Raw genomic sequence first — 144179 nt, 5'->3', positions numbered from 1 at the left:
GAGATGCATTTTTACAGGTATGGTCACTTATGTCAGATTAAGATTCCAGTTTCGTCAGTGGCCTGAAAAACTTATTTCAGAGCTTCTAATTCGAAAGAAGTTGGAAATTATACAGCTACAATGTAATTTCATAAATCTATTCTCCCTCTCTTTTGTAAATGCATATTATAGATCATGTTGTGAACAATAATCCATGTAAGTACAATTTTTTTGGGCCTTGTAATGTTTAATCGAAATATCATAACTTGATCTTCTGGTGAAAATGAATTCTCTGCAGTGTCGCATGCCGAACGTCTCCAGTCTTAAATCCCGCCCCTTCAAAAGCGACTGCAATCTGATCAAATTTTGAGCGCAATGACTATATCTCGAAATGCAATTAACAATGGATGGATAGAAGTCCTCACCCTACATAATTTTTTTGTACAATAATCTATTCCACTCTGATTGGAACAGTATGGAAGAAAAGATGTCACTTCCGTTTGAGTGTGACTTTAATTATAAACTATTTATTTAGCATGTTGTTGCATCAGAGCCCAAGACAGATGCCATGTTGTCTAACACAACATCTACCAAAATGACAGAGTGCCCCTACAACATATTATACAATGCAAAAAAAGTATCTGGATTGTTTATTCAGAATTGTATCCTAGTTGATAAGCATTCTAATGTTTAGTAGCATGCTTAAAAATAATGTGAGTTTTAGCTAAACTTGGGTTTTCTCTCCCAAAACTACTGACATATCTGCCTCTGATGAGGAACTAGCTGCTATTTGAAATTCATGCAGCCTGACCTCCCACCATCAGAGAAGTCTGTCTTCCATAAATCAGGAAGCTTTGCTGAAACCTGAAAGATCTGTTGTTCATCATTTCGGTTTGGCACCTTTTCAGACAAAGCCGAGGTGGGAGAAATGAAGCCCCCTAACAGAATATAATCTTAAAAGAGCACAATAACAACTTCTATGGATTTATTTCCATTTTTCCTCTCCTCCCAACACAAATCAAAACCTGAATAGAGGGTGATACTGAAGCCAAAAATAGTGTTGGCACAACAATTATATTATTATACAAATGCATTCTGTATGTGGGCTTCTATGTGTGTGGTTTGCTTGCTGTCAACTTGACTGCCAGCAGAGGAAACCTTGTGTTTTGTTGTTGAGGATCAGTGAGAAAGGCTGAAATGTTGCCAGCTGTAGCATTCGCTTACATGCATGTCTGTCAGCAGTAGTTATGGCGTGTGTCACAACAGATGTTTATCTGCCCCCACAAGAACTGAGGCATTCTGTAATTCGAGAACATTTCATTTAGGAAGTGTCCAGAGATGTAGGAAGATGACTGCTTTTTGACAGGAAGTTTATGTATATTGCATACCTCCTGTTGCTTCACTTACTGTATAAAGGGAGAAGGAGAAATTATGGAGTCAACATGCAACAGCCCCACAGGAAAGACCCCAAATGTGCCTTGTCATCATTAAACATAATTGGCTGTGGATAGAGCAATCATTATGACAATTAGAGTAAGCTGAAGCCCCAGCCTTCCCCAAGAGTGCTATTCTGTCAAGTTTGTCCAAGTCATTCTGAGTAAGCCGTGTTTACTTGGAGCATCAACAGGACATGTGCCCTTTGTGCCCGTGGAAGGCCTCGAGACCCACTGGGACCTAACTTGGGCATGAAGGGGAATGATAGTGTTTTATCAGGACTTTGATTTTAATGTTCTGTATTTCCTTCAAGCCCAATCCCCTCACTGCCAATTAAGCCAAACTGCTTGAAAACAATGCTCTGTCTACTTGAGGGAGTCTTCCAGAGCACTGTGGGTGTTCTCTGATGAAACCATATCTCTTCTCACTCACTCACTCACACACACACACACAAACACTGTGTGACATTATCAAATATTCTGTGTGATTTGCGCTTTTTAACTGACTTTTTGCACATTTTAACTGACCTTTGTCCACCAAATCAAAGTAGTGGTTCAACCGAGCAGAAACATGCTGAGGAAAAGGTGTCAAGGCCTATAAATCTCCGAAAAAATTTGATAATTTGACCTTTTTATGACAAGGTAAGGTTAGGTCAGGATGTAAAATGTCATGACTCCCCAAAAACTTAAATGCCATTTATAAACTATTTAAGGATTGAGAATATGTTATGACTTTTTAGTTGACACTACATTACTTTTTTTAGAGAGTGAATTGCTGCATAAATTATACATTTTTTAAAGCCATATGAAACCATATTCTTTTATGCTACATTTTTATTTATTTATCATAGACACTCGTATCTATCACTGAAACAAATTCTGATCTTCCAATAAAAGAGTCAAAGATCAAATACCAAATGCCTTATTGGTTTTGGCCAGGTGGAGACATCTTTGCCATTTTGCTTCTGCTGCATACAGTAGATATCGCAAGTAGGGATGGGACGGTATGAAAATTTCATATCACGATTATAGTGTCCAAAATAATCGTGATTACCAATATTATCACGGTTTTTGTTAAAAATGTATGAAAGTGCTCAAAAAGAACTGATGCTCACAATGAAAACATTTCATTTCATTTTATAATTGAAAATCAACAAACAACAAATAAAACCAGTCTCTCTATGCAGTTTTTTTTTAAGCAAGATTCTATTCTATGGCATTTGCTTCTTTATAATGCCCGTCGTCAATAGCAACGCATTATTACACAGCGCACATCCATAACATTCACAACGGACGCGCGCTCTTGTTTCATTCAAATACAACTTGCCGTCTTGCGTCTCCGGTTTTTGATTGTATTGCAAAAATGAAATCAGAGTTGATTTATTTTTTACATAGTTTGATAATATTGGTGTGATATATCTGGACGATTGTTTTACAAAATGAATTCATAAACAGGTAAGATTTAAAACATTAGCTAACCTCATTATCAATATGTCCCCGTAATTATGTGGTAAAAATAAAATCGGTTTAATACGTGATGTATATATACTTTACTATCCCTTAAAATATCACTCTTAATAATAGTCTTGTTTGAAGTTGTTCGTTCATCTTTGGCTCAAATCCACTTGCTACGAACTTTTCTTCGCGGAAGCTTGACGTCTATTTCAAGTGAGTGACATAAAATGTTTCAACTCAAAACAACATTTCGTGCCCAATTGTTTCCCAGATGTAGTTTTGGTATTGAGGTCAAAGTTAACTTGCCTTGTGTTCGGGTGATGATAACACAAGACGACTCGGCAGATTTGAAGTGTTTCTATTGTAGTGACTTTTTGTTCGGCAGACAGGATGACCATCCTCGATCAAGTTTCCCTCAGGACTTTTGTAAAACCCAAAATATGACCACACCTCAGATTTGGTCCTCTTAAAAGGCTGAAAAATCTTCTGAGCACGGTCACTGCCTTCTGCCATTCCTTCTCAAATAGTAATTTAAAAAAAATATTGAGTGCTGCGCGCCTGCGTCAGACTGGCCGACAGGATTCAGTGAGTTATTAAAATCGCGATAATCAAACACGGTTTTAATGATAATTAAATTTTAAACGATAATACTAACCGTCAGTACAGTTGCTGTGGAAGTATGCCATAGGATTGTGGTCCAGTTTGATTTATTTCAAACTACTTTATTACACTCTCCCATCTGGGGCTAGCCTTTAAAGAGCAATCCCACACCAGCCTGACTACCTTGTACTAGTTTCAGTAAAGTAAGACTGCTATTATTGGATTCTTAAAAAGTTAACTACCCGTTAACTAATTTGGGATGTCTCGCACGAACACGTTACCGGGTTCCAGATGCTGAAAAATAGTCATACAGCACCAAGCAAAATCCTGAAGTGTAAGATTTCAGCGCCCTAAAGGTTTTATCTTCTTAACTATTTCCGTGAAAGAGTTCCATGTTGATGTGAAAGGTACACAAGTATGGCTTCTTTGTTGTTGTCCTTGCTAGATGTAGTGAAGAAGACATCTACATGCAATGTGAACGCAGTTCCATTGTGGTGTATCAACTAACTCAAGGGGTCCAGCTGCAAAAAAAATATTTCTTGCCGAAGCAAATAGATCACAGCATGTTGTGCACTCTGTCACTTGACACGGACAGCTGTTGAGCTTTTTCAGCTCGACAAGCAGGAGGGCTCTTGACTCTGTCAAAAAATAAGTATCCTAGCTTTGACAAATGGACCTTTTCCTCTCTCGTCCTTTGACTCCTTTAACAGTTCTCTTTGAGAAACAGCCGCTGCTTTTACTGTCATCTTGCATAGCTTCCTCTGAGTTCCTGGCCGAGGTTTAGACTTTGCGAGGACCCCCGAGACAGGATGAGCACCTGTGATAGAGCCATTCAGAAGATTTGTGGAGCTGCCTCTGCAATGAGTGAATATTATCCTACGATTCGATCTGCTCTTTTCACTGTTTGAAAATGAGCGATCTTCACCCAGAACTCCAGTGCTGCCACAGGATTAATGTGTGTTAACAGGTGGAGGAGGGGGATTTGACTTGGGTCTTGGGATTCATTGTGTTGAACTAAATGGAGCTCTGAATTAGTGTGAGCATTTCAGATTGCCTTTGAGGTAGGCACACATTGTTTTTCTCCAATCAGCTCGGGTGGAATGCCTCTTTATGTAGGATTGCCTGAGCCAATAAGGATCAAAAGGTGCTCAGAAACAATGTGCAAGCCAGGCCATGCATCAAGTCCTGAAAGGCAAGCAGCTGCCGATGGGTTGAGTGGGGGGCTTGGAGGGAGGCGATAGCGCTCTGTTCCTGTCTGCAAATTCATCTGACCCCTCACTAGCATTCTTGCTGAGAAGCTGTTACAACCTAATCTTCGGACTGTCAAAGCAACAGGCAGTGCACAGAATGCTTACAATAACATAGCATAGGACCTCTTTTGAAGCCACATTTTAGAGCTGAAGTGTGTTATCGACATCAGCATGCCGCAAGATTACCCTAATTAAGTGTCTAACAAAAGTTCTTGTGGCTGCTACAGTAGAACAATATGTACTAGCTTTGCATCTAAGCTGAGGCTTGTACTCACAGCCCTACATCAGCTATGATGGATGGAGGGAGGCTATCATGACGTTTGTCTTCTTTGAATTAAGTTTTTGGTAGCACCCAGAGGAATGGTCCTGGAAAAGTAAAGATTTTTTTTTGTGCCTACTTGTTGAAGGAACGATCATTAGCAAAAAGCTAATATTTCAGCTAATTTACAGTTGTTCTTTGGTGGTCCCTGGCCTGAGATCATACGACTCTCTGGAATTCTTAACTTGACCTGCTCCCTCTGTGTTTGTTTTGGGATTCAGGTCAGTGCATCAGGAGTCCAACATGTTGGGAGGGAGTTTCGGGGAAAGGAAGAATGTTTCATTTGAAAATGCAGAGAAAGGATAAATGATATCAACCTGCTGTTAACTCAGCCCAACCTCATTTTGTGTTTGACTAACGTAGAACAGACATTTAATGGGCACCACAAAGTTTTGCTTTGTGGTCAACTAAAGAGGCCTCCTGAGTGTTATTATTCGTGTGCCTACAGATCCAATTCGAACTCCTCTGAAGCATTCCAGAGATGAAGCGCTATAGCACTTGAAGCCTATCCGAATTGGATTACTTCAGCACAGCCCAACAGAGCTGCTCTGACCAATTTATGATCTGTATGTTTTGGCGTGTACCATGTGCTGAACCACACCGCTAACTTCAGCAATCCACAGAAGACCTCTTTTTGCTAAATTCCTGTATGAAATGAGAAAGGAATGCCGCAGAGGTGGCCCAGACAGCTAATTTCAACTAATGACAAACTCCGTTTGTTTACTTATTTGACAGCCAATGTATGTGTTGTAATTAAACTGCCGTTATGTCTTATACCAAAGCATTAAATCACAATATATTTTACAGGGATTCTCCTCAAACCCGTTGGTTCATTCATTGATTCATTCATTCATTCATGAGGCATACACTTAGCAATCCGTTCATTCATTTCATTTGTGTTACCAGAAAGAAAACAAAGTTGGGAAGATGAAAGGGAAGAAAGTCCAACATTATTACTTTCCCCTGGAACTAACTAACATAGCTGCTTATTACAACAGGCTATGATGAGTGGACCACCAGAGTAGTGACAACTCATGTAGTTGCCTGCGGGATGAGAGGTTTTACCTATTACACAAGCAAATTCAATGTTTTCCAACTTGTTGCCAAGACAGTGGGAGTTTTTTTTTTTCTCTTTTCTGTCCATTCTTTTTCTTGCCTCTCTCAAATTTTGCACGGGTTTAAAAATAAAAAAAAGAGGGGGGTGGGGGTGGGTTGGGATGCTAAAGGAATCCTGGACTTTTGTGCTCTCTATGAACTGCGAGTGAGCTAATGAATTGTTTCAGCCACTCAGCACTGCATTCACGGATATCCCCCTAAGATTACACACACAAATCACTTGCACAATGGAGGCCGCAAGGAGGTCCTGGGCATCCCAGAGGAGCCTGGCCCCAAATACAAGCGTCTATAACCAAGACAGGGTTGGTGAAAAGGTGGGGTTGGAGGGGGTTTGCGTGAAGTCAAATGTTTTATAATCATTTGTAATTCAGTAGTCAAGGAGAGGGGAGGTAAAAAAAAAAAAGCAAGAGGCCAAGAGGGCATGGGGTAACTGGCCCCCATATGGAGAAAGACTGAGATGGAGAAAGTCAGAGAAAAGAGAGAGAGAGAGAGAGAAAGAGAGAGAGGGGCACTGCTCAAGCATTTTGCAGCCCAGGCCAATCTAAAAAAAGGGACATAATTAACTTCTGGATTCTTTGTGTACCCCATCTGACTTGCAGGGAGGAGATGAAAGGGGCTTGCTAAGCCTTGCATTCCACCCCAATTATAAGAAAAATGGAAAGTTCTACGTCTCCTACACGACCAACCAGGAGCGTTGGGCTATCGGACCACACGACCACATTCTTCGTGTAGTCGAGTACACGGTATCCAGGTAATGGGAAACCAGTCACAGCTTGACCAAGCACAGGGACAACTAATCAGAGTTGTAGCCATCATAGGACTTATCTTCCTTCTTATTCATATATTGTCAAACTATCCTCTTGATTTACAAAACCAACAACAACATAGTACTATTGTCTTAAAAAAAAGGAAAAAATCCTTTGATGACAAAACCATGCTTTAACCACAAATTTGGTCCCCCAATGTCAATATGTGGTGAGGGCCTTGGATCAAACACTTTACACATGGACGTGCATGCATAGTGTTTGTTTTCCATGTGGTTTTGGATCCGTCTTGAGAAGCCAAGCTCCTCATGAAATGCTTTCACTGACAGTGATGCATGGTTTATAGAGAAATGTAATCACAACATATAATTATCATGATAGCTCACATCCATTCTGATTGTTTTTAGCTCCCCAGCTGAATTAATACAACATGCTGTATACAAGACTCAAAAGTATACATTTTGTTGTAATCACATTTTAAATTAGCCTTTTAAATGCCAAGCTTGCCAGTGTCATCTGGTTTGGAGTTATAATCGTGCTTACACAAGTTTGTTGACTTTTCTTTTTATGTGTTAATTTATTTAATTTATTTCAGTAATTCAACTTAAAAGGTGAAAGTAATATATTATAGAGAATCATTAAATATTTTAAAATATTAATATAAAATATTTTGAAAATATTATAAAAGTGAGATATTTCAAGCCTCGTGATAATTTGGAGGATTATGGCTCACAGTTTGTGAAAACCCCAAATTCAAAATTAGAATATTGTAAAAAAAAAAAAAAAAAACTTTTCATAGTTTTAAGCCATAATCAACAAAATTAACAAAAAAGCTTGAAATATCTTACTTTGCATGTAATGACATTTTAAGTTGCATTACTGAAATAAAAACTTTTGCACAATGTTTCAATTTTTTGAGTTTCACCTGTAGGGCAAGCGGTTTGGAAAATGGATGGATGTAGTTGTGTTTAAATGTATTTATTGTAATATTTGGTTTTAGGAAAAATCCAAACCAGGTGGACACGAGGACTACTCGAGTGTTAATGGAAGTAGCTGAGCTCCACCGAAAGCATCTGGGAGGTCAGCTCCTCTTTGGGCCTGATGGGCTTCTGCACATATTTTTAGGTGATGGCATGATCACTTTGGACGATATGGAGGAGATGGATGGTCTAAGGTACAGTATTGAATGCAGTAACTGTGATAAATCAGGCTCTATTAATGAGTCAAGCTATGAGGCTGAATAGTAATTTCAGGATTGTTTTAAATATGTTCAATGGTGTGTTTTTCTGCCATAGTGATTTCACAGGATCTGTCCTTCGAGTGGATGTGGACACAGATAGTTGTAGTCCGCCCTACTCTATACCCAGAAACAACCCCTATTTTAACAGCACAAATCAGCCCCCTGAAATCTTTTCCCATGGATTGCATGACCCAGGAAGGTAAGGTCAAATGCTTCACTGAATTTACTTTCTAAAAAAAAAAAACCCCAAAACAATTTATAGCCAAATGTAAGGAGACATTCAAACTTCACATTAATTGTTGGGCATTTTATTTAAAAAACACTGATAGTTTGGAAGTCTGTCCTTCTTCTTAATGGCTGCTCTATGAAGTCTTTCCATTTATATGTTGTAAAATGGATGCGAGAGTTTGCACCCATTCAGACTTGAACATCAGTGAGGTCAGAAACTGGTCTGGCTTCCAGTTCATTGGGGTTGAGATCTGGGCTTTGTGCTGGCTAGTCCTCTACTACAGACGCTGTAAATAATTTCTTTATGGACCTCGCTTTGGAAAAGGGCCCCCCCCCCAAACTGTTACCACAAAGTTGGAAGCTCACAGTTCTCTAGATTGTAATTGTGTGCCTTAAGAATTTTCTGGAATTAAAAGACCTTGCCAAAACTATGAAATAGAATTATATATTGTATAATTAAATGAATGGTAATATATATAAAAAAAATATGAGTGTTGTTTCCATTGCCGCTGTCTTGAAAGATTAATTTACAAATAACAATTTGTGTTCTAGGTGTGCAGTGGATAAGCTCCGCATGGACACCAATGGGAGTCTTCTGATTCTGTGCACAGATACTGTTGGCAAAAATACGACATCAGGCAGGATTCTACAGGTCATCAAAGGGAAAGACTATGGTATGCCTGTTAGACGTGGCTGATTTCTGAAAACATGATGAATTACTGTGATGAATTACAACAAGCAAAGTAGTTCCAACCAGACAACCACTCAAGAAGTTTCTGTATCGTGTTTCAGAATGCTAAGGAACAGAGTGTCTTCAATGGAATGAGGGAACACTCCAAAAAAAAAAAAAAAGATTTGTGACTTTTCGTAGAAACCGATCAACGCGTTATTCAAAAATACCATTGCAATACTATTGTTTATTCTTTAAATATGAAAATAATTTTCATTCCTGGGAGCATGCAAGCATATACAACAATATAATGTATTGCTGTCCAAAAAGTGTTTATATGGTCATTTAGTGTATTGTCGAAACATAGAATGACCAACATAGCAGTTCTTCACTCGTAGTCGTTTCTGACTAAGACCTTAAATCAATACCAGAAGTGAATATATATAGAAGAATTGGATTGGCTTTTTTTTTACTCCTTACACGTTGGCAGCAAACAAATATGGCTCTCTCCCAACAAATGCATTTAAACCCCAAAAATATTGTCCCACAAGTGTGCCAAATTACCCCAAAGACCAGGCTCTTTACGATGTTAAACCATTACCATGGTGAATGACTTACTTCATTAAATCACATTTTGTTGTTTTACTGGGCTCTGACTGTAATATTATAATAATCGCCATTCCCTAAGCTGCTGTAATCTTTGTAGCCATACAAACTTAAATAAATATACACAAACACTCAATAGTAATTGTTGGATTACCTCACCCATTCTCCGTTCCTCTCGCGTCCATTCCCTAATCTATTTGAGCTATAATGTGAACTTAACAGTGCTCAAACTAAATGTTAATAAGGACATTTAGTGAAATGAACACAGCCCTCCATATCAAGTTTACATAGTGTTTTTATAACCATCTGGGGAATAGCTAATTAAAACCACTCTGTGTGAAGTGCTAATGGTCTCTTGACAGATTGTGGTAAACATGGATATCCCTTACACAAACAAAGGAAACTGTTATTATGGTTATAAATCAACTTTGCAACATATGTAGGGTGGTGATTGAAGATATTTAGTTTGTTAAATGTGTAAAATTGAGTTATCTAAACAATACAGATTATTAGGGTTAATTTAATTTAACTCAAATAACCAATAAATCCCATGTCGACCTGTTGCTTGGTTTTGCTTTTTTTTCCTCAATATTGAGTTGTTGGTATGTCTGCCCACAGAAAATGAACCATCTATATATGACGTGGCGTCTAATGGAGGTGCCACCCCAGTTGGTGGATTCATTTACAGGGGATGTCAGTCAAGAAGACTTTATGGAAGTTATGTATTTGGAGACAAAAATGGGTATGTTCAATTATTATTGGATTTGATATTATTATTGTTAATTATGCTAAGCTACTTTCTATCTGTGCACTACTAGAACAACTTGGTGTGTATCTTTAATTTCTTTAAACGCAGTCAGAGACTGAAATAGTTATGTGTCTAAAAAAAGGAATAAAATATATTGAGCTCCCAATGAGGAAAAATAGTTTTTTTCAGAGTAAATTGAGAGCAGGGTTCCTGCCAGGTCAATTGGCCACCGGTATATTATTCACACATTGCTCTGATTTTCTAATTTATCCTCCTCCACTATCAGCCTGCCGTTTTTTTTGTCAACGAGTGAGAGATAAAGTGTAGAAAATAAATTGTTCCTAGAAAATCCAAAGCAGTAAATAATCCCTAATGTTTTTTTTTTTAAATGTTTTATAATAACCAAGATGTTCACTCAAGTCTAGGGCATGGTAAATGACAGCAAAGAGTATTGTATTTATGATTTAAACCCCTGACTGTATGACTGTCTCAGGAACTTCAGAATTCTCCAGAGGCTTTCGGAAGACAGATTGTGGCAAGAGAAGCCTCTTTGTCTTGGTACTAGCAGTTCCTGTGGTTCCTCGCTGGTAGGCCACATCCTGGGGTTTGGCGAAGATGAATTAGGTCAGTGAGCTCTCAATAAGTTTTATTCATTTCACCGCAAATTTTGTGTGCTTCTGTCGTAACCTTTTTTGGTGGTTTCTTTAAAAACTATTTTATAGTTTAAGTATTAAGTATTAAGTATTAGGGCAAAACCATATCATACAATATAAATCATTAAAGGGGGACGGAAATGCTTTCAACATATTTGTTGGACCTTGAGAATGAATGTTTGTTCACAATTAAACTCCACATAATACAGTAGTCAACTGGATCAAAAATGGTCATCAAAGACAAAAACGTGTATTGTTCAAAATTAATGTATAACTTTGATGAAAGTTTTTGATCTACTTAAAATGTTTACTTCTGTAATTGTTTTCCATTTTATTTTTATGGAATCTGTCCTTTATGATTTAATAGAAATTTATATAAACTTTAACAGTTTAATCAAGCTTTTACAATGTAATCAAATGAAAATATAAAAGTTAATTTACAACAAAATATTGCATTTTTATTTTTTGTCAAAAAGATGCTACGCACCAGGGGCCTCATTTATAACTGTTGCGTACTCACAAAACAGGCCCTGAAAGAGGCATGTGCCACTTCCGACGCATAAGTTGTGATTTTTAAATACAAACTTGATTGGAAAATTTATGGACCTGCACGCAAACTCTGATCCATGCGTACAAACGTTTTTGAGATGGAGCAGTTTGGCAACACCCGATGTTGAGCTGGAGTTAAATGTCTTTTTGGTCACTTTTAGACAGAAAATTATACATATACAGAAAGATAATACAAATATAATTTCACTCATCAAGCCTATCACTTTGAAGCAAATATCCATCCCTTCTTAAATATGCGTGCCAGCGAGCTTGTTGGGCCGTTTAGTGAACGGCAGATTAAGTGAAACCCTAAATCTTCATTATGAGTCCTGATCATAAATACAGTTCATGTTCACAATAAAAGTTTAAATAAATGAACACTTATCCTGTGGCATGCTGTGTTTTAATGTTTTAACTACAGAGATAATTGTTTATCACGATAATAGCAGATTGTCTGAGAAAATATTTCTGTGGAAACAATGCACAACGAAGGCCTATCTGTCTCCATTAAAAATATTAATCAATTAAAATACTGTTAATACTATTAATGTAATGTGACGGCACATTCGTATCTCATATTGTCCTAATGTCTTGTACCGTTATCACGTGGATGAATAATCATATGGAAAAAATATGCAGATGAGGATAGTAAAATTAGGCATTGTAAGCTCCATACATGATTATTTCGGGGAGGAGATATGCGCACAATCTTACGCTGAATTGGATTTTATAAAGTGAATTCTGCGCAGGTTTTATAAATCTGAATATTTTTATGCGTATGACATTTTTGGCTTTCATGCACATGTATACTTTTAGTAAGGATCTTACGCACAGTTTTATAAATGAGATCCCTGAACTATATAAAAAATGATTTCCATTACATCATTTTTATACAGCTTAATGAAAATATTTTTTTATACAGAACCATTTTTTTATACAGTAGTGATATATTTCAGTCATAATTTCAAACTTTTATTTTGACGCTTTGTCATGAAGATATTTTAGTTTTAGTGCACTTGAAGGTAGTTTTTGAACGGTGAAAAGCTTGTGAAGTGACTCTCAAAGCTGCTTATTTGTTTATGTCCTCATATATTGAGACGGCAGATGCTGAAAACACTGTGAGCGTCATGTGTGTGAGTTTGTGTTAGACAAAACCATGCCATTTATTCACACAGAGACACAAATAAATCCCTTATAAACAACTTGTACTGACTGGTTGTTGTCATATTTATTTCTACTGTGTGATTGGCTGTTAAATTAATCAATATAAAGTAAAAATGTCCCAAACTTATACAATATGTATCGCCCAGCCCTATAAAGGTTTTCAAAGTTTGGGGTTTGTAAGATTTTATTTTTTATTTTTATTTTTTTGCTTTTTCAACAAGGATACATACATTTTTTAAAGTATTTTACATAGTTAAAAAAAATATCTATTTCAGATAAATGCTCTTCTTTTAAACTTTCTATTCTTCAAAGAATCCTATAATAATAAGTATAAGTAAATAAAAAAATAAAAATAAAAAAAAATTATATATATATATTTTTTTATTTTATTTTTTTACTATAATAGTAAGACAAAATGAGTAATGACTACTAACTATGATGCTTTGCCATGACAGGAATACATTACATTTTAAAACATTAAAATAGACAGTTATTATAAATTCTACAATATCAGGGTTTTTACTGCATTTAAAAAAAAAATAAAACAGTAGTGTAAATACAGACATTTTTTTCAAAAGAACTAATGCAAAAAAAAAAAAAATGCTAACAGAGCATTTGTTTAGTTCAGACAAGGTCAAATAAAGTGATTGATTTATATTAAAATGCGTATACCGTAGTCACGGAAAGGTCATCTGAATGATACAGAACAGAAAGAAAACCAATCCCTTGTCCTACCTCCCTCTTTCAAATATCTTTCCTCCAAGGAACATTCTGGAATGACACAGTACTCCTTTAGTTTCCTGACAGATTACTTCCACTTTTTTGCTGCTGACAGACGGTATGATTGGAAATCACAGGTCAGCATAAAAGGTTTATATGCACAATCTGCTGCCTTTCCTTATGTGCACATTTAACATTGGTAACAACTGATTTTTGGCACTAGAATTGTAAAGGGGTTCATTTATGTGAACCTGACGCCAGCCCCTCTGACAGTCCATTGCGAAAGCAAAGTTATGCCCACTCGCTGCTGCTAGGCTCTACTCTCTGCCACCATGTAATATCCCCACAGCTCAGTGCATCACAGGGAACATAAACTCTCGAATCCAAACACCAGGTCAAGTGTGACAGAGAATAAATCTCATGCTTTGCCAAGAGTGGGCCTCTGTGAGGGAGAGATAGCATTTGTTGCTGATTTGTAAGAGGGATTCAGTGGAAGGACTGTACTGGAGACCCACATGGCAGTCTCCTGACACATGTTTACAATCTGTGCACAGTGCTGCAAGCTTGCTCCTCATTAAATTACTTGCATAAGGATTTAATGAGCCCCTCTTGAAACCCTCTCATACACCAGTGTCAAGTGCACCGAGTAGGAAGGAAGGAAGGTGAGAGAAGACAAATGAGTTCCCTCAAAGGCCTAAATGTTTTCTTTCCTCTGCAGGTGAGGTCTACATCCTTGCCTCCAGCAAAAGCACGGCGATACAGTCGAACAGCGGAAAACTCTACAAGTTGGTGGATCCCAAAAGGTGCGTTGAGCTTTGAATACACAAAGCAACATATTGTATACAATAGAGTTTATGCGTCAGCCTCTCTGTTTTTCCGTTTTCATCGCTCGCATGCAAAAAATGTGTGATGTTACTGCTGAGCAATGCTAATATTGAACCTCGCATAATTAATTCCATTTTCATTCCGCTTTACAAAACATCCCCTGGCATTCTTCTAACATGATATGCTTTGCACATCTGCGTGTTCATACCAAGAGAGCGAAGGTCATTTAAAGAATGTTAAAACTGGTTTTGAAAGTCATTGGGGTCCGAAACAACATTGAACTGTGTGAACATTGAACCTTTCATTGTGTGGACAAAAAGACATTTGAAAAAAATAGCTTTCTTTTGACTTCCACGGAAGAAAGAAATAGGGGTGAGTTAATAATGATAGAATGTTCATTTTTGGGTGAACTATCCCATTAAAGCATTACTTGTTTTCACTCACACGCACGCACAAGGAGTCTAGCTTCCCTTAAACAAATCATCACACAACTGCCAGTCTTGGCCAACACAAACCTCAGCCATAATTGGAGAGTAAGCACACCATTTCCAAATGTTAGTGTAACGTGTTTCTAACACCAACACAGTCAAGTTGGCTCGGACAGCGCTGGTTATCTAGTGAGCCTGTGTGGTCGGTTGGGTGTTTTCCTTGCTTTGGCAGGACTTACACACCTGTCTTTTTTTTTTCTTTGAAAACCTTGAGCATGTCCATATTTTGGTGAATCTGCAGACAAACAAAATGTACCCAATTTACGTACACATGCAGGGGTTCACGGCAAGAGATTCAACGCATGTGAATGGAGTCAGTTAAAGGATTTAATCATTTCTGTGTGCTCATGGGCTTTTTTAAGTGCCGTAATTTACCCCGTGTGTTTTACACCCCTAAAAGCCACTTTTATGATAGATCTTGAAAATATGTTCTCACCATGCCAAGTACATATGAAAGGCATATCATCTATTAGAAATGAGCGTATGAATTCCCACATAACGACTGCCAAAAGTGTTTGCATGTTTAATAGATTCGATATATCATTTCCAGAAAAAAGGGACATTACAATAGGCACAGGCAGATCAGTTGAGTCTCTAATTCAAACCAATTGTTCATGATTCTTGTTTTTGTGCTTTCTACGCCATTCAAAATCCTTTTGCTGGACCACACCATTAGAACTATATAAATTACGTACAATTATCAGGTAAAATAATTTAAAAACAGAATCTTTTTTTTAATTCTTGAATTGTTTTTTGTTGTTGTGGAAAATTAGCTTATTTAATCTGTCATTATATCAAAGCATTGAAATTGAAAACAGCTGAAAAATCTCACATTTTAATAATTTGCAGATCCACCTTGCATCTTCTGTTAATTTACACAGTTGTATGGTTATAATGAGGCCACAATTCTATCGCAGTTGGTCTAATGTAAACTCTAAAAAAAATGTATCTGAATAAAAACTCATTTATAATTGACATCCTTATTTAAGTGAGGACTGAAGGCTGTGATAAAGAAAACTGTCTTCCAGAGAAAAGTACAAAAGAGGTGGATTGTCACTTGTCAGTTCAATTATCTGGAAGTGGAAGCAACCCAGACACTGACTAGGTTGTTCCTCTAAACTCTAAACCATACAAACAAGCAGAGAGGCTATGATCACATTATGGAAAAAGCTACAAAGTTCAGTTTTTAAGAACCAGGCACAGGTGCATTAGTCAATTATATATGATAAAGAGTTCTTTGTAACACTGACGGGTATAGGGGACCATTGATACGACGCAACTGAAGTTTTGCTTAGAAGTGGCCATGTTGCAGTTTTGGTCCAGATAAGACCTAAATTCAAAGCAATGTGTGTGGCACAAATCTTACACTGGCCACATCTTGGTGTACACTACCTGCAGTGAAGTATGCTGGTGAACGCATCATGGGTGGCTATGTTTCATCAGCAGGAATGGGTATCTTGTTAAAAATAAAGAGAAATATGTATCAGTCTGGAAAAATTACAGTAACAAAAATGTCAGTGTCCAGCCCTCTCCATTCTCAAGCCAAACATGTTTCCAGTCCAAACTAAAACCTGAAGCAAATCTGCCTGGAAGAATGAGGCAATATCACATTTAAATAAATGGAAATTGCCATTTCTGCAAAAAAGTGACTTTTAAAAGATTCTGTTTATTGAATCATTATGCAAAGTATGAAATGCAGAAATTGCAGAGAACATTTGCTTGTAGGAATTGAAGGCAAGGATTGAGAGAAAATTGCTTGAAGACCTGAATATTTTTGCAAGGCACTGTATACCCAGGTGACGACAGTGCCACCCAAGTCTAATGCTATTAATTACCACAGATGTTTCCATGAATCTCCTAAACAAGGCCCCTCAAACTTACTTTATTTATGTTTTCTGGCATTGCTGCATTTTTCCGAAGAACAATTCTTTCCACCATTGATTGAAGTTGTTTAGTCTGTCAGACCTGTGGTGTTGGGTTCACTGTTTTATACATCTTGTCACTTTTTGTGATCTAATTACCAAATAAAAGAGGCGATATAACAATTCTGAGGGACTAGCACTGTCAAGTGGGGTGGTCCAGCATTTACATTTCAAGTATCTACATTTACATCTTTTCTGTACCCTTTAACCTTTGAGTTCTGGCTAGGGTTGAGAGCTTCAAAATAGCCACGTTGTTTTGATTTTGATCTGCTGCGTTGCATTTTGGGGTTGTAAAACTGTGAGGTAGAAGAGAGAGTGGTAAATATCATATCATATAAAAGTCTAGTCTTTGAGATGACTGCACGCATCTGAATTTGTTTAGCAGCCCTTTAATGTAGAATAATAAATAGTCCACCACACATTGAAATGTATGCATGTCGATGTCAAATGTGGACAAGAGAGAGACTGTAAGATTGTTTATTGGGCGGCGGCAATAACTGAGAATATGCCAGTAACTGAACTATGTATGGATTGTTTTGGTAATATTAAACATAAACTGACTCACATCCTCAGTCTTATACCATATATAAATATATATATATATTACTAGTCCAGATGTATTCAGTATTGAAATCAGTAGCGGCTCTTGGTTGTAAATTTAGTTATAGGGCAGTTTCTGGGTCTTAGAGCTAGTTTATGATAAACATTTTGTAAGCTTTATATTTTAATCAATGAACGCATGCAGAACACTTTTGGCAGATAAGGGCTATTCACATGAACACATTCTAACTAAAGCACTGATCATTAATTCATTTGATTTCATTTATTTGATTTTAATTCAATTCATTTCCTTCATTTAATTCACTACTCCAGATAGGAAAAAACAGACACGTTAGGGTGTTTTCATACATTTAGCCCTGGTCCGCTTAGTATTCACATTTGGCATTTTTAACAGCGAACCTAAAAAAACAAACTCAACGGCACAGGGATGCGTTCACAATCTGATTGGTCGGCTTTTATGCTTGTATATTTCAGGACGGAACTTACCAAAAATGCAAAACAATGCTGTGTGCTGGGCTAAATGCACTCGTTGTATGTGCGTAGCCTACATGATTGTATTTTGACCAGCTAAAAACTTGTGAAAAGCTTATAAAATGTGTGAATGAGTCAAAACAGCGACTATGATGAGGAAAAAAAGGTAACGTCGAGCATTCTGATCTTTTTAGGGTTGTCCTGTATGTCCTGTATTTGGCTCGTTTGTGCTTGTAGGGTGCGAATGGTAGCGTTCACACTTATTCAAAAGAACCGCACTAACAGAGCAATCACACCATGGTTCGTTTTATTTGATCCAAACATGCAAAGTGTGAACGTACCCTTTATGACCTAATGCAAACTAATATACACATAGCTGAAGTGGATTGATATTGTCTTGGTCCGGAGCTAATATTACGTAAAGTAATGTGAAAATTGAAATTTTTCCATTTTTCTGTAGGGCGCTGTAGAGCTGGGTAGGGTTGAGGCATAATATATATATATATATATATATATATACAGGGGCGGAGTGGGACCAAAAAAATCTACCGGGAAATTTCGTAGACCACCGGCCCTCGTTGCCGGCACGATTAGCCAATAGCATTTACAGTTTTACTGATTTAAAGGGAACTTTGTTGTAGTAGTATGCTGGAGTAAAGTTCATAAATGGTCGTTCTTTCCCATAGTACTTTCTAAAACTACTTGGGTGGACTCTGTGCCTCTAGGGGGGTTCGGGGACATGCTCCCCCGCAAGAAAATTTTGGACATTTTAAGGTTATAATGCATCAATCTCATGCTCTCTGAGAGATCGAAATTAAGACCCATGAACTGCTCGTTGAACAAAGAAAAAACATTAATTTGTACCAGGACAATAAAGAGGGCTCAAATATTTTTTTAGTTATGAGAGTCTCAGTCTGAATTATATTATCAATGGTGTTTTAGGATGCCAAACAATTATTATAATAATGTAATAATGATTTATAATTATTCCTATGACGTACTGTAAAATCCATTTATAGCCTATAAATGTGTAAATGAAAATGAGTATTTGAAAAGTATATTTTAACCTACATTACACTATAATATAGGAAAATTAAAATACTTTTGTCCTAATTTCTTCACTTGCAAGAAATAAACCCTTGAGCTTTTATTTAGGAGAAAACACCAGATGATCGCCAGAGCAAAGTAATCACGCAGAACAAACGGGATGCTATTCTAATGTCAGTTATTATAATGGCGCAACGCCATATGGTTTCAATTTTAGTTCGTTGGCAAAATATAACGCTAGAGACCTTAATGTTAGGTTTTACATTTTACATCTTTACATATCTCTGTTGGGAAAAGGGAGAAGAGAGAGTTCGCCAAGGCGGATTCGAACTCGCGTTCAGCGCATCAAAAAGCTGCATTCAAACACTGCACGCCCTACGACCTACGCCACTGAGGCTGTTCTATGACGAGTGTCGTTTTGCTGTAAAGACAGGCATTTAGTGCAAATATATGCTCCGTTATAAAAAATGTAAAAAAAAAAAAAATTGTTTCCTTCCCTTAGCTTGGGCCATGGCGAACTTCCAATAAATACATTTTATCAGACCGGGCCGGCCCTCGCGGCCTCGTAGCACTACCGGCCCACCGGGAAAACTCCCGCCTCTCCCGATTGCTACTCCGCTACTGTATATATACGTATATACCTTGCTCACGTTACAATTTAAATAGAAAAAAATATTTGTTGCAGAGGGCTTTGCAATTTATACACATTTACAAATTATTATTGATTTAGTTCATATTTAGTTTAATAATATTTTGGCGGGACTCTGCCCCATCTGCCCATGCAGACGAGCCGCGGCTGATTGAAATTTTATTACAGTTGTACTCTTATAAGCACTTTAGCTTAGCAAGCAAAGTTCATCACATGTAAGATACTAGAAGTGAGAACTTAGTAGTGATTCTTTTGGAATATACACCCTGTTCTGACACCTCTATAAGATCATCCACAAGAAATGTTTGAGGAATGCATCACAGGAACACATTTCTCATTGCTTCTTCACTAGAACAGTAAGCGTGGCAGAGTTTTGGTTGAGAGTTACTTGAGTGACTTCTGAAATCAGCATCAGAACGGCATCAGTTATGTCAAAAAGCAAATATAACAATGAATCTTCCTCGACTTTGGATTTTGTTGGCTAAATGTATTGAATAGGTTCCGTAGAAGTGTTTTTCTGTAGCGATATGGTGAAGTAAAAGAAAAAAAAAATTAGGCCTAAGTATGTGTGAAGATATACAAACACTTTTAAATAGTGCTCTCCTGGTCCCCATCTCTGACAAGTCTTCTTTATTTCATGGTCCGTCCTAAATCTCTCTCGCTCAAAACCGTGTTCCTCCCCTTAACAAAGACTCTTAGGGGTGGTACTGAATGGCCTACAGCTACAATACACAGTAAATTTTTTGATACAATGTATCAACAAAGAAGTGCTAACAAAAGAGAGAGATGACAAAACGGACAGAGGAGTCACACAGAGTGCCTTGATGAAGCCTTTTTTTTCATGCTCGAACACTCCTGAGCTCCTCACCCCTCTACCCCGTGCACTTGCTTTCATCAAATAACTCAACTGCTTCTTACTATCAAAGCCAACAAGTTAAGCCAAGAGATATTAAACTGTCTTCTCTGAGAAAAGCTCAAGAGATACCGGACTCATTACCCACGAGACACAGAATTCAAATTCCTCAGAAAGGTCTATAGATTTCCACATAATTGTATTCATTCACCAAGTTCTACATGACTCTCATCTCTTGCGTTTTCAGTTGTGAAATATTGTGGCTAATCAATTAGGCTTTTAGTGTCTATTACTCTTTAGTTCAACACATCTAAATCGATTCCAAATAATTCAACACTACTACTTCTAAAATCAACATACTGTAAGAGGAACCAAAAAATCCATAACTTCCACGACTTTGACTTCCTCAGCTTCGTGTTTGATTTCTGCCTTGGTGGAAAATGCAGAACAGGGATGAAAACTGGTATAATTGATAGCTTTGCCAAACAATCCTTGGATTCACAAAAAAAGTGGTTGGGCTGCTGATGTGTTCAACCTCCCATTCAAACTACAGGACAGCCTTAAACTAATAAGCTGGGGCATTCTTTTAATTTATCAGTCTGTGTTTTATGCAAGTGGCCTCACAGAGTTGATACATTCCCACAGTGCCTGTTGACCCAGCTGTCTTTGTCAAGTGCCACGGCAGCAGGTGTTGTTTTCATGGCCACCCTGCCAGTAATACAAACTGTTTAGTAGTGCCGCTGACCCCAACGTCATTAACAGTGTTAGCCCAATCCTCTAGGGAGCGCCTCTTTCTCTCCTTACCCTCCCTCTCTTTCTTTTTCACTATCCATTTCTATTTCTTTCTTCCTCATCTTTTCTGTCTCCCTGTTTTTTTTTAACAACGTAACAGCCTGTCACAACAACACACACACACACAAAAAAACAACAACAACAACAAAGTGTCGATGAGAGACAAGGGAGACCTGATTTGGTTGCGGAAAGCGTTAGAGGGGAGCATGGGAACTGCTCCCCCACTAGACCCCCCAGTGTATCCTGCCAGAATTCCCTTGTTACCACCCAATTCCTGCAATCAGTCACTAAAGCTGTCAGGGAAACTCAGAGATCCAACATCCCATTATCTAATAGACACTCATAAGGCTGTTTCACACTGTCCTGATGAACACCAACATCCAACGGTTGTTGGGTTTGGTTAAACCGTTTTTTAAACCTCTTGGCGTTTGTCTTCAACTATTTAACATGTTCAGTCAATGTTTGGAATATCACACTTCACTTTGAACTGTTGTCATGACAAGGTAAGCATCCCTGCCAGGCAGCTTTATGGAAACAAATGTGCACAGCAGCGGCAACTGCCGTGGTCGAGCAGAAGAAATAGGACTATCAATCACAAATTATCATAATGGTTTAGGTCAATGTGTTAAAACAATAAAAACAGAAGTCATTGCTGGACTATGGAACCATGTTAAAAAAGATTTTTTTAAAATGTCTATATGAAGAGTTCAGATGCAAAAGCCTCTAAATGCCATTTGAAATTTTCTTCTTTAATGATGATTTTTGTCAAACTTGTATATTTAAGTTCAGTAATTTCACTTAAATAACAATTAATAGGTAATTATCATTGCCATTTAAGTGAAATCACTGAACTTAAATATACAAGCTTGATAAAAAATTATCATTCTAGAAGAAAATTTCAAATGGCACTTGGAGGCATTTGCATCTGAACTCTTCATATATACACACTCTAAGTCATCATTTGCATGCCAATCCAAAATATGTAAGACTCATTTATCTTCAAACAAATGACAAAAAAAAAAAATGGCCATCCCTTAAAAGTCCATTCAAAGGTACAAAAAGACACCGTAAAAGTAATCCATGTGACTTGAACAGTTTATTAGTCCTCTGAAGAGATACAATCACTTTATATGATGAACAGAAATGATTTTGGCCTTTAATCATACATGAAAATTGCACATATGGTAAACATGGAACCATACTTGCTTAACGCATGAGAATGAATGAGGTTTATTGGACACTTCCATTGGTACTGTAGCTTTGTATGAAGTACTTATAATCCTGGGCTCTCAGTCTAAACCATTAAAGGTACCTTCTGTACCACTAGTAGCATGAAAAACATAAATGTAAAAACAATACACTGACCATGAATAACCACCTCAATTACATCAATTTAGAAGAGAAACGTATCCATATATATTAGTTTTGTAGGTTACGGTATAGATTTTGAGTCTCTGCACTCTGTTAAACTGCGTTTGGTATCTTTACATAGAAAAAAAATGACACACTTCACCTTTAAAAACTGTGATTCTACTTTCATTCTTTCCACAACCCTCAGTGTTATGCAGAGAATCTTTGGCCACCTAACTTTCCAATACACCACCTCTAGTGAGATACACAGGATGTGAACTCACCAAGAGCTCTCCAGCCTGTTTCCCATAGAGTTACTGCTTCACTGGAGTCCAATTACAGTGTGTTTGTGTGTGTGCTGGCCTGTTGGGTATGTCAACAGCCCTGCTGCTCACTAATAGACAGCCATCAAGAGATTTGCCTGGCTCATTAAGCAGTGTTTTTAGCTGAGTGATGCATTAGAATGTTTGGTCACCATGATTTTGCCAAGTAAGACATGGTCCTGGATCAACATATTTTGTTGATCTTGGATCAACATTCCTGTTTCAAAATGTAGTCCTTACCCAATCCCTACCCCTAAACCCAACCCTACCCATAACTTTTCCCTAAAATCTGAGGGTAATGAAAGGTGAATAACACTTCACTTACGTTGAAGTGAATAACTTCAACTTAACTGATTTATTTACAAATTATAGCTTCCAGTAACATACAGGAACACCCCACAACCCACAAACACTGAGGGAAAACACAGGGCTTAAATGTACTGGGGCTAACGGGATAATAAACAAGACACAGGTGATGAAAATATCTAATTAAACCGACAGAGAAAAACTAACAGGAATAAGGCGATGTTTACACTGAAACCATCTGAATAGAAAACGCAAAAGTGGCATTACGTTAGCACTTTATATTCTGTTTAGACGATCGTGATGGGCATAGACAGTAAAAGAAATGGACAGAGCGATCTCATTGGAACTCCATTGAGACGATTGAAGCCCGTTTTTTGGCGATTTTTTAGCACTTCCGTCCCTGACGCGCAGACTCAAACAGAGCTTGACTACGTAGTTGTGACGAGAGCATATGGATTCGATGGATTACCCCCTTGGTTAGGGGTGGGGAATCCATGTGCATATGGTAATGCAAAAGTGTGTGAAATTCGATCTAGTATGCACTCCAGGCAGCTAGGTGGCAATGTGAAGCACTGAACACCAAGTCTGCGCGCCTGCGTACAACCTTTACTGTCTAGCAGACTTTTGCGTTTTTACCCTTTAGATGGGAACGCAACGGTGGAGCGTATTTTAAGATTTCCACTCTGGAGGGTGGTTTCACTTTTTTTGCGTTCAAAAAAACGCTGTCACCTTGCAAACAAAAGGCATATCCGATAAAAAATATTTGTACGTTTTCACCCGCGAGCATTCTCGTGTAAACAGGGCCTAAACCATAATCACAAAGACAGGGGGGAAACAAGCTCACAGAACTAAATATAAAAACGTTACAGTTCTTAGCCTAAAGTTGAGATTAACTGTAAACTTGTCCCTCAAATCTGATTGGTTGATTGGAAAGTTGATCCAGGAACATGTGGTACTTGGTGAAATCACATTCACCATATTTCCACACACATTTATTTTAGGTTATACGGCATAGGTGAGAATAATTAATCCTTAAAGATCAAACTAATCAACTCAATAATTCTGTCTTTCTGTCTGACTGTTCATCCGAAGTAGCACCTTTTCTTTTAGCATCTTTGCTGTACACTTACTGTACAGCACTTATGTTATAGACAGACAGACAGATGCAAGATGAAACCTAAATGAACATTTTGTGAACATTACATTAACTTTTTCAATTACTCTATAAAAATACCTATGATGATGAATATTTACTTGTATTGTAGTAATTGTCAATGGCTTATTTTGTTGAAAGTTTCTGTGAAACAACAGCATATAAAAAGATCAGCATACAATTGCATCTCACAAGTGACTGTAAATAAATATTGATTATAAAAGATTGATTATTTTTCACAGCGATAAAAATCAGAGGCAACAATTGAGAGATAGACAAACATTCAAGTGAATGGATGTCGTTGCATATGGATGCACCAATAATAAAATTATGGACAATACCATTAAGCCGATACAAATTTTTATACATTTTTATTAAAAATAATACACTAAAAATTTTAAATCAGTCATCACATAATTATGTAAATGCCAAAATGGGGTCTGTCTGGTAAGGGGTTAATGTACTTTTTATTTTTGATAAAGTCTTTTAAATAACTCCATTTATCAAAATTAGCATGATGGCCTACCATCATAGGCTCAATTGTCTTTAAAGAAGTTTTTCACATGTTTGCTTATTTATGAAATACTATGCTTTATGAAGGCATTATGAAATACTATGTGTTTTGGCAATTTGTGAGCTGGATTTTGTGAGACCCCTTGTGTTGACCATCAATGCTCTGTGACTCCTGCAGGCCACAGGTCCCTAAGGAGTGCAGACGGCCTGTGGAGGATCCAGAGATGCTAAGCACCACTTGCTCCCGTGAATGCAAGAACGGCCACTGTACACCCACTGGCAAATGCTGCTGCAGTGCTGGCTGGGAGGGCCCCTTCTGCTTACGAGGTGCAGAGCCACTTTCCCTCTGTCTTTGATTTCAAAGTTGCATAAACCTCCAACCTCTTTCAATATTTTTTCAACCATATTTCTGCTTTTGCTTGTCATTCGCAGCCAAATGCGAACCCACCTGTCGTAACGGTGGGGTCTGCGTGGAGCCCAACAAGTGTCTCTGCAAGGAAGGATTCTCCGGCGGTCAGTGCGAGAAAGGAGAGCGAGGAACACGAGGGGACGGTGAGAAAGACAGCATCCTGGAGCACATCATTGACATGACGTCTTACCTGCTGGACCTCACCAGTTATATTGTATAAAAAGTAGGGCAGGATGATAATGCGCTCTTCACCGGTTGGCAGACTGAACGTTACGGAGGCCTTTCAGAGTTTGCCTTCAGGACACCATCCCCAATCTCCAACTGCCCCTCACCTGATCCTCCTCTCCCACCACTGTTCGTTTTCATGAGCCACAGCCTTTGATCTTCATGCTTCCCCACACCATCTGCACTCTCTCACCTCTATGCACAAATACACAGGTAAAACAATAGCAGGGTGGCCAATGGAACCTCAATGCGCATAGCTGAAGGGGTCGCATGTTGGAGGTACCACGCAGGGTTCTCCGGTTTTCACTGCTGGTATGGTGTGTAATGTCTGGTCCACTTTAAAGTCAAGTGTCCCTGCAAGAGGAGCACTGGAAGCTTCACGAGACCAACTCGGATGTTCGTTCCAACCCCAACATGGGCACCAATAAGTCTGTGTACTACAGGACAAATTGGGATTTTAGGGAGTCAACAGTGCTCATTTAGGAAAGTCAAATGGACAGTCCAGCAAACTGAACTGTACCCTAAAGAAAATCACTGCCATGGATTCATAGGTTGTTTAAAGAAGAGAGGGGAAGTAGCTGTCAGTACAGCCACAAAACCATACAACAGACTTAGTCTTATTCAGCAGGTCTGTGTATAACTGGAGAATCGTTTTGATGGGACTTGATGCCAGTTTACGTGCAGTTTAGAAAACGCATCTGCTAAAATGTCATCCATCTTCTTGATATAATTGCTGAAACGATCAATGAAGATTCTTCAAAGTCAAAACTGAATATTGGTTGTATCTCATTGATGTTTCATTTAGATGAAATGTAAATCTTTAAGAATGTTCAGAACAGTCACTTTTATTACATTAATTTAATAATTAAGATGACTGGTTTGCGGAGAAACTAACCTAAAGAGGTAACTGCTCTGGTTAAAGGTGCAGTATCAGCTATACTATTTTCCTGTAGTTGTTCATGACCATGCACGCTGCTTTCATTGCAAATTGTATATCTTATCATATTTTAAAATGTTCATATATCTTGTTTCTGTGAGATATCAAGCACAGATTTTTTTGTTTGTTTGTTTGTTTTTGTTTTTCAGATGGAAAACCCTCGTAAGGTGTTTTTAGCAAATACTACAGTTTTTGTCTCACCAGTTATTTGACACAATGGGTATCTTCATTTAATGTTCTCCTTTTTTTCGAAACAACAAACCATATTCAGTTTTGTCATAAGGGGAACAAGACTGGTGACTGGTGTACATTTCATATAGTACTTTACTGAGAAGTACTTTTTAGATTTGCCATTGTTTTAATAAAGGAGGGTTTATTTTTTTTAAGGAATAATATATGGGAGAGGAGCAGTTTTGCATTAAGCCTGCAAAATCATTTTACATATTTTACTTACAAATACTTACACCGTTCCGTTGAAGATACAACTTCCATAAAAATCTAATTTAAATCTATAAAATTGTTCTCTTGCTATCAAGACTGATTTGACAAAAAATAAATAAATAAATAAAGATAGATCTTTCCTTCTGATATGTTTCTCTAAAACGAGACTCAAGCTATAAATTTAGAGCCACATTTTTTTTTTGTCATCTGTTCATGACTGAATAGAAGAGAATGTTAAATATGCTACATGATGTCATCAAGATCCCATAGTATCCCTCTAAACCTGATTTTTTTTTTTAGAAAGTAGTAGAAGTTGTTGGTTGAGCTCTGTCCAGTATGAACTAGCAAATTCACTACAACTCATTTTTCTTCATCAGATCAGCTGTTTTATTTACCGAATAACTAATATAACTGAAACTAGACTAATATGAGACAACTAGTACATTCTGTTCAGTTTTAGACTCATTTGTAACCAGTGAGGTCATGAATATTAACCATGTTTCATTGAGCCCTTTTTTGATGTGGTTCTTCTCATTGAAGGTTTGCACAATGCAGCCCCCTCTAAAATAGTCAGGTGTATTCAATGTTTATAGTATAATCACTTATTTCTCCCAAAGACAAGTATAATTAACAACAATCCCTGCCTGTTTATTACTTTCTATTCGGTGCATTTTAGCATTCTTTGTTGCAGTACATGTAAGGAGTTCAAGCTGTAAATCTACTCTATAATTTTAGCACTTAATGTGAAACCTGCATTGGAGCTGCTGGGAAGGTGTCATGTGAATAGAGTAACCTTGTTTCTTTTATTATTTAAGTAGTTACGCCTTAAAGTTATTTAAGTTGTCTACAATGTTTTTACTGTTGTATGTGAAGAAATATGGTCATTTATTGTAAATAACTAGGTTTATCTTGGGTTCTTCTCAGAAATATCAATATGTTTATTAAAATGTATAGCATGTTTGAGAACTTAATGAACGACTCCTTTACTTTTTGTCTCTCTAAAATTCAATACAATTTGATCTGAATATCTGATATGGGTGGTTTTTCATAAATATTTAATACATGAATCTATATTATATCAGCTGATAGTATCTATAGGGTGTCTGCAGTTTTACACACACACATGCATATTCTTTGTTTTCTTCTGCTAAACTAAATAAAAAAAGACACTATTTCCCAGTTAATACAAGTTATCAGAGTGTACATGTGCATCTGGTATCAGTTGTAGTGCTGGGAAGTGTCTCGTTTCTTGTGTCACTATCCAAATGTCTATTTTCTTTTGTCATCAAGGTACAGTGAACAAAAAGGTGCACTGAGAGATTCAAAGAGGTCAAAATGTCCCAGTGTTCATCCAGTGTAGAATGTCAATCACTTATATGTCTCCTTCAATACTTATGATGCACAGATGAAAGTAACTTACAGTATTTAAATGTGAGTGTTATATAGTATGCCCACGAAACAAAACAATTTCTTTAAAAATGCCTGTTCAGTGGCGTCTTCTTCAAAGCTTTATGGGAAACTTCACAAACAGCAGTACATGTTGAGTGTAGGTTGATAGCATTATTAAATTCCATCTCCAAACATCAATCAGGTTGAGTGGTCGTTATAATAATGAATGAGGACCACCCACGTCACCATAGTCACCCCCAATGTATTTAGAGTAACGCAATACTAAGTTGTCTGTGCCTTGTTTTGAGCCAATCAAAATTGTGTTGGGGGAGCAGGGCCGATAGGGGTGTATTTGAGTTTATATACTATCTGTGGCATGAATCATTACTTTTCATTTGGAATGGTTTTCTTTCTCTTCCCCAAAGGGCCTTTGCCTGGCTATATTTCATAAACAGTGTAACCCGGCACTCAGCATAAACATGACGAGTCTGTATACTAAATATTTGCAAAACTCTGATGGTTGGAAAACTCGCTTATATTATCATACACAGAATAAATACTTATCAGGCAGATAATGGGTTTAGATAAGAGAATGACAAGAGATAGGGACATAATACTTTATCTATATTGTATATGTTGAGATATGTGTGTGTATATATACATATATATTGATGAACTTCCAGGAACACCATACTTAATCTATTAAACGGAACACAAAAATCGACTTTTATCGCACCCGTGTTTTAGCAGAGTATTCTATTACCTCCTATATTTATGTGACTGAGTCAGTGAGGACTACTGCTGAAGTGTGTGTGGTCATGACTGAGGAAGTCTGAGTCCCTCAGAGCCTCACTGATGAAGCTATGGATCAAAACGCACCCTCAAAATTAGAGCAAACATGCATCAGTGGTCTCCCTTGAGCCACCTCCTTAAAAGGAGAGTTCACCCAAAAATGAAAATGCTGTCATCAATTACTTACAATGAATTGCTTTCTTCTGTGGAACACAAAAGCAGAAATCTGAAGAACTGCTTTTGTCCGTACAGAGGAAGTCAATAGGGTCCAAAAATTTCACGCACCAAAGAGCACATCAATTTAGCATAAAAGTAATCCATACAACTCCAGTAGTGTAATCTAAGTTTTTCACTTGATACAATCACTTTGTATGATGAACAGAGGGAAATGTAAGTGGTTATTAACTGCCAAATCAAAACAACCCAAATTAAAAATGCCAATAGACCTTATTCAGGGATGTAATATTTCTTTTTTGACAGGAATGAAAATTAGGCTGTGAGGCATAGAAGTACAGTGTGTTCAATGGAGGGTTTTGTTTAACAACATAATAATTATTACGCTGAAATTACGTGATCTTTCACTCACAGCCTTGTTTTCATCCATGATAAATTCAATATGGCACCTAACATGACTTAGGTCTATTTGGCAAACTATACAAATCAAACCTCTATAGTTCTTGAGGGATGACATCATAATGTTAAGCCTGGAACACACCAAGCCGACGGGCAGCTGTCGGGCAGTTTTTGTACGTCGACCGACTAAGTTTCCTCAGTGTGTTCCACATCGTCGGCTGAAATTGGTTCTCGCCGGCTTTTTTTCCGGCCGATTCGACTACTGAATCAGTGTCGGGCTGATGAAAGAGGGAACTCAGATTGGCTGTTCAGCTTAGTGAACGAGTCAGTGCATAAGAATAATAGCAGAACAGCAAGCAAAAAAGTCAAGACTATAGATGGAAGGCTGTTCTACACTGAAAAAAAAAGTCTGTTGGATTTACATGATTTGATAGTGTACATCGGTCCCACATGAACCAATTAAGTTACACAAACATAATTTATTCATGTATCTTCAATGTCATGGATTTAAGTCATTTTAAGTTATCCAATTAAGTAGTCTCAAAGTGATTTTAAAAGGCTCCCTGATTGGCTGTTTCAGGTATTCAAGTTCATATATTCATTTATCCAATTAAGATTAAATGTATTTGTCACACATCTCAATATGTAGTCTATAGCCTGCAGTTAGCTACAATAGTACTTGGTGGCATACTGAATGCTAAGGTTTACTTACACCAACAGCAAAAAGCAGTTGCTATAAACATAGTTGAATCGGTCCACAGCCTAACCAAATCATCCACTCTTCTCCACAATGGTAACCAATTGTAATTTAAATGGTTCTAATAATTCCGATGTAATTGAACATTAAACACAATTACACACTAACCTTTTCTTATTTTCTCAAAAACATATAAAATAACACTTCATTTCAACATTTATTCTCTCGTAATTTAGACATATGCAAAGCATGCTGGGAATTAACATGCACCGCCCAATTTCAGTTAATGCAACACAAATCATTCATGTTATCCAACACAAACGGATTAAGTAAACTTAAATTGTACATATATTTAAGCAGATTGGACACAATCAAATTAAGTTTGGACAAAATGTAAAGCAATTATGTTGCTTAAGCTAATTTTAATTAAGCGATTTGAACAAGCAGCAAAAATCATTTTTTTCAGTGTAATGTTACTTTACGAGTTCACACTTACATACAATTAAAGGGAGTAAAGTTTAATGCGTATTCGGCGTGCTGTCCGGTGAAGGGCTCCACGCTCGGAATTCAGCCCAAACCCTGAGTACTCCCCCCAAAAGGCTTGAGAGCAGAGGACAGCTGCCGAACTAAAGACTCACCAAATGAGTGCCGAGTTTGGCGGGCTGGCATCTTGAGAAAGGGTGTTGGTGCTTGGCTAGGAGGGCCTGTGGTGGTGGCTCACTGCCCTGTACTGACGGCCCTTCTGACCCGAGAACGGGGAGCAGTTGTAATTTGAAATGACAAATTTGGTATAGTTTGTGCCTTCTTGATGGGAGCTGTTCACGCAAATCACAGACGACAGACCGAGAGCCCCATGTAGCTTCCACAGGGTGGCTTGCAGTCGTCTGGGCCTGTCTGCCGAACGTGGAGTGGCCATTCTGATCTAGGCTTACAGGAAACTTTGGCTGTGTGTGCTGTGAGACCAAATGATTGCTGGAAAAAAAGAGAAAACAGGAAAGAGGAAAATGAGTACTCAACAGGGATATTTTCTTATACTGCATCATCTGTGAGACTAAATACTCGCTGGACGAAAGAGAAAACGTTAAGTACTCTACCTGGAAAGTTCTCACTGTGTCCACTGTGGGATCAAAAGCTTCCTGGACAGAAAGAGGAAATGGGAAAAGTGGAAAATGAGTACTCAACCAGAAGATTTTCTCACACTGTGTCACTAAACGAAAGAGAAAACATAAGCGCTCTACCGGGAAAGGTCTCACTGTGTCCACAGTGGGACCTGATCCTGCTGGACAGAAAGACGAAATGGGAAAAGAGGAAAATTAGTACTCAACCGGGAGATTTTCTCACACTGCGTCGCTGGATTCATTTCATTTTCATTTTATTGTTTATTTTTACAGGGACAATGCACAATTAAAAGTAATTGCACCAGAATTAGCTAATAGCTACACTCTAAAAAATGCTGGGTTATTTTTTCAACCCAACCGCTGGGTTGAGACTGTTGGGTCATTTTATTGGGTTATTTTCTCATTGTTGGGTAGTTTTTTTGTGTAACCCAACGCTGGGTTGCCGGTTGTGACCGTTGAAACAGTGAACCCACCCCTCACCCATCGACGCCACAGACGAGGCAACAACTCTGCATTTGCGGGCATTTTGGATCACCTCAGATGATCGTTTTTCAGCAAGGACAGCTGTTATTCGGCGAAAAAGGTATGTTTTAGAGTATTTAATGCAGAAAACCATTACTGTACCCCAAAAAATGTTTAAGTATGCAAAATAGGGCGATTCACAGGACACAATAAGTCTTGAAGCCCTAGCTTCGTTATTTTTATACTTTGTTATAACGTTATAGCTTTTCCCTGATTTTTGAATAAGTCAGATAACGTTAAATTACCTCTGTTGGCCAACATTTCCCCAGAAATATGTGACTTATGAGTAATTTAACTTCGCTAACGTTTATATTTATATATATATAAGGTCGACGATTGTCGGTATGCGATCGTCGTTTGCTTTTTTTATTAAAAACTCGCGTCAGGCTGTCGCCTTTTTTATTTCAAATTATCAAAATTAGAGAGTACGTCATGAGTTCATCTTCCAAGCCGTGTTTTTGTACAGTCATGAAACCCTAGTTTGAGTAAGTTAAGTGTTTATAGTCGGACTTGTTGGACCTATCTCTACTGCAGAGTAAGTTAAGTTAGCTACCTAAGCTAAGCTAACGTATAAAATATTCATATCTATAAACAGAGAGAAGTAACTTAGCGCAGGCTACAATGTTCTTCAGACCTAATAATATGCAGTTTTACTTGTTAACCACAATACTAACAAGCTTTAAACAAGCTACAACACACACATTTAATATCCTAAGATGTTGAGAAATGGCTTTACACAAAGCATATGAGTGAGTTTAGTGTGACAAATCTGTAGCAGCTAGAAGAAGATGCACTTGCGTGGAAATTTAAAACCATGGTCAGATGGTCATATTTACACAGATATAAGTGATAATACAGTCCCAATGTGAATACTATCCACACTATCTGCCCTAAATAGTATTGACAAAATTACTAATGTCACATACTATTTAGGATGGATAGTACCAGCTATGCACATTGGACACTGTTATATTTTATTAATGAACTACGAGAAGGCACTGAACATGTCTGGTGCATAATCCAACGTTTTTCTCTGTGTACAATAATTTAATATTTGCCCAGACAAAATTAAATCTTTACAAAATACATTTTATATATTATAATAATAGTAATAATAAAACAATAACAACAACAATAATGTTTGCCTCTTGAATAATAAATTGACCCTGGAATAATGGATTCAGTGAAAAGATTTGATTATGCTGCAATAAACTAGCCAGTTTATCTCAAATGGTTAGTTCATAAATTAAAATGATGTTAAGGGTCAGAAAGCCCTCGGATTTTAACAAAAATAATTTAATTTGTGTTGTGAAGATGCACAGAGGTCTTAGGGGTTTGGAATGACATGAGGGTGAGTAATTAATGACAGAATTTACATTTTGGATGAACTATCCCTTTAATGCATGTGTTTTTGACTTTTGGTTATTTAAAACTTGATTAAACAGTTATGTTTTAATGACAAAAGTTCAAATAAGTGAGCAAATGGAAAATATCTGTATCAGGCAAAAAAAAAATTCATACATATATATTGGTGTCTAGTGCAAAGTTGTCTTTTTATAAGTCATTGATTAATATAAGTATGTGCTCAAAAGTTAAGTGTATTTGAATTTTTCATATTCTCATCTGTTTGATATACAGACCATTTTGTCTCATTTTAAATGTTTTAAGAAACGTGATGACTCACAGCCTCTGCCAATTTCCCCATTTTCCCACTGACAGGTTGCAGAATAACAGCTTATGGATCATTTTGTACAGGAGAAGCTGAAAGAATGGAACTTCGATGTCTTGATACCAATCTTTAAAGGTAAACTTTATTTAAGTCAAATTAAAATGCACTTCTTTATATGTTCATTAAAATCCATTGAGCTTTGAATAGCAGGACTCTATGCTAACCTTTTTTCCAAGTACATGTGCTCCTAAATGAAAAAAAAAAAAAATGAAAACAACATGATGAGTAATAAATGACAGAATTTTCTATTTTAGGTGAACTACCTGTTTAACAATTATCCTAATATTATTTTTAGCCTGCTTCAAAATAGATAAAAATAATGAACACCTCAATAAAGTATAAAGTGCTAAAAACAAAACAAAAAAAGCCCGCTTGCTTTTTTCTTTTGCAGTACTAGTAGGCTAATGGCTCATTTCCACTGAGCGGTACGGTACAGTACGAATCGGGTCGGTTCCACCACCAACAGTACCCTTACTTAATAGGCATAGTGTTTGCCGGAAAGAAGCAATCGACGTCATTTTCGCATGAAGAAAGCAACATAGTAAACAACAATGGAGTTTTTTATTGCTTCTCGGCATGTTTGTCACAAGAAACAAGTGTTGGCATTTGGCGTTTCTCAATACCAAGTATCCTATGCAGAGTCCGGTTCAGGAGAATGACTTCCTAGAACGTGAGTCCAGTAATTCTGCTAATGGAACAGCTTGTTCTTAAATGCGCCACTCACCACGCTCTGCTACTTCGGTTATCTCTGTTAAGTACATTTTAGGCAACAATGAAACGAAATATGTTATAAAACACCACTCTGCTTCTTTTCGATTTCATTGAAAACATTTTAAACATTATAAGCACACAAATGTGTGGGGCTGTGTTGAAAAAAATCGATTCACCAATTCTGAATCGATTTTCATTTTCATTTCTAAAGATCGATCCGTAACTCAGAGGATCAATTTAATGTAGGCCTACATTTTCCCTGTCAACTTTAACTTGCCGCGACTGGGACATCCCTATGTGCGCATTGAAAGCTTTTACTCAGCGTGCACATTGTTATGACAACAGACTTTGCAATATTACTAAGCACACTATTTCAGTGATTGGCTCATTGGTTGCGAATCGTCACTCTCATTTGAATAAAATTACGTCATCATGTTATGTTCACAGTGTGACCCCCTCCACTTGTATGCTTTTTATGTGAAACCAATGGTATGCTTCGCTTCATCGCGCTCTTGTTCAGTGTATTGAGACCAGCCCTTCACTCGTGCACTCGTAAATTATTTTATAAGTTCACACACAACTATTTTCAGGCACATATGCGAGTGAAATACTCGCATTGTAGAGCCCTGAATAGATCAGTTTTCTTACATTCTTCTCTTGTCTCTTTTTCTCTTAACAGATGAACAAATTGATGAGGAAACTAGAAAAGAAAATATCAAGTCTTTCATTGAATTCAATAATGTAAGTAATGTAGCATTGCACACATCACTATACAGACCATACTAAGAGCAACTTAAAATGGCTAAACATATCAACAGGTGTAAAAGTGTGTAAATACCTCTGGTGCTCTTCAGTAAAGAGATCCACATATATCTTAAAGGACAACTCCGGCGCAAAATTAACCTTTGGTCTAATAAAAAATCGGTACCTAGTCAACCGTTCTCTGAGATTTGTTTTCATGCTAATCGAATGTAAAGAGTTTTATCTCTAAAAACTGTTTTGATTATAATGCTAGTATTTGGGGGCATATAATAAGTAAAAAGAAATTGCTAGTTTATACCACTAACAAGGCTCAAAATAGCCCCACACTAACACAGTAATATAATGAGGGTCCATACATGCAAAACGAAGCATTGAGAACTGTGTAAGTGTACAGAGAGTTTAATAAGAAGACACTTTATAAAGACAGAGCACTTCACGTACAAGTCTCAACTTCTCAACAAGTCGAACCACGAAAGATGTGCTGAGTGAGTTGAACTGTATGAAGTTCAGCGGACTTCTGAACTGTATGAACAGCGTTCGTTGTTCGACTTGTCGAGACTGTTTTCCAAAGATGGCTCCTGTCTGTATACACAAAGTGAACTGCTTTGTTTTGCATGTATGGAGCCTCATTATATTACTGTGTTAGTGTGGGGCTATTTTAAGCCTTGTTAGTGGTATTAACTAGCGATTTCTTTTTATTTATTATATGCCCTCATTTACTAGCATTATAAGCTAAACAGTTTTTAGAGATAAAACTCTTTACATTCGATTATCATAAAAACAAATCTCAGAGAACGGTTGACTAGACCAGCTTTTATTGATTACTGGTCTTAACAAGGAAGTGAGCTGTTTGTCAAACACTTCAAGCCCTGACGAAGGCCTTGCTGGCTGAAACGCATAGGCGTTTTAATTTTATTTGACTAGCCATGGATTAATAAAGGTTTTTTAACCTTCATCCTCAGGTCCTTTTCTTAAGTCATTTCAAAGTATCGGTTCTCATATTGCACGGAGGAGGACAACAGTACACTCTAAAAAATGCTGGGTTGTTTTAACCCAATGTTGGGTCAAATATGGACAAACCCGAAATGTTGGGTTAAAAATGTAATGTAAAAATTTAACCCAACGGCTGGGTTAGTCCATATTTGACCCAAAGTTGGGTTAAAACAACCCAGCATTTTTTAGAGTGTATATCGATATTTTGTTTGTAATTTTGTATATAATGCTGCATTGTGTTGTGAGTTTTTAACATTCTTCTGTTTTTAACAGGTTGGGACCAACACAGTTGAATTCCTGCTGGTGGTGAGGCTCACTAAACCCTTCCCCTTCGTTCTTGGGGATGACGGTCAGTGCCATCAGGCCTTTGTTGTTGGCAAACAGGCACTACAGCAAAAACTCTACTTGGTGCTGTGGACACATACTTTAAACTTTTTTTTTTTATGTTTTGGACATCCATTTCCCGAAGCAGTGCGCACCAGTGTGGAATTTTTGCAGACGGTTGTCTACAAACTCCCAGGAACAGAATCCCCTTCAGTTAGACTGCTCCGTGGATATTTGTCATGTTAAGCAGTACTGGAACCAAAACAAGGAACCCTCTCTAAAATGTTATGAGTTTAAATTAAGAGGGCAATTGTCAGACTAATGCATATATCTAAAGTATTTTACTTGTGCCACTATGTTCTTGTGCCATTTGTTAACCTTACTCTCTAAAAAGCTATAGGGGTGTCAAACTAATTTATAAAGCACTTGTGCCACTTTGATAACCTTATGTAAATGTTAAAAGTGAAGCTAATGTAATTTATTATTGTTTAAAGTGAAGCTAGTGTAATTTATTGTTAAAAGTGAAGCTAATGTAATTTATTGATGTTTTTTTATTTTTTAAATATTACTTATTATTTATTTTAAATATTTTAAAAATATTTATAAACAAATTGTAATGAAATGTTTTGTTTTGTTGTTCACTGAGCATGAAAAATTGCATTTTTTTTCTTATGAATATCTTCTCTAATGCATTTGGATGATCTTTCTTATTAATAATAAATCTTCTCCTTATGATTATTACTGTTTCCTCTGGTAATTCTCTGCACTCACTATTTTGAAACCTATTTCAGGTTTGTTTTTAACCAGCAATGTAGTAATTTTTAATCAATAGTTGAGTTCAGTTTAAACAACCCAGCATGTTGGGTCAAAGATTTAACCCAACCAACTGGGTTAAAATAACCCACCGCTGGGTTAGTCCATATTTGACCCAGCGTTGGGTTGCCAAAATAACCCAAATTGGGTTGTTTTAACCCAGCAATTTTTTAGAGTGTAGTTTACATCTGCTGTCCCTGGGCAGGTAAACAGATAAAATAACATACATTACATATACACCACATAAAACATCACAGTACATACATATGTAGAATATAAAATTTAAAACGAAAATATAAAACAAATAAAGTACAATTCAGTCATTAGTGGTTGCAAATCTGTTTTTAAAAATAGCCAGTGCTTGAGCTTATTTTTAAAGATTGAGTAGCTATTCAGGCTGCGAATGTTTGTAGGGAATTCCACAACCCCACTACTCTAACTGAGAAAGCTTTTTGCCCAAAGGCTGTTTTTCTGTACTGTGGTACCAAATCTCCCCTGGCAGAAGCTCTAGTCCTACCTGCATTTCCATTATGGGTCACACATCCCTGAAGAGGGGGTGGAGCAAGATTATGCATAATTTTTTACATCAAGCACACATCAGTATAAACCACAAAATTATTCATATTTAAAAATTGTAACCTTTGCAGAATAGTACAATGATGGAAGTCCTTTGGTTTTTTATCTAACACTTTCATGATTTGTTTATGCAAGGAGTGCACAGGTTTAAGTGTAGTTGCATCTGCTTGCGACCAACATGTTATACAATATGACAAATGAGGTAAAATCAGAGTGTGTACTAACAGAAGTGCAGCCGATTCCGAGAGCTGGTGCCTGATGCTTTTAAAATTATTCAAATTGAATTTAACATTATTTATAACCCTTTTTACTTGCTTTTTAAATGACAGGTGTTGATCTATTATTATTCCTAAATATTTAACATGCGTCACAAATTTAATTGCTTCACCATTTAATATGATATCTGGATTCACAGAGTTTTGTTTTCGCGCAGTGAAATACGTGCATACAGTTTTACTTATGTTAAGAGACAAACAAGACTCATTTAACCATTTTGAGACTTCCACCATTGCAGATGACAGTTTTTTTTGCGACTAGTTCTTTAGTTCCTGCATGAGTAAAAAGCACAGTATCATCTGCATACATTATAACATCTATACCTGGACATGTTTGAGGCAGATCATTATTTTAAATACTAAATAAAATCGGTCCTAAAATTGACCCCTGAGGAACCCCTGTAGGACAACTAGCAAATAAAGAGCATTTATCACCCACTCTTGTGCATTGACTTCTATTACTGAGGTATGATTTCATCCACATCAATGTGGAGAAAGAGAATGTGGATGAAAGAGAAAATGGAAGTGCTCTAACAGGAAAGTGCTCACTGCGTCCACTGTGGGACCAAAAGCTCGCTGGACAGAAAGAGGAAATGGGAAAAGAGGAAAATGAATACTCAACCGGGAGATTTTCTCACATTGCGTAGCTGGAAGAAAGAGAAATCGTAAGTGCCCTACTGGGATATTTCTCACTGCGTCCGCTGTGGGACCAGAGCCTGCTGGACAGAAAGAGGAAAATAGTAAAATGAGGACTCAACAGGGAGATTTTCTAACACCACGTCACTGGACAAAAGAGATTACGGAAGTGCTCTACCGGGAAAGTTCTCACTGCATCCACTGTGGGACCAAAAGCTTGCTGGTCAGAAAGAGGAAATGGGAAAAGGGGAAAAATGAGTACTCAACTGGGAGATTTTCTGGACAGAAAGAGGAAGCATGTAAAAAGGAAAAGGAGTATTCAACCGGGAGATTTTCTCACACTGTGTCACTGGATGAAAGAGAAAACGAAAGTGCTCTACCGGGAAAGTTCTCACTGCATCCGCTGTGGGAAAAAAAAGCTTTTTGGACAAAAAGAGAAACAGGAAAAAGGAACATGATTAGTCGACCGGGAGGTTCTCTTTCAAGAGAACTTCGAGCTGCGTCGAACACTGTGGGAACGCCCCTGCGTTGTGTGTCATTAAGCACGTATGGAATCAGCCCAATGAAAAAAATAAAAAATCTTAAAAACGGTCACGTAGTATTGGAGGGTCCTGTAAGAAAATGCTTGGTGCCGAGCAATACGTAAAGGAGCGGTTTTAATGGGTGTGTTATGGGAAAATCAATTCCAAATAGCAAGGTAATGGAGTTGGGAATTGATCGGCCTCTGGAGCCAGCATCCAGAATTTCTGAAACAGAAAACGAGACGGAGAGTCAGCGATTTGATTTTCTGACCCAGGGGTGTGTTTAGCAATTATAATGATTTAGTCGCAAGCTGAAATCCAGGAAAAAATCCATCGGACCAGGTAAATGGGAGTGGCCTATGTTAATGCAACACACTGTTGCGTTGTTGTTACAATGCACTAAAAATGTTCTGTCGAATATTTTAGGGTTGCTTGCATAGAAAGTTAAGCACACTCCAAAATAGTATTCCACGAGCCAGCGAACTCTGAATAAGTGCCATGAATCTGGATGGATAGGCATTACTTTGAAAGAGGATGTAATGTCAATTTTGGCAAGCCAAGCTCACCCGACATGCGATTTTGAGGAAAATTTTCTTTGGAAATCATGGTTTGCACTGGCGGTTGCTGCACAAGGCACAACTAGATTTTATAAGAATTCTAATATATACCTGGTGGATGTAGCAGTGCTTGTTCCCAGGCAGGGAAGAGAGGAATGAGTAACCTGCGGGCACAATATAGTTGAGTGCGCCACTAACTTTTGAACTGAGCAAGAAATGTTTTTGCAGCACAAAAACATCCTGCTTTGGAGATCTAGATCGTATGAGCCCCCAGACTGTGTGACTTGCAAGGCACTTTGGGCTGGAAAAAAATTATGGTACGTATATAAGTGCCCTCCACCACAGGACAGTGTGAGCCCAGCTATATGATGCTGGTTCGCGCCGCTTGTGGAGAAAAGCTAAACAGATGATTTCGGCAAAACGATCAAAAGCAATTGAAAACTGTGAAAATGCAAGAATGCAGATTTTTTATACTGTATACTGTATATATATATATAAGGGTAATTTAAGAGAAATTCCCATGTCTGTGATGGCGACGGCGGGCATCAGTGTTGCTGTAAAGAGAGAATGTTGTGGTTTAGGTTGCCTGAGAGAGCTGAGAAGGGTGCGATTGTCAGCGAAGCCCTGACCTTTGGATTACCCTGTGTGGCTTGGTAAGAAAATTAGTTGGAAGATAGGAAGGAAGGAGGAATGATAGAATGAAGTGTGGGCTTGAACTGCAAGCGGAAGCGGGCTTACACTTGTTTGAGCTACTGGAGCTGCAGGCTGCTGGAAGTGGGCGGGGCCTGTGAAATGGTTGGGCCTGTGCTGCTAGCAGCGATAGCCTCGCGCTAGTGTCTGCAACTGGAGCTGGAGGCCATTAAAAGGAAAAATGCGTTATGAACAGCCGGAGTATAGGACTGAGAGGCTTGCTGTATACGGCCTGCGGCAGCAGAAGCCATGGTGAAAAGCTGGGCCTCGTCGAGAGCTGGGAGGAGACCTGCAACAGCGGAATCACGTGTGTGCGTGCAAAAATGAAGCCTGTGGCTCAGGTGTAATGTCCGACATAGGAGGAATGGTTCTGGGGCCGGCGAAATGCGAAGGTGGATCCTTGGGGATGTTTGAGCTTTGACATTGCTATATGGTAGTGAAACTGCGAACCAGATGCTGCTAAACTCTCAATGGATTGAGGTGAGACTGCTGAATCTATATACACCTCTTATCATTGATTGCTGAGTGCTCTCCACTAGTGTTAATTATCTGAACATGCTCCTCCTGAACTTTGTTAATAAAAGATCATGGGCCCTATCTTGCACCCGGCACAAATTACTTTGTAAACTGACGCATGTATCATTCCTATTTTGCACCCGCTTAAAGCGGGCTTTTCCCTCCACCGACGCAAGTCGGTAAACTTTTTATTTTTGCAAATCATACATTATAACAAGGAAAAATATTAACACTTGAGGGAAATCATTATGGTGTCAATGAAGATTGACATCGAAAATGTAGTTCTAAATCTAGCTTACACATTTACTCAAATTGTTCAGGGAATTGTAGTAATGACGGATCAGACCTGTTTGCCCAATAGTGGCAAGACACATATGAATATAAGGAAGGACATCTGACAAATTAGTTTGTGCGTCAAGAACCAGGAAAAAAAAAAAAAATCCCATCCCCATACAACCTCACTTCTCTGTCTTTCACTGCCCTGACAAGAACGTAGGTCTCCTCGGCTGTGAACCGAGTGCACGCCTGGTAAATCTGCCATAATAATAACAATATTACCGGATAATATAATAAATGATATGTTATATAATAATAAAATAACATGTCATCTTACCGGAGTGAATATTTCAATATTAACATGAGCGGAGTGGAATAAAGAAAGTGTTTAGCAGGATTGATATTCAAAACGGTATAAGCACACATTGCTTTGTTTACTGTATGTGTATCTGCAGCCTGCAGTGTCCGTTTCCCTTTTAGAATGACGAAATAGACAGTTGTCTCACTTATACACAGGCGCAGAACATGCATTCTAGCTGACAGTCGGCAGTAGTTATCTCGGTGTGTTCAGCTATTACCCCGGCGCAACAAGACTTTCATCAGCGCTAGTTTATCGGTGTCGGCTTGGTGTTTTCCAGGCTTTAAATCACATGATCAAGTGACCATATCGCTTCAGAAAACGTGGAATTTAAACCGCTAGAGTTGTTTGGATAACTTTTAGGAAACCTTTATGTCCTTTTTGGATCTTGAAGTTTTGCAATGACACACAATGACTTTTAATTTATGTAGAAAACCGCTGAAACATTCTTCAAATTCTTTATTTTGTGTTTAGCAGAAGAAATACAATCATTTGATTTTGGAATGACATGACCGAATATAAATAATGGCAGAATATTTTTGATGAGCTATCCCCTTTAAACTTCTCAAAAATAAATCAGCACACAAGGTAGTGATATAACCTACATGCCAACAGGTCCATGCTAGGTTTTACCTCTGCTAGTAGAACTAACCTCTCTTTGTCAAAAGCTCTAGCACATTGCATATGGCAGATTAGCTTAAAAGAGAAACTCTCTCCAAGGCCTTGGATCTCCACTCCTGACTCGCATCCATGAAATGATGCAATTATTGTTCCTACTGGGGCCCAATCTGTCATGTAAACACACACACAGCCCCATCCAAGGACAAGGACTGTAGAGTGGCAGGAGGAGACAGGTAGATGTCAGGATGAGAGAATGATATAAAGACTTCGGTTTGCATGCCAATTTGCTGTTTGCGTGGGTATTCTAGATGTAGGATAAAATAAATACAAGCATAAAGAAACATGGGTGAGTGTGTGTGGCACTCATTAAATGAGACACTTTGTCTTTTTTGTCCATCTTCCTGTACCGCGATCCTTAGCGGGGCTTAGTAAACAATTGGTATCAACAGAATGGGACCACCCAGGTAAAAGTTTCCATGTTAAGGCATTTTTTTTTTTCAAACTGTGGCCGCAAATTTTCCCAAACACATTAAAACAAGCTAGGCAAATGTTTTATGATGGTACTTGCGTAGCGTATTGTTATATTAACCTGTGCAAACGGTCATTCATCTTGGCAAACGTGCTGTTTCTGTGCTTCAGATCTGTGAGGCTTCTTGAGCTTACCTAACTAAAAAGTCAACAGGCTACATCAAAAGCCACAGTCCAGCCTTCTGCTGTATGATCAAAGGAGATGGATAGACTTTAGATGTGCACTAAAGAACTTGCAAGGTCATCTGTAAAAGTGGATAAGGAAATTCTCCTAACCTTTACATATTCTGGCATCAGTGAAGTGATAAAAATGTCATGGAGGACCAGCAAAGAATTGCATTGTGTATATTTCCAATACTTCTGTCCAATATATTAACCGCAGAACTCTGGTCAGCAGTAGGAGTCATCACATAGAATTTAGCTGTTTATTGCACAAGAGTGACCATACACATAATAGTGTAAAGCCTACTTGAGGTAGTTTCTGAAACAAATAAATAAATACTCAATCCAAATAGGTTATATTCAACCATTTTACAGATTACAAACTCAAATAAACATCTCTGTAAAATGCACTGATACATGAAATATAAATCAAGAAATATATTCCTTTACTGAAAATCAGCAACAGCCGACTTCAGATAACCATAACTTTTGATACCGACAAACGATGAAAGAAATAAAAAACGATTTTAAGGGCTTGGAACCAGCTTTAAAGGTGCTGTATATAATTTTTTTAAAGGCCTTCTATCTTCAGATTGCAACCAATTTTTACAAGAGCGCTTGTGGTGTTACGCGTGTTCGAATACAAGAGCGGGCACTCATGGTACACTGAGACTTCCAATGCACCGGTGAAAACTGATGTAAACTCCCACTGCATGCATGTCATATCCGATGGCTTTGGCATAACAAATCTGACCTGAAGACTTCACATAGAAATAGAAATATTGGCCTTCAGAGATAATATCAAAAACCGACAAGTGGGTCATTGTAATGTGTGATTACAACCCCTTCACACACAGGCAATAAAAAAAATAAAAATAAAAACATAATTTTTTTGAAGAAAAGTTACATATATTATTATCATTATATCATTTCATTGATAATAACAGAGATGTGTGAGATGAACTGATGTCAGCTTTTTAGGAATTATTATGGGAGCGCACTTTGCGAGCTGTCATACCATACCATGCATTACTGTAAGTTAATGTGTCCGGCCGGGCTGGGCTCGGACACAATGTGCTTGTGTAGGGTCGGGCTTGCATACCAGAGATCTACCTCGGGTGTGCTAACACTTAAAGGCACAAATCATAAGTCGTTTGAACTTGTGGAGCCTCTCCCCCATTTTTGATGTATTCGTATATTCCACACAAACACAATAATTAACCATTTTTGCTAGCTAGGTCTCCAACATAACTGCTAGCCTACTTGCCGTTTAGACTAACGGTAACTCTAGGCTTGGAGCCTATACCAGACATAGACAGTAAAAGCTTGGAGTCCCTTTTATGACGATTCAAATGTTCACATTTCACGATTCACATTTGAACCATTCAAATGTTTCATGCATAATCATTACTTTCGCCGGTTCTTTGCATAGTCAGTAAAAGAAAGATTCTTTGTGGCAAGCTTTATTTCAGGTGTTACGTGATATCTCTGCTCCTCCTGTGTTGACGCTTCACACTCCTGTTCAGTTGGTGGCGGTAAATGCACCTTTTATCTGGTTAGATAACCGCCATAAAAATCGAAAAGAAGAAGAATAAATGACTTCATTTTATACTGAAATGACTTCCTTTTACACTGAAAAGTTTACGCATATCAGAGAATGTCTAATTGAAGAGAATTGGCACTGGCTGGTTAATTCCGAGTTCTGGACTGGATGCAGTAACACGTCTGTGTCCATGCGGGGGCGTTGGCGGTCGAGTGCAGAATGAATGGGAGTCAATGGGGTTTCATCCCCAGAAATCCACTTTTCTCAGGATGTAATTTTTTGTCAAGTAATTTGAAAGTTGCATTCAAAAGGGAGGGCTAAGATAATACACTCAGCTGAAAATTGCATTTTTAAGTTCACTTATCTGTTCTAAAAATCCGTTCAAAACTGTGATGACGTCACACAGCAGAATGCTAGCGTGTTCCGGTCAACAACGGCCTAACCTGTAAGAAATCAAAAGGACATAAGTACTTGTTCATTCGACTTTTGGCCTATAATCTATATTGAACTTGCGGAATCAACAATAAAATATATGTTAATTTAACGACAAGCAGGTGAAAGAGACGCATTTAGCCGTTTAGCCCCATAGACTCCCATTCATTCTGCTCTCGCCCGCGATCACCTCCAGTGGAATTCTAATGGAACTGCAACCAAGGTGATACACAACGGGCCTAATAGGAAGTGCCAAGGCTCTCTGTTAGACGGGCTCTGCGCACATCCACAAATCACTCGCATAGACACACAACTAAAGCATGCATCCACGTTTTATTTTGTATGTATGCGCGAGTGTTTTATGGATGTGTATGCGCGCATTGGGATTATGTATGTGCTAGTGTTTATGGGTGTGTCTGCATGGAAGTTTCAATGTACAGTATATGCGAGTGTGTATAGGTGTGTCTGTATGCAGCGAGTGTGTGTGTATGTGCATGGAAGTTTATATATATACAGTATGTGAGTATTTATAGGTGTATGTGTGCGTCAAGTTTAGATGTTATGCAAGTTATTCACAAGTTTATATGCATTCACATTACTAACATAATATGTATTGGTATGGATTTCATATTAGTGTGTATTTCATAATTGTATTGAAATATACATGTATATGTAAATAACATGAATATCATGTATTTTGAACATCCAATAGTATTCATGTATATGCGAGTAATTTATAGGCGTATATGCACGTGTGTTATGTATGTATTGATAAGCGAAGTTTGATTTAAATCCTACGTGGCACCTCATACATGCCTCCTCCTTCCCATAACAACATACTTTACTACAGAACTATTATTACAACTTAAATAACAGTTTTTTTTTTTATTTTTTTTTTAAAAAGTATTAAAATGTAATTTATTCCTGTGATGGCAAAGCTGAAACTGTGATAGATTTTTTTCCAGGATTCTTTCATAAATATAATTTTGAAAAAAATAAAATGTATTTGTATGTATTTATATTTTTTAGCCTTTTCGATGTTTTTACGAGTGAATGTAAAAAAGTAATCAATATAAAAAAAAAGTTTTTTGCCTCTATTTAATGCATTCCTGCTGAAAACAGTATTAATTTCTCACCTATACGATTCAAGATCAGATCAGATTAAGATCAGGGTCAACAAATCTGTGACTTGTCCCCTTTATGTATTACTGATCAATTTAGACATAGATAATAGTCATATAAATGTGTTTGTGTTATGTTCCTCGCAATAGAGCTTAATCAGCACAGTGTGTGCTTATGACTCAAGCAAGTTTTGTTTACAATGGCTCGCTTGTTTATGGGTGGGTTAATGAGGCCAGGCATAGCTGGACCATGATGTGCGTGATGATTTCTTGTGTTGCTGTAGTCTGTGTTAGTTGCCTTACTGTCTGTCAATTCCCTGAGAATCTGGAGTTTACAAGCTGCATTGTGAATCTGAAGGGATAACAGTCAAAACTGACAGCCCACACACGCTCCTGATAAACATGTACTTGTGCATGTGGAGAAATACACAAACACACACACATCCTCAATGGCAAACATCCTGATCTGACGGGGTCTTGTCCGCCCTGAACCAAATGTGCAGGATGAAATTAAATTAATAATCAAAAAGTAACCTGCATGTTTTAATATCAGATTAATATAATACGAATCAAGTGTGTCTTGTTGTCCATTGATAGTATCGTCCTATATTCTGTTTCTGTGGTGTGTTGTGGGTAGCAATGTCAATGGATTTTTTTCCTTAGCCCACTGTTAATTTCCAACAATTTAGACAATCAATGCACTCAAAAAATATTAAATTTCGTATAAAATATTGGTTTTACTTTATTTTAAAATATTAGTTTTACTTTATTTTGGGTGCTATCAATACACGAGTCTTTGGGTGCTATCAATCAAAAAGCTATCAATCTGTCAATCCTTTCCGTGTCCGGGCCGGGTGAGCTTTCCCGTGTTGAGTCAAATTAAGCCGCAGGCTCCACTCCTGGTGGTGCCATTCCGTCAATTCATTTAAGTTTCGGCTTTGCAACCATACTCCCCCCGGAACCCAAAGACTCGTGGTTTCCACGAGTCATAATGTTTCATCGCCATGTAATGGTCGGGCAGCAGAATACAATGTTTTTACTCATTTTCGCGGATCCGTGTGAATGGGGATTGTTTTATGCAGAAAACTTAAAGGAAAAACTATGGTGTTCTTTGTCACAGTCTTTACCTGAGATATAGTTTGATGTCTTGGTTTCTAATTAGTCCACAACTGTTCCCTGTTCTGTTGATTATTATTAATTGTGTATTTAAGCCCTCGGTTTCATTAAAGTTGGTATGTATTCATGCTCTTTGTATGGATTAAACTCGTTAAACGCGTTATACATTTCTCTAATTTTTAGAGTATACTACACTTAACCTAGCCTGGATGCCAGCCCGAACCCCGCCCACAACATTTTTTAGTCGGGAAGTTCGTTCTGGACTCGATCCATTGAGGAGAAATTATGATCAGTCAAAAAATGATCGGGCCAATCAAATTGCCAGGGCGGGCTTTAAACGATGATGGACAGTTGATCTGCAAGGACGTAATCATCACGTTATCAAAGAGCGCTTAAAGGGTTAGTTCACCCAAAAATGAAAATGAAGTCATTAATTACTCACCCCCATGCTGTACCAATCCCGTAAGACCTTCGTTCGTCTTCGGAACACAAATGAAGATATTTTTGATTAAATTTGAGAGCTGTATAACTACCACATTGGCTCCTAAGGGACTGCCTCTTGACGGCCCAGAAAGTCAATGAAGAAAATGTTTAAATATCCCAAGTGACTACCGTGGCTCAACTATATGTTTATCAAGCGACGTGAATACTTTTTGTGCGAAAAAACAAACAAAAATAACAAGTTTATTGGACTATTTCTTTTCTTCCTTGTAGGCCAGAAACGAGATTTCCTTAGATTTCCACGACGCATGCGCGAGAACTGCGATCTGCTTACACTACTTCAGATCGCAATTCTCACGCATGCGTCGTGGAAATCTAAGGAAATCTCGTTTCTGGCCTACAAGGAAGAAAAGAAATAGTCGAATAAACTCGTTATTTTTATTTGTTTTTTCGCACAAAAAGTATTCGCGTTGCTTGATAAACATATAGTTGAGCCACGGTAGTCACTTGGGATATTTAAACATTTTCTTCATTGACTTTCTGGGCCGTCAAGAGGCAGTCCCAATGTGGTAGTTATACAGCTCTCAAATTTAATCAAAAATATCTTCATTTGTGTTCCGAAGACGAACAAAGGTCTTACGGGGTTGGTACAGCATGGGGGTGAGTAATTAATGACTTAATTTTCATTTTTGGGTGAACTAACCCTTTAACTGGTTTCCCTAAAAGATGTCTGCAGCTGGAGAATTGAGATGTATAGATTCTGCTGTCACGTCTGTTGTAAAATAAATTTACAGCGCATTCATTTTAACAGAAAACGAACAGAAAACTGCAATCAAGGCATTTGTCGACCGGAAAGATATTTTTGCCGTGCTTCCTTCATGATTCGGCAAAGGTGTAACTTGTCAGCTGGCTCCGATGGTCGCTAAGAAGATGGGACGTAATGAAAAGCCTTTGGTCGTTGTGGTTTCTCCTTTGGTCGCACTCATGGAGGACCAGAAGCAACACTCGTTATTTTACTTCTAAAGTAATTAAGTTATATAGTTGAAAACTGCACTATGCAAAGTAGTTGACTTACTGCGTTGCTCTGATTGGTTGTAGGTCTATTCCATTTTGGAATCATCACAAGATGATTAAGATTTCTTCTTAATGATCAAAAGGACAAAATGCTGAAATGGCAACAGCTCTAAAGATAGATAAGAAATTAAAGAACATAATAAATCACAACTGCTAAGGGTGTGACCTATATAGAATTTCACGTACAATTAATCAATTGGCAGACAACAAAGGGCCTTTCTGACTTTGAGTTGTTATATATATGACCCACCCAAGAGTTCATCGTTTTGGTCCCCCACCCTTGTTGTGTCAACGTGTCACAAAAATATGCCTCACTGGTATCCTATCAACCCTTATGCAGGTGTCGTCACACCCTCTGAACCCTGTGGCTTGACCTATGACCTCAAACACCTGGAAGAAGCCCAATTCATTATAACCTTTAACCCTGCTGTTTTCATCACTGCTGGCACCTGTTGAACACGTCGAGAGCTCTTCTTTTGACATAAGAAACTTTCAACGTGAGGTCAACAGGTTGTGAGGGAAAGAATATTTGCTTGTTATTTTTTAAATGTCACAACTTTCAAGTAATATGTCATTTTCAGCATCTCCAAATGACAGATCAAAGCTTGGGCCTGCAAAAGGATTATCAACACACACAGGACAAATATTTTTTTTTTTATTTCAAGTCAGACCGAAGTTGGTAGTCCTTCCACATAGCTCCTCATGAACAGTGAACCCAAATTTGGATAGTTAAGGCAAACTTACATGTCTTTCTACATATCTGGCTTTCAAACTTAGTGGCATGCTACAAATGTGTAAACTGTATCTAAATTAATTAAAGGGATAGTTCATTCATAAATGAAACTTCATACAAGCGGAGTAAACTATCCCTTAAATATTTACAGCATTTAGGTTTTTTTGGTCCTTAAATCTGATTGATTGAGCAGAATTCCAAGAATGCTGATATAACTGTCTAAAATCACTGGAATCTCTGGGCAAATTCCAGTTGGAAGTGAGCGTCTCTATGCTCGAAGGACATAACCTTTGAAGTGGGGACATTGGTGAGGCAGGGCATTTGTGTATCATACTAAAACGATTTGGAACACACTTGAAGGACTTGCCACCCTGTGTCACATGACCAAAAATGTTAAACTTCCTACCTTCAAGTGACAGTGTCCATCGTATACACCCTTCACTAATGGACTTGTGGAACGCCACTTCATGAAAAGGAATCAGTTGTTCACTTTCATTTGAAATGACATCCCTTTACTGAAAGGCCCTTCAAAGCTACAAACCATTCGCCCTGTATCACTGTGCTTGTCGTTGTCTCTCATTGAGGCAGCTGCTTCCTTCCACCCTTTTGAAACCTAAAATGACAAATGGGACACCCAATGCCAACTACCATGCGCCATTGGCATTTAGAGATATGCAACAGTTCAGCTGAATGGTCCGCATGTTTGTTAAGTCCACAAAACTGTTGAGTGTCCTGTTTGTCATTTTAAGTTTAAGAAGGGTACTCACGAGAAACCTCTTTGTTGCCTATGTGCACCTTGGATGTGCACTTTTGCCCAGCAAAAGTCACAACAGACTTCTACCCGACAGTCAAACCAATATTATGTCACAAAAGTGTGGACCCGCAGGAAGAACTCACTGGCTTAGGGTTCCATTTGGGACAGGGTATATATCGCTGGTGATGCAAAAACAGATCTGTCAAATAACTGTCAAATTGTTCCTACAATGTAAGTTACTCAATTTTACCTTGTTATTTATTCCTTGTCACCTCTTATACTCTTATAAAGTATACTCTTTAAAGCAATGTCACTGTCGCACTAAGTGTCCGAACATGATAAAGAAATTCACGAAGCTAAAAAATAAAACTAGGTTTATTAAATAACTCAGAGGTAGGTAAATCCAAGAACGAGTAAGCTACACAAAACAGTGCACCGCACAAACAATACCTGACAAATGTGAAGTGTGGACAAAGCAACTTAAATATAGGGCAAACAATGGTGATTAATGACAAACACCTGTGATGATTAAATTAATCCTCATAGCAACTCATAAATGGTGGGAAACCGAACAAAGGAAAACAGGAACTAAGGAATAGAAACTAAAATTCCATGAAGATGAAACTAAATGAAGCACACGGCTGACAATTTGTGACAATTGCAATGATGTTCTTTGCGGCTGTGAACCCCCTCGTAGCGAGAGGCCAGTGAAACAACACATTTTTGCTTGTGTGGTATTGCTTAAACATATCCGTTAAATTCTTGGGAACAGCTTGTTAAATCTGATTCCAAAAATTGCTCAGAAAAAAGTTCTGATATCTAATGATGTTAATTTAAGTATGACTTAACTGTCCAAATACTTATTGGTGTCACTATAAACTAGTTGATGTGATATAGTTAAATCATCTGGTGGGGTGAAGGGGGTGGGGGTGGGTTGCATCACATCAATCTTAAACCACACACTGTGACAATCCAGGAGCTTAACATCGCCTCTGCATGATAACACACTCGCTGAACTACCAGAATTATGTTTAATTGTGTTATCAAGATGAACAGGCTTTGAGGTTTGGCAGGGAGTCAAAGGCAGATAATGCTTACTGGTCTTTTTACCCACCCAGTGATGCGCAGCGGTGCACTTGACAAATCCAAGAAGCTTTAACAGTGAAATGCATCCTGAAACTGCTGTTGCTCCTCTGCACTGATTGTGTCATTGTGAATAAAAAAAGGTGTTGTGGTTGAAATGCCACACATGCTTTTATACAGTGACATATAAGACGGATTTGAGTTCTGCCTTTGGGTGAGTCAGTAATCTCATAATTAGCATGGTGCTTCACCACTATAAACATGTAATCTGTGAAAAAAATAAAAAATAAAAGTAATTTTTCTTTAGGTACATATGGTGTGTTGGAGCTACATTAGTCCTAGTAGGCTTAATAACAGTAATATGTACAGAAGGATTTTTGTCATTTGCTTTGCCAGATGTCTTCTGTTTTGGACAACATTGTTCTCTCTTTGAATATGGAATGCTTTATTTGTCCTTAAAACTAAGTAGAATTCCTTCTTAACTTTAAAAGTGCATTCAACATTGTTTGTTTACATTTAGCTGGGTCTCATTTGTACCAGCAGTACCATATAGTAGTTTTGAACTTTGTACTGACACCTACTGGTGTGGATGTATGAAGTTTATTAACTGCTGCCACTTCACACCAAACCTGTTTGTTCATCAGGGTTGTGCACCATTCAGAATTAAAATAGAGATTTGAGAATGCAGAATTAAAATTAAATTTATCATCAATTTTTAATTAACTTGAAAAGCTGTAGATCCATGGTTCAGGAGACTTAGGCCCTGTTGACACGAGAACGTTCGCGGGTGAAAACATAAAAATATGTTATCGGATGTGCCTTTCATTTACAGGGCGACGGCGTTTTGGGGGCTTAAAAGTGAAACAACCCTCCAGAGTGGAAATCTTAAAAATGCTCCACCTCCGCGTTCCCGGGTAAAGGGTAAAAACCGGTAAAAACGCAAAACGTGAGCTTAGAATTATAAGGTTCTATCTCCACTTTTGGTCAAAATTGAGTTTTTGACATAATCTGATCCAGTAGGTGTTTATTAATGCCTGTGTGGTGTTATTTTTGTAAAAAAAAAAAAAAAAAAAAAGATTAATAGATAAAGCTATAATAGAACATTATACTACATAACAGTTTTGCCAGCTGGGATGTAAAAACTTTGATGCTCAATATCTCAGAATTACCCTAAACGGAGATAGAACCTTATAATTCTAAGAAAAGTCTGCTTGACAGGTTGTACGCAGGCGCGCGGACTTGGTGGTGTTGTGTTCTGTGCTCCACATTGCCACCTACATAGTGGGAGTGCATACTACATTGAATATCACACACTTTTGCGTCAAGGATTTCCCACTCAAAACGCTCGTCTAAACGCAGAATAAAAAGTGATAACGCAACGCCACTTGTGCGTTTTCTCTTCTGAATCGTTTCCGTGTAAACATAGCCTGAAGTACAGCGGCAATCATTCCCATCACCAATCAGGTCACTCAGCTCCACCTGTGAGTCATTAGAGTAAACGAGAAAGAGAAGGAAACACACGGGAAAACTGGACCACGATTACATACACCTCTTCCCAAACAACGCAAAGTAAATACACTCCCACGTACCAGAATGCATGTATATTTCGCTTTGTTTCCTAGAATTACAGTTCAGTAAATTGCTTTTCCTGTCATTCCAATTCCAATTCACCTTGGCCTATGATTTACACCCATGAACTAAAGAATTTTGCATGGCCCTGTTGTTTATCTTTTTGTTTTGTTCCTTTTCGCTGTCTCACAGTACAAACATAGGCTACATGAGCTCTCTTCCAGCAGTGAATGTGTGTTGGACAGAGCCAATTTGCTGTGTATCATGTTTTGATTCACTATTGTTTGGACGTTCTATTTTTCTACTCATACTGTTTGCACCACTGAATTGCACACAAGGTAATCCTTGCCATCACTCTGGGCTATGCTGCAGGCTGTAGTATATTATTTTTGGTTTATTGTTTATATTGTTTATGCATTGTAAAGTGCCTTGTATATAAAGAACACATTTTATTATTAGTAACTGGTGAATTGCACGAAATGGCAAATCATGTGGTATCAACATGGCAGCACACATGAGGGGGTGATTCACACCATGTAGAATAAAACCACCTTCTCTAGAAGAACAATACAGAGCAAGTGTCTTTCTCAAGCCTGTCACCATCTAAGGGGTCCATAGTAATCCAATAGGTCTGCAAATTATTGTTTGATCTCAAAAGAATTTTTGTTGTGTGAAACAAAAATACAATGTTGTTGTTTTTTTGTTTTTTTTAGTAAAATCTAAAAAAGTCATACTGTATGGTGTTTTTGACCGTCTTCAGTTCCGGACACAGTTGCTTCCCACCACACAGAGTCTCCTTTCATCTGCACGCAGGTGACATGACCTGTCTACACTTGCATACAAGCACACAATTGCCAGGGATTTATCAGGGACTGTCCTTTGTCACGTCTGACACAAAGGAATCTTCTTCTAGATGGTTAAACAGCTGTAAGGGAAGTGCTTTTCGATGTCTACTGAAATAAAATATTATGTCTAACTTGACTTGAATATGATGCCATTTAAAAGCTGTTTAAAGGGTCGTATCCATCAACACTTCTTCATAATTGGACTTCTCTTTGTAGTTCCTGACGTAGCCATTCCCAACAGGTGAGTAGAAATAAAAATAAATATTTCAACGTCTTGTCTATGACTATGCAATCCTACATGACTATAGTATGCAAACAAAATAATGAAGGTTTTTTTTTTATCCTTAATCTACAAAAAGGCAACCTTTCGGTGTTAAGAACAACCTGTTTTTCATAAGCTGTTTATTGAAGATTTCATTATTATCGTTAGCTGTTATGTAAATATTCTACATTGAATACAAGTTTCTAACATGTTGATTATGAAGACATCTGAATGTCATCTCAATCCACACTGATCTCAAAACATAAAAAGATGAAAACTTGAGATGAGAACAACTTTTTTATTTTTATATGCCAAAACAAAAATCTAGAGTTAAAAATGTTTAAAAATAGTTGGAAAAATATATGTAAAATATATGAATGTTGGTAAAACTAGATGGCATTTTCAAGTGCTCAACCAAAACGGATATGACTTGGTTTGTGATTAGTGATTGGCTTAATGTTATGGTAGTATTTTCCTGCTGTCTGACATTTTTTGGAAAACATTTCTTACCAAGGTTTGGATTTTGTGTGCCCTGAATGGAACATTAATGTCCTTTGTCAGTCATAAGATCATAAGGTCAGTCAATACTGCTAAGTGATGAACTGCACTATTTGTAAATGTTTCCAGAGATGGTGACACTAGAGCTATGTGCAAAAAAGGTTAACGTACAACCCTGTACTAGATGACTTTCAATTAGAAACTGACAACATTCAATCTTCTGACAGACTCCAGATAAAGACAAACCTGCCAGCAGAACAAAGAAAGCCAGGGCTCTCTGTGTCCTCCTGCAATGGATGGAGGAACATTAATGGTGTTTGCCAACGTGAGCAATATAATTAATCTGATTAGTATTAACCTATACCTGTATTTTTGACTAAGAAGCTAAATCATACTCATAAGATACTTACAAGCCTTAGAATAATCCAATGATATAGATTATGTAGACTAATTCTAATCTCTAACAATTCAATAGTGCTGTCTGATGGAAAATATGTTTAAAAAAAGTTTTATCAGTGACTTAATTAAAACTTTTATGTAATTTTAGCAACATGTAAAAAGCCCTGTGAAAATGGATTCTGTGTTGGGCCTAACCGGTGCTCATGCATGAAGGGTTACAAGGGCAAATACTGCAACGAAGGTAAGGTAGCTAGTGTGCTATTATACTAAAGTACTATTTCTGTTATTTCCATTATTGCATCACATCTCAAAAGCTTGTCTTGAGACCCTTGCGCTCTGTGCTGTGATTTTTTAAAAACATTCCTGAGTGTTTTTTTTTTAGACACAGATGTGTTCTGTGTGAAAGACCCCTACAGTGTAAAGGAAAATGTAATCAAAAACAAATTATTGTTTTAGGTGCCAATATATATGCAATATGACCCATTTGAAGTATTGAAAGTATATTATGATCAGTTAGTTTGTATATACAGATAATATATAAATTTACTTTTTATTTTTGCATATTCTTTTTACTATAGATATCAATGAATGTGGGCTACCTATAAGGCCCTGTTCCCACAGATGCATGAACACAATGGGGAGTTACCGTTGTTTCTGCAATCATGGATACATGCTGGACACTGATGGCAAATCCTGCATCAGTAAGGCAAATTATCTTTGGTGAACCAAATGGTTGCGAGATTCATGATAAAAGTGAAAAATGACCTCAATACACTCTATATTTACATGTGTCCTAATTATAGGCACCAATGTACTTTATCAGAGTGTCTATGTGTGTTACATATTCCAGGCTTCCCCCCTTTTTTTAATTTTTAAAAAAATTTTATTTACTCTCCAGAAGAACTGGACTGCACCTCTCTTCGCTGCCAGTTTGGTTGCCAGATTGAGAGAGAAGGTGAAATGGGCTGTTTGTGTCCTCCAGGGCTCCACTTGGCTTCAGATAACAGAACATGCAAAGGTGATCCCTCATTCCTAGTGTTGCCTTATCCCAACTTTCAATGTGTTAAGCATAGTTTGAACCTCCATCATAGACATTTTTTTTGTACTTTTTATTATGTACTATGTTGTAGGTAGAGTTATTATTTATGAAATTGGACAAATTGAATGTAATGATTAAAAAAGGTCAGTGTGTCCTACTTGGACAATGATTGGATATATAAAAGCATAAATGGCACTGTTACAGAAATGTGCCATTTTTACCTAGAGGGGGAGAAATCAAAATGGACATTGTCGCTATGTAAGGAATGGTGTAGGAAACGGGCTCCTTTGAACTGTCAGAATTGTTGGAGTGAGGTGAAGCACCATATGCCAAAAAAATATCTTTTTGGCATCTGCTGAGAACAGGTGGGGAGACAGATTCCCATGCAGCATACAGGACATTTCAGCAACCCCCACATAGCAAGCTAATGGCTCCTACCTACACAGCCAGAAAGTCTGTCATTAGCAAACCCTCAGCCTAATGTTCATGATACTCTTCTCCAGCCCAGAACATTTATCAGTTGTTCAGAAGGTCGTACAATTGTACAGTGACCCTGTAGATAACAATAGTAAGTCCTCATCCAAATGAAATTTAGAATATGATAAGGTAGACCATTGTTCATTCAGTATATGGAGTTGGGCTTGTTAGAGACTTTAACACATTTTATGTCACTGCAGAGCCACTTTAAACATCTACTTTGTTCTTTTCATTATGGAAATTACTAGCCACTGTGTTTATGACTCTATAGATGACAGCCCCACAGGAGTCAAACTCAGTTCCTGGAGGGCCAGCCCAACAGAGTTTAGTTCCAACCCTACTTCAACCTGCAGTTTTCAAATCAGCCTGAAGTTTAATTATGCTTGAAGCTAAACTCTGCAGGGCTGTGGCCCTCCAGGAACTGAGTTTGACACCCCTAGAAATGTAAAAGTCCCAACTAAACATAGAGCAAATCACATTGCAGCAAATTCTATGTTGTTGCAAACTTTCGGGGAGCCTTTAATGTATTCACTTTTTCATTTGCACCAATAGCAAATAGGTTTTTATGACTTTACAAATAAAGTTAACTAGTGTTAACTAGTTTTCTGTAATTTAATGCCAAGGTAAAATAATACAAAATATAGTGTTATAACATACATTAAATTTGCAGTGAAAGGGATACATTGTTGCATGAACATTCTAATTGTTCTTATGACTATTTTTGGCATATAATTGAAATGATAATTTTATCTTCTGATTTTCGTATACCATCTACTAATCAGTTATGTCTTTTGTAGACATAAATGAGTGTGACGGTCTGTCCCACACTTGCACGGAACGCCAGTCCTGCAGGAACACTTTTGGGAGTTTCATTTGTGTCTGTAAGGATGGATATATCTTGGGAACACTTCAGGATACAGTCACATGTCGAGGTATCTTCCTCATCCAAAAAGGCCTTAAGTTATTCATGAATAAACAAGTCTGCACTGAACACTGTAAAATATGATTGATGGTTCCCTTTCATGGGAACTCAAGCTGCGTTTGAGACGCGGTGGGAACGCTCTGAGTGATTGCGTCGTGAAGCACATCAGTCCAATGGAAGAACGAGACGTCATGGGCAGTGACGTCATGACCAGGAAGACTATTGCACCCCAGAAAACAGACCGCATCAGCTTCTGTGCCTTCAGCAAGCGCTCTCTGTATAGACCATTTCACAAGATGTAAACAACACTGGTCCAGAAGCACTTCCTGTTTTAGTTTTTTAACACTACATAAAATCTGGGATAAAATACAACCAACAGAACATATAAAACTGAATCAAAAGTTAAACAAACATCTTTAAGATGTTTTCTTTACATGTGAAATAAAGAAAACAGTTACAAACTGAAACAGGAAGTGTTTCTGGACCAGTGTTGTTTACATCTTGTGAAATGGTCTATACTGTCCCTGTCTGATTTACTGTTCACAATATATCATATATAATGGCAAAACAAGAATACAAGCGTTGTGTTGTTCCCTGCCCTCGTTTCATCATGGGTGGGGACACACATCAGCTTTGTGTTGCTTGTTTGGGAGTGGAGCATGCCCAGTCAGCTCTCGAGGGAGCTGACTGTGAGCATTGAGGGAAGATGTCTGTGAAGACGCTGCGCTCTCGCCAGGCGTTCTTTGAGGAGGACGGTTCGGTGCGTGCTCCCCGAGGCGCGGGTCCCGCTGCTGCCGAGGCACAGCGTCGACGCTCGTCTTGGGGAGCGCAAATGGATCTAACAGCTGGGTTTGAGACGGGCTCTGCCCTTTCTCTACCCTTACCTGTTGGATCTAGTGCCTTATCTCAGGGAGAAGCACGCGCTGCGGTTTCTTCTCCCCGGGATGAGGCACCAATTCTGTGGCTATCCAGCTCTGAGGAACTGGATGTCGTCAGTATTGATGCAAGTGAACATGAACACACGCCATATCATAAAACACTTGTAGATGAGGAGGTTATGGAGGTTTTAACTTGTGCTGTTTCTAGATTAAATATTGAGTGGCCAGAAACAGAAGAACAGGATGTTAGCAGAAATAAAATAGTTTATTAGAAAAGAGAAGATTTTCATCCAGAGTTCAGCCTCCACGCCGGGGACTCCCGTTTTCCCCATCTCCACACTGAGGTGTCGAGGTCGTGGAATAACGTGTCTTTCCGTGCCTTTAATCCCCAGACACATAATTATAGTAATGTTATGGGGATGAAGGACGCGGGTTATATGACGATGCCCTTAGTAGATTTTTTGGCAGCGTGGAAACTTCTGCCAAATGTATCTCATTGGGTCCTGCAGATTATACAATCAGGTTACAGAATTCAGTTAGGTTCTCGTCCGCCCAGGTTTATTGGGGTTCTTCCCTCCATGGTGAACTCCGTGCAGGCTCTGGTCTTGGAGCAGGAAGTACTGACACTTCTGCAAAAAGGAGCTATATAGAGGATTCCTCCTCCCAGCAGAGAGTCAGGGTTTTACAGCCGCTACTTTATTGTTCCAAAAAAGAATGAGGGTTGCGTCCTATTCTAGACCTGCAACTTTTAAACTGCACTGTTCAGAAACTCAAGTTCAAGATGCTTAGACTCAAATAGATAGTGTCACAGATTCAGTCCGAGGACTGGTTTGTGACGACAGACTTGAAGGACGCTTATTTTCATATTTCCATCCATCCTCATCACAGGAAGTTCCTGAGGTTCGCTTTCGCTATTTCTGCCTACCACTCTCCTTTGGGTGGTTTATCTTTGGAGAGAGATCCTCTCATTGTTCGGTTTCTCCGTGGCACTTTGTGGCTTAGGCCTGCTCAGCGCACGAGAGCACCGGCCTGGGTTTTGGCAGTGGTTCTGGAAGGCTTGGCTTTGGCTCCCTTTGAGGCCATTGAGGAGATTTCGGAAAAGTTCCTTACATTAAAGACTTCGTTTCTCATTGCTATTTCTTCTATTAAGAGAATAGGTGATTTACAAGCCCTTTTCGGTTGCTCCTTCTTGCTTGGAATTTGCTCCTGGAATGGTTAAAGCTTTTCTTCATCCTGGGCTTGGTTATATTCCTAAAGTACCCACTAGTGTGCCGGGTCCTATAGTTCTGCAGGCCTTTTGTCCTCCATCTTTTCTCTCTCCTGATCAGGAAAAGCTTAATCTGCTGTGCCCTGTTTGGGCTTTGGATGCTTATGTCCACAGAGCTTCACTGTAGCATAAATCAGATCAATTGTTTGTCTGTTTCGGGTCAACTAGGAGAGGTTACCCTGCCTCCAAGCAGGTTTTGAGCAAGTGGGTAGTTGAGGCTATTACACTTGCTTATGAAGTGGCCGGACAGCCTTCACCTTTGGCTGTCCGCACCCACTTGACTAGGAGTATGGCAGCCTCGAAAGCCTTAATATTTGGGGTTTCGTTGCACGATATTTGTAGTGCGGCAGGTTGGTCCTCACCGCATACATTTGTTCGTTTTAATGACTTGGACCTAGGCTCCACTCCAGGGTGCTTGTGTCTTAACCCTTTCACGCGTACGATCACACCGGTGTGATTAGAACGTTTAGTGCATCACGTCAGCAACTGCTAAATTCAAACTTGCTCTCGTGCGTTGGCTGGCGCTCGGCCAGAGACAGACGCACTCAGTGCTGTCATATATCACCACTATTGAGTGTTTTCAACCACATAATGTTTATTTTAGGTTTCAGACATTTAAATACACATATGGGTAACACTTTAGAATACGGTTCCTTCGTTAATGATTAACTACACAAGAACTAATGAGTAACACAATATTAACAATCTAGTAACTATTATTAACTAACAAGAAACTCTGATTAATGAACTAGTAAGTAATAGCGCATAGACGAAAGTGGTAGTTCACTATTAAGTAATCAATAACTACTATTTTTTTAATACTTCCCAGAGAACTACTGAAAAAGTTTATTAACAATCTAGTAACTACTATTAACTAAAATAAACTCTTATTAATGAATTAGTAAGTAATAGCTCACAGATGAAAGTGTTACTAGATACTTCTGTGGGAGTTACTAATTATTTGGATTCGTATTATAAAGTGAAGATCATTGGAACTAACTAGTAATTACTCAAGTGTTACTAAAGACATTTTCTAAAAGTATACTAAAGTTCACCAAAAATCTCAAACGGTTGCACAAATCATGACTAGATCATGTAGTAACACTTGATTAATTACTAGTTAGTTCCAATGATCTTCACTTTATAATACGGATCCAAATAATTAGTAATTCCCACAGAAGTATCTAGTAACACTTTCATCTGTGAGCTATTAATTACTAATTATTTGGATCCGTATTATAAAGTGAAGATCATTGGAACTAACTAGTAATTAATCAAGTGTTACTACATGATCTAGTCATGATTTGTGCAAACATTTGAGATTTTTGATGAACTTTAGTATACTTTTAGAAAATGTCTTTAGTAACACTTGAGTAATTATTAGTTAGTTCCAATGATCTTCACTTTATAATACGGATCCAAATAATTAGTAACTCCCACAGAAGTATCTAGTAACACTTTCATGTGTGAGCTATTACTTACTAATTCGTTAATAAGAATTTATTTTAGTTAATAGTAGTTACTAGATTGTTAATAAACTTTTTCAGTAGTTCTCTGGGAAGTATTAAAAAAATAGTAGTTATTTATTAGTTAATAGTGAACTACCACTTTCGTCTGTGCGCTATTACTTACTAGTTCGTTAATCAGAGTTTCTTGTTAGTTAATAATAGTTACTAGATTGTTAATATTGTGTTACTCATTAGTTCTTGTGTAGTTATTCATTAACGAAGGAACCGTATTCTAAAGTGTTACCCACATATGTACTAGCAAAACAAAGATTTTGAGTTTGTAAAATACAGATGTCTATGGAAGCGGCAATAATAATCCTTTCAATTATAATAAGACACGTTTTATTCATATCAGATACACATTGTGTAAGTAGCTTAATATTTGACCCTTTTCTTCTCCCAGTTCACCAGCCACTTACTATCATGTATTTCGTGAGAAGTGGAGGAATTGACGTTATAAATCCAACAGATCTGATTGTGCATACAGCTCAACTAACGCGATCGTTATAAAGATGTCTAAACAACAAAACCCATCCACTTGCACATATTTGACAATCGGAATATCAGCGTTTCATGATATAGCTAATACATTTTTGAATATTCTTAATAAAAAAGGAAAAATGACATAAAAGCAGATCATCATTCATTCCGCGCTTTGTTCTGGTTGTGCTGTGTCACCTGACAAGCAATGATGCATCACCATGGAAACATTAAAGTGACAAGTTTTAAATAATGCTCTCCTTGAAAAACTCACGCTGGGGGGTCAGTTAGAATATTTTAAACTTACGCGTGAAAGGGTTAATGTGTTATTTTATTTCATACAGTAGAGGCATTTGTCATATGGCGTCGTGGGTATGGAGTTCCCACCGCGTCTCAAATGCAGCTTGAGTTCCCTTGAAAGGGAACGTCTCAGGTTACGTATGTAACCCTGATTCCCTGAGAGGGAACGAGAGCTGCGTTCGCCTGCCATATTTCCTGCATGCCTGTGATCGACTTGCTTCAGGCCTTTTCAGAAGCTGATGCGGTCTGTTTTCTGGGGTGCTTTATAGTCTTCCTGGTCATGACGTCACCGCCCATGACGTCTCGTTCCTTCATTGGACTGATTATGCAAGTGCTTCACGACGCGATCACGCAGAGTGTTTCCACCACGTCTCAAACGCAACTCTCGTTCCCTCTCGGAGAACCAGGGTTACATACGTAACCTGAGACGTTTAACTTAAATCAAGTAACTTGGTTGCCTTAAAATTGAGTTCATTGAGATTAAAATTTATAACAAAGAATGAAATTGGTAATTGACAGAAACTTGAATTATTATGTTATCTGAACATTAGTGAATCTAATTTGAAGTTGATTTGACAAAAATTGTGAGAAATCGTGAATTTTTTTTTTTTTTTTTACATTTTTGTGATTGTCTCTTAACATGTTTAAAGGGATAGTTCACTTTGAAATTAATGATTTGATTGTTTTAGCTTACCTCAAGTGCATCCAAGATGTAGGTGTCTTTGTTTCCGCAGTAGTTTCAATTTTGATATTTTTAGGTCAAACCGTTCTTGTCTGTCAGTCATATAATGCAGGTCTGTGGTCACCACCTCAAAGAACATGCACAGAGAAGTCGAATTGAAACTACTGCGGAAACCAAGACACCTACATCTTGGATGCCCTTGAGGTAAGCTAAAACATACCAAAAATTAATTTCAAAGTGAACTATCCCTTTAAGGCCTGTTCCATAAAAAAAAGAAAATAAAAAAATACATATGGCGATTGATAGCCTTTAGTAGGGATGTCCATTTTTCAAAAATATTGCATTTGAATATTCAGGCTCATAAAATTTGAATATTCGAACATTAATTTATTCAAATGACGTTTATTTTAAAAGACATCATTTTTTAAGTTTAAGGGTTTTGTTTACGTTTATGCCATCATTTCTGAACAAGCTTATGTTTAGGCAATATACACAACAAGCTTAAAATATATCTTAAGGCTTTATTTTAGTTGAACACAATATGAGTAAACAATAAATATAAAGGAAGCATTTAAGCTCAAGCAGGCTAACAAAGAAAAAACGATAATAAAGCGGACTACGCCAGTTATTGTATAGGCTGAGTCAGAATATGGTTATCGTGTTTATTTTGTTTCACGTTCAAGTTGAGAAAACAATAATATCCACATGCTCGAGTGAGAAAACATAAAGTACTGACAAACTTTGCGACAAGAGACAAAGATAACGGTGTTCTAAACAAAGTTTCTAACAGCACTATGTGTTTTCTGTTCTTAACCCTTTGATGCACAACATGGGTCTAAATAGACCCGACTCAGTTTTCATTTTCTATATCTTTGCAAGAAATTAATTTCATCATTCAGTATTCCAGGTATTCCTCAATTAACTTGTTTTTGATCATCACAAATCCTTATTTTTATTTTTCCTTTCTTACTTTTTGAATAAAAATAGTTTTTGTATAGCAACCCCTCTAATGCGCAACATGGGTCTAAAAAGACCCGTATTCATTTCCTATGGTATTTCAGTGATGGCTGAGTGTTTTCTTTGCTGAATCTTTAAAATATATGTATTTTATCATTTGTTATTCCAGGTATTCATTAAATATCTTGTTTTTGATTTACACAACTCATTATGTTTATGTTTCCTTTCTTACTTTATAAACAAACACAGTTTTTGTATTTCTACATCAATTTTACATACATGGGTCTAAAAAGACCCGTATTCATTTCCTATGGTATTTCAGTGATGGCTGAGTGTTTCTTTGCTGAATCTTTAAAATATATGTTTTTTTTATCATTTCTTATTCCAGGTATTCATTAAATATCTTATTTTTTGATTTACACAACTCATTATGTTTATGTTTCCTTTCTTACTTTATAAACAAACACAGTTTTTGTATTTCTACATCAATTTTACATACATGGGTGATGGGTCTAAAATTACCCATATTCATTTGCTATGTTATTTCAGTGATGTCTGAGTGTTTCTTTGCTGAATCTTTAATTTAAAATATGTTTTTTAATCATTTCTTATTCCAGGTATTCATTAAATATCTTGTTTTTAATTTCCACAAATCATTATGTTAGGTTTTTTATTTATTTATTTCTACATCAATTTTACATACATGGGTCAAAAATTATTATTAATCTTATTTTATTTTAACCACAGACATTTTTTTATATATTGTAAAAGATTACAACATAATATCTCAATATTAGGCTATGGTTACCTTGGCCTTGTAAACCTAGTGAGAAATTACTTGTGAGGAGAAACATGTCCAATACTATTAGCTAGCTAGCTGTTGACATATTCTAGCTAGCTAATGTTAACTATACACTAAAAAAAAAAAGATTGTTTTTTAAAGCTTATTTACATTTAGTAGGCCTAACAGTTCATAATCATTCATATGCTGAAATGATTCTTATACTGAAATCATTCTATGATTGAAATGATGCCCAGCTCTGCTAAAGACAATTCAGCAGCTGGTGTTCCCAGAGCACCAGGCCTGTGTGCAAGGAGCACAAACATGTAGTTGTCATTTGTGAGGCATGTAAGCACTAAGATGGCAATTTGAGATGCCGCTGTACCAGTGTGATTTTATTTTTTCTGTTTTCTTTTCTTTGATCACATTCACCACAATTCAATAGAGTTACACTACACCACAGTTCAATTTCAGTGTTATCAGTTATCAGTTATCTGTGACATGTGAATGCTATGCGAGACAAAGTGGCAAATAAACATTTCAAGTGTTAAATGTGTTGTCTAAATTACTTCTAAGATGATTAATTTAACAAAAAGTTGTCTTTATTCTTTTGTTTTATTATGCTTGATAAGTACATTTGATATAGTAACACAAAACCTAGAAAAAAAAAAGAAAAAAAATATTTTTGGTAATTGAAAAAAAATATTTTTTAAATATTTATAAATCATGAAATTTATAGATAATGGAATATTAAATGCTTAAATAAATTGATCTCAAAAGATAAAAAGAAAAGAAAAGTCCAGCCATGCATTAAATAACATAGGAAATGAATACGGGTCTTTTTAGACCCATGTATGTAAAATTGATGTAGAAATACAAAAACTGTGTTTGTTTATAAAGTAAGAAAGGAAACATAAACCCAATGATTTGTGGAAATCAAAAACAAGATATTTAATGAAAACCTGGAATAACAAATGATAAAATACATATATTTTAAAGATTAGCAAAGAAAAAACTCAGCCATCACTGAAATACCATAGGAAATGAATACGGGTCTTTTTAGACCCATGTTGCGCATTAGAAGGGGTATCCATAGCTTGCGCATCAAAGGGTTAAACTGGTATCTCTATAAGATAAGTTATCATCTCGGATCATACAGCTGCACTTTACGTTTTACATTTATATTTATTAATTTAGTAGACGCTTTTATCTAAAGCGACTTACAATTACATTATGTCAGAGGTTGCACACCTCTGGAGCAACTAGGGGTTAAGTGTCTTACTCAGGGACACATTGGTGTCTCACAGTGGATTTGAACCCGGGGCTCTCACACCAAAGGCATGTGTCCTATCCACTGCACCATCACCACCCCAGAGAAGCAGTTAAATTAACAGTAGGACAACAATAAGTAAGTACTATAACCCCCCTCAGTTTAATTTTAGTGCTAACGAAAAAGACGTCTTCTTGAAAGTGGCTACTGACTCAGAAGCTCTGGTTGAGTTAGACAGATCCTTCCACCAGCAGGGAACAGTCATGGTAAAGGTCCGAGAAAGAGATTTTGTGCCTCTTTGAGATGGTACCACAAGACGACATTCGCTAGGAGAGCACACTGTTTTAGGTAAGAGGGAGCAGTACCAGTGGTTGTTCTATAGGCAAACGTCAGTGCCTTGAATTTAATGCGAGCGGCAACTGGCAACCAATGCAATTTTGTGAGGAGAGGAGTGACGTGTGCTCTCTTTGGCTCATTAAAGACTACTCTGGCTGCAGCGTTCTGGATCAATTGTAGAGGTTTGAAAGAGCAAACTGGAAGACTAGTCAGGAGAGCATTACAATAGTCCATTTTGGATAAAACAAGTGCTTGTACAAGGAGTTGTGTAGCATGCTCTCTAAGGAAGGGCCTGATCCTCCTAATGTTGTCGAAGGCAAATTTTCAGGACTGGGCAGTTCAAGCAATGTGGTCTGTGAATTTCACCTGATCATCAAGTACAACCCCAAGGTTCCTAGCTGACCTTTATGGAGTTATGGATAATGAGCCTAGCTGAATGGAGAAGTTGCGATGAACTGTTGGGTTGGCCGGGATCACAAGTAGCTCTGTCTTTGCAAGGTTTAGTTGAAGGTGGTGGTCTTTCATCCAGCCAGAAATGTCTGTCAGACAGGCTGAGATACGAGCAGCTACCGTCGGATCGTCATGCTGGAATGAGAGGTAGAGTTGCATGTCATCAGCGTAGCCATGATAGGAAAAGCCATGTTTCTGAATCACAGATCCTAGTGATGTCATGTAGATGGAGAAGAGTAGTGGTCCATGTACTGAGCCCTGAAGCACCCCAGTTGCTAGATGTTGGGTCTTAGATGCCACACCTCTCCACAACACCCTAAAGGACCTACCTGAGAGTTAAGACTCAAACCATTGGAATGCAGTTCCCGAGATGCCCTTCATCTTTGGGATCGACAGGAGGATCTGGTGGTTAACTGTGTCAAAAGCAGCAGACAGATCCAGCAGGATGAGGACTGAGGATTTGTAAGCTGCTCTTGCCATTCTCAGAGCTTCAATTACTGAGAGCAGGACAGTCTCAGTTGAGTGTCCGCTTTTAAAACCAGACTTGTTGTTGTCCAAGAGGTTGTTCTGTGTAAGAAAGGAGGAGATCTGGTTGAAAACAACTTGTTCAAGTGTTTTTGTGACAAATGGAAAAAGAGATACCGGTCTGTAACTTGTTAGATGTGCTGGATTTAGATTGGGTTTCTTAAGCAGTGGGGTTACTCAAGCCTGCTTAAAAGCTGTGAAGAGAGGTGTTTGCGGTGTGCATGGGTGTACAACTGAGGAAGAAATGGCTTGAAGTAGATTAGTGGGGATAGGATCAAGCGGACAGGTAGTAGGGCAATTGGAAAGGAGGAGTTTAGAGACTTCCGCCTCTGAAAGTAGAGAGAATGTGTGCGTTTGTTGGTAAAATGTGTGTGTCAGTTTGTGAAATGGTAAATTGGCCTCAGATAGTGGTTGTTTTTTTCTTTGAAGAATATGGCAAAATCATTGGCTGTTAGGGTTGATGGAGGAGAAGGAGGGTTAAGAAGAGAGAAGAAGATTTTGAAAAGCATGCAAGAGTCAGAAGAATTGAAATTTTTGTTGTGATAGTAAGCCATTTTAGCAGTAGAGATATTAGCAGAGAAGGAAGAGAGGAGGGATTGATAAAGACCCAGGTCTGTCGATGTGCGCCACTTCCTCCCTGCACCCCTGAGTTTAGTATTATGTTCACGGAGAATATCAGGTAACTGCGGGCAGAGGATGTGGCACGGGCTAGCCTGGAGGAAAGGGGACAGAAGTTGTCCAAGTAGGATGTTAAAGTGGAGAAAAGAGTATCAGTTGCACTGTTAGTATCTAGTGTTGAGAGCTGATCAGGTGGAGGAAGTGTGGATGAGACCAAAGAGGATAGGTCAGAGGGTGAAATTGATTGTAGGTTCCATCGAAAGGTGACCTGTGGAGGAGTGTGTGTTGTGTTCTGAGGCAGGTTGAGGTTGAGAGTGAGGAGGAAGTGATCTGAGGTTTGCAGTGGAGTGACCAGTGTATTATCCATAGAGCAGTAGCGCGTGTAGATAAGGTCCAATTGGTTACCTAATTTGTGAGTAGCCACAGTAGATACTCGTTTGAGGTTGAATGATGCAAGCAGGGTGTGGCAGCCTGAGGTTTTTCTAGGTGGAAGTCTCCAAGAATTACAAGAGTCATGACCTGCAGTCGTGATGCGGTGATAGAGAGTTGTCTTTACTCAGTCGACTGGTGTTTGGATGTCATGTGATTTCTCATGGTGGTGATATTTATATAACTCAGATTCATTAATTTGATCAAAAGTAATTCCATTTTGTAAGATAATTTTCATCTGAGTAGCCTAATAATTCCAAACTTCCCAAGGCAGATGACAACATTATGTGTCAAATACAACTTGTTTAACACGCTCCACAGTGCCACCCAGTGTATTAAATTATAATTGTGAGTTAGTGCTAGCGATTTATCATGAATACACTGCATTTACGGCCAGCAAAGCAACTTAGTAAAATTCTAATAGTATTTTATTTTTCGAAACATAAGACTGAATACTCATACACACCCCTAGCCTATAGTTCAGGGGTTCTCAACTCCAGTCCTCGCGACCCACTGCTCTGCATATTGTGTATGTCTCCCTTATTTAACACACCTGATTCAGATCCTCAGCTCATGAGCTTAGAAATTATTTGTCATTACTCAGTTCATTTTTGGGCCAAATTTAGCTCAAATTTAATTTTCTCACTGCGTCTTTTGTACTGGGACAAAACAAGCTACAAAATGAATCAAGGAATGATTTTTAATTCGTTAATTTAATTTGTTCATCAAAAACACGATATAAAACACGATGTTGACAAAATAACTATATTTTGCATGTATAAGTATTTTGGGTGTTGCTAGCTTCTAACACTTTAAAATGTGGGAAATTATGCAAAAAAATAAAATAAATAAATAAATAAAAAAGATCGGTAACGCTTTACAATATGGGTGCACTAATATGCATTAATTCATACTTAACTAATGCACAGATAATCATGAGTTAATGTATAACTCATGAAGAACTAAACCATTAATTAATGATTACTGCATCCGCAACTAATAAAGAGTCTACAGTATATGATTAATAGATTAAGTAATACATGATTTGCTATAATTTCAATGTGTTATTGTGTATTAATTCCTTAATAACATATTTTATTAACTAATAGTGTATTAATAAATAGCTTAGATAATCATTAGTTACACATTAATTCAGTATTATCTGTACATTAGTTAAGCATGAATTAATGCTTATTAGTGCACCCGTATTGTAAAGTGTTACCAAAAGATTTTATAGTTTGAAAGAACTGACAATATTGTGGTTGTGTCAGAAAAAAAGTGAAAATAGCAAGTGAAAATACGTATTAACTTTTTATTATTAATTATTATTATTAATTATTTTTATCTTGTATTAGGCTAACTGTATTAACTTTGAAATTGCTATTATGAAAGTAAGACATTTAAAAATAGCTTATGGTGTACTATATTGTAAATACCATTTGGTATGAAAATATAATAATTATGTTCTATTTCATCAAAATAGCATTATCATTATAATACTGTCATAATTAAGATATAAAGGGGAGAATTTACGTGTGAATGTTGATATTTTAATTAATAACAGTAATTTTAGGTAATGACAAATATAAAGACAGATAAAGTTGTATCTATATTTTATCAATATACAGGGTTAAGGTGATTTAGAAAAAGTGACCACATTGAGTACATTTCACACATTTCCGGAAAATGAGCCTGATTTTAAAAAAAATCAGTAAACATATTTTTGGTCTAAAATACATTAACAAAACCGTCCTTATTGTTACAGACAGGCAAGCTCACCAAAAGCTCTCAACTGAGTTTTACTCTCTTATGCGTTTCAGATAAAGATGAGTGTCTGACAGGCAACCATCGCTGCAGCCACCTTGCCAGCTGTTTGAATATGGAAGGCTCATACACTTGCCAGTGTGAGAAGGGCTACGCTGGAGATGGCTTCAGATGTTGGAAGAAGAGCAATGGACTGTCATGGGCTTCTATGTACTTCAAGTATAAACACTCCAAACTGATGAGGCCAGTAAAGAAACTTTAACAAAACACTATATCAATTGAGGATGGGTCTTTAGCTTAGTGTTTATTGGTTTAACTAAAATCATAAAATGAAGCCAAAACACCTAAGGGGGTTTGTTATAATGGTTATTCGGATGTACTGGCGCCTCACTCAAAAAACTTTCAAGAATCAAAAAAAAAAAACATTATTATTGATTGATTATTTTATTTTCCATGAGTAGAATTTGAAAATAACTTTTTTTTGTGTGTGTGTGTGTGTGTGTGTGTGTGTGTGCGTACATATATATTATTTGAATTTTAAGGGTATGGCCATCATTACTTAGAACGTTTGACTTCATAAAATTACTTCATACTGTAATAGGTCAATAGCTCCTGACATCAGTACTTCTTAATAAAATACTGACCTCTGGTGGACAGATGTGTTTTATAGCCCTTAACCAGGGGGCTTCATGGAATTCCTTTATCTCATAGATCTTCTATATGTTCCCTCAAGTTCTCTGTTATATTCAAGAGTACAGATTTTGGAAAGGCTGACTAAAATAATTAAGGGAAAGCAGTGAAAATGCAAGTGAGCTGTAGCTCAGGTCCAGCACTTGCTGGTACTTCCGAGACCACTGGCTGTGGTGGGAATAGGCAGCTGCATCCAGACTCCCTTACTCCATTCATGTTCACCACAGCAGGTGTCACATTGGACTTTCACAGAGAAAGAGAGAGCACTCGAAACCCTGGAACTACTTACGGACAGCCGAGAACAAAGGAACGAAATGGGGGAACATACAGCCTCATCGAATAACTCTGACCACAATGCCTGGAGAGGGGAAAAATTCCACAAACTCACCACAAGAAACGCGATAAAACCTGCTCTTTTTCATTCTAAGCTGTCAGAAAGCATCTATACAAAGGACACAAACAGAAAACATTTCAGATAAAAGGTTCCAGGCCCCTTTTTACGAAGCAGACCTCACACCAAGTTGCATGTAATTCCTACCAGAAACCGGTTTATTTACCGAAAAATAAGATTTAACGCCAAGCTTGGCACTGCAAATAAAAAGCAAACAAGTGGAGAAAGCTATGAGAGGAGAGGAGGGAGTGAAAATGAACATAGAGAGGAAAGGAAACTCACACATCAGTGGAAAGTTTCTCTCTGTCTTTCTATTTTTCTCTAGTGCCTTTGCAGATGACACAGAAAGGGCCGGACGCTTGTGCTGATTGGTGTTAAGTGAAAACAATTAATATGTAAATCTAATTTGGACATCTGCCGTTACAACAACTCTATGTCTATCTATTTAGAAATTCAGGCTTTTATTATTTAAAAAAAACAACAACAAAACAAAAACAATATTACCGTTTTCCAAGCAGCTGAGCGACAACCAGAAGGGCTGCTAAGAGCCAATGACAATACAGAGCTGAGGGGAGTTGGAGGGTGGAAGGATGATAGTGTAACCCGCCACCCACGTTGCTGAAAAGAGCGCACGCTCAGAACACAGGCACTGAACTATAAAACCACACAGACCCCTGTATTACTCGTGCTGTCCCATTCACTTAGAGTGATTTCAAACAGGCTTTTTCATCCGCAAGTCTTTCCATGATTATTGCCGCAAGTCTCTCAGTGGGGACCGTGCTCCGGCACGCACCGACTCTGAGACGTAACACGCTGTTTCCAAGAGCTTAGCACAGTGACTGAAGCGGCCACCTGCCTAATTATACAAGCAAGTGATACAGGTCTTAAGCATTTCCTGAAAGTCCGGAACATGCATCCTGTTTTGAAACTAAGGCATTTAATGTGGACATTTAACCATAGTACGTATGGCTCAAACACCCACAGGAATGCATAAGGGTCAAAATGACATTGGATTCCATGGTTTTCTTCAAATGCAAAAAATGGTCAGTAGTGTAACATAAACACAGTACATCCATGTATTATGGGGACTTTGCATACATGATTTTTATACTGTACAAACTGTATATTCTTTCCCCTTACACTAACCCTACCCCTGCTCATAAGTCAAGACAAGTCACCTTCATTTATATAGCGCTTTTCACAATACAGATTGTTTTACAGTGATAATAGGAAATTAATAGCCTAGAAATCTAGACATAGTGGCAGCAAAAATGATTTTTGGCTTGCGTTGGCTTGCGATCTGGAAAAAACAAACCCTGGTCAGGCCATCACATCATGTATAGAGTTGGTGGGTGGGCTTAACATAATGACAGCAGAGTTGTGAGGTTTCCGTGTGATTTCCATAGGTGATTTCCCTGCTACTTGAAAACAAAGAAGATGGTGCTGGCAAACAGCGGTCTTTCGAATCGGCTTTGGCCGCGACTCACTTAAAGGAGAACTCCGGCGCAAAATGAACCTTTGGTCTAATTACACATTGTTACCTAGTCAACCGTTATCTGAGATTTGTTTTCATGATTGCCGAATGTAAATAGTTTTATCTCTAAAAACAGTTTAGCCTATAATGCTAGTATAACGCTTGTATATACTGTAGGACATAGAGTAATGATGACAAATAAAAATCGCTTGTTTTTACCATTAACAAGGCTCAAAATAGCCCCACAGTAACACGGTAGCATATTAAGGGTCCCTACATTCAAACCAAAGCATTGAGAACTTTGTCAGTGTCCATACAGTTTAATAAAAATATATTTTATACATACAGTCAACTTCGCGAATACAGGAAGAAGCCATCTTTGAAAAATAGTCTCTACCAGTAGATCTACGAACGCCGATCCAAGTGCGCTGAACTGTGCAGAATCTCATATGGTCCGTTGTTTCCGGAAGAACCACAAACATGAACTGTTTTCTTCTCTTCAATATGTACACGTAGCCTACTGTTCGCGCTCACCTTATCACCTTATTCACATCTCGCCAGCGCACTTGGATCGGCGTTCGTAGATCGACATTTTTATTTTTTCATACATATTTTTCAAACAGTTAATCTAGCGATTGTTTTTTTTTTTCGATTCATTTTCAGTTCCGATTCGATTATCTCCCCATTAATTGACTAATAGCAATTTATACATGTTGATTTACATATCTGAATGAAAAAAAAAAACATGAATTCCTTAAGATTGCAATATATGTTTATTGCTCTTCAAATTCCAAAATAAAAGACTATACAAGTGCAAAGTCATGCATTCTTAGTTTGAGGTAGCATTCAATAAAATCTTGAAGCCTTGAAAACACATAGCCTAGCTTACTGAAATGTGTCTTTCCGGGATATTTACAGCTTGTGTGTGAACGCACTCATATATCCCGGCAAATCACTGGCAGTGTGAATGAACCGAAATCAAACAATCCCAGGACAAATGCCGGGTCACATTATCCGTGTATTTTCCGGAATCTCTGTGTGAAAGGGGCTTAAGAGATTTGAGAAGCAGTCGTCAGTAAAATAAAGGGAACTCAGCAAAAGTTTAGGATTATACTGCTGTGATATTGTGGTAAAGATTCATTTTAACTACTGAGTCTTTAACTTCACATTATAGAGCACAGTGTCTTCTTCTCGACATGATGCTGTCCAGTATCCAAAAGGAATCAGCAGCCAGTTTGAGGTTTAAGTTTTCCCGGAGTCTGCGCGTGTAATACATGGGCGGGGAATATACTAATGTTCGTCTAGACGTCACAACGAAATGGCTCATGGCTCGTTTGAAAAACAAATTATTTTATTGACTCTGAGTCGACACTTACTTTTGAAAGACAATAACTTAATGTACAGTTTCAGATTTAAACTTTGCAGGAAATTTTCATTCACTTAGAGCTAAGGTAATTTTCAAAAATCCATAATATGGGCCCTTTAACCCCATTTATCACTGTTCATCCATAATAAAAACCAGATACCAGGTCATACTCCACTTAAAGACAGATATGAACTGACTGATTACATTTTCCCTCACATTTTTGGCATCAAAGGTGTATTTCCCTATATATGGGCCACGTCTGGACTGCATTTCTTGTATTGACTTTTGACCTCATACTGTAAAATTCATATGATCTTCAGGGAGGATTTAACTGTTGTATTATTTTTCTATTGAAAATGTATTCTGTTATATGGGTGGCACAGGAACAAGAGAAGTTGTTTCAATGTCTAAGTTTCTAATATAAATAGTGCAAAAAGTATTTAAGAGGAAATCTTGACATCCAAGTCTCCCACTGGGCTTATCATCTCAAAGCTCCTAGAAGGCACAGACATACTGGAACTCCTTGGCCAAACTGGACAGAATACGAAGGCTGTTATGGTGTAAGATATGTTCACAGAGCACCCTGCTGCAAGGATTATCCTGCAAGAGCAGGAAAGATTATGAAATTAATCTAAAACGGTATGCTTCTCTGATGTTCAATTCAGGATGTACAGGGGTGAAGAATGAGATCAGAGGAGATCAGGAAGGAAATTTTATTTTTGTCAGGCATTACCACAGGCTCTTCAGAAACAGGGCCAAAACTTGCTGCATAAAAGCTGCATCTGCAGCAGTTTACACCTTTACACTTTATGTGGTTTCACTTATCAGATTGCTATCATGAACACAATGCCCTTCTAAAAACATGAGACGGAGGTACTCAGGAGGTTGTTTGATACGCATAACAAGATGCAACTATTTGTTCAAGCTACATGTATAAACCTCTGCAATGGAACTAGGCCAGCACTGCAAACCACACGAGGGTCTCTTTTCATCAAGAGACTGTGCAAGCTGACACATATGTTCATTAAATGTTCATTCTAAAGTTGGATGCAAGTCATTCTCAGGATTAAAGGTGACCAAATGTAATAATTTAAAGGGATAGAAATGAATCACGCACATGTTGTTCCTAACGTTATAGGCTTTTGTTCATTTTTAAAGAAATCTCAGAGATTCCCATCCCTCCATTGAAAGGCCATTTCACCAAAACTTTCAAGCTTTAAAAGGTTCATAAAGACAAAGTAAATCCATATAAATCAGTTGAATCCAAGTCTTCTGAAGAGATGCTTTATATCTTTTATTTACATACTGTATAAACATTTTTCAGTGAAAGAACTAATGAGGTTTGTTCTCAGCGTCAAGTATGGTTGAGCTGTCGTAAATGTGTCAATTGTGTCAAAATGAAATACAGAGTGCCATGCTAAATGCCATAAATTTAGCTCTGAAAAGAATTGGCCAGTTACTCTATTCAAATATGCAGTCTCATGCAGCAGTTATTGGTGCGGGTGGGGGTCAAAGTGTGGGCCCTTTCTGGCAACAATTGGGATGGTGCATTAGAACGTACCCGTAATAGTGGAACAGTGTGTTGTGAAGCATGCAGAACAGCTGTGGCATGATTTTGAAGTGGCTTGCAGCATCTAATAAACTCTGTTTCTTGTGGTAAAGGTGTGGTTTTGTAAAGCCCTGTGATACACACTACAGATACAAACAGATATAGCACTACATAAACACACATTGCCCCGTGATGGAATCACTTACCTTTAACTATATACTAGCAGCAGCCAAGTTTGTATCAGATACCTGGAAAAAAAGCCAAACTACCGATGACAAAAACCGAACCTCATCTTTTCATCTTTTCAAATAGCCTACAGTGTTGTGGAAAAGTAGATTGTATTTCCTGGTCATCTGAAAGGAAGAAATTAATGCATTTTCACATAGCAACATAAAAAACTAAATGTCCAGTTATCAGGACAAAACAGTCCATTAACAACAGTCCATTAAATCACACGTTGTGTGTTAGTTTCTAAGTTTCTTCGGTGAATGCTAATGACAATTGGGCTTTTGTTAGGAAATATCAGCCTCTTGTGGTCATTGAGTTAAATGACATCTATAATGTGTTTGTTTAATGTTTTAATTACACTCTGAGAAGCATTTCTGTAAAAGTCCAATAGCTAAAAGGGCAGTGTGCATTTATTGCTAAATTGTAATATATTTAGAGATAACTTTAACAGCCTGCCCTGATGATGGTGCACCATATTATATAAGTAAATATGGAGACATTAGCCAATTTAGTTGTTAAAGGGAAAAATTATTTTTTAATATCATAATAGCAATAGACTACAACTTACTTAAAAGTCCTTAAAGCCCTCATTCATCTGCAAATCTGAATTACTATGTCAATTTCCACAGAAAATCCTTTAGTCAATATCCAAATTCAAGCAAAACCATTTAATAAATCTGTTGAGATGATAATCAGTGACGTATGGGGGAACATTTTACCTGAAGTTTTGAAGGAATATTCCCGGTCTAGATGCAGGATTGCTGTGATTTCAAACTTCTCAACAAACGCCCTGCATCTCACCTTAATGAACCTTAAAGAGGTTCTCAAATATTCTGAGAGCTTTCTGACCCTGACCCACCATTGACAGTCTACACAACTACCACTTTCAAGCCCTAGAAAGGTAGTAAAAACATCATTAGTAGGGGTATAACAATACACATATACATATTGAACCGTTCGGTATGAGGCTTTCGGTGTGTATTTTTGAACCGAACGTGTTCATTAGACCATTTTTCCTGCCGACCAAAATTTCGTTATTTCATAAGTGGGTGCATCGCACGTGGCAAGCGCGCTCCTAATGTAAGAGATGCTTGCATGGCCACAACATTGCCCAACATCAAATGGCAAATGCACACAGCGCAGCACTGTTCAAGGAGCACTGTACAGTGCTAAGACATCCAGTAAAAAAGAAAATTGAATGCGCCACTAATAACATCACTGCGAGATCTAGTGAGAAATTCACAGTGCTGAGGAAACCAGAAATAAACACTGCCGTAAATTAACTATTCAGTGTCCACAGATTTCACGCAGCTACCATTTTAAAAATGGCTCTGATGGGAAGAAAATCAGAAGGGTCGCCTATGAGTCGCGAATGCGATGGCGTATTGTTGTGTTTAATGTAGAAATTAGTTATTCTAAAAATGTCTTTCATAGTTTCTCACTTTAAACTATACAGTGAAATTCATTTATAAATAACATTATATGTATATATAATTCAGAACATAAAAAAGAAGCAGGAACAAATTATATACATTTCCTATATTGGATATTAACATCCATGTAAATTGCAGCAGCAGCTTCAGATTGGTAGTCCAAGGCATTGTTGTCTATCTGTACTTCCGGGGTTCTTCGCACTGGAGCCTCACTTTCGATTTCAAAATGGTGGCTGCGTGAAATCAGCGAATAGTGACGCCCTATGACAAGTCATTAGTCCTATTTTTGGACCTTCCGGCCTGCCATAGTTTCTCCACCATTAGCACAGCTGCGGCATACGGCAAAGTGACAATCTTGGGTGCTTTTCAATTCTTATTTCCTCATCCTTGTTTCCTTTCCTCGCTTCCTTTTCTCGTGTCTCAGCTCCATCCCCTGCAGGATGCGAGGGAAGGCTGCAAGAAAATGAGGACGCCAATGGAGGTTGACGTCCGTACCTGGCGGCCATCTTGTCACAGGCAGCTCGCTCACTCATAACATTGTGTTTTAATGGTGCATGTACTTTTTAAATAACCATAACTTGCTAAATTTTCTACCGATTTTCAAACGGTTTGGTTTGTTATAAACATCAGAGATGTAGTTATGACACTGTATACTTAATAAGTGTATAAATAAATAATCATCCAGAATTATAGCCACGTTAATAACGTTTGTAAGAAACCAAACTGTTTGCAAATCCGTCAAGATTTCAACGAGATAAGAGTATGTGTTTGTGCTGATCATCTTACATCAGCTCGCCTGTGACAAGATGGCCGCCGGTGATGACGATAGAGACACCGCCATAAGACATTTAGCATTTTATTTATGGGTGTGATCAGCACATACACAAGCGTGATTGGCCCTGTCCCAAATGGCGCACTTCATACAGACTTTCGGTCTCGTGGACGTAAATTGTGCGTGCTCGAATCTACGAGTCCGTAGGCCGTCCCATTTAGCATTTTAATGCTCAGAAGTGTGCTCAGCAGTGCCCCCTTTGTAGGCCTACCCTTGAAAAGGTATTCCACTAAGCCCGCATAGATTCAGGGTCCACGCACTTTAACTACCCAGGAATCCTTGCGAAATGCCAATCAGAAACGGATTTTGTTACTTACAGAACATTATCGACCACTGGTTGATATCTCAAACATAATAATAGCACGTTAAATAAGTAGCAGTAGTAGTAGTGGTAGTAGTAGTAGTAGTAGTAGTAGTAGTAGTAGTGTAAACGTAGTATGAATATTGAAACCTATACATTTTTCTTAAACTCATTTTCATTTTGTGTTAAAATTGAACATTATGTATTATTATGTACAACTGTATTTATCATTTACATAACCATGACATCTATTTGAATGCCCAGGTGCCATAAATAATTATAGAACTGTAAAACCAAGCTGTGTAGTTCACATCGCCATTTGTGAAGATAAAATAAATCCTGTTTTCGATGCTAAAGACTAATTTTTTTAATGATATTTATGATATTTTTCTAATAAAGGGACTGATGAGATGACCTATAAGTTTATTCAGCTCCGTATGGAGAGGGAAAAGGCTTTCACAGGCATGAGGAACACGTCTGAGCGCAAAAATATGATTTCTTCGCAAGACATCTTGCAAACACAATAGTAAAAACAACAACAACAATCGGCATCATATTGACCCACAGCATTCTCACCCTAAGGCATCACCTTTTGACCATGCTTCAATATTCGACGCTTTAAGCGCCCTTTAGCGTCAGTTACATGACGCGGGTAGGAAAAGCGAAAAGGAAAAGCGTCAGTTAGATGACGCGGGTAGGTTTAGGTCTGAGGTAGGGGTAGGGTTACACGCGATCCTAGGGCGTCATCTAACTGACGCTAAAGGGTGCCTAAAACGTCAGATATTGAAGCATGGTCAAATGCTTCCCAAGGCGTCAGTTTGGTGATGCCTTGGGGTGAGAATGTGTTGGCAGCTCCTGTCCAACAACAACAACAACTAGACCTTTCTGTTTCCGGCGTGACGATCGAGTCTGTCCCAAAAATACCTCTCAATGCGCCCTTACGGACTCGCCCCAAGGGCCCTATAGGTCTGCACTACATGACGTCACCGAAGTGTGGACTCTGAAGAAGTCCACAAGTCCAGAGTGTGCCATTTGGGACAGGGCCCATTCCTCCTGGCTCGGATTGGTTGTTTCTGACCGGGATTTCTGCAAATGGCAAAATGACCACTGGGAGTAGCCGGAGGAGCTTGATATTTTTCACAGATTATCTGTTTCATATTCTAATGTCAGGACATAATGACAGTTTTAACTAAAAATATGTGTTTACAAAAGTTACCTACAGCAGCGTTAATGACAGAATTGTCACTTGACAGTCACTTTTTATACATTTAAATTAATTGTATGTATATTTAGGCTATATTTAGGTGGTTTGACACACACACACACACACACATTACTAGAAAAAAATACTAAACTAAATATTAAATCACATTCAAATCATGATACAGCAAAGTGAGGCACAGCAACACAGTAGTTTGCAAACCTTCTAACACAAATGTCAGATTATGACACTAGAGGGAGCCGTTTTATTGATTTGGCAGAGATTGGAGGAATGAAACTAGTGCTGTTTTCCAGTAAAATCTATGACATTTAATAATCTCATTTGTCCAGTAAATTTAAACTAGTACAAATAGTTTTACCTTAAACCCTTACCTTCAATTAGCATAATCTTAGGCCTACAGTACTTTACATGTCTGTTTAGGTACAGTTCTTTAATTTCCATACCATTTTCAATTCAACAAACTTTATATAATGTATTAAATTTGTGTCGTATCTGATTAATTAACATTATTTTCATAATAATGGGTTACACATTGAATTTGGCACAGTAAAATAGTGATTTATTTGCCTTAGAACATCAAGAGAAAAGAAGACAGTGATAATGAAACAATTTTATTGAATCTTCCAGTAGAGACTTTGATATTCATGGAATAAAACTGCTTTCTGAGAGTACAAGCAAGCAAGAACAGCACAAAAATAAAAGGACAGAGACAAGAAGCCACTTATGAAAGTGCAGATATGAAGGAACAACATTATAAATTTTCTTCAAAAAATACAAAAATGTTTACATTTTAACAGTGGATGGGATTTCACTATGAATAAAAAAACTCAGAGCAAGTTAATAAAAAAAAACCTACTTTTTACAAAACAATATCTCTAGTGCCATTTTTTAGAATTGTCAACAAAAAAGTTAACTATTTTACTCGAAAAATGCTGAAAATGCACAGGCATTGCGTATATTTTTTCTCTTACTTTTCTAAAGGTGTTTTATGAAAACAGATTATTCATGGCATTTCAGGAAAAAAATAACAGTGAAAGGACGTTCTTTCGTGCAGCACAGTGCACAACATAGGGACAAAGTAAACCACGCCTGCCTCTTCTCTCGTAGACATCATTGACTTACAATCCTGGGGATCAAACCACACTTGCAAAAAAACAGACTGCACAGCACTTTCTCTACTAATAAGTACATTTACACACCATTTTTTTTTTAAAATCAGTCGAACACAACTGCGGTGAAATCAGCGTAACATATGCATGAGTTTGCCCATGCATCCCTACCCACTACTAACATGCCCTAACTCCCCATACGTTTATCCCATTCAAAAGATTTAAGTATTCAAATATATGTATTTTTCATTCTACATTTGACATTTGTGTCCATTTTTGCTACATTTTGTCTTCTTTCCAGCTGTGAGAAATTTTGCATTAATAACCTCATTATCTTCTCACAGCTTCATGCCATTCAGTTCATTTAAAGCATTATATTTCTGCTATGTTATCTTACTTTTTTGTCTACCGGACGTGTTCACGCTATACTACTCTGTACAACACTGTACAAGTCTCTAAGCTATGACGCAGATCTTTTTTTTGCCAATGGAATACTGATTTGTAAACTGGAAAAAGGAGAAGAAATGCAAAAGAATAAGAAAGAAAACAAACAAAAGTTGGCTTAAAACCCAACTTCACTCACAAACAAGACCAAAGGAGGATACTTGCCCCAAGTATGATGGCCTCGTCATTTAACATGCTTGGTCACACAAAAGTTGTCAAGTATCTTCCAGATTCTCACGGGCTGAGAACTGAGGACTCTTCAGCCAAATGTTATGCCCCCAAACAAACTTCCTTCAAGTAGAATACAACCCCCACCCTCCTACCTTCTCCCACACCCCCCTAAACAAATCAGCTTCTGCATGGGAACCCAGATTGAAAGGGTTACATCAGCAGTTGCCTTATGATCAGCTCTGTCTAGGACACAGAGGAAATGGGGTTGTGAGGAGAGCCCATCTGGGTAAGGACTTTATCCAGCCACTGCAGGGGCCCGTGAAGATGAATCTCAATCCAGCATGGGGTGCTTGTCACATCCTGTCGATGATACTCTGCACCCCAACCCTGAAAAACAAGTACAATTATGTCTATAGTTCTCTTTAAAGGGATACTCCACCATTTTTTCATATAAAACTATGCTATTCCCTTAACTAAGAAGAGTTGATACATACCCCTCTCGTCGCGTGTGCTCAATCGCTCTGTCTTGCATCGAAACTTTGTTAGCACTTAGCTTAGCACAGTTCATATCCAAGCAGAGAAGTGACCAAACACCTCCACGTTTTCCCTATTTAAATACAGTTACACAAGTAGTGTAACTCGACCAAGAATGGTGACACAAAATAGCGTGTACATGTTTCTAAGTGGATAACTAAAATGTATGGAGGAATACCATAGCAAGTGCTTGGGAGCACTTTGACGCGGCACAGTAATATCATCACTCCTGAAAAATCCGCTCCCTCTCCAGAGTGATGCGCCGAGTCCATAGATATATATGCGCGAGTCGAAGTGCTTCCAAGCACTTGCTTTGGTATTCCGATTACATTATCTAACCCTTTGCATATTCTGCATAAAGAATTTGAACTTTTACCATCAAATAGGAGGTATAGAGTGCCCAGATTTAACAAAGTGAGGCTGAAACACTCCTTTGTGCACCAGGCTACCATAGCGTTAAACAAAATATCCAATTAGAGATCAAGTGTGAAGGTGTTAAAAGTATAAGTGATGTACTGTTTGGATGGTATAATATGTGATGTGTAAGTGTATGTCGATGTAGAATGTATGTATATACGTTATATGTATGTAGTATTGTAATATGTGATGTGTAAGAGTATGTCGATGTGGAATGTGTGTTGGATGTTGCAAACATATACACTGTTATGCAAGAAAAATTTCAGATTCGTCTGACAATAAAGTAAAAAAGTAAGTAAAGTAAGTATTGTTATCCATTTTACATGCTTAGAAAAGCACAATGTTTTATTTTGTGTCACCATTCTTGGTTGGTTTACTCTACTCATGAAACTGTGTTTAAATTGGGAAAACGTGGAGGTGTTTGGTCGCCTCTTTGCTTGGATCCTTATTAATGAACTGGGCAAAGCTAAGTGCTAACAAAGTTTTGCCGCAAGACAGAGCGATTTAGTGCACGCACTGAGATGAGAGAGGTTTATCATCTCGTCTTAGTTAAGGGAATAACATAGTTTAATATTTTAAAAAAAACGGTGGAGTATCCTTTAAAATTGTGTGCTACATGAAGGGAAAGTTAACTAAAAAACAAAAATTATAATTGAATTCTACTCGCCAGTAGTATAATTGAATTCTACTTGAAGACTACTCGCCAACCGATTTTTACTCACATCTGTATATATATATATATATATATATATATATATATATATATATATATATATATATATATATATATATAGCGAGTATTTGAACCAGTGTCAATCGCCATTTGGCCGAACATTTACGGTAACGCTTCCTTTTACAGTCCAGTCACCCATGTAAATACTATGTACTTATTTTAGTAACTACAATTACTGGGTAATAACTAGTACTAACCCTGAACCTACCCCTAAACCTACCCCTGTTCCATGTATTTATCTTATATTAGCAAGTACTTTCTAGTACACTGTAAGTACTGTACTGTAAAAGGAAGCATAACCACGTTTTCTTGTTTTGCTTGTTACTAGTGTTGATTTCTTGCTAAATTTTATCAATTATATATATATATATATATATATATATATATATATATATATATATATATATAATTGATAATAATTTAACAAAACATATTAGAATGATTTTCTAAAGGACTATGTGACACTGAAGACTGGAGTAATGATGCTGAAAATTCAGCTTTACCATCACATGAATAAATTAAAATTCAAATTATACTGCAATAGAAAACAATTATTTTAAATTATAATATAGTTCACAGTATTACTGTTTTGAGAAAATTTCTTCAAAATATCTTCTTTTGCTTTTCACAGAAGAAGGAAATGCATACAGATTCAGAATCGCATTAGGGTGAGTAAATAATGAAAGTTTTGCTGGGTGAGCTATGAATTATCAGTTTATCCAGTTTATAGCGTACCTTTACAAAGCTCATGCGGATGGTGCACATCTTGGTGAGTTCATAGACGGCTTCAAAACCGTGATTGACGGACTGAGCCAAGAGCTCAGCAAACTCCTGGTTGTTGAAGATCTTTAGACTGCAGCGACTGGGGATCTTGCATACGGTGGTGGGGTGGAAACCATGGTGGTAGTTGCAGTTGCGGCTCTGGACAAAGATGCTGCTGTCGCTCAAACATTCGGCATACACCTCTCCTCCCACATAGTACAAATGGACTCCTGCAAAATGTGTAAAAAAAAAAAAAGTGATTGTGAGTTTAAATTATAAAGTATAATAGCTTATTAAAGGGATAGTTCACTTTGAAATTAATTTTTGATATGTTTTAGCTTACCTAAAGGGCATCCGAGATGTAGGTGACTTTGTTTCCACAGCATTTTCAATTTTGACATTTTTTGGTCAAACCGTTGTTGTCTGTCAGTCATAGTCTGTCAGACCGAAAAATGTCAACATTGAAAATACTGTGGAAACAAAGACACCTACATCTTGGATGCCCTTGAGGTAAGCTAAAACATATCAAAAATTTATTTCAAAGTGAACTATCCCTTTAACAGCGATTTGTCATCAATATCATATTTCTATCACCATGTCCATGTCATATTTTTTCATATTGCCAATAAATAATCACCCAATTACATCGCAATATATCCTAGAATAGTTGATTTAAACAGTTATTTCAGTGTCAAGTCAAACCTTTTCCGATGTGGCGTCGGGTGTTCTCGATGGTCGAGTTGCGGTTGACATTTGACAGCAGACCCAGGCAGAAGCGGTTGCGGTTGTTCGAGGGGTCGGTAAAGCCGTCCACCAGTACGCTGGTGGAGGAGGCCTGGAAGGCCTCTCCCACTCGATTATTCAGCTCATAGTACACAATGGAGCACCAGTGCTTGGGTTCCTCATAGGCCACAGGCTGAACATCTGCACAAAATGTTAAATGTAAAACTCAATGAATGCAAGTGCACATGCAAATACCATAGCAAACCATTTAGTATGGTGTAAAGATTATTAACTCACATGCTAAGACTGCATTAATTTGATCAAAAAGTAAAAAAGTAATATAGTTAAATATCATTACAATTTTAAATAAGTTTTTCCTATTTTAATCTATTTTAAAATCCAATTTGTTCCTGTGAAGGCAAAGTCATTACTCCAGTCTTCAGTGATATTTTTTTCTAGGATACTTTGATGAATAGAAAGATCAAAAGATCACCATTTATTTAAAATAGAAATCTGTGACATTGTAAATGTCTTTACTGTCACTTTTGATCAATGCAATGCATCCAAGTATACAAACCTCACCCCAAACATTTGCACAGTAGACTCTACCCACAAAACATTTTATTTTGCAATATATCAATGCACCTTTAGTACTAGACTGCATCTTTGAAAGTGATTTAGCAATATGATTAACAAATTTAGACTTGCATCTCATCTATTACAGCCGAGGGCATATCGATTTTACTAGGGTATTTATATGATGTCACTGTTGCTAGGCTATTAATGGTAACACTTTAGTAACAGGCAGCAGTGATTGGTTAGGAATTTACTATTCAAGGGCCTCCAAAATACAACCAAATCAGCATAATACATCCCAGCGAGCAATTTTGCGCATAAAAGATGTCGAATAGTGTCCAAATGCAGCCCTGACGTCTAGGCCAAAACAAGGCAAAATTTAGGCTGTCAGTGAAAATTTAATAGACGTCTAACCATAGCCCAAGAATAGACACACAGGCTACGCATAGAACACGTCAAAGAAATGAAACCAAACACCTTGTAATCACTGTTGACTTTGCTTACATGATGAAATATCATACATCTCGCAAGTTATTTCGGCAAAAAAGACAAAAAAGACCAAATTCAAGGTTATTTTGGCTAGAATTTGGACTATATCAGGTCTATAGTTAACCTAGATGGTGAAATGAGGGCTATTGCTTGCTGTCCGTATCAAATCCCATAAAGTGCGACTTGTTTTGGGTCCCATAAAATGCCAATCACTCACATGTCCTCTTTCTGATACCCACAGCTCATATGTTCCTACTGTGCTAATCCCAAAGAGAGTTAAATGTGTTTATCTATGGCATATTTCTTGACAGCTTCCTCTGGCCTGTGACACTGGGCCACAGGTGTGTTTTGTCTACTTTTTTCCCATTAGCCTATCACAATGGAAGTGTACAGTACAGCACTGCACAGGAAGCAGCTTGAGCCCGCATCCCCAACTTCCACAAATATTTCAACACCTTGCACACACCCCTCACCTCCTGTGGAACTCTGTGTTTCACTAGGGCGGGGTATCAACTTTTTGAATTGCTTTGATACCATCGAGTATCAAAAAATGTCTTGTCGTTTGGTACCAAATTTAGATACCTAAGGGGTTAATCTTGTCAACGTCAGTGAGCCAATAAGCATGCAAGCATGATTGGTTGTGGCAAGGCATCAAGGAAAAACACTAGTTTACATCGGTTAAGCTCAGAGAATGAATCTGATGAAGCACTAGAGACAGTGAACTGAAGTGCGTCACAAATTAACCAAAACTCGGCATTAAAGGATAACTCCGGCGAACAATGAACCTTTGGTCTAATAAAACATCGGTACATAGTCAACCGTTCTCTGAAATTTGTTTTCATGATAATCGAATGTAAAGAGTTTTATCTCTAAAAACTGTTTAGCGTATAATGCTAGTAATGGGGGCATTGACTAAGTAAAAAGAAATCGCTAGTTTATACCACTAACAAGGCTCAAAATAGCCCCACACTAACGCAGTAACATAATGAGGCTCCATACATACAAAACGAAGCATTGAGAACTTTGTAAGTGTACAGACCATTTAATAAGAAGATATTTTATGAAGACAGTTCACTTCGCGTATACAGACAGGAGCCATCTTAAAAAATAGTCTCGATAAGTCGAACCACGAACGTCGTGCTGAGTGATCTGAACTCTATGAAGTTCAACGAACTTCTGAACTGTATGAATGGCGTTCGGTGATCGACTTATCGACACTATTTTTTAAGATGGCTCCTGTCTGTATACGCGAAGTGAACTGTCTTCATAAAGTATCTTCTTATTAAACGGTCTGTACACTTACAAAGTTCTCAATGCTTCGTTTTGTATGTATGGAGCCTCATTATGTTACTGCGTTAGTATACAAAGTATACAGGTTTGGAAAAACTTAAAGGGTGAGTAAATGATGACAGAAATTTAATTTTTGGGTGAACTATCTCTTTAAGTGACAAAAAGTTAAACTGTCTGTGACTATGTCTGTGTGTGTGTGAGAGAGAGAGAGTATGTTTGTGTGTGGACTTCCTGCACCTGCAGTGTGGGCAGCCAGCTGCTGATAGTTTTAAGCTGCCCATGTCAGGCTGTAAGGAAGAGGCAATATCTTTGCTGGAGTGACTGAAGCTTAAGGCTGATTTATACTTCTGCGTCGGACCTACGCCGGCCGTAGCCTACGATTTAGGCTACACGTTAATTTTCATTTATACTTCTTCGTCGTTGTCCGCATTGATGTGAAATTACACATGCAGAGGAAGCATGTGAAACCCAAGGGAGCAGTTCAAGCAGACCAATCACAGCATTTGCGTAGAATTGGCACGTTGTTATATTTTTGGAGAGGTGCACGTCAGGGTACGCCGAAAGGTATGCGCGACACAGGCTACAACGTAGCTACGGCATGAGTTCTACGCAGAAGTATAAATTGAGCTTTAGTGTGCCGTCTTATTTTATGGTGGGTTTTATGATGCAAATGGAGTGTACCTGGTCGGTTGCTGATCTCCAAAGGCAGGTTGGGAACTAGCAGGTTAGTGTCCATTGGCTGTGGACAGTCCTGTGTAATTGGCTCCTCTGGGGGCATATAAGCAGGTGGAGGGGTTTCTTTTGAAGCAACACCCAAAAACACAGTAAAACAAAAATAGATCAATATTGTCCCACAGAATACACCCAACACTTATAACTTATATACAATATAAACAGACCTACAATTAACTTATTTCTTTTTTTCTTAGAAGTTCATGGCAGACTACAGAAAGTCATATTTATTTGTGCCCCTTATTTATCTTCTGTCATTTAAATAAATTTTACTTTATTTTAATTACTAATTAAAGTAAAAAATACTACTAGTAAAAAAGTAAGAAAAAAATGTAATTACTAATTAAAGTAAATAATTAATTACTTTAATTTTAAAGTAATTAAAACTTAACTCAGTTAGCAAACAATGTGTCTGCTGTCCTTTAAAAAATATAATTGTATTATTTGAAGTACCTTACAGTATAATTTTAATATTATTCTATATGGCAATCACACAAGTATCAAAGTACCATATAAATACTATTTACTTTTTACACATTTGACCATGACCTTGTCATTGTTAGTGCCGTGCTCAATAGTTCTGTCTCAAAACAAACATTAAAAATCTCATGGACATTAAAAAGTACGGAGCCCCAAATGTTTCTCAGAGGAATGCAAAACTTTAGGGGCCCTGTGCTACAATTAAAATGTTTGGGGTAAGTAAGATTTTTTCTTAAGAAATTAATACTTTTATTCACCAAGGATGCATTAAATAAATCAAAGGTGACAATAAAGAAATTTATAAAGTTACAAAAGTTTTTGGTTTCAAATAAACACTGTTTGTTTGGACTTTCTATTAAAGAATTAAAAATTATTAAATTTGAAAGAAATGATCACATTTCTACATAAAAAATATTAAGCAGCACAACTGTTTTCAACGATGCTGACAATTCAGCTTTGCTAACAAAGGACATTTTTAAAATAAATTATAACATAAATTAATTATTTTAAATTGTAAAATTCACAATCTTACCTTTAAATTTATTTTTTGATCAAATAAATGCAGCTTTGGCGTAAATAAGACATGCCTTTAAAAACCTTACCAACCCAAAACCCTTAACCGGTAGTGTAGAAAGCAAAACACTGAAGAGTAAATATCTTAAGTGCAGCTCACCTGGCATCTGAAAAGGGCTGCCTGCGTCCGAGCTGGATGGTGAGTGGGGGAAGGTGGCTGTACTGCCTGTGCCACTGTTGGGCGAACTGGGGTAGCTGTTGGTTGGAGAGTTCGGGGTGAAGGGTATGGTGTTTGCTGGCTGCTGGGGAAAGGAGTCAGGGAAGGTGGCATTCTGAGGCATTGGTGGCTCTGTCTGGTGAAGTGGGTTACGGAAGCGTGGCAGCATAGAGAGTTTCGCATTGAACTCACTGTTTCGTGGGACCAGCACGGGTGGCAGAACTAGGAATAGAGAAGAAATATGCCAATCATAAGCAATTAGAATAGAGAAGATATGACACAAGAATTCGTCACACTTAGATAAGAATGAGACATGAATTCATCTGCCACTACCGGCTAATTTTTCTTTTCTTTGTTTATGGACACGACATGAACACACAAGTATGAATTCTGGAAATGTCCTGCCAAAAACCCAATAGCTCTGAATATTAATCATTATACTATAGACCATTTTGCTAGATGTAAACAACACTGGTCCAGAAACACTTCCTGTTTCAGTTTGTAACTGTTTATTTTATTTCACATGTAAAGAAAACATCTTAAAGATGTTGTTTAACTTTTTGATTCAGTTTTACATGTTCTGTTGGTTGTATTTTATCCCAGCTTTTGTGTAGTGTTAAAAAACTGAAACAGGAAGTGCTTCTGGACCAGTGTTGTTTACATCTTGCAAAATGGTCTATAGTGATTTGGAGGATTTTTGGTGGATGTACTGGCAAAATAATTAATTTCTAACACAAAATTCAACTGTAAATGTTCTGTACTGTACATATCATCAAAACACTAGTTTATCATCAAAACACACAATTTATTTACCCTATAGTTCCAAACCTATATGACTTACTTTCTTCTGTGGAACAGAAAAGAAGATATTTTGAAAAATGTTTGTGTCCATCAAATTAAAGTCAATGTGGTGTAAAACAACTTTCATTGTATGGACAAAAACATATACCGTCGTCAACATATCAACATATCAATTACAGATTTGTGAACGCTATAAAAGCAGAATATTCATGTTTGGGTGAACAATCCATTTAATAATGTATGATTATTTATATTTAGTGTTTTGTTGTCCACAATTTTCTGCATTTCTGTAAATTAACCATCACATCCAAGAGTCTACAACTAACTCATCCAAGAGACATATTCACAGTTGTCACACACAGACATGCTCTCTAAAAATAGTAGAGCAATAAAATGTGGTAACTGGTGTTTTGAAGTGGATTTTCAGCTAAACGTCTCACCACCAATGTTGCCCGCATGCCTTTTCATTCAGACAGGCTAATAGTTCAAGTTGTTTCCAGTGAGACCAGTGGGAACTTGTATTTTAGTGATATAGCAATGAGTACTGTTAAACAATGAATGTTGCCAGCATGCTGGCGCTCTGGAGAGGAGGGGAAAGACAGGTGTCCAGATTTCCACAGGCCTGCAAGCGTGTGCAAGGCAGGCATCCTCTCTTTCCTGCTATTGTCTTTGTGGGTGACAGAAGTTCCTGTAAAACTCTTCCTCATTACAGCCACATGTTTGCATGTTTCAGCCGACACACACACACACACACACACACACACACACACACACACACACACACACACAAGTGTACACAGACCCTGAACAAAGCCCTCATTCTGCCTCCGACTGGAATTTCCTGCTCCTGCTCTCATAATGTGCACACACATATATGTACACACACACATACTGTGGACAGCTGTTTCTGTGTTGTCAGCTGACCCTCATCTTCTGCTTAGCCAACAAAAAGGGGGCTGTGTATTTGAAGTCCATTCTTTCACCAAAAGCAGAGGTAAAGAAAATGTTCTCATTTCCCATTAAGACACACACAAACACACACACAGAGAGAGAGAGAGAGAGAGAGCACAGAAGGTTTTTGACTCCACGATTTTCGATGCTACTAGATTCTCTCAAGCGGTATCAGGATCAAACAAATGAGAAAAGCACCTGGCAGAGGCCAGAGAGAGATATGAAAGGGGAAGGAGGACAGAAAAAGAAAGAGACCATCTGCAGGAACCATGGGAAAGGAAAACTGAGGAACATGCATAGCAAAGGTACACGTGGGCTATATAAGTCATATTGGATTCACTGAAAGAGTGCTTTAACTCACTAAAATATTAACAACAGGAAAGAGAAAATATGTACACCAAGATGAACTGATAATAACACTTAAAGGATTAGTTCACGTTTGAAAAAAACTTTTTGTCATCCAAGATGTCCATGTCTTTCTTTCCTCAGTCGAAAAGAAATTTAGGTTTTTGATGAAAACATTACAGGATTTTTCTCCATATAATGGACTTCAGTGGGAACCGGATGGTTCAAGGTCCAAAAGATAGTGTTAATAACAGTTTCAGATGCAGCTTCAAATGTCTTTAAACGACACCAGACGATGAATAAGGGTCTTATCATGTGAAACGATCGGTTATTTCAAAACTTATTCCAAAAATGTAACTTTTCTAAGGACAAATGCTAGCCTTGCTATATTCTCTGAGGCGCGTTTGTAACGTCACGTAATACGTAATTACGTTCAAAAGGTCAAGGGCGACGTAGCCAGAAGTACAGAATCAAAATCGTCCGACATCGTTGTTTTACCTTTTAATTCCTTTTTTTGTAAACGGTGTTTGAGCTAGTTTGCACGTTCAACCTATGCGTTCAACTTGTAAACACTGACTCTGTACTTTCGGCTACGTCGCCCGTGACCTTTTGAACGTAATTACGTAATACGCGCTTCACAGAATAGAGCAAGGCTAGCATTTGTCCTTAGAAAAGTTACATTTTTGGAATAAGTTTTGAAATAACCAATCGTTTCGCATGATAAGACCCTTATTCATCGTCTGGTGTCGTTTAAAGACATTTGAAGCTGCATCTGAAACAGTTATTAACTGTCGTTTGGACCTTGAACCATCCGGTTCCCATTGAAGTCCATTATATGGAGAAAAATCCTGTAATGTTTTCATCAAAAACCTAAATTTCTTTTCGACTGAGGAAAGAAAGACATGGACATCTTGGATGACATGGGGGTGAGTAAATTATCAGCAAAAGTTTTTTCAAAAGTGAACTAATCCTTTAAAGAGATAGTTCACCCAAAAATGAAAAGTCTGTCATCATTTACTCACCCTCACGTTGTTCCAAACCTGTATGAGTTTCTTTCCTCTGTTGAACAATAAATACATTATTTTGAAGAATGTTGGTAAATAGCCGTTGGCTCCACAGTATTTTTTTCCCCTATTATGGAAGTCAATGTCTACCTTCAACTGTCTGGTTACCAACATTCATCAAAATAACGTCTGGTGGGTTCAACATAAGAAAGAAACTCATACAGATTTGCAACAACTTAAGGCTGAGAAACTGATGACAACACTTTTATTTTGGGGTTAACTATCCCTTTAAATTATTTCAAACAAAATATTCCAAAAGCACAAAATATCTTTGCTTTAACAACTGACTCACTAACAAAGTCCAGTTTAGCTGTGTTAACAGGATCCCACACCTTTTTGCCAATACATATCCACGACTTTTCCATGATTTTTCAGTGACATTCAGTGACTTCTAAGTAAGGATTTTCACAAACATTTTAAAGAGATTAAAACCACTAAGAGTTCCCTAAAGTGGAAGAATATTACACAAGTATTACTACGGTATTATAGATTTCTATGACTTCCCAGACAGCAAACTGACATTGAACCAACGTGGAAACGACGTCTCTCATGACATTGAAACAACGTTGATTTTGCTCATCGAATTAACGTTGAACCAACGTCAGACGCGGCATTCTTCAAAGCTAAATGAAATCGAAAATTGGTTTGCTTTCATAACGTTGAAACAACGCGTTGATTTCAAGTTGATTTTCCGTTAGTTTTGAAAGAATGACGCGTCTGACGTTGGTTCAACGTTAATTCGATGAGCAAAACAATATCAGATCAACGTTGTTTCGATGTCATATTTCCACGTTGATTCAATGTCAGTTTGCTATCTGGGTTTGCAGCATTCAACCCCTGGAAACTGGTTTTAAAATGTGTGACTATGGGAATCCTGTGTTTAGAGTGTGAATGAATGCGTTTTTTGGAACTTATCTGTAAAGAGAAAGAATCATTCTTGTTTCCTTCCATGCACTGACTCATAATTGTTGTGCACTGAAGTATTGCCCTTTTAAAGCACATGACTGCTTGCGAGAACAAGCATTTAAGTGAGGACTGTCAAGGAGAATTTCATTAGTTGGACCTTCTCTGAACAAGTCTTTGTTTTCACAAAATAGTTTTGACAAAATGGAAGAGATTTATAGATAATAAATTAACAACCTGATGTTGTCATTTGTCGAGTAACTGCTTATGATGCATAAACACTCTTTCTGGAGTCTCTTGGAAGATTTTGTGGAAACTCATTTGTTAATGAAGGATAACTATAAAGATATTGTCTACACCGATGGACAGTAACATTCTGTTTTTTATAAGAGTGCACTGCAGTTATGTTGCCTGTCACTTTAAATGCTTGAGCTATTTCAACAGATGTTGATTGGCTATCAATTATTTTGTCATTCATTAGCTAGCAAAAAAATCTGAAACTGATTCCAACGATATTGTTCATGTAGTTATTGTTATAGTTGTGGAGTGGACTTCTCTATTATTAACCTTCAAATGGTTAGGAAGGTAATCTTCGTTTCCTGTTTACACTTCTGGGCTTTGGGGTCTATACGACCCCAACAATTGATTGAGTAATTGTAAAATATACACTTTTAATCATACAAATACTATATAATTTTTTTGTTTACTTCTCATCTATTCATTAATGCTGTGTTTTTGGGGATATAAAGTACTTTTGTATCCATATACCACACAATTCTACACCATTAGCTTGCATACGGAATATATATATTTTTTATGATACATTGCATTTATGCTCTAGTACTAGGCGTTAATTTCTGTGTAAAAAATTTCAGATTTATGCTTTTTTTTTGACACATTAAAAAATATATATTTAGTTGTTTTTTTTTTTCACATTTCCCATTCATTTCAATGTGGGGTCATATTGCCCCCGAAGTCCAGAAGTGTAAACATTTTTTTACATACCTTCAGAACAACCGAATCAAGCCCAGTTTGTTGTGTGTGTGTATAGATAGATAATGTATGAAAAGTCAAAAAATCTTATCCCACTGAGATGAAGGGAACCTTTTTTTTTTTTAATTAAGTAAAAGTCGAATGGGGTCGTATAGACCCCATGACCCGAGGGCTACAACGTATAGTTATCATCCTTGGTGTAAATATGTTGGTAGTGAATGCCTGTTGTAAATAATTTATGAATGAATAAACTGATTAATTATTAATTGTTTAAATGATTCAATGACTATTCCTATAATAATGGAACCTGCAGAAAGGGTCATTGAACAAATCTGAGTGATTCTTTTTGGTGAACAGGTTAAAAACATTTAGTCACTGAGATGAATCCAAATGTATCTCTCAGCTGCTGCTCATACTGCTCTTGATCAAACTCAATCACTCACCTGGACTGTCCACTCTCTTGTAGTGGTAGGGGTTGATGCACACATCCTTCTGCTTAGACCCAAAGGGGAACTCGCAGCACTCCAGGGCCTTGAGCTCATGGTGCGACTGTAGGTCAGGCCAACGCCACACTCGGCAGTAGATTACATGAGGCAGCCCCTTCCGGTGTGACACCTGGAGTCTCCCGTCTAGTGAGCGAGGGATTGTGACACAGTTGCTTGGCTGACCGGGGCAGCTGAGTGCCCTCTCCAGCTCCTCCATAGCACCCTTCTTCTTCTTCAGCTTCTTGACCAGGGCATCCACTGCCTTTTCAGCCCACTTCTCTTCTTCATCACCTTGCTTCCAGCCCAGCAGTCGCTTGACTGCCGGGCTGGTGAAGGAGAAGAGCGAGATGACGCTCATTGTGGCGCCACGTGCGCCCCAGCCAACGTTGTCACACTTACTCCGTAGGATTCCACCACACAGGAACAAGGACTCTCGGCTCTACCTCCTCCGAGAATCAAAAACTCAACCACAGCGACACATGAACAAGGGTATTGTTGAAAGTTGTGTTGTTTCACAGTTAGGTCAGATTGTCAAGTGCACCTGTAAAGAGACAGACAACACAGTCGGACATTACTTTGGGATTCGTTTCAGTACTGACACTAAAGGCTGGAAAACACTACATGACTTTGCCCAGATTTTAGCCCCGATTTGCAGTCTGCACAAGTCGACACTAGTTGCCAGATCCAGCCTGCAGATATTGGGTAGTAAACAGATTCACAGAAAATCACAGACAGACATATTTTTTAGCTTCAGATTATTGCCAAATCCAAAAGCTGAAAAATGCTGTAAGGCAGGAAGGCAACAAGGAATGTCTGAATTTATGATCATAATCATCATCACATCCTGTCTAATGATCTAATCTTTTTTGAAGGCAGCATAGATGTATTCTTCATTGGCAACAAAATCCAATGAATCCACTTTCCTGTGTCTTGAACTCTGTGACAGTTGAACTAAAAATAAAATGGCATCAGGATGTAGTGCATTGTGGTCAGTTAGTGTGTGAATATATGTTTTTGAACAACAACTTTTGTTTTTATTTTTAGGAATAAATTAGTGTTGTAGTAAACAAATATTCAAGTGCTCTCTATTTTGTTGTAGATAATTTGACTGTAATGCTGCCTTTCTAAAATCAGCCTGTCTAAAATCAGTTTCAGGAGTTACCTACTTCATACACAAACATTGCCTGTGAAGTCATTGCCAAATAGGTCGGCGAGGCAACAAGTCAGCTATCTATGATTCCATCCAGTTAGAGTATATGAAATACGTTTGATATTTTGAACTGCTTGACTACGTACTGTTTTTTAATTTGTCATACGTCTTCTACAAGTGGCAACCTTTCGGTCTTTTCTCGAGTCCAACACAGCAGATTTTATTTATTTATTTTTTTTACAAAGGTGGTTTTGGTCAATACATATTCTATATTTAGTCTATATTTTAAAAGGGCGTGGCCACTTGAGTGACAGGTGGATTGCCGCTGCTGTCACTAGCCGTTTGTCTGCTGTCTGTTTCCTGTCACGTCAGCTAACCGACTGTTTACCCATTTTCAGTTATCCGGGAGTGACGCGCAGTGATGCACTCCCAAGATGGTAACGGCCATCTCTGCCGCTTTGGGCTTAAAAAAATGCTTAGAAACGGGTGACCTCACCCAACACTTCGTCCATATTATTTTTTTACAATCTATGGTCTTCTAGCAATGAGCCGCATGTTTCTTCTATTGTTGTGTTCAGAACAATCAAGGAGTCTGGTAGTGTGTGATCCTCAGTTGTTGTTGTTTTTTGTTTTGTTTTTTTGCCAGTTTTTCCTCTGTAATCAAATTTGGTAAGGGTATAATTCCTAGTGTTCAGATTTTTAAAGTCGTATAGTGTATTCCAGTCTTAATTCCACAAATCCAGAACAAATGAGGCAATACATCTTCTACCCTGACAACACTGATGATGGCATCATTATTTTACAGCTTCTCGGAATGGCTGCCTTTAGAGTCACAGCGCAGAGCTTCCAATTACATCTGCTCTACGGTAAGTTCTCGAAATGGCTTTCAGAATATGGGAAGTGGGATGTGTTCATACGGCATGCTAAACGATACTGCCGTGACACACTGCTGAGTGATGCTGTATAGCGCTGAACAATGTCCTCCTGGCTCATATCAGTTTCCTCGTATGTAAAGATGCAGCTTATTACGGGATGCTATTCAAGATAACGCTGTAGGCTTTGGAACATATTCTAGGTTCTAGTTAACTGTTTAAGTGGTCAACAGGCAAAAAGTGCAAATAATAAAGGGAGTCTTTCAACATTATTGGAATAGAGAAGAAAAGCATTTGAGATAAGAATAAAGGTGTCCATTCAGAAGGATCCCAAGGCAGCCATTCACTAACCAACATTCATGATAATAGGAAGGGAAATAAGAGTGCACAATGCAAGATTGCACACTTCTTTTGAAGTTACCAGATGGTTCAGCATAGCATCCTCATTGGAATAAAGCCATGAAATATATATATATATATTTTTTTAAGATTCCGATGATTTCACTTCAAGGAGGATAACTGAACCACTTCTAAGTAGCAAAACACTATTCTAGCTCTTTCTAGACCATACATTCTCTTTTTGCCCATCACCTCCACACATAAAGACTAAGGTTTTATATATATATATATATATATATATATATATATCTTTTTGCCAAGGACTTGTCTGTGATTGATATGAATCCACTTTAGGTTGTATCAGAGTCTGAGTGGCAGGTAAGTGTTATCCACTGACTCTATTCTGGCCCATCAACACTAGATAAGAAAGGTGACATCAGAGAGCAGCTATTTGAACTATGCTGAGTGCTAAGAATAATGTTGTCCTCGGTGAGTATGACTGCCCTCAGCTACTGTTTCACTTTAGAAAGCTTGTCTGATGTAGGTTACAATCAGGGCAACGTATCACAACACAAATGCCTCTATAGAACTGACCAGTTTCAACAATAATATTCTAATAATATTATTCTAACTCAATAGCCTAAACGTTTTACAGCAAATATCTTTTATCAGTAAATCGATCTCAACAAAAATCACAAAATGTCTTTGGCTTATAAACTCTTATGAACTCTGCACATTGGAGTGGGAGTCATTCAATGAAAACAGGTTCAATTTATTAAATGGGAAGGAGAGAGTATAGCTGTTATCATGGACCACAGCGACAGGGAGGCTAAAAAGTTGCTCCTATATTTAGCATCAGCTCCCAGCCAAAAGTTCATTTAAAAGCCTGGGACCTTCTGCTGTTGTCAGGGAGGAGATGAGCAAAGGGTAGGAAGTGCATCCCCAACTAACCTGCAAGATCTTTTTCTTTCAGGTTGGTTTTGGGGTTGTCTTTTTTTTACACAAGGGATCCTAAACGTTCTTAAAACTTCTAGCATGACAAGTTCTTTCCTCAGAGCTTCTTCTTAAGACAAGTAAAGGAAGATAACAGATGGGTAAAAGATGAATATGTGAGGAATTTTCCATCTGTTCTTGTGGAATAAGGTGAGCTTGCAAATACCATAAAAGACCTGTCAATGCATCAAATTGTGTGGAATCTTCTATTGCTTAATCCTTTTTTTAGATTAATGTGATTGATAAATGCAGATGAAGAAGGAATAATTAACCTTAATAACTGATTCTGGACTATTTTGACCCGGAAAATTGCCATCATATTTTCTTTTTTTTTTTCTTTTTTTTTTTTTAAAGTAACTATTTAAAAAGTTAAATTTTTGATCCAGGGATCAAACTTTTTAGAGTTAGATTTGTCTAAAAAACACTTTTTATTTACCCCCTTGCCATACCCCCCACACACTTTTGAGACTGAAAAACATAATGAACAGGAATATGCTCACCTACTGATGAACCATTGCAGCATGAAAGTTTAAGCAAGTGAAATGAATATATTTTGATTTAAAATTAAATGCAGAAGCTTTCATAAATTTGGACTGTTTTAGAGTTGATACTGGTAATTCTTAAAGTATATGATCTAATAAATTTCGTATAATTATATATTATAGCCTATACAATTATATAATTTCTCATGAACTTTGAAAAATCGATATATTTTTCTTGCATTTTCTTGTTTTTTCAGCAGTTCATGTAACACTTGAAATGTCAAATAATAAAAATGGGTAAATGTAGTAATAACTTGGTAATAACACTTAAAGGGCATCTAATGTGCAAAATGCATTTTTATGTTTGAACATAAATGTGTGGTGGCAGTGTGTGTACACAACCACCCTATAATGATAAAAATCCAACCAGTGATAAAAGTCCTTTCCATAAATCATAAGCAGTGTCTCAGAACAAGCTGTATGCAGATATAAAGTTAACCAGTTTATTAAGCACCCACCAAAAAAGTCTGTGTTTTGTTCACTGTTAGTTGTAACGAGTGTTTTGTGTAATTCACTGTGTATGTTGACGATAATGCAAGGTAGAGACAGAGTTTATAAGACTTTAATGTGCACTTTTTGCATTGTTTTTGCATATTTTGTAGCCTGGATGCCAGCCCGAACCCTGCCCACAACATTTTTTGGGCGGAAAGTTCGGTCTGGATTCAATCTATTGATGAGTAATTATGATCTGTTTAGAAATCGTCAGGCCAATCAAATTGCCAGGGCGGGCTTTGATCTCCATTTGTTAAAATCAGTCAAGTTGCGCTGCAACCGTGTTATAAAGTTGAGACAGGGCTGACAAATGTGAGCAGATTTGTTTGCTTTATTGTCGAGATCTAATGTTAAACGGAGAACTTGTTTGTAAATACATTCACCTTTTCTATATCTCGCAAAAATGCTTTACTCCACAAAGTACTCCACAATTCCTTAAATTCTTATTACAACACAGGCAAAGATCGTTTACACTTGTTATTTTACTTAGCGTGCGTGCAGTGCGTGCAACATACGCCACTTACTGCGTTGCTCTGATTTATCCAAATTGAGTGCAAACTCAACTGCAAAGGTTTTTTTTGTTTTGTTTTTTGGTTTGTTTGTTTTTTAGTTCGGTTAAGACACGCCTCATAATCAAAGCCCCATGGAGCAGTATCAGACTCACAATCTGACTAGAATATCAGGCTAGGGATTGTCTGGACTAAAACAAATATTTTTGGCATTCAGACGAGGTCCGCTACAACAGGCTTGTACTAATTAGAGATGCACCGATTACAATTTTCTAGGCCGATTCTGATTTTATTTTTTCTACCCACTTTTTTATTTTCAATAACACAAATATTTAAGTTTCTATATTTTTAACTTATAAAACCCCATATACTTTTACCCAAACTGAATAATAAAAACAAGTTTAAATGGGTACATTTTCTATGAATATTTTCTATAAAGAGTCAGGGTTAGGGTTAAAGTTAGGTTAGGGTTAATTTCTGACATTTCCTACTCCAGTTCTTGTTAAAACACACTAGACATGCAAATTCTGTGCATTTTGGGCACTTTTTGTATGAAATCATTTTTATTTTGTCCATCAAAAGTGTGCTTTCACTTTAATTGAGCATGAGCAGTGCAGTAAAAATAGACTCGGTGCCGAAACCGCTTCACTGCTGCTCATGCGATGCTCCTGCTCAACGCTCACGTGCGGCTCCTGGTCCCGGTGTGAATGCAGTCGCTGATTAACATGCAGGCCGAAAAAAAATTGCGCTGCTCATTTAAGGTTTCCTACATGTGTGTTCCGTGTGCATGTGTGATGCTGCACGATTTTAATCATGCCGCCTGAGAGCATATGTTTTTGGCATAAAATTGGCATATGTCAGACTGTCCGGCCGATCGCTGGCCATGGCCGATAACGTAAAAATCGTCCAATTCCAATCACCAGCTGATCAATCGGTATAGTTCTCTAGTATAGTTGATAAAAGCAAGATGACAAATAAGTTACCATAATTAAGCTAAACTATACATGATATATCTCCATGCAGAATATATTTTCTAGCTCTGTAGTCATAATTGACCGACTCCGGTTCGAACTGAACACTGCTACAGTTTCTGTTCTGATATTTCCATTCCGTGAGATGAGATTTTCCTTGACACTGAAGCACGAGCTCTTGAAGCTCCGCCCTCTGTGCTGGGAGCAACAGCTCATTTACATTTAAAGGGACACACAAAAACGGCACGTCCTCACCTCCAAAAAGTGGCAATTTTAACATGCTGTAAAAATAATCTGTGGGGTATTTTCAGTTAAAACTTCACATTCACACTCTGGGGACATCAGAGACTTCTTTTATATCTTGTAAAAAAGGGCCATAATAGATGCCCTTTGAAGTTAAACGAGAAATCAATGTAACACCATTAGCAACAGACATAAACATTATGAGAGAAAAATGTGAAAATTAGTGGTTGAAAAAAGTGAAATTGTGTCACAAAGCAACATTGAGATTATGATATCAAAGTGACAATGCAATATTACAAGGAACATATTACGACACAGTCGATTCTCTCTGATGACAAGACTTTGTTGGGACAGAGAAACTCTTCAACACCTGTGTGGGACAAGTATCTCCCTGACACATCAAGAGCCTCTTTATCTTTACATATCACAGGCAGCCCAGGCTTCTCATTGTCAAAGGCTGCAGGCCACTTCAAACTCACACACACGCAGCTGTTCCCTTAGGGAAGCTGTCATACATGTTGAAAGCACACTTCCCAAACCCAAACACCACACAGATTGGGTATTCCTACAGCATGTGCTGGTTGAACAACCATACACTGTTCTCAGACCATGCCCATTGGGTTTGGTAAGATCTTTGTTGCCCCTTTTCCACCAAAGCATTTGTGTTTCGACAGGCAAAGAACCGGTTCTCGGCCGGGAAAAATGGTTCCAAAGCGGCACCAACTCTTTGCTGGACTAGAACCGTTCTTTTACCAAGTCATGCTTACGTCGGGGGCTGGGGCGGGTTTAGATGCGTTCTAAACGTCTTTTCTGACCATCGCAAAGCCAGGAGAAACATTTGCAGAAACACGATGGAGTCTGCCTCCTCTGTAACTGTTATGCTTGAAGTTGGCGCAAGTGTTTCTATTTTTTTTTATTGAAGACATTATAAGCAAAGAAGAAAACAGTCACAATATAGAACAAATAAATGGAAAGAAAAAAAGACACAAGACAGGGGTACATAACTTCAGAAAAGATTACATATCAAACGAAAAAATTAAAAGACATATTTCAATTGTTTTTAAAGCCTTCTTGGTACACGAGTTAGAGATTATCCCAAAGTAATGTTGTACTTGCAAGCGTTTCTAGCTAAGACGTATGGCGACGTACACACTACACAGTGGCTCTAGTCAGTGGAAAAACAAACAGGTTCTGAACGGGTTCACAAGTTAAACCAACTCCGAATCAACTTTGAACCGCAGCAGCAGTTCCGAACCAGTTCTTTTTTGGTGGAAAAGGGGTATTTGTCTGTCTGGTTAGATCCATACTTTTATAATCACCGACAGGTCTTTAAATCGCCAGCCAACTGTTTTGTTTAATTCAATTCCATGTCATTTTGAGAGGAATTCCATAGTCCTATGAACTCTATGGCATATAAAGGCTGTCGGAGTGATGGGAATTGATTCATTTTATTGAGGATTCATAAAATCTGACCACTAGTCTGACCACACACTTACATAAAAGGTCAATATACCATTGTATTGACTCAGACAATGATAGTTTGGGCTGTCTGGGGCCCAGTCAAAACATCCAATGCTTAAAGCTGCAGTATGGAGTTTTAGATATCAAGTTAAGGCTTATTTATGGAACAGAGTAGCCAATCTTTTTAATTAGAGTAGCCTGTTTATCTTTGTGTCTTATGATTTTAGGATGTTTTTGTTTTGGATGATTTGTGCTAAATGTTTTTGTCTTGTAATAGTTACATGTTTGTGTGTTTTTTTTTTGTTTTTTTGTTTTTTTTACACCATGTTGGAAATAAGTGTTTACACTTTATCATGTTATCCTTTGGATTATTGTTGTCTGTCTAATCCATAATAAATCAAATCAAATCAAATTAAGAAAACATTGACTTAGCTTAGCACGGCCACCGATGATGGCGGAAAAACAGTTAGGGCACATTCACTAGTAGAGACGAAACATCAACAATATGCTTTACATTGACTAAGGCCTGCCCATACATTGACTACAAACTTGGTCCTCAAATCATTACGTATTTTGCAATACATGTAATGTAACACACTTTCTATAAGTTATAAACAGCTAGAAAGATAATATAACAGTAACTAACGCAACAGTAAGTAATTATTCTACCGATATGTAGGTCTAATGCTAGATAAGGTTTGCTATTACATTATTTCAGCAACATGCAAGCCAGTGAATTAGCAGGTTTCAACTGTTGCTTTGCACAGTGTGTGACATTTTATGTTACGCGGCTAGAGTTTTGACACCGAGTCAATGGGCTGTGTCTAATTCTTTCTTTTTCACTTGTTTATCGTCATCTGTCTTTTTCCTTTAATATCTTTGTGTTATGAGCAGGTGCCACTTGAGAAATTGGCAGTTTAGGTTGTTTCTCCACCATTAACACAGCTGCGGCACACCGGAAATCTTGAGATTGAACGACGCACTGTGCAAGAGAAAGGTGTGATCAGCGCGTACACAAGCATAATTGACACTGCTAAGACATTCCTCCTGGCTCTGATTGGTTGTTTCTGACCGGGATCGGTGCATTTCAGCAAATGGCAATAGGACCAATGGGAGAAGCCAGAGGAGCTTGATTTTTTTTTTCACAGATTATTTGTCTCACATTCTACTGTCAGGACATAATGCCAGTTTTAACAAATATGTAAAGAATATTTTTTTTACATAAGTTACCTACAGCAGCTTTAAAAGTAAGTTCACTGTGTGGGCCAACTGCCTAGTGCATGGCCATAAGATGCAAAAATTGGTGGATACTAAATGAGTGCAGGGTGAGATGAACGTAAAGGGACCAGTAAACTGTGGTCTTGCTGCTTGAAAAATTGCACAAATGGACCAAAAACGGCAGTTTCGGTTTCTACATTTGCAATGCAGGGCGGCCATTAAAATGCAATCATTGCACGTTTCAGTTAGTGCACTCCAAGCCTGAGTGCATGTAAATATTAGCATTAGCTTGAGGGTTGGTGCAGCAGGCAGAGCTAATGTGGCTCCCATCACACAACTTTGACAGCCTTGACCCCCCGCATCATATCCATGTATCATTTTGCGCTGGTTCAGTGCCGTTAATCAATTTAGGAGGCAGTAATGATGCTCTCTCGGCCCTCCCAGGGGACTCTGCATTATAAAGAACTTACATTATTTATCAAGGGCTGGATCTTGGGCCCTCCATTAAGCGCCAGCTCAATTGCGATGTTCTCCAATAAAAAAATAAAAAAGGTTGGGGGTTGGACAAATTGAGAAGGAGGGATAAAGAGAAAAGTGAAAGTGAGTGAGTGAGAGAGAGAGAGACAGACTCTCAGACCAAGAGCAAGTGTGCTTCAAATTCCCTGCAATGCCACATTTAAATCAAACTGGCGAAAGGAACATGTAAACTGAAGGCTAATCATTTGTTCTCGGTATGTTGTGAACCAAGGCAGAGTTTCACAGAGCCAAGAAACCACCAAGATTATACAAAGATGGTTAACCTGTTACACTTATGGAAAACTAATTTTTGGAAAGGCATGTAGATCTTCATATTTAGATACATAAATACATTAAATGCATAGTTATGGTATGGCCATATCCATATACAGACCTGAGCAAGATATGGATACATTCACTTTACACTTTGCAAACAGAAAGCAAAATGCCTGTCAGATGTCTTATATTATGATGACATTATTTAATTGTGTGATGGATTCCAACTATAGGCCTACTGTATATAGGATAATATTTTTTGATGTTGTTTGTTTGTTTATTTATGGGATTTCTGCCTCCTCGTAGTATAATAACAGTAACAAAAACAAAAATTCAAATAATATTTAAAACATATTTTAGGGTCTGTGAAGAAACATATTGGTATACAAATAGTGTGATGTTTTTAACTAGAATAGGTATAATAATAATAATAATAATTATTATTATTATTATATTATTATTTTAAACAACAACAAAAATAATAATAATATGAATAATGTAAACAACTTTTTAAACAAAAGATTAATTTGTTTATGTAAAACCGTAAAGTAAATAAATACAATTTGTAGGTCACTGTACAAACTTGTCATTTAAGATTTGGTTTTCAGAATTGGGTAGAACAGGGGTCTCTGTTTGAACTAAATGTTTTTTTGGAATTTCTTTTTTTTATAAAAAGCTATCATTAAGATACTAAAGTTCAGCTTAATGTTTCATTGTCTCAATTGTTTTAATGTAATGTACAAGTATAAAGTAATTGGCAGACCCCCTGCTCTATCCAATTTTAAACTGTTTTCGTTATTATTGCTGTTGTAATTTACACGAATGTTATGTACAAGTATAATGTATGTATCTGTACATTTAATTATTTTAATGGATTTGCAATGTACTGTATCTGTATATTTGGCCAGCCAGCAACACTCAATTGTAACAGAGCTTCATTGCTGATCTTTCTCCACCAAGTGGTCTATGTCCAAAGACAACTCCCCCAAACATTACAGTTTTTTAAGCTGATATTAGACAATCAATCACACAGACTCATTTTCTATGTCTGTCACACACAAAATGTGTCAGAATAAAAAATCCAAGCAAACCATGGACAAGGACAAATTCTTGTCCTTTGAGTAATCTGATATGTCATCTTCAATGATGTCAGGAAATCTGGCTCAGGTCTCTGCATGCATCATGTACGGGAGCAAATATTCACTGTAAGTGATGTGTATGATTTGCCATTTTTGAGTATCCTACTCAAAGAATAGAATATTCCATACAACTGCACAATAAAAAGTGGGTTTTAAAGAACGAAATGGAGTATAGTGAATAAATAATGTATAAAGAATTTACTAAACAAATTTAACACATTTGTGTGTGGATGTAATAATCAAGATCAATGACTTTATTATCATCCTGATTGGAAAACAAAACATCAACAACAGCACAAACATCATGTGACAGTCAAACAAAATTGTACTTTATGCATTACAAACAGCATAACTGTGAGAACCAAATGCTGATGTGCAGACACAGCACATGAACCATAGCAAACACTGCGTGATTTACTCTCTTGAGTTGTTATGAAGAACAACCAAGTTGGATGCTTCATTACTGATCTCAATGCGCGAGAAACGTAAGTTATAAATTGCGCGTTCCTCTAAGCAGCATTCAAATAGGCTACGTGCCGTTCGTATTTTCACAGTTTGTTGACGCGTTAAATACAAAAGTAAAGTTTACTGTACCTTGTGCGCCACCTCGACGCGATCCTACACAGCATTCATACAACAAGACTCGCTGTGCTCTCGCCTGGCGTCAGTGTGTCGCGGACCGCCGCACCCTCCGCGCTGAACTCGTATCACGCCGCGGGATGTGAGGGGCGGTGCGCAAGTTCTAACAAGTCCTACTTTTTTACACATTCGACGTTTTCAAAGTACTGTGGAATGAATTATGTAACATCGTAACAATGTAGCCTACTCTTTCTATGGCCCGAAGAGGCTAGTCTGCGGTCCATCATGACACTGTCCTGGATAGGACCATGGGAAAACCACGCAATGAGCGTTTCAATGTGATGCTGTTAATTCAACCACAGCATAACTTACTTCTACATGACCTGATGGACATGATCACTGTGCAGTAGTCTACAGTAGGGGGAATACAGATAGTGTAACAACTTTTTCTCCATTACAAAAGTCAGCATTAAATAATCATAATGACACAGACAGATGGCAAAAATGTGTGCATTTTGAAGGCAATATTTAGGCTTATACACAATAATAAGCTAGTAGCCTATCCCATACCCTTTATGTTAAGATATTGAGTTGACTGATTTACATGGTGTCTCAAGTGCCTTAAAAATGTAAAATCTGTTTGAGTTAGCTATATTTAGCCTAAATGTTTTATTGATGGGCTGACATAATTATTAAATTTAGTTTTATTTTTACTTGTATTCATTTAAATAGCATATTTTAAAAAGTAAAAGCAACACATTAATCGGATCTTCAGCCACTGTGTATGCTAATCCACAAGTCTTCTATAATATCTCCAAAAAATGCACATAACTGAACGTCTTGCATTCACTGAAAGAATCTCAACTCATTATATTTTTATATTATTTTCTTTGAGTTTTAGTTACTCCAAAACAACTTTTTTACAGATCTAACATCTGTTTAATTTTGTCAAATCAATTGGAAAAACAGTCACCTAAATTAAGTTTTTAGTTTAGCTTACTAAAAAAGAGAATGATTTTTATTGTGTAGAGCCAATACATCACAAACTGTGATTTACAAGATGAAAAACAAAACGAGAAAATGACAATCCATCATCCCTGATTCTGAAGTAGGCTAAGTCGATTATTTTCTACAAACGAAATGCACAACTAAATCAATGAGTGCTATTCAAGAGAGTCTTCATGAAACTCCTCAATGTAGGGTTGGCAGTTAATGTCAATAAAACAATGTATTCAAATCCTCATTAACAGTTTATTATGTATCTGAATGGAACTATAATATCTGTGTCGGCGGCGGCGGAAGGACATCATCGAGAGTAGGAGTGCTGCTGGCGCAGATTACGTCACGCGGTTGGCGACAGAATGTCTGAGTGAGGCGCGAGTAAGCTGCACGTGAATGTGAAATCTGGGAAAACACTGCTAGCAGAGAGTCCGTTTCAAAAAGTCTGCAGAATTCTAAAATAGTTCTTATTATGTCCAAAATTGGTTGCATTGCTTTAATTAATGAATGCCTGTTGGTTAATGATCATCATTATTAGGCTATGTTTATTTTTACTTAGTAGCCTATTTGTTTTCTTTTGTGAATTGTGGCATATTTGTGAGTTGCAATGGTCATAAAGAATCTGCAGCTTAGACATTACTTGTTCTCACTTTATTTGCACAGCTTCTTACAGCAGATTTTATTTTAGATTTTCTCCAGGCTATAAATAAGTAGCAATATGGATGTAAAATTCGAGGAGACTAACTCCAAGCTTTCCAATCACAACATACAATATCAAAGCAAGTCTAGCAGCTGAGCATATTGTATTTAAATCACAAAAAGGTCTAGACACTCGTGTATTTTCAAACACTGGATGTCTTAAGAAATTTGTTTTGCTTATGGGATACACCTAACTTTTAGGATAAAGTCGCCTCCTTAATGAGCGAGAAAACTACAATGCTCATCTTGTCTCCCACTGGGCTGCTGTCAGGTGCACTTTCGATTTGAGTCTTTTTGTCTTATAGTATCACCAACTGCTGAGGAGGGAGGAGAGGTCGTAGGAGGACCTCTCACCTCTGCCACCGAGTCTCCATTCACCCTCATCACAATGGAGCCGGACACTTGTGCCATATAGGAATGTGAGGTAGTGCTGAATATGCCCACATTCTGCTTATCGAAGAACGGTATACAAATTCTGAGGCTCGACCTAAAGAAATCAGTAATATTTTCATTTCTTTTGGGGAGCCAAGCTATGCGCTTGCTTGTATGCGACTCATTTGTGCTTTAGTGCCATCAGCGGTCTTTGGCACAGCACTGGTGTTTTCAGTAATGCTAAGCATGATGGCAGAGAATCAGGCAGCTCGCATTTCAAACAGGCGCCTCCATTGACACCGTACTCCCGCTCTTCTAGAAATAATGTCTGGAGTGGTAATATTTAAATACTGTCTCCAAGGGCTTTTATTTTATTTATCCTACGAACCTTCATACACGGACCATAAAGCCACTTGCATGAGAACATGTTCATTTGTTGCTTGTGTTAGTAAAGTCACCAGTTTAATAATATAGGTCTTTTTACAGACTGTTTCAAAGCAGCCACACACACTCTTAAAAATAAAGGATGCAAAAGGGGTTTTTGCAGCAATGCCATAGAAGAACCATGTTTGGTTCCCCAAAGGATCTTTCAGTGACCAGTTTTTTATCCCTTTATTTTTTTCAGGAAGGTCCCATTCAGATTAAAAGAAATGTCTTCTTCCAGGAAGTCCAGGCCAAGATGGGCGTACTAAAATTTCACATCAAATTGCACATAAACATATAACACACATAACAAATTCTAAACAGTCAAAGCAAAAACCGTAAATCAAAAAATTAAATAAAACAGCAACATGGTTTGTTCATTTTACACTTCAATACATTTTTTTTTCTGAGAGTGAAGAACATTTTAATAATACGCAAACCCTTTTTCCAATAAAATAATCTATTTTGAGCTATATGGACAGGTTTCATGGATGTTGAAGGTTCTTCAGGGAACCATTAGTGCCATACCAATACTTTTTAAGAGTGCAGTAATGAGAAAACAATTGTATTAATGTTGCAAAGTTATTAAACAAATATAATTTTAGTAAAGCTACTCTAAAAAGACAATAGTGTCATTATTCAGCTCAATTTAGTTCAATGTTAATTCAGTTTAGTTCAATATGTCTTTTAAAGGGATACTCCACATTTTTTTTGGAAATAGGCTCATTTTACCACTCCCGCAGAGCTAAATAGTTGGGTTTTACCCTTTTCGAATGTATTCAGACGATTTTTTGATATTTAGAAGAATATCGGTAACCAGATAGTTTCTGGTCTCATTGACTTCCATAGTATATATATATATTTTTTTATTATTATTATTTAAAAGCAGTAATCTGAATCTTATAATTTAAAAATGCACTTGCATTCATTCTTCTTTTCAAACTTCTGTGTTATTTGAGCTGCAAATTTGTTCTTTTTTATTTTGTATGGTTGGTTTAAGCATTATGCAACACTGTGCCAAACCAGAAGAGTTGAGTTGAGGCCCCATTCACTTCTATGTTACTGAAAGTGCCTCACTGTGACTCAGATTTAGCTTCTTTATTTTCTTTAAGCAGACATATAGGGCCAAGTCTAAATGATTATTATTTATTTATTTGTTTATTTATTTATTGTGCTTAGCTACTTTTGAATCAGGAATATTCCTTTAAGTTGTTATTCATTGAATGCCTTATAAATATACATTTTCCAGCTCTCTCTACAGTTTTTGAGTTCCTAAAGAACACTAGTAGTTCTGTGGGTTAAGAGATGAGAGAGCACAGCAGCCTTGACAGCTGACCATGCCCCCTATTTTCCTCCCTGATAGGATAACAACTTTGTTGACTGGCATTTGTTCAAATGGACATTATGTTATTTGTAAATGGGCGGTGTGTAAGATGAAGCCCCTCACCCTGGCCTGGCTAGAATTAACCCCTTATCCACCATCAGCATTCCCCATGGCTGCTAGGAGGGTGGTCTGACTTACCCCAGGGTGGAGAGAGGAATAAGAGGACAATTGTGGGGCTTTGCACAAGGCTCGAGAGGCTGGAACAGCTGCCATGGTCACTTGGTGGAGGGCTTGCATACTGAAGACCACGCTAGGGTGAAAGTATTTGCCAAGGTCGTCCTTGTCATTTCAGTGATAAAAATCCCATTGAGTTTGCAAACACAGCATTGATAAGTTGTTGTAATATTCAGATTTGCTTTTGAAAGTAATAGGTTATATTACATTTTTCATTATTTAACAATACATTATATTACAAATAAACTTTAAAAAAAATTATTTTGTATTAAAAATTCTTTGAACTTTCATTTTACAGTAAAATACCATAGGTTTTTTTTTTAAAGTAAATTATATTACTTATAGTTTATTCCATTATTGACTTGACGACAAAAAAAAAAAGTGAGGAAACCTGTTGCCTTAATCATTTTTAAGTTAAGTCTACTGATCAATTTTTACAGCGTGTTCCTGATGGTGTTTTGTCTTTGTGTGTAATCCGAGCCAACTTAACCATAACCGAAGCGTCTCATTAGCCATGTTGGATATTTACGCTTTTGCAAAAGCGTTGTATATGGCGCTTTGGGATGAGAATGCGTTGGTAATCCTGTCTATATACGAGTATTGTCCAGGCTTTATGGAGAGCTCACTTATAATGAGCTGTGATCAGTGTTGTGCAAGTTACTTCCAAACTGTAATACATTAGGTATTACTTGTTACTGTTATTTAAAAGTAATTCATTACCTTACAATATTACTGTCTCAGAATTGTAATGCGTTACATTACTCATGTATTACTTTTGAGTTACTTTCACCAAAATAACTAAGTAGAACTTAACTTTTGGGCTGTAACGATATGCAATATGAAACCGAAATCGCGATTCGCCACACGACTCAGATCCACGAACCTACAGAATCGCGACACACCTCTTTCAACTCCAGCGTTATTCTCCTTACCGTCCATATCCAATGCTGCCTTATCTTTAAATTAGGCTATTAGTATTATTTGAAGTTAACATTATAAAATACGTAGACCTACACCACAAAACTAGTTGAGGATAAATTATTTAAAATTGGGTCCAGCATTATGGACAAGACATTTGCAGTCAAAACTTGAAATAAAAATTCTCAGAAAATTCATGTATTGAAACGTATATAGGCTACTTCCTTAAAGGACTCCAGACAATAGACAAATATCAGTCTGTTTTATTTTTAATATTAGGGAAAAGACAAAAAAATAGGAGGCAAAATATATTTTTTGTAATTCTGTTAATTACACTGCGCAAATCGGATGAGGAAGAGTTGGCTCTCTAGTCTCCATAGAACTTAAAACATTCATTTTATTTTAGTTTTCGTGTTCGCATTTGAGGAAAAAACAATGTTACAAACGCGACCGCTCTGAACTGGCACTAAAAGACTGCTTTAAAATTTTCACATATCTGTTGCCTTTAAGAAGTAAAAGCAGACAATAGACTGTAATACAACTGTAATACAAGCCTCACTTAACATGTAACGAGTAAAATATTACTGAAAATTGATTAATAATGCCATACACTACTGCGTTACAGCAAAAAGTAATATGTTACTGTAATGTATTACTTTTGTAATGCGTTACTCCCAACACTGGCTGTGATTCTGTGATTTTTGATTTTGGTGTAGACTTTTTTACGTAGGACGTTTACATAAAGACATCTTGAGATATACTTTCTGATATGATGGCTCATGGTTCACTGACTATTTGTAGATGCATACCATTCAATACGGTTACAGACAAGACGCATGCACGCACACACACATTTACTCAACTGAGCAGTTGACATTTCCCCTTATTCTGAGCTTTAATGATGGTCCTTTTGAAGAAATAAAGACATTACGTCAGATAGTAGAGCAGATGGGTCAGTTTCTCAACCAGTTAATTGACTCATCTGGAACCACAAGACCCCAGAGAGGACAAATCAACTCATATGAGCCATGCCATAATATTGTAGACTAATAAAAAGGCAAAACATGAACTCACATAATTTATACTTTAAAATGCCATGTACGAGAATACCATCTTCAAAAATGACACTAACACTCTCTGTTCATTTTTAGGTTAGTGGTGCTATTTTTTGCATGATCAGCAATATTTCCTGCATTACATCATGCAACTTTGAAAATGGAAATCTCACAGATGTTCCTTCAATTCAACATTGTAAAGTAATTTCTCAAGAGACAAGAGCTGTGGTGCTGCGTCCATCTGGAGATATTGTAAGCGATAGTCCTCTGACATCATCCTTTCCTGTGGTGTATTCTAAACAGAGATCTGTGAGGTGAAAATAGCTCTGGCTGTAAACAAAGCTTCCATGTCTGATTTGCTTTTCTTAAAACAGAATAATGGTATATGCACGTTAATGCCAAAGAAAACAGAAGAGACGACTAGCACAGTTAGCATGAGAATAACTCAGCATTCACACCATGAAGCTTATATTACAACAAAAACCAGATCCATCCTAAACTCATTTCCATCTGCAAACCATGTTAAACACAGGACTTCTACAATGCAAATATGTGCGCTGTAAACTTGAGCTAATAACATAAAGAGACAGTAAATCCCACCAGCTCATTAAAAACATACAGATTCCTAAATATAGAAAAAAATAAAATCTATTTTGTTGTCTTTGTTACACGTTACAACTTATTAGGGTACATTGTTCATAATTACATGCAACTAACCCTAAACCAAACCCTAATACTAACCTTAATAGTAAGTAGCCTACTTAACTGTATAGTTACACTGTAATAAGGACACAATAAAATAGAGGCCTACTTTATTTTATGGTGTCCGTGTTACAGTGTAATTATGCATTTAAGTACTGTGTAATAATGATTAAATACATGTAGGGTTAGGATTGGGTTTGGTTAGTTGCATGTAATTATGCATACAGTAATTTATAGTTATTACAACACATTATTATAACATGTAACATGTAAAGTGTTACCAAAGAATGTAACCAATAAAATTCAAAGCATAGAAACCACAACTTAAAGGTACATAATGCTGTTTCCCTTTGAATCATCAATTGAGAGCACATAAGACATTGCAATGATGTCATCCTCGTGGCTTTATTGATCATAGCTGCCATGGCTACCACAGTGGTGCTCTAAATGTTGCAGCAGTGGTAGGTTAAAGGTCACAAAGATAGCCCAGCAATTTAATTTATGGGAGAGCTTGTAGGTATCTGGTTTTCCCATTCACCCCCACACCACTTTGTTGATGCTGAAGCTGCCTTTCTCTTGCGATCTTTCTCGCTCTCTCCCTTATTATCCAATCAGTGGCAATTAACCACAGGACCCTGAGTACTCAAACAAAGCACACAAGCAAAAGCCCTGACCGGCTACCTTCCCAATGATAACATCTGCCCAATGCAGATCCCTGTTTACAAACATTTCTGCAGGAAATATGTTTTTGACCACATATACCGTACTGATTTAACATATGATAGACATTCTGGTATATTTGAAGAGTTCAGATGCAAAAGCCTCTAAGTGCCAATTGATATTTGTTCTAGAATGACCATTTTTATCAAGCTTGTGTATTTAAGTTCAGTAATTTCACTTAAATGACAATTAATAGGTAATATTCATTGCCATTTAAGTGAAATTACTGAACTTAAATATACAAGCTTGATAAAAATGATAATTTTACAAGAAAATTTCAAATGGCACTTAGAGGCTTTTGCATCTGAACTCTTCATTTGAATTGCAACAATAGAAAGATTCCACATTTAAGCAACGACTGCACATCAATTTTTGCAGAGAACAATGAAAAAAGGAAAATTAGCATTCATAACTCATACAGGGTCACTGTATTGTGTAAACATGTCCTGTACTGTACAAATTATCAGCTAAAACACTCCCTCGTATCGTATGCCAAGGAATATCTCGTTCACTCGTTCATCATCGCCGGAATTCTAATCACCGCCACCTGTTTTCCTCACCTGATGTCACTCTGTATTCAGCACCTTCACCTTTAAAATGGATCCAGTTCCCTCAGCACACCGCCTGGTCTCGTCGACTCACACTTGACTCCCACTCATTCATCCAAGATACCTACCAGTCCGACACTCACCTGAACTGTGAAGATACCTACCTGTCCTCTGAGTCATCTGCCTTCTTCTGATCCGCTATGTCGACCTGGTTCTCCATCAGACCGCCTGCAACAGATAAGAGACATTAACAAACTCATATCAAGATGAACTCTCCTTACTTTGATTAATTACCTAAATAAGTTATTAAACACGTTCACTAAATATTCACTTGCACAAGACCTGTCTGTTTCCTTCTCATCTGTGACAAGTATGCCATCTCCCTTAGAAATTCTGTCAATTTGCAGGTGGGACGGGTGGGACATGTCCCCACCAATTTTTGTCAGGGTCGATATTGTCCCCACCACTTTTGAAACATCTCGCGGCACGGATGTAAATAATCCAAATAAATAAAACATCTCTAGTTAACTAGCCGAGCATTCGTTTCATTTGTTTAATGTCATCTGCCCGTATACGGGCTGCCTAAATTTACTTTACTAAATTACTATTAAATCCTAATAATCTAGTCATGACAAACTATATATCGTTGGAAAGGTCTAAGACTGCTAAACAGATATTTGATTGCTGTTTTTTTTACTACAAATTATGTAATAAGATAAGAGTAACCAATGATTTTTTGACAAGAGTGCGCCTCAAAAAAATCTGCCCCATAACAGGAGTTCTGACCTTTGTCACAAAAAGTTGACACACACACACCTTTAATAATTGAAACTTTGGGTTTTCATGCTAAAAGTTCATAATAAAACATAAGCTAGTATTTTTGAATAAGAAAAATTATAATATAATATTATCCTCTAAAAATTATAATATATAATACCCTCTAAAATGTATTTTTTATCGCCTTTTTTATTATATCACATATGTTGGTAGTTATCATAAATTAGGTATCATTTGAAAGCTCACAAACTCAGAATTCATCCTGTGAAACCGTTTTATAATTGAACATTGCGTTACCATAGAAACAGTACTCTTAATTATTTTATCAGGCTCCTCCCCTTTTGGGCATCATTATATTTCATAATTTATCTAATCTTGACAAAACACATATTGTCAGAGTCTCAAGGTTCCAAATTTTGTGACAGAATTGATATTTGGACAGAAATGTATTAATTTGTTAAGGCAGAATGTATACAACTAAATTCAATGGAATTCATTGGCAGCCGGTGGCTATTTTTGGTACTACACCTAAACAAAATCTCATGGGAACTTCAATTTTTGTGATATCAACTTCAAATTTGGAACATAACTTGTAATAAAATAACTTATATAAAATAAAAAAATATATATATTATACAGTACATTTGATTTACTGTAAATTTAAACTTCCATAACTTTTTCATACTTTCATTTTTTGAAGTGTTTTCACTTCAGTAATAATCTGCTGAGTCTTTAAAATAAGACCAAACTTGGGTATATAGTCCAAAGAATTCTTCAATTACAACCATTTAAGTTTGAATAGTGCATTTTAACCCCCGTTCTCATGAAGGGGGGTGACAGCTGAGGCGATCTAGCGCTGAAATGTGTTGTTTTTGAAACCAAGCGATCAAAGTTGTTGATTGCGATCAGTGTCGCGGATACAGTGTTCTCTTGTGGCTTGCGCTGCTGTGCGCTTTGATCAGTTGCGGAGACTCTCTATTCGTTCCGGTGAACTAACAAAGTAAAATGCACACAAATGTGTCCCTGCTTGATATAAAACCAATGATAAACATAAAAGGTTTTAATGGGAAAGAGAAAAAACGAAAAACTATACGAGTGCGGAATTAGAACCGAACCTCTGACACACTTGGCAAAAGTTATGCTACTGGACCATTATACTGCCCCCTCTTATGTGAACCAATGTAGGGGGAGACCAATAGTTACAGTAGTAATGGTTGCTTTAGCATCAGGAACACATTGAACTTTTGAGCTACAGTGCTCAAACTTTCATACAAAGTATCCACATTTGTTCAAGGCACCAATTCGATCCTCTACAAGAATATCACAGCCTTTACGAGATGATGTCAAATACATGGTAAGCCTTTGTTACAAATTCACTGTTTGACCATGAGTAAAAGTACAGATACTGTACCTTACAGCAAAAACGACTCCATTACAAGTTACAAGTCACCAATTCCAATAGAGTAACTAATTACATTTACTTAAATAGTTAACTCCACTGATTTGTCTGTAAATTAGTCCAGAACAAATTTCCTTAGCTGTATTTTAATGAAAACAACTGCAATGGATCTCTGTAGATACATAATAAGATATTATTATTGTTGGTGTTTTCGTGTCAGAAACTACATAGGGCACATTTTACCCATTTTCTTTGCCTTTGAGTTGCCAAATAGTTCCATACAGACATTTTTTCATTGTCTGACTTCTCAGAAACACTGGCTTTCAACATTGTCTTCGCAACTGATCTGACTCATCTGCCCTTCTTTTAAACCTCCTCAGTTCCGTAAAAAAAAAAAAAAAAAAAACAGACATGCATGTCTTTTCCACTGTCTAGACATTCTGTATTTTTTTAAAAAACTGTTCTTAGATGTTAGAGGTTGGTTTTTAAATCTTGTGTTACAACATGTGTTACAACCCCTGTCAGCCATTGTGGGTCTAGCAAAACGGTTTGAAATTAGTGTATCATATTTTGCCTGAGAAATATACAGTATATATACTGTATTTGTTTTCTTCATAAAATCTGTAAATGTACCTATTTACAGCTTTGACAAGCATTCATATGGGATCTGGGAGGGAAAATGAAATTAGCCCCGATTGGCAGTAGCACCTCAATGCAGAACATGAGATCCACGGGGAGGAGTCGGATCACGATCCAAGGGGTGGAGATGGGTAAGATTAGGGTTGGGTTTAGGGATTAGGGGTGGGTTTAGGGATCAGGGGGCGGAGTTGGTTAGGTTTAGGTGTATGTAAGGTGGGAGGAGTTGGATCTGGATCCGACTCCTCCCCATGGATTTCATGTTCCGCAGTGAGGACCATCTCCAGATTGGTGGTGTTATCTCCCTTTGATACAACCATTGCCGGTCTTCCCTACATTTAAAGCAGTAAAGATGCATATAGGCCATTGCATGTCTAGGCCTTCCGTATGTGCATCTTTTCCTGGCTTTTTACAACTCTCAACCTGTTTTTATCATAAAATGTCTTTTAACATTTACAGCATCACTTAAGAGTTTCTAAACCAATAGCCTACTATACCGTGTGAAAAGCTCCCTCTAGTGTCAGGGGGTAATCATTTCACACATTTTAAATATATATATATATATATATATATATTTTATAAATTATAAGTAAAATCTACAATAATTAGTATTGCAAAGTTTGTAATTTACTAATTTCTTGCAGCAATAACTAAATGCTCTACACATTGATGTACCATGTGTGTACTGTACTGTATTACATTGTAATTCAATAGGGAGATTTACTTTAAACAACCTCCTTGGATGCAACCAGGTTCTCTACATGTTGGAATTGTGGGAGTGTCAAAAAAAATATTCCGGATGGTCTGCAGGAAAACTGAAGCATTGTGTTCTTTATGAGCAGGAATAAAAAAATCGTATTATAGACATATGTTTCAGTATACATTTTTCATTCAGTACACAATGTGTTCTATTTAATACCTTCACTGTTATTGTTGTTTAGATGTTTGTTTCTATGTTTTTGCGCCTGTAATAAGAAGATCCATTCAAACCCCTAAAATGGTCTAAAATCCACTGCATATGTCCTATATATAATATTTATTATTATTATTAATATATATTTTTGAATGGTTTTGAATGTTTGTTTGTTTTGTTTTTTGTGGTCATATATAGTGAGAGATGGCAGATGACTGTAGATGTTTGGTCATGACATGACCTCTGAGCTCAGGGGCCACAGCAGGAGCCTGTCAGAGAAGGTCAAAGGGCGGTGATGTCAGAGAAATGTACTATGAAACTCTATAAGGGAAAAGTTTAATATAAATATGCATTTATTGGACAATTTCTTACAAATTTTCTTACAAAATATCTTTCACATGTTCTTACAATAAGTCTCGTACAGTTTCCTTCAAATGTTCTCATAAATTGTCTTGTAAAATAACATTTATTGTACAAATATTCTTAAGAATTTTCTTTAAAAATGTTTGATACATTTTCTTACAAAATGTCTTTATTTATTAGACATTTTGTGTGAAAATGTATAAGATCATTTGCAACAGTTGCATCTGGTGGTATTGTAAACTGCTGCCTCAAGTCAAGGCATAAGACGCTACCAGGACAAGACTGAGAAGGCCTAAATGGAGGTATGGAAAGGTCACTCATGTCAGGAGTCAGAGGCAAAGCTGACTAAGGACAGATAACAACAGGGTGGCCATGGCAGGAGTTGTTCGCTGATGTTCTCAGTCTCAGTCTCAGATATAAATGTCATATGTCATAATTAGGCTGGTGTGATTTACTGTGGTTTCTTTCTACAGGTGCCATCAAGTATGTCTCTAAAGGCAGGACACACAAGAGGCTGAAAGTATTTCGCATTTATGACCCGGGTCAATTCAGCTCATGCCTTCCCTAATGTCCCGCAGCCCGTGAAGACTGACACAGAAGAGAAGAAATTGTTGAATAAACTCGTTATTTTGTTTTGCTTTTTGCACACACAAAGTATTCTTGTCACTTCATAACACTAAGGTTGAACTTGCACTCACATGGACAATTCAATTGTTGATATCAACAATTACATTTTTTTTTAAATCAAGAATTAAATTGTTGACATCAAGAACTCAATTGTTGATATCAAGAATGAAATTGTTGACATCGAGAATTAAATTGATATCAAAAAATGTCATTCTTGATATCAACAATTTAATTCTTGATATCAACAATTCATATGCTGGAAATGAATAAAAGTTAAAACGGCAAGAAATGATTTCTTGTGATATCATATTTGAATGTGATATCATGAAAATTTGTACTATTAGCAATTGAATTGTTGATATCAAGAATAGACATTTCAACTAGTGACAATTTAACTATTTGGTTTGTTTTATTTTTATGACAGATTTAAGTCCAAAGACTTTTACTATACTTTACTTTTATCAGTGGAACTTTTGTATACAAAAAAAAAAAAAAAAAAAAAAACAACAACATATATTTTAGGAAGCTTAAATTTGGTGCATGTTTCACTAGATTTGCTTTTGCTACTTAAAGATTCAGTTTTTCAGTCAAGGTTTTCAGTCAAGGTTTTGATTACTATTTTGCATGGCCCTGCAAAAGAAACAATATGAATCAGAATGGATAAAAAAGTTGCAGAATGTAACTGCAAACAGAACTGCTAACTGCATATTACTATGATACATATCAAGTAGTGTTTGATTTGTGTCAAAGCTTTTATGGCTAAAAAAAAAAGGGTGGTTCTCCTTGATTGGATAACATTTTAAATTTTCATTCAATTATGTTTTTATATATTAAATCAAGTGCTCACTTTAAAATGCGGCTGACTGAGATCACTCGCGTGATCCTGTTATAAAAACTCCTGTTATAATCAATGAATCTAAACACACACTGTAGACTATATAATACAAATCAGGTTTATTTGCAAACAACGCATTCTCACCCCAAGGCGTCACCTTTGACCATGCTTCAATATTTGACGTTTTAGGCGCCCTTTAGCGTCACTTACATGACGCGATCCTACGGCGTCATCTCACTGACGCTAAAGGAAAGCGTCAGTTAGAGGACGCGGTTAGGTTTAGGTGTGGGGTGGGGGTAGGGTACACGCGATCCTAGGGCGTCATCTAACTGACGCTAAAGGGCGCCTAAAGCGTCAGATATTGAAGCATGTCCAAATGCTTCCCAAGGCGTCAGTTAAGTGACACCTTGGGGGTGAGAATGGGCTGTTGCAAAATGTACAGACTTCGGCGGTTTGACCAAAAATTTATATCACGTTTTTTTATATCACCGGTTTAATCAAAGCGTTTTATTAAAGTATATATTACAAACTTTTCATTTAGACCCTAAAGAATCAAATTAACTTGCATTATATGACCCCTTTAAGTCTAGTCCCAGACTAATATGCATGTTTGAGCTATTTTGACTGCATATCTTGTCAGTGCCATTGTTTTGTTTCAATATGCACACCAGCGATGTTTTTTTTTTCTTTTCTTTTCCTAAGGCACGGTTATTTGTTTATTTATTTTTTAGAACTTTATTAATCCCCGTAGGGCAATTATAGTTTGAGCTTACATGGTGCCTCACATAAAACACTTAAAGTACATATTCAAATACATAAAAAAAAAGATAAAGTAATAAAATATAAAAGCTACTTAAATGTCCCAATTGAACTAAGGCCTTATCCTGGCTTAATCTAAACCCTGTCTGTGAAACCAGGCCTTAATGTCTAAATGTCATTGCATAATAAATTACATAAATGATTATTCTAAAAATTAAGGCACCTATCCCAAAAAAATGATGGTTAGTAACTCGGTGGTTCAACTGACCCTCAATTTGAGCTCTCTGTTATAGGCTATAAAATATTAATTAAACACAAATTATTTAAAATTAATACAAATTATACAAATTAATTAATTAAGACAAATTATTTAAAAACAAAAACCTACAATTTCTTTCATCAAAAATAATAAATGTTTTGTAGATAATGAAGCTTATGATATTTCATTGAAGTCCTGAAAGAAGTGTTAGTCTTACATAGGCTACAACATCACTTTGGTGTTTCAAACAAAACCACTGCTTGAAAACAAAAAATAAAGCATTTTTGTCTAGCCTATTTAATTAGTATTTAACTATTTAAGGTGACAATTTGAGTCCATGACAATCTGTAACTAGCCTATAGTATCATAATATCTAATAATAATTTTTCTTGTACATTTCATATTATTTGTCTGACAGTCCTCAAAAGTACAATAATGTTACATTAGATTATTATTGGTGGCGTTTTTCCTCTTACGGCCACGTGAGGGCGGAAGACCTCTTATGGACAGGATCCCAGTTATATTGCCTGACTTAAATGCATGACAAATGATCATACATTATTATTTTAATATTATTTTACATTATGCTCATTATTAAATATGACAATTCAATCATTGGATTTGATTAATATGTAGGATTTTTTAAGTAAAATAAATGATTTGTTTATAATTTGGGAAATTAGACTTCATTTTAGGTAGACTTAATTAAGACATGTTCTAATACTAAATAAATATAAACATCACCCCTTCCTGCCACCACTGCAAAGATATGTTTTGTCATTCATGGACTACTGCTTATTTGCCACTTTTGCCACAAATACTTTTCTCACATTGTAAGCTGAGCTAATTGTTTAATAAATCACAGCGAATACAAAATGCATGTTAACCCTTTCTGATAATGTCACTTCAGTTGTGTGTCACTGTCACAGATCTAATGACTCATTGCTAAAATGAAATCCAAGTGTTTAGCCACTACTTTATGTAGCAGTGTCTGATATTCGATAAAGTTTCTCCTGCAGTTTATTATTAAACACAGATGACGCATGATAATTTATTTGAGAGGTAGACAGGAGTCATAGCAGTGACCTCTTTGCATACAAACTGCATTGATGGTCCGTCGACTCCACTGATGATGTTGGCTTGTAACTTTCTGAAGCATCTGATGTATTTAAATAAAATAAACCTGCAACAAACTAGTTGTTTTTTGTCGGGTTGATAAGGTTGATAAAATTATAAAATTATAAATAATAATAATAACATTAACATAATCACACCATACAAAACTCACAGCTGACTACAAACCACTGATGTCACAAAATTTTCAAAGACAACATCATCATCCATTATGTTTATCTAAATAAGATATAGAATAAGATAAAAAAAAAATTAAATAAGATAAGAATATTATTAGACTCGTTTTATTCCAAAGCGAATAGGGACTTTTATTTTGAAGAGGGAAACTTTTATTTGAAAGAACATTGAAGTCCCTCACTTGCACGACCTCAGTGTCTGTCAACCCTGGTTTTGGGAATCCATGATATAACACATAACATGGCTAGCAGTTAAAGATTACGATTTGTAAGCAATCTGTCCAGATGACGATACACAGACGGTTTCAGAAAACTTGGTGATTTGATCGATGCTGCTTTTCATTCCAGATGGTCAGTTTTGCTTGTCTGATTTTTCTGTGATCGGTTTGTTATGAAATTATGTGATCTATGAAGTGGATAACAGAGATTGGCTGCTCCGATCAAATATACCATTATATGATCTTGGTTGGGCTAACGTTACCGCTGTGTAATCAATCACCATGAGCTAATATTGCATTTACACATCGCCATAGGCTAGCTAAGCTTTTAGAATATAACGTTAACTGTATAACTATTTTATCAGTGGTGGCTACCAAATATAGCAAGCTTACTATTAGTAACTATTAAAATGTTAATCAATTAAAATGACCAAACGAACATTTCTTTTTAGCTTATGCTTTATAAATTGATAAGTAAACAAACATTAATCCCTAACTAACTTAGCCTAATGAGTGACAACTTAGCTAAATTTGCTACTCTGTTGTTTGCCATAATGGTATTTTCTGTAATTCTTCTTAGAGAATAATAATGATAATAGATTATAATTCGATTAAGTATTTTAAGCTATTTCCACTATTTTATCCGCCTTTCAATTTATTTATTTATTTTTTAGAAGTTTTCTTCCCATTTATTTAGACTGGTATATTTTCACCAATTGTAAAAAGGTAACATTTCAAAGCTATTCACATAGATATTCTTTGCTGTTTTTGCAGAAAGAGTTCTACTCAACAGGATAAGGAAGATGGGTCTGACTAGAGTTTTTCCTATTCTTCATCATGCTGCCGTTCTTTTTCCTATACACAGTACAATGGCTTTAAGACATTCCCTTTGTAAGCGTACTGCAATACTGTGCTATGCCTCCCTCTGCACCCTCCAACAGACAAGATCTGTTTCAGCTGAGACTGCCATAAGCCATCACATTTTAAACTTGACTGACAGGGAGAAAAGACTACTGACCAAGCTTTATGATGGACTTGTCGGGGGTCAAAGGGCAGCTCTCGCGGAATCGATAACCCTTGTAGAAACCCAGCATCCGAGGAAGAAAGAGTTAGCCCAGGTTCTGCTTCAAAGAGTGCTGGCCTTTCGTCAGGAGCAGGAGAGATGCAATGGTGGAAAGCCGGCGGCCTTCAGAGTTGGTCAGTAAGGTGATGTGAACTAAAGGAGTGAAATGAACCGTGTTGCCGTTTGCATGAATGCCCTCAATCCTCAATCACCTCTCTGTACGTGTGACTTCAGGACTGTCTGGTCCCCCTGGAGCTGGAAAATCTTCATTCATTGAGGTTGTTGGGAAGATGCTGACAGGAAGAGAACATAAAGTGTCCGTTCTGGCTGTGGATCCTTCCTCATGCACAACTGGAGGTGAACAGGCACTCACATGTCTGAAAAACATTTACCTACAGATGATGGTGCCAATTTTAGATTTTAGAAGTCACTTTAGTAATTTAATTTTAGTAATTTTATAATATATAATTTTAATATATAATTTATTCCTGTGATGGCATTGCTGAATTTTCAGAAGTCTTCAGTGTCACATGATCCTTCTTCAGAAATAATTTTTGTATGCTAATTTGGTGCTCAAGAAATATTTGTTTAAAATAATGTTTTTTATGAATTAATTAAAATAATAAAAGTAAAGTAGAATGATATATTTTTAAACCAAAGTATCTAAACTAAACAACCAGTTTTTAGTCTAAATCAATTTTTTTTGAACGACACTTATTTTGAATGGATATCTTTTCTAACAATATATAATACCGTTCAAAAGTTTGGGTTCAGTCATTTGTTTTCTTTCTTTAAAAAAATAAAAGAAGAAAATAATACTTCTATTCTGCAAGGATGGGTTAAATTTATAAAAAGTGATGGTAAAGATTTATTTTGTTAGGAAAGATTACTATTATGAATAAACACTGTTCTTTTTCCATAAATTAATTCTAAAAAAAAAGTATCACAGGTACCAAAAAACTACACAATATTACAGTTTTTTTCTATATTTTGATCTAATAAATGCAGGCTTGATGAGCATAAGTGACTTTCTTCAAAAAACATTAAAAATAGTAATGTTTCCAAATTTTTATTCTATTCCTTGCTAACCTTTAATGCAGGTTCACTGATGGGAGACAAAACTAGAATGACAGAACTCTCCAGAGACATGAGCGCTTACATCCGACCATCTCCCACATCAGGAACCCTCGGTGGTGTGACGAGAACCACCAACGAAGCTATAGTCCTCTGTGAGGGTGCAGGCTATGACATTGTATTAGTGGAGACCGTAGGTAAGCCTTTGTTGCAGGTTTTCATGGTATTTTGATTTTTGAGAAAAGCTTATCTTAAAAACAATAGTGTATGCAATGTCACTTAAATTTAAATGATTACACAGGTGTTGGTCAGTCTGAGTTTGCTGTGGCTGACATGGTGGATATGTTTGTGCTGCTGATCCCACCAGCAGGGGGCGATGAACTACAGGTATACACAATTCCTTTACTTCATCCCTTTTGTTATCAATTTAAATGTGTGTGTGTGTGTGTGTGTGTGTGTATATATATATAATATATATATATATATAATTTTGTTTTTATTTTAATTAGATTAACATTTAATACATTTTAAGTGGTATTTATAGACCTGGGTAAATATTTTAAAAAGTTTTTTTTTCCTTTTAAATTAATAAAATCTTAATACTCAATTCAATTGGCATTTTATAAAAAGAATTGAGTGAAAAAATTTAGAGAATCACTTAGGGAGTTATCTGAACTAATTGTTTTATATTATAGGCGATTCTTATAATTGAAGCAAATTTGATTCAGTTATATTTTCAAAAAGGGAATCAAAAGAGGAATTATTGAGATGGCTGACCTGGTGGTGGTTACAAAATCAGATGGTGAATTGGTTGGTCCTGCACGGAAGATACAGGCAGAATACACAAGTGCCCTGAAGTTACTTCGAAAGAAGTCCAAAGTCTGGAAACCAAAGGTGTGTGACTTTATAATCATGCTTTGCATTCATATCTTGCACATATACTACTACTACAAAAAATACAATTGTAATTAATTTATTGTAGGCCTAATTCAATATAAGATGACCATCATATTTGCAAGTCTTGGTTTTGGTGTAGGCTAATTTTTTTTTTTTTTAATGCCTGACTATTAAAAAGATAAAAATGTTTTCATATTATTGTTGCAGCACCCCTCTTCCCAGTCTGTCACGCTCTGTTTATTTCCCATCTCTATTAAGCCCCTCTTTCCAAAAAGCGCAATGTGCACTTATTGGTTGGCTGGACCAGTGTGTTGTGATTGGTCAACCGCTTTGAGCATGCGTGTTTCTGAAATGTCAAGGCCCTTGCCACAACGAGTTTCAACACACTAACACAACTCCACTAGGCCTCTCCACTTTTTTTTTTTTCTTTCTTTCAAATATCTTGGGTGGGAATTATTTAAATAAGGAATTTGATGACGTGTATGTTCCCGGAAGAAACTTATAAGACTACAATTAAGGTATTTCAGGGAGTTCAGAAATGCGCTTACTGGTGTATATATATATATATATAATAACTCCATTTGAAGTTGACTTTGTGCTTTGTAACTTTACAGACCTTTTTCATGCTCAACAGCAATTTTACACTCAAATAAAGTAAACAAAGAAATAAAATTCCCCTTTTAAAGGGACTATGTATAGGAATTGCTGCCATCTAGCGGTGAAAATGTATTTTGCATTCAGACCAATTGTGCTCTTCAGTGCCTTGGTTTTTGAAATGCACGTTGTATCTACGGTAACTATTATGTACCAAAAAGCTATGACATGATTAGCCTTTCGTCAAGTGTTCCTTCAGGTGAAAAGGTTTGTTATTTCAATCAAACAGCAACCTGACATAATTAACGAACTAATATTACGGTATGAATTACTGACTGTGAAAAACATGATCTATTGTAATAAGCCTTACAAGTAGTCAAGCCTTCTTTATTCGTTATATTATATGAAGTAGTCTACGTGCATTAGATATCATCATCAACTTTTAACTATAAATCAACTATAATTCATCTGTCTATATAATAAAGTACACAACCAAACAATGAAAAAAGCTTGTAATTCAGACTGTAACATTGACTTACCTGTCGAGAAGAAAGTAGGACTTCAGCGTCTCTTTTGAACTATTTCTCCTGCATTAGCTCTATCACCAGGATAAAACTATCCCGTCATTAACTCTTGTTTTTTGTAATCTCTCCGGTCACGTTTCCTTTTACGATCTATTTTTGGACTTTTCTGGGGAAGAGGATTTGCAATGTGGCCTTTTAAACTTGCCGGGGCAGTGAAGCGTCTCTCACCGCTCTGCTCCTCCGCTTCTGCTGCTTTCAGACGGTCATATCATGTTGGCTCTGAACGAAAACTCGTTGTGGAAACGCGTTGGCCTAGTACTTTGTAGTTTATCTTGACTGGAATGACATGGAACTCTCCGTGGACTTACCCGTCCCATGTATATAAAGATTATAAATTCTTCGTTTACGAGGATAAGTCAGATAATTGACAGAGGTATTTGTACACCATTGAGGGCATATTTATGAATAAAAATATTTATTTTAAATAATAAATTACATAAAAAGTAACACATAATCCCTTTAAAGAAAATGGCCATTAAATATTGCCAAGATTTTTTTTTTTGAATACATGTTTTAGTTAATTTTAGAATAAACAGCCAGCATATTTAAGGGAAAATGTGGAAAAAAAAATCACATGTACTCTAACGTTCAAAAGTTTCAGGCTCAATAATAATGATAAGTGATACTTGAATTCAGCAAGGATGTACTAAATTTATCAAAAGTGTCTGTAAAAACCTTTACCTTGTTGCTAAAGATTTCAGTTAAAAAAATAAAAACTCTTTTTAACTTTCTATTCATTAAATAATCCTGAAAAAAAATGTATTGGGGTTTTTCCCTTATCTTGTAGACACATTCTTTTTTGGGGGTTTATATTAATGACAAGAATCTAATCAAAGTAGGTTTTTGTATTAACCTCCTTGTATTTATTGGGAAGTTTTATATCCATAAATTTAAATATGCAAAGAGTAATCCCCACTTTGACATCTTCAAACAAGAACTGAAGTTGTCTGTAACTAAGAAAGCTATAAAAACATCTAGCATTTGTACCATGTTTAATATTCTTTCATAATATGCTTTTCTTTTTTCTTTCTCTTGGCAAATAATTTTCAATCAATAAACCAGGCTTCTTTAGATTATTTTTCCTGTTAACTATTGAACTATAACTTGTTTATTGTCTGAATGATTCTGTTTTTGTAAAAAAAAAAAAAAAAAAAAAAAAAAAGCAATTAAAAAAATGGTATCAAGGTTTCCACAAAAATATTAAGCAACTATATTAAACTGTTATCAACAATGAGAAATGTTTCTTGTGCAACAAATCATCATATTACAATGATTTCTGAAGGATCATGCGACACTGAAGACTGGAGTAATGATGCTGAAAATTCAGCCTTACCATCACAAGAATGAATACAACTTTAAAATATATTAAAATACAATAGTGTTATATTTCACAATTTTAGTGTTTTAACTAAATTAATAAATGCAGATTTTGGTGAACATAAGAGACTTCTTTCAAAAACATTAAAAATCTTACAGACCCCAAACTTTTAAATAGTAGAATATACAGCCCTGCCTTTACAGTATTTGATCACTTTTCCTTCTTCACCTCCCTCCCATATAAGAATTACATGGTGAGCTGGAGTTAAATGTCTTTTTTGACAAAAAAAAAAAGGCAAGGATAGGCTACTAAATAATTTTTATTAATGTAACGTGACGGCACATCCGTATCTCATATTGTCCGAATGTATTGTATCGTTAAACATGTTATCACGTAGATGAATAATCATATCCAAATGATAAGCAGAAGAAGGATATGCATTGTATAACTAGGCATTGTATCTTAGGTCATAGATAAACTATCTTTCACTGAATGGGATTTATAAAGTGAATTCTGCGCAGGTTCTGGCGTACGCATGGTTTTATAAGTGTGATATTTTATTTTATTTATTTATTTTTGCGCCATTTTTGACTTTCGGGCGCACATACACTTTTAGTAAGTATCCTACGCATAGTTTTATAAATGAGACTGCTGGCCAGTTCTACCCAGAGGGCACAGAGCCAGCACAGGCAGCCCTTTGAATGGCCAAATGCTGCCTCATGCATTTGACTGATTAGAGGCCACCCACGTGGATTAGAACCGCTAAAGCCTTTGTTTCCTCTGAGCAGCATGATTTCTAAACTCCATCCCTGTACTAGAGGATGCGACAGTCATATTGATTTTTTCCACCCTCCTAAAGGTCGTATATAGGTCTTTCACTGAAACAAGGATTGAGTGACGTGTGTGGGCGAACACCCTTTACATTTTTGCATTGTGGCTGCTCATATGTAAAGCAACTGCCTGCTTTCGTTCTCTCTTACTTTTTTCCTCTGCTTTTTCTTTTTCTCTTTCAATTTAGTCTAAAGTTAACCACACCAGCACATTTTATACTCTCTCTTTCCCATGTGTGGTCAGGTGGTCCGCATATCTTCTCAGACAGGGCAGGGTGTGCCTGAGCTGTGGGACACCATGCTACAGTTCCGGGATGCAATGCTGAGCAGCGGGGAGCTCCAAGCCCGACGGCAAACTCAGCAGAAGGTGTGGATGTGGAATCTGATTCAGGAGAACGCTCTACGCCACTTCCAGCAGCACCCAGCGGTGCGTGCCGAGCTCCCGGAGCTGGAACGAAGGGTCACGTGTGGAGATATCTCACCCGGTCTTGCTGCTGACCTCCTTCTAAAAGTCTTCACCACCACACTTTAATGGAAGGCCCATTCGTGTGAACACTATAAGATGAGGTGTTTTGGAAAGGAAATGATTGAGTCTTGCAACCTTTGATTTGGAATTATTGTGTTTCACCTGGTTTTAAAGGATTTTAGTAACTGATGACATTTGATAATTATTGAAGGCGAGATAACCATTGTTCATTGTCTCTGTATTATCTCGTAAAGTTGGTGGAAATTGTATTTGATTTAAATGTCTAAGAATTGTTACACCCTATGACCTCTGTTACTTTTACAGCACTCAACAATTAAAGAGTATTTTCTTCTGACCCATTTGCATCATTTGGAAGTGAATTTTTATTTAATTTTTACTTGCATGCATCTCATAATAAATAAAATTGTTAGAAAAAGATTTGTCTTAATACAGAAATAATTGTATAAAATATAAAAAATATTAACTTAAATTCTTTTAGCTTTTTGTAAAAGAAATGTTTTTATTTTGAAAAGCTATTATATATAAACAATTAAGCTACTGTTTGTTTAATATTTTTTATATATAATTCTCACCGTTAAAAATCTATTATAGGTAATGTTATCCGGGTCACCTATTTAAATGAGAAGACTTTGCAACATCCCAGTGGGCTATATGCACGCATAAGTTCCGCATTTGACTTAAGGATGCTCGTCCATTTCCGGTTGTGTAGATTAAAGCGGAGGAAAAACGGGATTATGGCAGAGTCTTCAATATTTACTGTCCTCCCGTCTTTGAAACGAAACGTACATACGTTTAGATGTAATTTTATATGTAGTTATGTTTATTTAATATAATTTTAAAAAGAAGCATAAACACAACGAGGGATGTCTGTTTTATCTGTTTTTGTGACTAACGTTTCATTAGTATAACCATGGAGTATAAAATTCAATATAAATTCTCGGTATTGCATTGGACTCTATGATCGGCGGAAGTTATCGAGCATCCTTAATCCTTCACCGGAAATAACGCCGTGCATAGAGCCCGTTCAATACAGTCCAGAAAATGAAATGTTTAAAGTCACCATGAAGTCAAAATAGACGATTATTATTTGTGTAGCATATTGCAGTATGCATTATAAATTATTTATACGTGCACATTATTAATGTGTCCTCGTAATCTTTAAACAAAATAAATTCCGCTACGTTTACTGGCATGAGGGCGGGACAACCTTTCACTCACGTGACATTACAACAATAGCAAACCACAACCACCTAATAATCAATTCCTGAAGGACAAAATCAAGTCCCACCCAACGTTATTTTTTTTTATTTTTTATTTTTTCTAGTCTTTTCTTCCGTGAAACGGAGAAGTCGTTTCACGGAAGAAAAGACTATCGCAGCTTAGAAGTTATCTGTTCTTGGGGGTGAAAAGCATGCCCTCGATCAGAAAGACCTTTCCTGTTGCCTGCTACTAGACTACATTGTTTTATATGTATATAGTAGTTGTTCCCTGTAAAATGTTTCCCTTTTTTATTAATCTTGTGGTGTGTGTTTTAAATCATCCAGAAGCAGGCCAGAGTTATTTTTACAATAATTCTCTGCAAGTCAGCTAGAGATATTGCTGATCTTACATCAGAGCTCCAGTACATGAATTCAGATGAGCTCATACAGTAGAACCGACGTTTTCCAGTAGTTGATGTTCTCTTGGGCTGACACTAGATGGACCCGTAGACCTGGAGAGATCTTTGTCCATTATGTAAATAAGCTCCTCTGCATGCCACTGCTGTTTGTCTCAACCTACAATAGTGTGTCGTTGGCCTTGTCGAGTCCTTACAGACTCAGAATATGCTGACTGTGATTCCAGTCTTGTTAATTCATGTCCTGATGTTGAACCACAACTGAGATGTACAAATTCTTGCGAGAATATGCCATGTTGAACAACACTGCCATGTTGTAACCCATTGTTCTGTTCAATAAATCCCAAGTTCATGTGACCTCATCTCATCGCTATTGTCCTGCAAGCTGTGAGTGTTTGCGTAGACGCGTTCTGCCTCCTGTGCATGCTTTCTAGTCATTATGCCTTGTGCTTCTGTCTTATGACTCAGACTGGAATGCTTTGTGAATACTGATGAACTCCTAAGACCTGAGGGCCGCCCTCTCCATCAATCACGAATAAAAGCTCTTGGCCCTTCCCTGTAAGCGGAGATACTTTAGATCTGAGCGTCTGCACTGTACCCACAGAGTCCAGAACTGTGGTTTGTCTGGCGGAAACCTTCAGTCTATGATATCATGTTGCAGCCTAAACAGTGCTTACATACACATTTAACATTTAGACAGATTGGTTTTGTGTGTGAGCACATGCAGGACCCAAAGTCTCTTAAATGTGCTTGGAAAAGTTCTGCCTATTGCACAGGTGTTTTTTTTTTTCTTGTTTTTTTTTAAGTCAAAAATACAGTAATATTATGAAATAGTATTACCATTTAGAAATAATATTATATATATATATATATATATATATATATATATATATATATATACACACACACACACATTCTTCTGTGCTTCTGTTAGTTAATTGGATCACAACGTGATCACTCTTCATGACTTGATCATGATTTTTTATGAAATTATCAAATAGTACAAAGTAGTGAATCAGTTTTGTTACAATATTATCTTTTTTTCTGAAAGATTTGAATTCTTTTGAGGATTGTGTTCTTCATTGTGATATCAGAACATTTGTATAACCATAACATTGAGCTTTACAAAATACATTTTAATAATTGACTTTTAAAAAGGCTTACGATAAAAGAGATAAAAAGACTGACTTGTGGTTTTAATGTGTTTTTGAACAAATGAATAGGGAAAAATAAATGTCATAAAGCCACATTTTGTGAAGGCATTCACAACCATGCATACTGAGATAATGTTTGCATTCAAATGAAAAAGAATAACAAACTCAATGATGCCATGGTATTTCAGGCCCATTTAAAAGACAAGTAATCTTAGTAATCCACCTAAAGCAACAGTTTGTAGTTTCGCCAGTCGCAGTCTCTGTCTGATGCCTTTATGCTATTAGCCTCCCTACATCCACACACATGTGCACAGCTGGCTGCCTTGCCATCTCTCTAGTGACTGATGAGAGTATAAGGCATTTCCTTCAGGGCTGTGAGCTCGGTTTCTGCAAAACGATCCTATGAGTGACAAACTAATGGTTCAAGACTGGAAGTGTGGAAGGGGGGTGGCACACTAACACTAAAGCAGTCCTTTCAACTGCTACTGAAGTGATTTCAGCCTTGTTACTATAAACCTTTTGTATTTCTTGTTTCCCTATCTGAAAATACAGTATCATTCTAAAGGGTGCTCTTTGCTTTAGAATAGTCTAAGTATTATATTTACAGTTTAACTCGAAGTGGTAATTTGCCCAAAAATGAAAATTCCAAACCTGTCATTCCATGCTTGACACTCTTTTCTTTTCTGTGAAACACAAAATAACATTTTGGAGGATGTTTAAACTTACAATGAAAGTCAATGGGGTCCAAAACAACAATTTGAACCAGAAAAAGACGAGTAAAATGCACGCACGCAGGTTTGGAATGAATGAGCATGAGTAAATGATGACGTTTTTGGTGAGATGTCCCTTTAAGACTGTTTTTTTTTTTTTTTTGATTTATGGAATGGCAAATGAACAATATAATATTACAGATATTGTTTTGTGCGTGCAAATGGACAGCTCCCTGGGCTACCACTTTTTTTGAAAATAAGATTTCAGCCTCAAAAATGAGAGAAACTCAATTGACCTGTGGTAATATATTTCAGTGAATAATTATTCTTAGCTACTGAATGATGGTATCGAGTAGATATGAACTCCTTTGAATAACTTGGTGAAAGGCTCCTGCAAGTGTTCGCTGAATGAATTCCACCTGGTCTCTGCCCCAAAATCAAGGTTTGATCACTACGGTCACACTGGTTATTATAACCTACTATTCCCTCCACAATGTTGACGTCAAAATCAAGCTCTTTACATACAAATGTATTTTCTGTCAGTGCCGAGTGGCTTTTTTTTTCCTGTCTACCCTCAAGCAGTAACTCAGCATGGCTTGGTTTTTTGATGGTAATGGAGTGTCTCGAGATGGCAGGAAAATTCTCCTCAGGCCTCTAAATTCAATCCTTTTTAATCCCAGGTCTAATTGCTCGCTTTGCCAGCCAAAGTGAATTCAGCTACTGGCTGTCTGTTAGACCAACAGTCCCTCTAGAGCACAATGTAATAACATCATAGATTTACAGAAACTTTAAATTTAAACAAAAGACAGGAAAGTGGCAGCTTGCATGCCAAAGAGGCTAAAGGCCTTCGTACATGTGTTAAGAAAAAGGAAAAAAGACATCAAGAGTCGTATGCCATCCGTCTCCCTTGCTGCATTGAACGTTAAAGAGTGGGTAAGACCGTCTATGGAACAAACAAACAAATAAAAACTCCTTACACCTTTCTTAACTGACCAAGCTGGTCCATTTTACCTGAATGTTGTGCCGTGGCAGAAGGTACCTGCTTATACTCTCACACTTTTTCCTCACACATAAGAAATGGGCTAAGAGACCATTTATCATTATGCATAGCTTAATGGCATTAAGTCATTATGTGGCCCATTTTAGCTGACTTCACCCTACAGTCTTCAGAGGCCTGTTGTGCTGTTGAATTGATTGAAATGTAAATAAATTTAGCCTAATTTGAAAAGGAGTAGCATTTTTGAGCAATTAACGAGTAGCATTCTCTTTGGGCTCCCAAGAGAATTTCGTTGTTGATTGTTTTGTTTTACAATAAATTGCATAGGCTACAGTACAGTCCCACAAACGTAAAATGAGCCAATTTCAGTGAAAAACGATTAATTGAAGGATAGCCTCAAAAGAACGGTTCCTTCATCGTCAAATCAATCAGCCACACCTGGTGTCTGGACTGGATTTGAGTTCATTAAAACACTCGCACTATCAGCTGGTGACGTAGCAACAGTCCTTCCCAATTTCACAAGCGTTACACACGTATTTGTGTTAAGTTCAGATCGCGTCGTTCTCATACTGATTTTTCCATTTTCATCGTCCCAAAAACCTTTTCAGAAAAAAAATGTTATCAAATTTTGCCGTGTCACAGATGCATAACCCCGGAGGAGATAGAGAAATTGCTTTACACTGACAATAGTGCACAGAATAATCTGGTGGGCTAGCGTGCGGACAGTTGTAGCCTAGATGTTTCCTTCCACATCTCTCTTCGATGAAATAGACTGTCCCCTTTTTCGATGGGGACGATGCAAGCGGCCTTATTGTGTGTACAATCACGGCGACGACAATTCGTCTGGCGTGATGACTTCAACAGGTAGGCTATGATTAATATTTTAAATTAGGTCTGGAAAGATAACCGTAGTATGCAATAGCGTTACGCACTGTTGACACACGTGGGCTGAGTTATAAGGCATACATGGATATTGGTTCACAATAAATATGCGATCTGAATTTATGCGTTCACTGCGGTGCTTGTTGACTTGAAATTTAAAATGTTAACGAACATCTCCGATTTGGTTTGCACGATAGTGTATGAGGCGAAAGTTGCCTTAAAGCATATTACCCTAAAATTTAAATTGTCATTTTACTCACTCTAAAGTTGTTCCCACCTTCCAAACCTGTATGAATTGTTTACGAACTGCTGAACACAAAATATTATCTTTTTTTTTTTTTTTTTTTTTTTTTTTTTTAAGAACATAAACAAAACGGTTGTTGGGCCCCCTTTGCCAAAAAAAAAAAAAAAAAAAAAAAAAGATTTGGAATTCAATGGGGCCCATCAACGGTTCGGATTCTGACTTTAAAAAAATGAAAGAAAAAAAAATAATATATATATAGGCCTATATATAATTCATACAGGTTTGGAACAACTTGAGGATGAGTAAAATGAGTAAATAATGACATTTTCCTTATATTATTAGACAGTCTACCTATCCTAGAACTAACCTATAGCCTTTAATAGTGTAATAGCTGTAGCTACTTGTTGACGGTTTTATCAGTAATAATATGCAGGAATCAAAGTTGGTTTTTAAAAACTAAATATGTATTTACTTGTATAACTAAATTAATGGGATTAACTAGGCTTATTAGGCCTATATGTTGATCTATAATGTCTACCTGCAAATATTCACAGTTGATTCTCACTTCATTTTATTAAACTGACATTTTGATAAAATTAGCTTCTTTTTTTAATTAGCTTCTCAATTGTTTTCCCCTCTCATTAAAATGTTTTTCTTGCCTAAATTTCCCAACACATTTGCTCATTGCTCTGCCATTATGGCAGAGACAAATAGCTGATTGGTGGAAAAACATTTTGTGTTTTTATCCTCTACTTCACATTTATATCTTGCAGATCCCAAAGTGACTCTTGCCAATGGAGCTTCTCACACCTCTGAGGACAATTATGCTTGTCTTGAGGAACTGGAAAGGATCAACAAAGAAATAGAGGCAGTAAGGAGTGAGGTGGAAAAAGAACAAAAAAGACTGTCACAGTATCAGACATCGCAGACCCTCTCGCAGACCCTCACACAGACAGATAATGCGGGTCTTCGCTCTGAGAAATATTTTAGAACCACCAACAATCAGGCTAAAGACCAGAATGGAAACCATTTGAAATGCAAAAAGCCTGTTTCCTCAAACAGTGGTTGTAAGTATGTGGTTGATCGTGCCAGACCCAAGACTGACTTGGAATATGACCCTTGTTCCAATTTCTCTGCAGACTTGCTATCCAGCAGCTCGGTAGACGGTAAGTTAAAGTCAACTGATAAAGTGGATATTGAACATAGCCTGATGAATGACCGAATGGGAAAAAATGTTCAGCATATGACCTCTCATTTTGACAACTCTGACGATGAAGGTACCTTGGTCATTGATATTCCACCATCAAATAATCAGGGAAAACTTAGGCCCAAACAGAAAGGCAAGAGTACAATGATTAAACCTCTGTATTCACTTGAGGGGAATTGTGCAGCTAATAACGGCCAAACAAAACCCAGGCAGCACAAAGAAAAGGTTTCTGATGGAATTCCAAGTCATGAAATTAAACATATTGTGAGTGACCAGGAGAAGGAAAGGACCTCAGCGAAACCTGTGATAATTGAGGAACAAGAGTCTTCGGAGGGGGAACTTGTCATCGATCTGCCACCTATTGAAGATGAACACAAACTTTTAAAGCAGTGTGGAACTATAACCAAGGAACTACTTGACTCACCCAAAGTATGTCCTATTAGCGATGCCCCAGCTGAGGATGGTAATGAGGCTAATGAAGGGACCTTAAATAAACAGGTAATGCTTGCAAAGCACTCTGTGAAAGAAACCAAGCCTTTTCTGGAGGATCTAAGAGAAGAACCTGTAACAGAACCAATTAACTTTACTAATCTCAAAATGGAAGCTTTTGTTACACAAAAAGAGCAAAGTGTCCTGGATGACATTTCCATGTGTCTAGACAATCTGAGAAGTGAGAGTGAGCGGATCAAATGCATTCAAGATGTTAAGATTTTTCCTGTTAGTTCAGTTTATGGAGATGAAAATATTCCCTCGCAATCTCCTGCCAGTGTTGGACAAAATTCATATTTTAAGGCAGAACCCCAATTTGACTGCATCTCAAGTTATACTCAAAAGTCAGAAATTGTATCTTCTAAGATCCTCTCCCAAGAGCAAGCACATCAGGAGTACTTCCCCATGGTCTCGTCTCAGTCCTTTCCTTCATCCTTACATAAGGTAGAAGAGCATGGATGTGGTCCACTCTCTCAAAGCCTGGCTGAAACGTCTTGGCCAGTTATTCAAAAAAGTCCTGTCAATACGTTTGCTCAGAACATACCTGCATATGTTTCAGAGATTAACACCAGAACTCTTTCAGCACCATCAACTAGTCAACTCATCCTGAAACCAACTGTGGCCTTTGAAAGATTTCCAACATCAGATGCATCATTCCCTGTTGCCTGTGACACGCCTCCTCTTCCACAGACCTTTGCATCTGCAGCAATGACGGGAAGTAATAATGAAGTCATTGTAGTTGACTCTAGTTCTGACGAGGAGCTCAGGTATTCAGACCTAGATCTTTCAGAAACTGACCCAATGGAAGAGTGCTACAGAATCTTCATGGAAGCCAACCAGAATGAAGCTCCTGCTGTTCAGTGTGATCCATCTGTAAGTAAATTCATCCTATATGGATTTTTGTATTTAGATCTACTGGTGTGTGACCATAAGCATTACTGTTCAAAAGCTTGGGATCATAACAAAGTCTCTTATGCTTACCAAAGTTGCATATATTTGATAAATGATACAGTAAAAAAGTATATTATGAAAATAAAATATATTATAAACTATTACTACAACTTAAAATAACAATTTATTTCTGTAATAGCAAAGCTGAATTTTCAGCAGTCATTACTCAAGTCTTTAGTGCTACATGATCCTTTACAAAACCTTTCTTATCAGTGTTGAAAAAAGTTACTTTATTTTCAAATAATCTAGAAACATATTAAGTTCAAAAGAACCACATTTATTTCCAACGTAACGTTGAAAATGTCACTTTTGATCAATTGAATGGACCCTTACTGAATAAAAGTATTAATTTCTTTAAAAATATAAATAAATAAATATCTTACTGACACTGTACTTTTGAGCAGCAGTGTACACGCCTCATGTTTTTTTAGGAAGAAGTTTTAGAGATCCAAGAAACTGAGATAAAGTCCAATCCAACAACTGTGGTGAAGAAAAGGTTGGCACATGTGGCGAGGTTTGAGGTATGAGATGATTTTTCCTCTTATTTGTAATATGAAAGAACGTATTGTGTTTAAAAAAAAAAAAAACATTTACTTAATTTTAACAAACTAATATTCCATCAGTAATTATTTGCTCTCCAAAGTAGTTCCAAACCAGTGTTATTTTTTTTAATTTGTTGAACAAATAATAGTTTAATTCAGAGCTCAACAAAGGTGTTTTCTGACTTCATCAATCCTCTTTATTCAACAGCCATCAAGTACAAGTAAAAGCAAAGCACAGATTATTGTCCCTCTACGAGAGGGAGTCTCCCATTCGACCGTTCCCTCCAGAACTCAATTATGCCAAAGAAGAGCAGCCATTTTGACTTCTGCCATAAAAGGGTGTCAGCCCCAAGTCACAAGTAGCGTTCCAAAAAAAGTTTATATACCCAATGTCATTCATTCAAGCACCGTGCAAAACCGTAAGCATCATGTACAGTTTGTTTTAAGAGTGGTTATTCATTATTTTAGGGAATTTTAATTTACTTGTTTTTTGTTTAATAGCCTTTAATAGTCTTGGTATTCTTCCGGTTGGTGCTACTGTACAGCTGGGGACAAATCTGCACTTCATCGTACCTGAAGGAAATTGTGCTTTACCTCTGACACTGATTCCAACCACAATGTCCGTCCAACGGACACCTCAGCCTTGCCCATCTGTTCAGATTTCACAAACTCCACATCTTCCACAGCCAGCCAACTACACACCAGCTAAGGTTTGCTTTGCAGTCGACTAGTCTATCAGTGCAGTCTATTTGTGGGGTTAAATTTGACATGCAATGATATTGAACCCTATCTGTTTTAATCTACAATCAAAAATATCAGTCACTACTAGTTTTATTAACTTTAAAGGAGTAGCTCACTTTTGAAAACTTTTGCTGATAATTTACTCACCCCCATGGTTCATTCAACAAACAAAACAAATGAATTGACTCAGAAAAAGATTTGTTCATTTTGATGAACGAGTTCAAACAGGAGAGTCACGAACGTGCATCGGAGTACAGTGGCGAGCATTTGAGCTTCTAAAACTTAAATTTTGTTGATGTTTTTTTAAAAAAAAAATAAGCAATTGTTTCGCTTGATAAGACCCTTATTCATCATCTGGAATCGTTTAAAGCCCTTTGAACAGTTTGCAGTTTTGTACTGAAAGTGTCTTTTGGACCTTGAACCATTTGGTTCTGACTGAAGTGCATTATTTGGAGAAAAATGCTGGATTTTTTTCATCCAAAAACCTTAATTTCTTTTCGACTGAAGAAAGAAAGACATGGACATCTGGATGACATGGGAGTGAGTAAATTATCAGCAAAAGTTTTTTGAAAAGTGAACTACTCATTTAAGATGAAGTGATAGGATATGTCATGAATTGTGTAGGCAATGGGCATCAAAAGAAAGGCAAAAGTACATCACGAGGTTGGGGCAAAGGTACCACATGATGTTCGTCAACGTTATGTGAACCTCTTTGTGGAGGAGTTCCTGAGATCATCTGTGACGGTGCAAGATGCATTTGAGAAGGTCTGTGTTTGAGAGCTCAAATTTACTCTTCTTATTCATTTAATTCTCTGATTATGTTTTTTTTAATGTTTCTTTTCCCCAACATATCTATTTAAATGCTCTAGGCTCTGGCAGAAGAAAAAATTGTTTATGACCGCAGTATCAATAAGCTCAAGTATCTAAGCATAGCCGTCAATGCACTTAAGAGACTTAAAAACCAAAACATCTTGCCTGCCAAAGGTTGGTTTGGTATATTTATACATGATGTGCCTTTTGTTCAAATTACTGCAGTCACTTTTGTTTACTGCACTGTACACTCCTATAAGGTCACCCTCTTTGTATGTACTTACAGCTCCCAGTGACAAAGATCAGCATGTGTCTAGAGGCAATGTACCACTAAATACTCGAGCACTTCAGGGATCCGGTAAGAGCTGGCTCTCATTTCACGGTCAATCTAGAGTGTTCACCTCTATTGCTTTATTTTATTTATGCATTTTATTTAATTCATTATAGGTGTAGTTTATTAAAATACACAGTAGGCGGTACTCTATCTTCATATGGTAACGTTTATGTGTAGTAGTAATTAAAAATAGATTTTTACATTTTCTAAATCCATGCTAAACACTGATAGTGTGCGTCAAGTCATTGTTAGTAGTAGTGCTGTTGTTAATGATATAATATTTATCATGGTGTAAGATTTTTAAATGTTTTTGATAGAAGTCCCTTATGCACATACAGTACATGCATTATGTATTTGTTCAAAAATACCATTAAAAGAGAAATATTGTTATAAAGTTTTATTTTTTCAAATATGCTAATTTTGTGCTCAAGTAACTTTTTTTCTTATGAATATATATATATTGATCTATATTATATAGCCAAATATATAGGTGTTGTCATTGCAGATGTAGTTATTATGATGATTCATAAATATAAATTTTGCTTATGCAGGTGATTTGACACTTTATGAGCAACTGAAGGAGCATGTTCTGTCTGAGGATATGTTGCAAGTAAACAACTTCCCTCGTAAACATCAGGATAAAGCTGACTTTGCCATCCAGTATGGAGATACCAAGAAGGGCATAAGTGACCGTGAGTAGACTTTCGAGTCACCGTAGGACTTTATTTTAATGTTACAATCATGTTTAATTGCAACCAATATTTAATATATTGATGAAGCTATTAGGATTTGAAGCCTTTTAAATAATTAGGAATACAATAACAGCTTTAAAGAGAATCTGCTGTCGTTGTGGGGCGACGTTCTCTGTTGACAAAAGTGGAAAGCACATCCGAAGAGAGGAGTGTAACTACCATTATGGAAAAGTCGTAGAGAATCGAGGTACGAATGGCTTAGAATGTCTCTAAAGTTGTATTTTTTTTTTTTAATGTTTTATTTCTATCAATACCCATTATCTACTATGTATGTCTCCTCTCATAGTGCCAGGAGGTGTTGAGACACGCTACAGTTGTTGTGAGAATGCAGTTGGGTCACCTGGATGCCAAGTGTTCAATGTATTATGATTCAAGAATTATACTCATGCTTTGCTGGAGGGGCTGAAAACATTTTTTCTCCACTCCTTTATGCCATAATGTTTCTTTGAACTGAAATGTCAAAGGCAATATTGCAGTCTTTCACCAAACATAATAATGTTTGACTTCTCTATTTTCTAATGTACATGTTTACAGCTTCATGTCCATGATGCAGTGAGTCTTTGGGGCTTTGTTAGCAGTCTCCCTCAATCTTCGCAGGGCAAAACATGTCCAGGAGTCTTTGCTGTTGACACACAAACAGTAAGGGTTATGTATTAATCATAATTCGAATAAAACTAAACAAAAAAAAAAGAACAGAGGTACATTAATGTGACCTTTTTTATTAATTTGAACTTGTGTGTTTTACCAGTGCTACACGACTCAAGGTCTGGAACTAGCAAGAGTGACTGTAGTCAACAGCAGTTTGCAAGTCATCTTTGACTCCTTTGTCAAGCCTGGTAATGACGTCATTGACTATAACACCAGGTGGGATGTTAATTTAATTTAATTTGTTTCAGTGGTGCGAAGAGATGTGTTGTAAGTCATAACTTTTTGTCTGCTCAGATTTTCAGGCATCAGTGAGGATGATGTGAAGGGTACCAGCTCATCTTTGCACGATGTACAAGCAGTGCTTTTGAGCTTTATTAATGCGGACACGATTCTGATTGGCCATGGCTTGGAGAATGACTTAGCTTCTCTCAAAGTGAGTTCTAATGCCATGCTCTCAAGATTTGTGGGCCATTTTTATAACTGAAATTACAATGTAACCTTTCAACATTAGGTATTCGCTTTCAAGTTTGTAGTTTTAATTGGAGCCTCTTAAGAATTACATTTTGGTTGTTCTGCCATCTTCAGATTATTCACAACAATGTGATTGACACGTCAGTGGTGTTTCCCCACCGTCTGGGTCTGCCACACAAAAGAGAACTTAACAGTCTGACTGCAGACTACATCCAGAGAATTATCCAAGAGAGTGGTATGTTGTCCTGTTAAAACAATTTGTAAGCAATGATCACATCTCACCGAGTCAGAAACCGTAGCTTTATACTGGACTCCAGCTGTATATTGTTTAAAGTCCCCGTGAACCGGAAGTTGCAAACGATTTTTCTCCAGTGCTGTGACGTGTTTCCAAGTGAAACGGAATATTGAACAGAGGGCAGGGTTTTACTCTAGCGCTCCTCCTCTCCATCTCTCGCTCATAGCAAACTAACGGTTTGAGGGGAGTGGTTAAGCGTTTCCCCACCCAAGTTGTGAAACCTACGTCATCAGAAAAAGAAACCGTTCCAGACCGGAAGTAACTTTTCAGATTTTGATTAAAGATTACCAAGGTAAAACATTTTTTAAATATATTTTTACTTGCACGGATTAATTGTTCACCACAAGACTAGTAATATGCGCTAACAAAGTAAATTGGTTCAATTTTGATTTCACGGGGACTTTAATGGCACATTATCCAAACACTCAAAAGTAGGGATAGTGTACACAGGGATCATTCAGATGTGTTCATAACTCTTCCATGAAATTGCTGCTGGAGAAGTAATTGAGTCAGTTACTGGAGGGAGATTTAGCACACCTACAAACATGACTTGCATACAACTAAAAAGAAAACATGCACACAAAAAATAAATTTCTCATTTGCCACAGTGGCGGGTCATGATACGCGCGAGAATGCCACTGCATGCATGGAGCTCATGCTTTGGAGGGTGAAAGAAGACTCCAAAGTGAAGAGATGGTGACTTTCAATAAAGTTTATTCGTTTTTCTTTCATTCAGGCCATGCACCATTGTATTTGGTGCTTTTGCTTGCATAAACTCATGTGGAGTGTTGGGTGTTCACTGATTACTGATTCACTGATTGTTTTTGTTTTTTTGTTAAATTTTTATATAAATGGGTATATGATACATTTGTATTTTTAGTTTCACACTATTGATTGTATATTTGTAAAAATTAAAAGGCAAATAATTTTTTTTGTGTGTGGACTTATAATGCACTGTATGAGTACTGTGAATTTTTGAAATCTGGTAAGAGGGAATGAAATTAAAGGCATTGACAAGAAATTAGTATTGTTTGATTTTACTTTAATCATATATCCTGAAGTGTTGATTGACGGGCTCTGTTGGTATCCAGGTGTTTGTGATCATGTGTATTCCCCCCCCCCCCCCCCCCATTTGAGCCAATAAGAGTCTGCTGCTTATTAGCACCACATGCTTCAAATCTAGTTAATCAGATAATGCGACGGTAAGTGTCTAAGGAAGAATAAAAGCTTTTAAAAAGTTTAATTTCAGTGTTTAAATATTTTATCTTAATATGCAGAGGTTATCAGTAGAAAATTCTGTGCCATACATGAGAAACATTCATTTGCTTCAGCTGCTGGATTTTGGACCCAGCCCAATGGAAGTATGGGAGTGTGGTGGGGCATAGTGTTTTAGAAACCTGTTGGGATCAGTAGTCAGGATTTTTCTGTTGTTTACGCTAGTGGCACAAATTGTGTACAGTTTATTTATTTTTGTCAATCAAGTATTTTGAAAATTTACAGAGTATTGTAATCCTTTGGTAATTTGATTTTTCAATCACTAGGACATTTCTCAATAATTCAGTAACTTTTTTTTAAATAAAAATCTTCACACATTGAGTACTGTATAACAGCAGATGTGAGCTATGTGAATACATTTCCATTTCTTTGACGCATAAAAATTTACAACATCTTTCAAAGGGCATGAATTCTGTTCTCACTAAAACACACTTGTTTTTTTTTTACCATGCATTGGTGTGAAAAAGTTTGGGCAACCCTGTATATTTTCATGATTTTCTTTTATAAATCATTGGTTGTCTGGATAAGAATTTTCAATTAAATATATAAGAGACAAACACGATATTTAAGAAGTGAAATAAAGTTATGATTTATGGAAAGTGTGCAAGAATTATTTAAACTAAATTAGGCATGTGCATAAATTTAGGCATCCTTGTCATTATATTGATTTCAATAACTTTAGCACTAATTATTAGAACTAAAAATTGGTTTGGTAACCTCAGTGACCGTTGACCTCCATACACAGGTGAATCCAATCATGACAAAGGGTATTTAATGTGGCCGATAGGGGATTATCACGCTGATACGTAGTACTTCCGGATTCTGTTATCTTTGTGCACTGCCACTTCCGGTGAATCACCGATCTCGCTGGCGAACTGATGAAGGACTACACTAAGTTTATTTATACAGCATCCCTGGTAAATTAGTCGATTCACTAAAGTGCCGGCTGCAAAAACAAAAAACAACAACAACAAAAAAACGTGCTACCTTGTTTTATTTTAGAGTTTTAATCCACTTATACTCAATTCAGTCGGGAATCCATGAAAACTTACGTAGGGTTGGCGTTGTTGGTTAGATTTACAAAGTGGAACAGAGCAGTGACATAGCCTTCGTCTCAGCCATTGTTGAACTGCGTCGGAAGTGGACATGCACAAAGTTGACAAATCACGCCCATGAAACCCGGAAGCGTGATAATCCCCTATCGTAAGTACTTCTTCTCTTTGCATCTTCTCTGAAGAGTGGTAACATGGGAGCCTCAAAACAACTCTCAAATGACCCGAAAACAAAGATCGTTCAACATCATGGTTTAGGGGAAGGACACAGAAAGCTGTCTTAGATATTTAAGCTCTCAGTTTCAACTGTGAGGAACATTGTGAGGAATTGGAAGACCAGAGGCACAGTTGTAGTGAAGGCAAGAAGTGGCAGACCAAGAAAGATCTCAGAAGCAGAGACGCAGGATGGTGAGAACGGTTCCAGTCAACCCACAGACCAGCTCCAAAGACCTACAACATCATCTTGCTGCAGATGGTGTCACTGTGCATCGTTCAACTATTCAGCGCACTTTATACAGGGAGATGCTGTATGGACGAGTAATGCGGAAAAAGCCTTTTCTCAGCACACGGCACAAATGGTGTCGCTTGAGGTATGCTCAAGAACATTTGGACAAGCCAGCTTCATTTTGGAATAAGGTGCTGTGGACTGATGAAACTAAAATAGAGTGTTAAGTTATTTGGGCAAAACAAGGGGCGTTATGCATGGCGGAAAAAGAACACAGCATTCCAAGAAAAACACCTACAGTAAAATTTGGTGGCGGTTCAATCATGCTGTGTGGCCAGTGCTGTGACTGGGAATCTGGTTAAAGTTGAGGGTCGCATGGATTCCATTCAATATCAGCAGATTCTGGAGATCAATGTCCAGGTATCAGTGACAAAGTTGAAGTTGCGGCGGGGCTGGATCTTTCAACAAGACAACGACCCAAAGCACTGCTTAAAATCTACTAAGGCATTCATGTAGAGGAACAAGTACAACGTTCTGGAATGGCCATCTCAGTCCCCAGACCTGAATATTATTGAAAATGTGTGGTGTGATTTAAAATGGGCTGTCCATGCTCGTAAACCATCAAACCTGACTGAACTGAAGATATTTTGTAAAGAAGA

At 37.2% G+C, this 144179-nt stretch overlaps 6 protein-coding genes across 6 annotated transcripts in view; 5 read left to right on the top strand and 1 right to left on the bottom strand.

Annotated features, from left to right (window-relative positions):
- Nucleotides 1–27730, top strand: part of hhip (hedgehog interacting protein) — a 41193-nt gene extending 13463 nt beyond the window's left edge. Inside the window, exons 5-13 of the mRNA XM_039649536.2 lie at nucleotides 6752–6903; nucleotides 7917–8090; nucleotides 8212–8355; nucleotides 8937–9058; nucleotides 10279–10402; nucleotides 10902–11032; nucleotides 14213–14297; nucleotides 24926–25074; nucleotides 25180–27730. Coding sequence (XP_039505470.2) covers nucleotides 6752–6903; nucleotides 7917–8090; nucleotides 8212–8355; nucleotides 8937–9058; nucleotides 10279–10402; nucleotides 10902–11032; nucleotides 14213–14297; nucleotides 24926–25074; nucleotides 25180–25376 — 1278 coding nt within the window. The 3' untranslated portion in view covers nucleotides 25377–27730. The remainder of the gene's footprint in view (nucleotides 1–6751; nucleotides 6904–7916; nucleotides 8091–8211; nucleotides 8356–8936; nucleotides 9059–10278; nucleotides 10403–10901; nucleotides 11033–14212; nucleotides 14298–24925; nucleotides 25075–25179) is intronic.
- A 4002-nt stretch (nucleotides 27731–31732) lies between these two features.
- Nucleotides 31733–36676, top strand: LOC120475547 (uncharacterized). Its single transcript, XM_089132842.1, has 4 exons — nucleotides 31733–31911; nucleotides 33570–33654; nucleotides 34970–35031; nucleotides 36319–36676. Exons 2-4 carry the CDS (start codon nucleotides 33588–33590, stop codon nucleotides 36613–36615), a joined length of 426 nt encoding a protein of 141 aa, XP_088988968.1. The 5' UTR covers nucleotides 31733–31911; nucleotides 33570–33587; the 3' UTR covers nucleotides 36616–36676.
- Nucleotides 36677–53755: 17079 nt separating this feature from the next.
- LOC148978514 (nephronectin) lies at nucleotides 53756–69734 on the top strand. Its single transcript, XM_089132841.1, is given in 7 exon segments — nucleotides 53756–53854; nucleotides 54610–54694; nucleotides 54917–55009; nucleotides 55347–55469; nucleotides 55667–55786; nucleotides 57082–57216; nucleotides 69508–69734. Coding segments are annotated over 7 exon segments (861 nt in total). The 3' UTR covers nucleotides 69714–69734.
- Nucleotides 69735–79535: 9801 nt separating this feature from the next.
- smad1 (SMAD family member 1) lies at nucleotides 79536–105133 on the bottom strand. Its single transcript, XM_039649588.2, has 7 exons — nucleotides 104985–105133; nucleotides 93628–94210; nucleotides 88071–88349; nucleotides 86867–86983; nucleotides 83810–84031; nucleotides 83081–83337; nucleotides 79536–81048 (listed from the first exon to the last, which is right to left on the bottom strand). The coding sequence occupies exons 2-7, from the start codon at nucleotides 94025–94027 to the stop codon at nucleotides 80905–80907; spliced, it is 1419 nt and encodes a 472-aa protein (XP_039505522.1). The 5' UTR covers nucleotides 94028–94210; nucleotides 104985–105133; the 3' UTR covers nucleotides 79536–80904.
- Nucleotides 105134–121016: 15883 nt separating this feature from the next.
- On the top strand, nucleotides 121017–128157 carry mmaa (metabolism of cobalamin associated A). Its single transcript, XM_039649643.2, has 7 exons — nucleotides 121017–121192; nucleotides 121834–122256; nucleotides 122357–122479; nucleotides 123223–123393; nucleotides 123498–123583; nucleotides 123941–124090; nucleotides 127664–128157. Exons 1-7 carry the CDS (start codon nucleotides 121171–121173, stop codon nucleotides 127949–127951), a joined length of 1263 nt encoding a protein of 420 aa, XP_039505577.2. The 5' UTR covers nucleotides 121017–121170; the 3' UTR covers nucleotides 127952–128157.
- A 4708-nt stretch (nucleotides 128158–132865) lies between these two features.
- Nucleotides 132866–141678, top strand: LOC120461355 (uncharacterized). The gene is made up of 16 exons (XM_039649501.2): nucleotides 132866–133246; nucleotides 134282–136077; nucleotides 136587–136676; nucleotides 136906–137116; nucleotides 137199–137407; nucleotides 138063–138203; nucleotides 138308–138422; nucleotides 138535–138606; nucleotides 139134–139274; nucleotides 139408–139521; nucleotides 139621–139694; nucleotides 139869–139973; nucleotides 140083–140198; nucleotides 140277–140415; nucleotides 140568–140688; nucleotides 141357–141678. Exons 1-16 carry the CDS (start codon nucleotides 133120–133122, stop codon nucleotides 141446–141448), a joined length of 3663 nt encoding a protein of 1220 aa, XP_039505435.2. The 5' UTR covers nucleotides 132866–133119; the 3' UTR covers nucleotides 141449–141678.
- Nucleotides 141679–144179: the final 2501 nt, after the last annotated feature.

Source organism: Pimephales promelas, chromosome 6 (genome assembly GCF_988280905.1).
Source record: "Pimephales promelas chromosome 6, fPimPro1.hap1.1, whole genome shotgun sequence".
Lineage (NCBI taxonomy): Eukaryota > Metazoa > Chordata > Actinopteri > Cypriniformes > Leuciscidae > Pimephales > Pimephales promelas.
This window is presented reverse-complemented; position numbering and strand designations above follow the sequence as displayed.

Coding starts and splice junctions, on each gene's coding strand:
- smad1 (XM_039649588.2), bottom strand. CDS start 94,027: ATGAGCGTCATCTCGCTCTTCTCCTTCACCAGCCCGGCAGTCAAGCGA. Junction 86,984..88,070: donor CAGCCCTTTTCAGATGCCAG/GTGAGCTGCACT, acceptor TTGCTTCAAAAG/AAACCCCTCCACCTGCTTAT. Junction 84,032..86,866: donor GGAGATCAGCAACCGACCAG/GTACACTCCATT, acceptor CATTTTGTGCAG/ATGTTCAGCCTGTGGCCTAT.
- LOC120475547 (XM_089132842.1), top strand. CDS start 33,588: ATGGATCATTTTGTACAGGAGAAGCTGAAAGAATGGAACTTCGATGTC. Junction 33,655..34,969: donor CTTGATACCAATCTTTAAAG/GTAAACTTTATT, acceptor TTCTCTTAACAG/ATGAACAAATTGATGAGGAA. Junction 35,032..36,318: donor CTTTCATTGAATTCAATAAT/GTAAGTAATGTA, acceptor TGTTTTTAACAG/GTTGGGACCAACACAGTTGA.
- mmaa (XM_039649643.2), top strand. CDS start 121,171: ATGCTGCTTTTCATTCCAGATG. Junction 123,394..123,497: donor TGTATTAGTGGAGACCGTAG/GTAAGCCTTTGT, acceptor ATGATTACACAG/GTGTTGGTCAGTCTGAGTTT. Junction 123,584..123,940: donor CAGGGGGCGATGAACTACAG/GTATACACAATT, acceptor ATTTTCAAAAAG/GGAATCAAAAGAGGAATTAT.
- LOC120461355 (XM_039649501.2), top strand. CDS start 133,120: ATGTTTCCTTCCACATCTCTCTTCGATGAAATAGACTGTCCCCTTTTT. Junction 136,078..136,586: donor CTGTTCAGTGTGATCCATCT/GTAAGTAAATTC, acceptor ATGTTTTTTTAG/GAAGAAGTTTTAGAGATCCA. Junction 138,423..138,534: donor AAACATCTTGCCTGCCAAAG/GTTGGTTTGGTA, acceptor ATGTACTTACAG/CTCCCAGTGACAAAGATCAG.